Here is a 138721-nt window from a genome sequence, read left to right on the forward strand (position 1 = left end):
ACTAAGCCCAAACCTGTTGTCTCAGTCTCTTGAATGTTGGGATTACAGGCCTGTGCAGTTAGCCCAGTTCCTTAAAACTTTTCAAAACATTGTGTGCTAAGACTCGGTGGTATGGAGGGGCTGTAAAATGAGAAGCCTGTGCGGGCTGAAGGGGAAGAAAAGGGAGGGGACAGTCACCCACAGTCATGACATCCTTGCCTCCTTCCACTCAGGGCTGCGTTGCTATGCCAAATTCCACCGGAACCGCAGGGTCACTCGGAGGAAGGGGCGCTGCGTGGAACCTGAGACGGTCAACGGGGACCAGGGATCCTTCATCAACATCTAGCGCCCTAGCGGTGCCTCCCCACAGGCCGGGGTTCTGAGCTAGGGAGGTTTGGACAAATAAGACCGCGTCAGTAACTAGCTCAGCTTGGGGCTGCGTGGGGGATCCAGTGACTGAGGCTGCGGGTGCAGGCCCGGTATTCTCATCCCCAAGTTGGGTGACTGTTTGGTTGAGAGCAGCTGTGTCTGCCATCCCTGGTGGTACCCACGCAGCTCGCGGATCCCGCTCTACGTGATAGTCGTGTCGAGCGCGCCCTCTTCTGCTTGACATCAGCATTGCAGCAGCTTCAATTTGGAAAATCAAGCGGTTTCCGTCCTGGAAAGGAATGGAAAGAGAGAACACCTGACGGGAGTGGCTCTGGAATACTCTGTCCCAGGCAAACGCCAAGCACCACCTTCATTTTTACTGGATTTCCACAGAGACCGTGGCAAGAGACCACTGAAGTACTCTTGAGTTGCAAGACCTGTGCAAGGTCCTACATCATCCATTGATCCTCCATCTTTGGCAGCAGACATAACTTGACTGTCTTCAGCCTTTCCCAACAGAGGCTTATCGCCTTTTTGAGAGACAGAGTCTCACTCTTTGGCCAACCTGGCCTTTGGAAACTCAGACAATCCCCCTGCCTCTGTCTTCCAAATGCTGGGATTACCAGGAGTTAGTCAGCATATTTGGCAGGTGTATCCTCCTTAAAAACAAAGCATGGGGTGGTGGTGTTTGGCTAACCCTAGTTTCCATCCCCAAGCGTGGTGTCAAAGGCAGACGGTGCTGGGGATCAGTAGTTAAAGGTCATCTTCGACTACTTAGCAAGTGTGAGATCAGACTACAGGAGACTGTATCTCAAGCTAAACAAAATAAGCCATTGGCCTAGCCTGCACAGGGCCCTGGGTTTGATCGCCACTTGTTCTCTTCCATTCCCGCTTCTTTCCCCGAGCCCCCCACACACAAGGGATGCGTTCACATGAAGAAGGGTCCCTGTGAAAGGTCTTACCCTCGGACAAGTGCTAGCCACAGTCATGAAGTGGCTGGGGGTAACTTTCCTGGTGTGGCCTGGGTCATGGGGTCGCTCCCTCCTAAGTTGTCCTCAGAGCGTCTCCCCTGCTGGAAGGGCAAGCACATGCCACCCTGAGTTCACTTGACATGATGTTTGGTGACTCCCAGCCTCCCCAAGATCATCTCTGGACTCCATCCCTTCGCTTCAGCAACAATGCCCCTTGGAAAGTGGGGTCACCTCCAAGACTGGTGCAGCCTTCATGCTCACAGGCTAGAACCATGATGACAACCTCACCATTATTGTCACTGCCCGGAATATGTGTCCCAGCAGATCTGGAGCCACATGAGGAGGCACCTCAGGAGAACCCTTTAGACCCTTGCTCCTGGCGTCTCCCTCCTGGTCAACTTTTGCAAAGGAAAAAAAAGCCTTCTCTGCCCCCGCCCTCCCCAGCCTGGACCACATCCATGGGATGCCAGGGTTGTTTACAACTTTGGGGTAACCAGTCTTGTCCAGGGATCAGGCACCAAGGAAAACAAGCAGATCTAGAAGAAATCAAATATACTTGTTCTTCTTTCCCAAGTTGGGTCTGATAGGCCTGGGAATGGGGGCCAGGGCCAATAGCCGGAAGGATCAAAGCAGCAATGGGAAAGCAGGCTCTAATGCAGATCATTTTCCTTTCTGTAGTACCAGGGCCTTGCACGTTCCAAGCAAGTGTCCTGCTGCTGAGCTACATGCTAACTGGTCTGGGCTTCGAAGTCTCTGAAGCCTCCCCAGGGGGCTGCCATGGCAGCCTGAGAACATTGGTCCGCTGCCCTCCTACCTGCTGCAGCACACAGCTATACATGGCCTGCGCCCCCTCTCACGCTCTGCTCCCCTTACGGAAGTTGCTCACGGTCTCTGTGCCTTGACTTTTCAAAGAAATGAAAATGCCTGATTCTTAAAACAGTGCCTGGCCCATCACACACACCACCACCACCACCACCACCACCACCACCACCTAGAGTACCAGCTAGCCAACTTCAACTTCAGCAGGCCTTCATTTGCACAGTGATCCATCACATATGCAATGATGCTTTTTTTTTTTTTTTTTTTGCAGTGTTTCACTTCACTATTCATCTCTGGCTGACCTGAAACTCACGATGTAGACCAGGTTAGCTTGAAACTTACAGAGACCCGCCTCCTCTGCCTTCCAAGTGCTGGGATTAAAGGTTGCACCACCATGCCCGGTTCAGGATGCTTTCTATGATTGCTCCAAAGTGCACTTCACAGTGAGTGTAGTGGTGCATGCCTTTAATCCCAGCATTTGGAAGGCAGAGGCAGACAAATCTCTGTGAGTTTGAGGTCAGCCTGATCTACGAAGAGAGTTCCTGGACAGCCAGGGCTACATAAAAAGACCCCGCCTCAAACAAATATACAAACAAAAAACAAAGTGGACTTCCCCAAACTGAGTCACTGCTCTGGAGAAGCACATAGATTCCCACGCTGAGGCAGAGCCGGAGGAGCATGTGCCTACACAGCATCAGGTTTATGAGAATAAAAGCGGACCCTGGTGGGGAGCCGAGCAGGGGCTTGCTTAGAACAACTCTGGTAGGGAGCTGAGCAGGGATTTGCTTAGAACAGCCCAGATACCTGAGCTGAAGCCTCAAGGACACTCTGACAGATCTACACTGTCCCCAGACAGGGACTGTTTGTCTGGGCTTTGGCGATAGAAAGGATGGTTTCCATGGCTGGTTGAAGGGGGTATGAGGGGCCTATGACTAGAGATGCAAGTCAGATTCCAAGGCCACACCCCTTCTCCTGCAGAGGTGCAACAGAGTCCCTCTGGAAGCCTCCTGCAGCCTTCCCCAGAGCATCCACAATGAGGAGAATGTTTAGAAAGTAAGGAACCAAGAGCCTTGGGGTGCCAGGAAAGTAGGCTGGAGAGGTCAGCGGCTGAGGCTGCCCTTTGAGGGTTCCTGGGGCGGGACCACATTAACACTGGCCCTCCATGCAGCCTTCATGCTCACAGACCACAGTGAGTGTGTGCATACAGGCCATAGATACTGTGTACACACAGAAAAGGGGTACCCGGTCAGGGTGAGCAGGCTGCACGCAGAACAAGGGGTTTGCATTGTGGGGAGTGGGGTTTCCAAAGCCCCAGGAAGGGCGGGTGGTCTGGGACAGATCTATGACCAAGCCTTCCCTGCTTGGAAAGCTCCAGCATCACCTGGGAGTCTGGTAGAAGCACAGACTCTTGGGCCTCCCTCCACACCTACTGAACTGCAATCACAGGAGTGGTCCCCAGCACCTGGCTTCTAACACGTTCTCCAGGGCACTCTTGGATGTGGTGGGTATGAGGATCACAGATGGAAGACAGATGCCGGTGTTGAGGACATTAGGACAATTCAGTACTCTTGTGTTCACTATGGCTTGGCAACTCTGAGGCCTGTTTCTTGGCAAACAGCGAGGACAAACTCCATGATCCAAGGCCTAACTCCTTGACTGCCATTGGCTCTGTTTAAAAGGCACCAGGTAGGGCTCCTAGGCCCAGAGTCTCCATCATTGGATGTGTATGCTCTTGGGAAATGCCTTGGAGGTCTATAGCTCCTCCTTGAAATGTGGAAGCGACGAGGGAGGGGTACTATGGTCTATGATGCCATATTGCATGTATTCTCTGAGCTGTAAATAAAGAGGTGACAATTGCTAAGCCATTTCTTGCCCCTGTTCTTCCAGGAAATGGTCAGTCTGACTGGCAGGGACCACAGCCAGAGTCTTGAAAGGAACCCTAAGTCTTGAGGCAAATGCGGTTCCTCCCTCACCTGGATATTGAGGTCTGCAGGGTTGGAGCAGCTGCTGGGGTATCCAAGGGGATTGGGGTGCTGTTCACCTCAGACTGATCAGTAGCAGCTGCAGCAGAGTCCCGCTTTAGTGTGGTTCAGGACAAAACACTGTCAGTCCTGACAGGGCCTTCCTAGGCTCAGATGCCATCTTGGGAAAGTTTGTGAACTGCTTGCAGTGGCCTGGTTTGGCAGGCTGAGAGAATGTCTAATCTGGGCACCATTCCTGCCAGTACCACCCCAGCCTGCTCACTGGGTCTTCTCAGGTCTGGCTAACCAGGGCAGTTTTGGTTCCGATGGCAATGGCTTTAGTATCCCAAAGTCAAGGCTGAGCCCAGACTTTTCTTTCCCACCAGTCAGTTCCCAAATAACTACATAGAGACTTAATATTAATTATTAATGCTCGGCTGATGGCTTAGGCTTGTTTTTAGCTAGCTCTTACAATTTATTTTTTTAAATATTTATTTATTTACTATGTATACAATATTCCATCTGTGTGTATGTTTGCAGGCCAGAAGAGGGCACCAGACCTCATTACAGATGGTTGTGAGCCACCATGTGGTTGCTGGGAATTGAACTCAGGACCTTTGGAAGAGCAGGCAATGCTCTTAACCGCTAAGCCATCTCTCCAGCCCCCTAGCTCTTACAATTTAAATTACCCCATTTCTACTCATCTCTATGCTCCCCCAAAGCTCATTTACCTCATCTACAGAGTTCCCATCCTGTTTGCTCGGCTTCTCATGGTCTCCTCTGACTCCGCCCTTCTCCCCAGCATTCTCACTGCCCTGGAAAATCCTGCCTAGCCATCATCAATCAGCTTTTTACTAACAATGAGAGCAACACGTCTTTACAGTGTACAGAAGGATTATTCCAGAATGCCCAGGCACTTTTGGAACCTAATGTCCTGACAAGACTGCCCTGCCCAGCTGTGCGGAGTGTGCGGGGACCAGCTTTCCCAAACCTAGGGTTTCCTAAATCATGGGCCCTGGCCAGCCAGCTCCAGCATCCTCCAAGAGATCTTGGGCTTCTGAACCCTCAGGGCCTCTGGCTCAGTGTATCGAGTGCTCTTGGGACTTGGCCTGCTTGTTCTTAGGACGGCGGAGTCCTGCACCAAACCTCTCTTACCCAGTGAGCCGAGTGACTCCTGCTGAGGATGGCTCTAGGAACCAAATCCAGGATGTCCCTTTCCTACAGACACCAAAGATCATACTATCTCTGTCTCAACTCCTCAGTTCTACCATTCATTGGTATGGAAGCAGATGCCGTGTGGCAATAAAATTTTATTGACATAAAAGATCAATGGGGCAGATTTGGTCTGTAGGCTGGGGTTTACTTGTCTGTCGCTGACCTCTAGTCAGTGGCTGCGGAAAGGCCTGTGGTCCTGACGTGCCAGCTTGAATCTGTTTTTAGATATTAGTGACTCTGAGATAAAGGACCAAGGCCAGGTGTCTGGAGATGTGCACTGCAGTGGGGAGCGTCCTGGGTTCAGCTCCCAACAACCACAAAGTGGCTCGTGGCCATCTATGGTGGGGTCTGGTGCCCTCTTCTGGCATGTGAGCTAAGAACCAAGGCCAGACAAATCCCAGCTCCCAGAGGATTAGGTACAGCCTAGGTCCAGGTCTCAGAGGTCAGGTGGCTGTACCAGAGGCAGATTCATTGCTTTGCTAAGGAAACGAAACCCACACTAGGCCTGGTGCCTCAATGCTTGCAGTCCCAGCACTTGGATGTTGGAGGCAGGAGGATCAGAAGTTCAAAGTCATCTTCGGGTATATGATGAGTTTGAGATTAACCTATACTACTTGAGACCCTGTCTCAAATCCAAAAGAAAAAAGTCCAACAAGTATTTATAGTCATATGCCTATGCCTTTAAATAGCTATGTGTTTATATATCATACATATATGTATCTGTGTCTACATATCAACACACACTGCTTTACTTTATTTTAAGCACTTGGCTGCCTAGACTGCGGACTGGCAAGTACACAATCTGTAGAACAGGCTGGCAGGCCAGAAACTGAGGCAGAAGCTCATGTTGCCTGAGGCCAGATTTCTTCTCCAAGGCCTCCATTTCCTGTCTTAAAGCTTTTAACGCTTGAAAACTGCCCATCGCAGAGGCTCTAGAGCTTCGCTCCCCAGCCTACCACAACACCTGGACATGTGGCAAAACTTCTCTGACAGGCAGTGTGGATCTGGGTTTCCTTGCTGTCAGTCATCCCAAGCTTTGAGTGGCGGCAGTGGCAGTGGCTATTACCTGTGTGGGGTCCTGTGCCCGCAGTGGCCGGCACCAGGCCTCCCATCCAGGGCTGGGATGGGCTGAGGGCAGAGTGAGTGAATAGAAAATGGCTAAATGTCGTGTTCCTTCCCGTCTTTATCATCCTCTCAGCCCTGCATCCCACATGGCATATCCTCCCAGGTGCACGCAGGGGACCAGAAGCAGGATGCCTGGATTCTTTGGGTCCTTGTGACTGGTCAGTGCAGCCTTGTGTGTGTGGTCCTGAGTTGTCTTTCTGCGTCCTCAGCCATGGCCTTGAAGCAATGCCTGGTACGGTACAGAGAGGAGCTGCATTCTTGAAAACCCAGTCATGGTTCCTGTTTATGGGAGGAAGCCCCCACCCTCCATGTAACTGAAAATGCTCAGAGCTTCTTTATAGAGAAGAGAAACTGAGGCACAGAGAAGCAGAAGTCTCTTCACCAGAGTGGGGCTAAGTTAGTAGGTGGTGGAGCTGGAGGCTTTTACTGGAATCTGACTCTAGAACCAGATCCTTCGTTTGTGAGTCCTTGACCCTCTCAAAGGGCACCAGTTTACTGAGAGCCTACTAGGAGCAGAGCACCGAATGTACCCACCCCTCCCTAGTAACCTGGAGTCCCCACTTCCCCCTCAGGCTTCACCAGGGAGCTTTCTCCTGGGAGGTGCTCCCTGCCTCCTCCCTCTTCCTCATTCCTCTCTTATCTCAGGCTCCAGAAGGTAAACCTCCTAGAGACTGTGGGATCAGATACAGGGAAAACAAATACCCAGAGAAACTGGCGACTGATGGGCATCTTGGGGTGGCAGGACCAGGGCCACAGCTACCCTGGTGTGTCTGCAGACAGAGCCCTCAGATGCTCCCAGAAGTGGAAATTCCAACGCCATCCGTCCAGAAAGATGGGAGGTCAGACAGAGGAAAGCCTGGGACCTGAGTTCCTGAAGCTCCACAGAGACTTGACTGGCTACGGGAGGTTGAAGGAGCAACAGGCCTTCAGGGAGGGCTTGGTATGGGGCTGGTATGAGACAAGATGCTCAGGGTAAAACAGGGAGAACAAAACGTCTAAGCACACACATATATTCATGTAGACAACATTCACATACACATGTACACACACTTATGTGCACACACATATATCCACACACACATGCGTGCACACGGGAGCAGGGGCACCTAAAGAAAGGAAGCACCATAGAACAAAGAACTGGAGAACCGGAGAGCAGGCTTCCGTCCTCCAGGGCAATAGCCTCTGTGTCTGCTTCTCCTTCTGCCAGTTTTCTGGAACACAGAAATGCAGAAGCAATTTCCCCATCTGCCTTTTCCACCGGGTCTTTGGGTGGGTCCCTCACGCTCTGGCTTGAATGCTCCAGTCCCTGGAGGGACCTGACTGCCCCGCCGCTGTAAGCCTCACTCCTTGGCATTATGGAACTGCTTTCGCTCAGATGCACTGACTCTGCACTGGGACCCACAAGGTAGCAGTGGGGTGGATGCCTGGCCTCTGCACCCTCCCGTGACAATGCCTCCTTGCTGCGGTTCACCGGCTCCCTTCTGCATGAAGGCACACAAATCACTCCAGGATATCCTGTCTATGTCTTCCCCTGCATGGAACAAAGACAGGAGTAACCCAGGCGTCTCCTTGGCAGCTTTTTTTTTTTTTTTTAGATTATTTTCTTTTATGTGTATGAGTATTTTGTCTACATGCATGTATACATCTTTAGGCATTTCTGGTGCCCAAGAAGGTCAGGAAAGGATCCCCTGGAACTAGAGCACCAAACCCAGGTCCTCTGCAAGATGAGCAAGCGCCCTTAACCACTAAACCATCTCTCCAGCCCCTCACTATCAGCCTTTTATACTGTCCTATTCCAGACTCGCCAAGAGGCACCTAAAATGTCTCTTTGGGGGGACCTGATGCGCCCTCTTCTGGTATCCTTGGGCATTGCACAACATGGTACAGGGACATACTAGCAGGAAAAATACTCTTATACCTAAAACAAAAATAAAATCTTAACAACAGAGGGCAGCTCTGCCTAACCATCTGGGCTCTCTCCAGTCCTGTCAGACCCGAGGCCAAGAAACCCAGAACCAGCGTGTCTATGAAGATCAGCACCATAGGGAAGGACACTGAATCAAATGGCAAGCTATCTGCTGCTGCTGAGGGGCAGGACTCGGCCCCCTAGGCCCGTCTCAGAAAGGCTTCTTGTAGATCCTCACTCCCTGACAGCCATGTGTGCCCACAGCTGGAGTTTGGGTTTATATCCTCTGATGTTTCTCCCAGCTTGGCTTGTCCACTTGGGGAAGGAAGTGGCTGGGGCTTGCATCACAGCTGGTGTCCCTTACCTCATAGAGCACAGGACAGCTGGGGTCACCCTAAGGCCTTTTGCCATTTGGGGCCTTCTGTAAGCCTCACATGCCTTAGATCTAGGGAGAGGGTGAGATAAGAGGGACGGGGAGTAATGGAGGTTGGGAGATGAAGAAATGGCTCCACAGTTAAAGCACTTTACTTCCTGCTCTTCCAGAGCACCCTAGTTCAGCTCCCATATTGTATGCCTGTCAGATGGCTCGCAGTGGCCTGCCTGTAACTCCCACCCCAGGGAATCCATGGCCCTCTTCTGGCCTCTGTGGGCACACACAGCATGCAGTGCACACAAACATACATACATGCAATACAAATAAAAATAAATCTTTGAAAAATGAATAAAATTTAGCTGGGTGGTGGTGGTTAATGCCTTTAATCCCAGTACTCGGGAGGCAGAGGCAGGTGGATTTCTGTAAATTTGGGGCCAGCCTGCTCTACAAAGAGAATTCCAGGACGGTCAAGGCTACACAGAAAAACCCGATGTGGGATTGCCCTCCGTGTGCTGTGATTACCATTGGTTAATAAAGAACTGCTTTGGGCCTATTGCAGAGCAGGGCAGAACAGAGAGCTAGGCAGGGAGAACTAACTGAATGCTGGGATTAGAGGGCAGAGTCAGAGAGAAGCCATGTAGGCCCACCAGAGACTGACGCCAGAACTTTACCCGGTAAGCCAGAACCTCTTGGCTATACACAGATTCATGACGATCGGTTAAATTAAGATGTAAGAGGTAGCCAATAAGTAGCTAGAGCTAATGAGTCAAGTAGTGATTTAAATAATATGGTTTCTGTGTGATTATTTCGGGAGTCTGGGTGGCTGAGAATGAACAAGCTGCCTTCTTAAAACAGAAACCCTCTCAAAAAATCAAAAGAAGAAAAAAACAAGAAAGAAATTTGTTATATAAACTTATGAATCTGTTAAACAATAATTTAAGAAATTATGAAAAACATCCCTAGAGGGGGCTGGAGAGATGGCTCAGAGGTTAAGAGCATTAACTGTTCTTCCAAAGGTCCTGAGTTCAATTCCCAGCAACCACATGGTGGCTCACAACCATCTGTAATGGGGTCTGATGCCCTCTTCTGGCTTGCAGGCATACACACAGAATATTGTATCGATAATAAATAAATAAATATTTTAAAAAATAAAAAAAAACATCCCCAGAGGAACACTATCCCTCCACTGGTGAGTCCCGCTCTCTGGCTTGCCAGTAGGAGGGCATCTGGGTATCACTTATCCACCCAGCATCTACTCACCCTTCCTCTTCAGTTCAGCAGGCATATCAGCGTGCCCGCGATGCTGAAAAGCTGACAGAGACCATGCTCCTCACAAAGCAGAGGGACAGTCATACAGAGCCATTGCTGTGTACCAGGAGTGTGTGTGGCTGGGCATGGTGCATTCCAACCCCACGTGATCCTCCCAAACACTCCTGAGGCTGAGCACTGTTCAGGAGGATCAAAGTTCAAGGCCAGCAAGCTGATTCAGTGAGAAAAGGAGCTTGCTGACAAGCTAAGGACCTGAGTTCGATTCCTGGAACCCACATGGTAGGAGAGAACTGGCTTCTGCAAGTTGTCTCCTTCACGCACCTCTGCTGCAGCATATACACACACTCAAATGCCGCACAAGCATGAATGCACGCGTGCGCACACACACACACAAATAAATGTATATAATAAAGACAGTTTTAAATTTTATCATATTGAATTCAAGGCCAGCCTGGAACTCTGTCTCAGAGAGGGAGAGAGAGAGAGAGAGAATTTAAACTTAAATCCCAAAAGTACGTTTACTGAGTGACTGACTCTGGAACCTTATGGGATGTGGGGCCGTTTGTCATTCCACAGCCAGGAGAGCAGTTAATTTCCTTTTCCTTTGTTGCTCCGTGTGCTCACTGCATGCTACCCCAGAGGCCCAGCTGGCTGGTTCTTCACATCTCTCCTCCCACCTCTGGCCCCAGCTGACTGGGAAGAAGACAGTGCCTGTGAGAACAGCAGGGACTGTCCACAGTCCTGGCCTGGCTCCATCCCTTTCATCTTGGCCTAGCCTGTGTTCTCTTTACAAAGTGACGACGCTCGCCTGACATACAAAAAGCATGACATAATGTAGTTAATCCGAGGTCAATGTTACCTGGGAACTTTAAAAAACAAAGACCCAAAGACCCGGGGAGCTGCCTGTTTTTCTATAAGGTACCTTGAATGCACAAAGTCATGGAGAAATGTGAGAGGGAAGGGTCTGACCTGACAGTGACAAACTAAGGAGGCCTGCAGGGCCTGTCTGTTTAGATGCTCCTTGGCCTCTGTAACATTCCTCCTTCTGCATGTGGGGCAGGACCCTATGAGTACATTGGTTGATTTGTTTCTTTGTTCGTTTGCAGGGTGTGTGTACGCGTGCGTATGTGTGTGCGTGTGCGTTCTTAATTGCTTTTCTATTGCTGCAAAAAGACACCATTACCATGGCGTACCGCGCCAGCACGGTCTGGAACCACGAGTCTCGGCGGAGGGTGTCCAGGTTGAATGAAAATCCACAGAGCACGAGGTTGAGGTGAAACAGCAGCTCCTTTATTGTTCTGCTGGGGCTAGCTTTTATACCATGGCACCAAATGGGGAAGGGGCTGCGAAGGGACTGTCACCTGACCCAAGGAGGAACTCTTACCTGACCCCAGTAGAGGTCAATGACTGATCACATGCACTCCACCTTCACCTGTCCAAAGTAGGGACTGTCACCTGACCCCAGCAGGGATCAAGGAATAGTCACGTGCACTCAAACTTCCTCATCCAACTCCAGGAGCAGAGGGAAGTTAAGATTCTTTGCAGATAAGCACCTCAAATGGGGGCAGGGAGATATAACTCGGGGTAGCAATTCCCACAATTCCCCCAACTTTATTTTATAATGAGGGGTCCTGTCTTAGGTCCTGCAAGGGAAGTACCTTCCCTTACCTGTCACTGGGCCCCCGATACCCTGTCTTAGGCGGGAGGGTCACCCCACAGGTTGCCCGTCCTTGGAGACCCTCATTTTTTTAGCATCTGCAGCCATACCTCATGACTTCCGGGAGAGTCATGGGCCAGACTGAGTAACACCTGACGGTGGACAAGCTCAGTCTTTGTGAAGGTGTTTAGAAGTCGTTTTAAGAGGAGCAGACCTACTGCTACCCCTACTAGTCCCAAGATCCCCAGGGACAAGGCACCTCCCCATCGCTGTGCCCAACCACCAATCTGGGCCATGGCATTCCACCATCCCTCAGCAGATATAGGTTTAACATGGGTTTCATTAACTGCAATAATCTCATGTACCAAAGAGTGGGTAAAGTTTACAAAGGAATCATTCCAAGGCCCTCTAAGGTAAGCATTAAGGCGTTGCACCTCAAAGGACATATTTTTCACTTCCATAAGGGTCACACAGGCAGAATGATAGAAATGAGAACAAGAAACTTGTTGCACCATCCACAACACATTAATCTGTTCCTGCAATAAGGCTGTTTGCTGATTTAAATTTAGCATCCCTAATTGAATATGTGAGTCCATGGTATTTTGAGTCTCTAAGGCCTGGGTAACACGGGCAGCAAGAGTGTTAACAGTCTCTGCAGTCGCTGCATTCTGGGACACGGTGATTCCCGCAATGGTGGCAGCTGTGGCTGATATGGCGATGGCTGCGATGACTGCGGCGGTGATTCTGAAGTCTCTTCTCTCTCGATACAAGATAAGCTCTCGTCCATCATGTGGGTCTTCTACCACCAGGGGAACCAGAGCAGGAATTCTCACCATCAGCACAGACTCATCAGTCGGGGACAAGCAGTTGCTCAAAAAGCAGGAGCTGGAAGAACAATCAAGGACACCATCCTCCCCGACCGACCCATTAAAGGAGACGAACATAAAGGGAGGCAGAACACAAGCCAGACTGACAATAGAGAAATTCATTCCTGCTGCATAGTTAATCTGGAGGGATGTTTCAAAGATGTCTGATGTGTTCCATCTGGCTGTAGCATTGAAAGCCAAGCCCCTTTGAAGGGCTAAAGGCCTAATATCTGTGCACGCACGAGGGCCACAGAGAAACATGCCTGCAAACGTAGGTGAAACTCCTGGCATATTTGGATTTCTATAAGAGTAATCAAAGGCCCCTCTCAAGGAGTTTTTAGAGGTAGGTCGGTGACCAAACCACCATAAATATTGATCTCCCTCCAATTTCCATGGTTTCTTGGGAGCACAATTTCCCCAAGATAATGGTAAGTACAATCTGAAGGATTGTGGCGTCTTCCAACATAAGGGAGCTGGTCTCGGAGGAGTTGGAAGTCCAGAAACATTTCTTTTAAAATTTATTGGGTAAAAGATATCTCTCAATCCAAAACAAGGATGCCCAGAAGAATCAGAAGAAAAGTCTCCCAGAGAATAATTACTAAGGACCACACATGGTCCAGAAAGAGAGATACTAGGCATCTCTGAAATATTGCTAATCTTCCGGAAGCAGAGGGCATGAGATATATCAAACGTTAAATTACCCAATGAAGATCTTTCTAATGCTGTATTTGCTGCAGGAACCCCCAAAGTATAATTGGTGGAATAAAAGGATGGGAAAACAGAGCTTACTTTACTTACTGGCATCAGTATGGGTGGATTCCTCACCAGTGCCCATCTCAGGGCTCCCTCGATGTTCTTCACTTGAATCCATATTGTCAGGACCAGTAGGGCCTGGCTCCACTGGCCGAACATTCCGCTCTGGTACCCAGATGGGTTTTTTGGTTCCTGGAGGGAAAACACAAACGGCCCCCCTCACCCTAGCCAACATGGGTGTGGGTGACTGCCACTGTCCTGTGATACTATCCTTCCATCTAACCCAACCCAGATTGGGAAGGTTTCTGCCAATGTCTCTCCATTGCTGATAGACCTTGTTTATCTACTGTTAAAAAATTTAAAATGTATAAAATTGTAGATAACTGGGCATTTGGGGAGGTGATATACTCCCCCTTCTTTATTTTACAAAAAAAATTGTTTAAGGGTAGCATGCGTGCGCTCCACTACGGCCTGTCCTGTGGGATTATGTGGAATTCCAAAGGTATGTGTAATTTGATGTTCTTGGCAAAATTTTGCAAACCTTTGGCTGGTATAAGCTGGTCCATTGTCTGTTTTGAGAAAATCTGGAATGCCCATATAAGCAAAAGCCTGTAGACAATGAGCAATAACGTCCTTAATCTTTTCTCCTGAATGTAGGGAGGCATAAATTACCTTGGAATAAGTGTCTACAGAAACATGTAAAAATTTAAGTCTGCCAGCTTGAGACAAATGGGTAACATCCATCTGCCAAAGGTGGTTAGGACGGAGGCCTCGAGGATTAACACCTTCATTGGGGGCATTATGAAATGGAGCACAAGCTGGACATTGGGATGTGATTTGAGTAGCTGTAGCTAGAGTACAGCCAGAGTGAAACTTTAGAGAAGAGGCATTTAAATGATACTTTTCATGAAGATGACGGGCTCGTTGTTCCTCAGAGAGGAACAATGCCATTGGGCGGGTGAGGGAATCTGCAAGCTTATTTCCCTCTGTCAAGGGCCCTGGCAGATCAGTATGGGCCCGAATATGGCCAACAAAGGCAGGAAACACTCTTTGGCATATAAGACTTTGCAGCTGAACCAAAAGGTGGAAAACCTGAGAGGTAGGTAATATATATGGTGAGGTTTCCAATGGCCCAACAATCCCTGCCACATATATACTATCAGTATACAAACTGAAGGGTTGATCCTTAAAAAGAGAAAAGGCCATAAGGCAGGCTGTGAATTCTGCAGCTTGGGCAGAAATCGGACCTAGGGGCTGCTTTTCTTTAATTGAACCAGAGACCACCACTGCATAGCCCTTGGAAGAACCATCAGTAAACACTGAACGCACTCCCTTAAGGGGGGAAGTTTTAATAATTTTTGGAAAGATAACAGGATGATTCTTAAAAAATGAAATTAAACGAGAATCAGGATAATGGTTATCAAAATTGGCTCCAGTGGTTGCGATGAACAAGGTCCATCCATCTTGAACCCTCTGTAGCCTTGTTATTTCCTCTTTTTGATAAGGGATTAGAAATTTATTTGGGATCCTGCCAAAAACTTGTAAACTAAAATCATATGCCTTCCATAGAAGCTGTAGCACCATTTCATAATATGGGGTCACTACCTTCTTAGGGGAAGTGGGTAAATGTAACCAATAAATGAGTCCCCCTTGCCAAAAAAACACCAGTAGGTGAAAATTGTGAGCTTGGGACGAGCCCCTAAATTCTAAGAGGAAACTCTGTCCCATGACTCATTTGCCCCTCCCTGTCTGGAGGCTTTTTCTTTTTAATCCTTCGCTCCTCTACCTTACCGGGCTGAGCTAGCTTAGTTGCTTTTAAAGTCTGCTTAACCCGGACTTTCTCTGTAAGCAAAGCATCCATGATCAGTCTCCAAAGGGAGAACATGGCAATAGGCAGGACTTCAGGCCCCTCCTTTCTCAAAGTTTTTTGAAGATCCCCGCGAACCTGTTCCCACTCAGAAATACTGAGGGCTCCACTGGTGATGAACCAGGGACTCCATGTTTCTGTAGTTTTAAGAAAATCATCCAAAGTCTTAGCTTTTACAGCTGTTCCTTTCAACAACCTCTTTAACTCTGATTTACCCGGGGTATTCCCCATTTCTTAATTATCTCTTATCTCTTAATTATCTCAAGTTTCTCTTATTTCTTAATTATGTCTTAATCCCCAATGCATCCTGGCCGGCTACAGGATGACCCAGTCCACTTTCCTCACCTTTCCGATCTCGGTGGGAACCTCCAATTACCGCGCCAGCACGGTCTGGAACCACGAGTCTCGGCGGAGGGTGTCCAGGTTGAATGAAAATCCACAGAGCACGAGGTTGAGGTGAAACAGCAGCTCCTTTATTGTTCTGCTGGGGCTAGCTTTTATACCATGGCACCAAATGGGGAAGGGGCTGCGAAGGGACTGTCACCTGACCCAAGGAGGAACTCTTACCTGACCCCAGTAGAGGTCAATGACTGATCACATGCACTCCACCTTCACCTGTCCAAAGTAGGGACTGTCACCTGACCCCAGCAGGGATCAAGGAATAGTCACGTGCACTCAAACTTCCTCATCCAACTCCAGGAGCAGAGGGAAGTTAAGATTCTTTGCAGATAAGCACCTCAAATGGGGGCAGGGAGATATAACTCGGGGTAGCAATTCCCACAATGGCGACTTAGAAAGTATTTACTGAGGTTCATGGTTCCAGGATTAGAATCCGTGACCATCATAGCATGGCAGTAGGAAGGCAGGCATGTTGCCGGAGCAGACAGAATGTTCTCAAACCTTTTTCTTTTCTTTTCTTTTTTCTTTTCTTTTCTTTTCTTTCCTCCTCCTCCTCCTCCTCCTCCTCCTCTTCTTCTTCTTCTTCGATAGGGTTTCTCATATCATAGTGGGAAGCATGGCAGTAGGAAGGCAGGCATGTTGCCGGAGCAGACAGAATGTTCTCAAACCTTTTTCTTTTCTTTTCTTCCCTCCTCCTCCTCCTCCTCCTCCTCCTCCTCCTCCTCCTCCTCCTCCTCCTCCTCCTCCTCCTCCTCCTCCTCTTCTTCTGAGATAGGGCTTCTCTGTGTAACAGTCCTGGCTGTCCTGGAACTCTCTTTGTAGACCAGACTGGCCTTGAACTCACAGTAATCTACCTCCCAAATAAGGCATGTGCCACCACTGTTCAGCTTGAATGTTCTTTTTTCTTTAATATTTATTTATTTATTATGTATACAATATTCTGTCTGTGTGTATGTCTGCAGGCCAGAAGAGGGCACCAGACCTCATTACAGATGGTTGTGAGCCACCATGTGGTTGCTGGGAATTGAACTCAGGACCTTTGGAAGAGCAGTCAGTGCTCTTAACCTCTGAGCCACCTCTCCAGCCCCCCCCCACACACACACACACAGTGGCTTCTTGAGAAGTTCAGGTGAAGGTCTTGAGGCCGGCTGGTGCAGAGCAGAGGTGAGAGCCCCTCAGAAGGAGAGGCCTCCTGAGAGGCCTCCTGGTCATGCTTGAGAGTGAGCTGCTCAAAGAGGTACTCGCCCAGAGACGACTGGGGCCCAGCAGCCAACCTGCGGAGGTTGGTCAGGTGGTTGCCCATCTTCTTGATGGCATTCACCTCCTCATCCAGGAAGTGGTTTTCAAGGAAGTCACAGAGATGAGGATCTGTGCGAGGAGAACCCAGGGAATGAAGATCTAAGAGGGCCTGGTTCAAGTTCTTCTCCGAGTCCAAGGCAGCTTCCATGCCTCCTGGGTTTTACCCCACTCATCTTGAGATGGCTTCTGCACATCCTGAAAGCATGCACGGCCTCTGTGATTCGGAGCCCTCGAGCTTCTCCTTGGCCATTTCGCGGAAGAAGTGGCCTACGCTCTCCAGAGCCACGTCATCCGGATCTCTCCAGAGATCTCCAGAGATCCGGATCTCTCCAGAGAGAGGTTGGTGTAGGAGGCCCGTAGGTGCAGGTTGACCAGGCGGTTCACAGCAGCCTCCACTTCGGTGGAACAATTCTGACGAACCTGGGAGGTCGTGGCTGGGACGCAGTCTGGAGCTACCGGTAAAGAGACAGTGTTGGCTGGCCCTGGGAGCTGAAGGTGGCGAGAAGATGGTCCCGGAGGCTGCGACTGGAGAGGATGAGGAGCGGTGGAAGCTAACAAAGGGAGGTCCCGGGTCTGTTCCGTCCAAACACTGTTGAAGCAAGACACAGCTCCACGGGATCTCCGAGGGCTGCCTTCTTTTATTTACTTATTTATTTATTTATTTATTTATTTATTTATTTATTTATTTATTTATTTTTAAATATTTATTTATTTATTATGTATACAATATTCTGTCTGTGTGTATGCCTTCAGGCCAGAAGAGGGCACCAGACCGCATCACAGATGGTTGTGAGCCACCATTTGGTTGCAGGGAATTAAACTCAGGACCTTTGGAAGAGCAGGCAATGCGCTTAGCCTCTGAGCCATCTCTCCAGCCCTGTGTATGAATGTTTTGCCTGCATGTATGCGTGCGCTCTGTGTGTATCTGGTGCCTGCGGAGGACAGAGGAGGGCGGTAGGATCATATGTACACGGTTGTGAGCTGCTCCGTGGGTGCTGGGAACCGAACCCAGATCTTCTGAAAGAACAACAGGTGCTCTTAACCACGGAATCATCCCTCCGGACCTCACCGTTTACACACTGGCCATCACAAGGATAAGGAGGTAGGTATTGTACTAATCCTTGTACAAGGGCAGAAAGGAGGAGTGAGGCTGTCCCGGGGCAGACACCAGTTGTTACCACTCCAGCAGTTTCTGCCTGGCTGCCTCAGGCTCTCCTGCAGGTGATCCTCACCAAGAACCACTTAGGCAGCCCATTGCCCCCCAGGCTGCAGAATTCTCGACTTTCTGCTTGCAGCGCAGCTGCTGGCTGAGGCCTAGGCTGTGGCGGGAGCCTGAGCCTTGCAGCAAGAGCCAACTGCTAGACGCTGTCTCCTAGCAACCGGCTGCAGTCACGTGGCCGCGCGAGTTGGCCTCACGTGGCTTACCGCCAAGCCACGGTTGGAGCTGGCGTAACGTGACGGGCGGGGCCGGGAAGTTTGTTCCCGAGTTCGGAGCCCAGGAGTCCCCGCGGCCGTCGTGCAGGTGCCCTCCGCCGGGGTCGGGATGGAGCTGCCCGCCGTGAACTTGAAGGTGGCCGCGCGGCCGGGGCGGGCGGGGGTTCAGGAGCCTGGGGAACGGAGTCGGAGCAGAAAGGTGCAGAGCCCAAGGGAGGAGGCAGTGGACACCGAGAGGGACACCTGGGGACAGAGACCGACAGGGCCACCCCTCCCGGACAGACCCAGACTGTCACGGGGCCCGGACAGCCCGGACCTGCGCTGCTCCTGTCCCCCAGCAGCAGGACAGGGACTCCTCTCCTCCTGAGAGGTCAGACCCCCTTCAGTGCAGTCCCGCGGGGTCCCTCTGTGTGTTGGCACAGGTTAGGAGAAATCCAGTGTCCCCAAACAATTGTTTCTCCCAAATTTCCGCATGCAGCGTCCTTATTTCATAATTAAGAAGCAGGAACTGCAAAAGTTTCTTAAAAGCAAAAAACCCAAAGCCTGTGCTGGGCCTCAGGCAGTGGGGCTGCCCACGGTGTCTTCATTTCCCCGGTTCTTACTTTTTCTTTCTCAGCCCTTCTGGTCTGCAACAGAGGGGCTGGCCGCTCAGTTTCGGTCAGAGGGGCGTGGACTTGGATCTAAACCGGCCATCTTGGGCCTTGGTGCAGGCTTCTTGAAACCCTTAGACTCCCAGGTGTCAAAGGATTTAGCACCCTTTGGTGTCTGAGATCAAAGGGACCGAAGAGATAGGTGGTTTTGGAGCAGCCGTGTAACTCCACAGTTGGGTGATTACACATGGGCTAAGCTGTGGCTTCCTCTGCCCGGTTTCTCATTCCTAAGCTTCTGGCCAGCAGCTGGAGGGAAGTGTAGGAGCAAAGGAATGGGCATGGGCGGACCCCTTAGCCGCAGAGAGGTTTACAGGCTGCTGCCGGGCTTGTTGCTTTCCGTACTGACTGTTGGAGCAGTGGAGGTCAGGAGGTGCCTTCCTGATTCTGCTTGAGCCTGCCCTGGAATAATTAAGAGGACAACATTAGTCCCAGTGGTAGAGCATTTGAGTAACCCACACCAGGCTTGGGCTTCATCCTAGTGCCACACACAAACAATAATCATAAACCATAGGAAAGGGTAAGAGAGGAGCTGGTGTTTATGGGCCAATATGTTTTATTCATTTGAATCAGGGTCTCGTGTAGTACAGACTAGCCTTGAACTTCCTACATAGCTGAGGGTGACCTGAAACTTCTGATCCTCCTGCTTCCGCCTCTCCAGTACGGAGTTTGCAGGCCTGTTATGCAGTCCTGGGGATGCAACCCAGAGTTTCTTGCATGCTAAAGCGTTCTGCCAACGGAGCCATGTCCCCCAGCTTGTGTTGCTTGCTAATCTCCCTTGTTTCTGTTTTGAGTCAGGGTCATCTAGTTCTGCCTGGCCTGGGACTCACTGTCCAAGTCAGGCTGTCTTTGAACACGCAGAGATCTGCTTGCTCTTGCCTCCTGAGTGCTGGGATTAAAGGCCCGCACCACTACACCTGGCCAGAGAAGCTATAGTCTCTTAGAGAGATGTAAACTTCAGCTTAGATCATGTAAGGAAATTGCCAGCGTCCCCCAAGAACTAAATGGTGCAATCAGGATTTGAATCCCCAAAGACCCAGCTCCAGGGCTTGACACTTTCTGGTACGGGGTTACCTGGGACTACCTGGTTTTGATGGTCTGTGTCGACTGTCAGAGCCTGATAGGCCCAGAGTGTCCGTCACTCACAAGTGTGAGTTAGATGGACTTTTGGGCCCAGGATGCAGAGACTGGGCCCTCCCTTGATCTGATTGACAGGCCCTGTGTCTCCTTGGATCTTAGCCAGGACCAGCTAGAAACGAGTGCCTGCCAGAGGTTGTGAGGTAACACATAGGAGGAATGTCCAGTCACGTTTGGGCTCCACACCAATGACAGCGTTTTATTGTGTCTCTCAGTGTTGGAGACATACTGAATTATCCGTAATCTGAAATTCAGAATGAGCCTAAGTGTTGGTCATTTTGTCTGCAAGATGTATACCATGGAGGGCAGCTGGGACACCGTGGCTGCCCCTTTCAGCTCCATCCTGTGTCCTTTAAAGACATGGTGTGCCCAGCTCAACTGGAGTGCATGGGGGGGGGGGAGTGTGAAAAGAAGCAGTTGCCCCAGGCTCTGTGAAAGAAGTCTGTTCCTAGCTGGGCCCTACCCATGCTCCTCTTGAAGCCTGCAGGAGCTGAGCTGAAGCCGCTCAGGTTGGACTAGACCTGTGGCCCACGCTGGAGGAGCCAGCAGTGGGGAAGCCCACGGTGGTAACGAGGCCCGTTATATTGAGTGCTTTACAAACCTCTGTCCCCCTCCTCCCACCTCCAGTCCTGAGCCAAGGAGTGCGATTATCCCCGCCGTGCTGACAAGCAGGTGGCAGTTGTATGAGGTCAGGAGACTTAACCAGGTTCATATGCGGATGGTTGGTCCCATGGCTTTGATGCCAAAGTCTGCCAGATGACCAGGGCAGGACCTGCCTCTCCTCCTGGGTAGCCTTTGACTTCAGCTGTCCTGGGGCGTCCTACCATCTTATCCATCAGGCCACCAAGTGTTTGCACAGGACACACCAGGATGTATTAGGTTGAGGTCTGGGAAGTCCCCTCCTTCTCCTCCTTAGGGAATAGTAAAGGCTTGTTTTGTTTTCTTGTCATAGGGTACCACATGCCTGGCAAGTTCTCTCCCACTGAGCCGCAGTCCACAGCCCCAAACAGAGGGTTAACCTCATGGCCACTGGACTTCTGCCGACCCACCCTTTTCTAAGTTAAACTTCACTTTCCTTTGCCCTGTCCCCGGCCTTGCAGATCCTGAGAGTGGACAGAGTGGCTTTGGGACCAGGCTTGGACACTGAGTTATCTGTGTGACCTTGTATCAGTTTTGCTTACTGTAAAAAGGGGTGGAAAACAGGCTGTGCCTTCTGGTGCGGGGGTTGGGGGGATTAAAAACTCAGTCCAGATGTACCCCGGTGGGGAGGGGGTGGGGGGGCGGTGTATATCTTAACCTCAGCACTTGGGAGGCAGAGAGGCAAGTGGGTCTGGTCTCTCTGTGAGTTCGAGACCAGCCTGGTCTAATAGCGAGTTCCAGGACAGCCAGGGTTGCACAGAAAAACCCTGTCTTGGGGATGGGGGGGGGTGTGGAGAAACAAGCTAACAAACCCACCTCAGAACTGAAAGCAAGTGTAAGTCCCTGAAACAAAGACAGAAAACTCAGGACAGGTGGTCTTGATCTGGGTTTTGCGTCTGAGCCGCTGTTTGGCGTTCTGACTGGATCTAATGAGCTGGGTCTCAGCAGCATGAGTCTCCTCACTCTGTAGACAGAGTGAGCAGTGGGTTCCTTGGGGTGGGCTCAACGAGCAGGTGGGGCTTTGGTGGAGTTACTGTAGACTGAGGCTTCCACCCAGGAGTGAGATGGGCAAGCGTAGGGATGGCAGTTGTAAGACCTGGCAAGGACCTGCTTCCCCTGAAGTCAAGGTTCCCTCGGGATAGATGCTCTCCTCTCTCTGTGGAGATACACACCATCCCATCCCACAGAGGGGGGCCTGTATTCCCCATCCAGCACCCAGTGACCTCTGCTGTTGGCCTTGTGTGGGGAAGAGCCAAGCAGCCTGCTGTGGCTGAGCTGTTGTGAAAGCCAGCTCAGGCTGGGCTCCCTTCCTGCTGTGGCCTGGCCTGAACAGTTACTCTTTGAGAAGCCTGGTCTCCTATTTTCCTGAGTAAGAGCTAGCAGGGACTGGTCTGTGCTCACAGCAGGCCACTGGCCCCTCCCCTGCGAACTTCCAGGAAGGGCTGGGCCATTTGATTCTGTTTCTCCCTGCAGCTTTCTTGGAAGTCATATTTCTGAGGGCTGATTATATTCCCATTACAAAGATGGAGAAACTAAGGCAGGAGAGGCTTAGTCTCCCCCAACCCCCACCCAGACAGGGTTTCTCTGTGTAACAACTCTGACTGCCCTGTACTTGCTTTATAGACCAGGCTGGTCTTGAACTCACAGAGACCCACCTACCTCTTGCTCAAGTACTAGGATTAGAGGTGTGTGCCATCATGCCCAACCTGAAGCTTAGTCTCTTGATAGGGTTCCTCTCCCATGGGTGCCCTGCATTCTCTGCCATACTCACTCAAGACGGGGTCTCTCACTGAATCTAGGGCTCGGCTGACAGCCAACAAGCCCCTATGAGCCTCATGTCTCTCCCTGAGCATGGAGCTCACTGATTGGGCTAGACTAGTTGGCCAGTGAGCCCAGGGATCCCCCTGCAGAGTTCCTGCCTGTCTGCTTTGGTCCAGTGCACACTGCCCTGGCCTCCAGGAAGCCTCTGCCTGGACCACGCCCTCCTCCCACTCAATGGGCTGGTCCCGGCTCCCTGCCTGGCCTGACTCTGCTCATCCTCAGCACTCAGCCCAGATGCCCACTCCAGCTGACAGTGCCCTTATTTTATGGCATCTGCCCTCCTGTCCTAGCTCTCCGGCAGTGCCCTCTGGATTACTAGCAGAGGCCAATCCAGGACCAGGGCTGGGATTTCAGGGATGCCAAACACTGTAAAAGGGTGGTACAGAAATACAGGCATCCTTGGCATGAGGACATGTTTGTGATGTCTCCTGCAGGGATGGCTCAAGCTCCCCATAGTCATTAAACTTGAAATCTGAGTTGCCAACTACTGCTGGCTCCTCTACCGTCTCCCGCCTCTCCCCTCGGGCCACAGTTAGTCTCATTATGTAGCTGAGGATGATCTTGAACTTGCGGTCTTTCTGCCTCCAGCTCCGAAGTGCTGAGATTACAGGTGTGCACAAGTCTGCCTGATTTACGCGGTGTATTCAGTGTGGGGATTGAGCTCAGGGCTTCAGGCGTGCTGGGCAAACACCACCCGCTAAGGCCTAGCCCGCCCTCCTTGCCCTTCCCTTCTGTGGCTACTGTGGCTGCCTTCCCCTCAGCCCACAGCACTGGCCCCAGTGTCCTAAGAACTCACCCTGTAGTAGAGGTCCCTCCCATTTTCCCATTCAGACTTCTAATTCCAGAGCTCATGCCCCGGCCTTCTCAGAGGAACCCCTAATCCTTGAAAGCAGGAAGGGGGAGAGGTACCTGTTCCCAGGCGGGCTCATCTTTCTCCTTTACGGCAGACCCTCTGCTGTGCTGGGGTTTCTTTAAGACGTTTGTGAGACCCATGGAGTTGCCAGGCAGGGTCTCCTCTGTGCTCCCCGTGACACTGCATTCGCAGACTTACCCGATGCCTGTCTTTGTACCATAGGTTATCCTCATGGTTCACTGGCTGCTGACAACCTGGTGAGTGACTCTGGGTGTCTGGCTGCACCAGTGTGTTGTGTCACCTGGGGTCTGTGTTCACATCTCCCTCGGGTCCGTGTGGACGTGTTCTCAGGTTCTGCCAGCCTGGTCAGCTCCCATTCTGCAGGGTTTCTGCCAGTCACAATTGCCAGTCCATCTGCCCAGGACTGAGTCTGCCTGTCTGTACGGTGGGATAAGGATTGACCCTGCAGTAGTGTGTACCAACCAAACCCCTATGTGGGGCTCCAGGACACAACTTGACCTTCCCTGTCACTTCTGTCACATGTCTGGAGCTTCCAGGAAGATTGCTCGCCAAAAACAAGTCAGGAAACCAGAGATCGCGTGTGTTTTGCAGGCTTTGAAGTGCTGTGTGTGTGCCCACAACTGTGAGTGCTGTGAGCAACAGGGTGGGGTCACCTTCCCTGAGGTCCCACATTGCTGTCTAGGCTAAGACAGGACTGGAAAAAATACCAGGCCTCATCATCCAACTGCCAATCCCAGTGGTCCAGTCCTGGGCCTGCTGCTCTCGGGTTCCAAAGAAACCCAGGACACCTGTGGCTCCTCCCAGCTCTCCCAGCTCCTCCAGCATCCCTCAGTGCCCGTGGCTCCTCCCAGCTCCTCCAGTATCCCTCAGAGCCTGTGGCTCCTCCCAGCTCCTCCAGCATCACTCAGTGCTTGTGGCTCCTCCCAGCTCCTCCAGCATCACTCAGTCAGTACCTGTGGCTCCTCCCAGCTCCTCCAGCATCACTCAGTCAGTACCTGTGGCTCCTTCCAGCTCCTCCAGCTTCACTCAGTGCCTGTGGCTCCTCCTAGCTCTCAGCTCCTCCAGCATCACTCAGTGCCTGTGGCTTCTCCCAGGCACTTCTCACCTCACCCCCTACCCTAAACCTCTCCAGCCCAGGGTCTGGGCTTGGCTTCCCTTCCCTCAGATTCTCATTCCTGTATAACTCAGCCAGTTTTGCTATCCACTCTCCTTGGTGCCTCTCCTGGATCTCTCTTTGTCTGTTTTCCCTCTCTCGTCCTTTCTCTCTCTCTTTCTCTCTCTCTCTCTCTCTCTCTCTCTCTCTCTCTCTCCCTCCCCAACACCTCACCTTTTATGGCCTGGTTCAGTTCTCTGGCCGTGTTCAGTCTGGACCCTTCCAGCTGCCTCTGGCTGCTCTCTCCCTTGTATCTACAATAAAATCTTCTCAACCATATATATCTGTGAGCAGTTAGGTCCTCATTTTCATTCATTGAATAGCTGTGTGGCCTGGTTAGTCACCTATTAGGTCTGTGCCTCCGAATCTGTACAATGAGGCTCGTGAGAACACCTCCCTCTAGGAGCAGCTGTGAACAAACGGGTTTAGAGTGTGCAGGGCAGTGCCAGGTCCCAGGAAATGCCCCCTGTTAACTGTGATAAGCCACTCTGCAAGCAAACTGGGTGATGTCAGTTGACAGTGGTGCCCTGAAATTGACAGCAGGGAGGGTGTGGGTCAGGCCAGGGGACCTAAGGCAACTTTGAGCTCCCAGATAACAAGAAATGGCTGCACAATCAGGAAACCAAAGCCGCAGGGGCAGCCAGGAGGTAAGGGTGGGGCTCATGGGAGCCCCATAGACCACAGCATAGAAGGCATTTCAAACAGGTCAGGGAACTGCTGGGAAGGTTGGCATGGAGGAATCACAGGATCTGGTCCACACACAGCTTGCTGTTTCAAGTGACAGACAATAAGACCTGCACAGAGAAGCTGTGGGCCCCATACCAGCAGGGGAGGAGGGGTGAGGCCAATTCAGGAAGCCAGTGGCTTGTTCTCAGGAGACTAAGGCCCTGGACCAGGAGGAAGGAATTGTGGCTGCTCAGGATGGTGATGGCCTGATTGGTTGTGTCTTTCTATGCAGGGGCTGCTTAGTGTTCCCAGGCTCCTATGCCTGGAGCAACTTCACTATCCTGGCCCTGGGCGTGTGGGCTGTAGCCCAGCCAGACTCTATTGATGCCATAGGCATGGTGAGTAGGGAGTGGGGGTAGGAGAGAGCAAGGTACTAGCTTCATCCGTGTGCCCCGTATCCATCCCAGGCTTCCCTCTTCCTCTGTTCTAAAGCCTTGTACGGAAGCCTCCCAGGATGGAGAGCCACTAGCTGGGCTAACTATACAGCGCCCCACCACATAGGGTGGAGGCCACAGAACCCCAAGACTGGCTATCTTCCCAAGCAATCTGACCTGCTTTAGGGTTGTCTTCTCGGAGAAAAGAATGGGACTGGGAGGCCTGGACAAGAGGGAGCGCCCTTCCTTTATGGACTTAGAGTTGACAGTGACCTGAGGTAGGAGGTGCCCAGTTTTTCACAGTGAGGCCATGGCTCCTTAGGACTGCAGAGGGACTTTTCCTTGTTTCCTAGGAGTGTAAACAAATGGTTCGGACACCGAGGGACTGTCGCTCTCAAATTCTGGAGCCAGGAGTTGGGCTCCATCATGGCCCTAGTGGCCAGGAAATGTGGGTAGGGAATTCTGGGGCAGCAGGCTAGAGCCAGATTCCTGTGTCCTGCTCCTCGGACACGCAGGTGTCATAAGATGTACTCCAGGCTGAAGTATGTGAGGGAAACTTGGGGTCTGGGAGTGGTGTCAGTGCCCATGATCCCATGGTGGTGTTCCTTGCAGTTTCTTGGCGGCTTGGTGGTCACCATCTTCCTGGACATTATCTACATCAGCATCTTCTACCCAACTTCTGTCATTAACGACACTGGGCGCTTCAGTGCCGGCATGGCCATTCTCAGCTTGCTGCTCAAGCCCTTCTCTTGCTGCCTCGTCTACCATATGCACCGTGAGCGAGGGGGTGAGCTCCCACTCCGCCCAGGTAAGTCCTACTCTGTTCTGCCTCTCCCCGGTCCAGTGGGCAAGCAGTCATTGCTGCAGAACTCTGGGCCCCAACTGTCAGTCTGGTGTGACTCTTCCTTTCTGCTGTCAGACTTCCCTCAGTCCAGAGCATGTGCGAAGCCATGAAGGTGTTCAGCTTCCAGAGGCAGCAGGTAGCCTCTGTTTTGGGTCTGCAGGTGGCTGCAGGAACAACTCCTTCCTTGTGTTTCCACCTAGCCCTGGATCTGAAGCTGCACTCTCCTGCCGTGTGGGATGTGCCCATCATGGGTAGACACAGTGCTAGGCAGGCAGCAATGATGCTGTGCCTGGGCAAGCAGGCTTTATTGTTGGCCGAGGAACCCTGTGTGCCAATCCTCTCATCACTGCCATAGCCCACACTGTCCTTTCTGGTAGCCATATTCCTACCCTCTCTGACCCTGTTCTCCTGAGGGAGCTGGAGTGGTCCCCAGGTGGCCTGTGGCTCCCCGCTCTGGCTTACCTCAGCACTATCTAGACCTGCCCAGGAGTGGAGGGAACAGATGAGAGGCTGGAAGCCCGCTGCCCTTGAGACTTGTTCGCAGTCTCAGGACAAATGTGCCAAGGGAGGAGTGTGAGAGACGTGGGGTGCCTTCCATCTTGTCCTGTACCCTCAGCCCTAACCTGGGTATAGCAACTGTGCCAAGCTCTGGGGTTTCTAGATACAGTGCTATGCATGGATCCTTGTGCCTGGCCAAGAGCAGGAAAAAAACCTGTGTGCCAGGGGTAGATTCCCGATGGGCTGCTGGGAGCAGAGGTGGCACAGCAGCCAGTAGCCATGAACCATAGGACCTGCTACTTAGGTTTGAACTCCAATGTCATCTATTTCAGCCACATACAAGCCACATAGTATTAAATCAGTTTGTCTCTCTGACCCTCAGGTTCCTCATTTTCAAATCTGTGCCCCATACAGACATGAGTTTTGGGTGGATACTGTCTGCTAAGGCATGGTGTCAGAGCTTCTGCTGCCGCCTGCTGCCATTGGCATCAGGATGCCGAGCACTAACCATGGCCTAGGGTGGATGCGTCTGTGCTCAGCAGAAGGCCCCACGGTCTCATTTCCCTGTCCTCATGTTCCCTGTCCTCTAGGTTTCTTTGGACCTTCTCAGGAGCACAGTGCCTACCAGACAATTGACTCATCAGACTCACCCACAGCCCCCTTTGCCAACCTGGAGGACAAGGGCCAAGCTGCCCCCCGAGGGTACTGAAGCTGTCCCCTGGTCTTCCTGGTGCCAGCAGGATGCTTGTCACCTCTTTCTGGACCTACAGTGGAGTGTTCTCCATTCCCCACCACAGAGGTGGCCTGAGCCAAGTGCCTCGGAAGTCATGATCCTCTGGCTTCTGAGCTGAGAAGAGCCAAGCCCTAACTCTCCAGGGAGCCCCCCTTCAGTCAGTGCACCTGCTAACCCCTGGCTAGAACCACGGTTGCTTTCTTTACCTTCTACTCCATAACTATACCATGCCCCTGCCGAGCAGTGTAGAGCGCTGCAGGGCCAGGCCTTGAGGGCCAGTGCTGGTCCAACCCTTCCTAGAGGCTCTGCGAGCTTCTGGTCCTGCTCAACCTCTCCTGCATAGGAGCAAAGTCCCTGTGTCTGTCACTGCCTGATGGATTGGTGCCTGGAACCCCAGGCCTGGGGGCGGTAGATCTGCAGAGGCTCCTTTCAGAGCCCTGGCATTAAATCCAGGGGTTCTATGGCTGGGCTGTGTTTGAGCCGTGTTTCGTCTCCCAGTTGAGATCTGGCTTGCCCTCTTGGCATGATTTCACCTTTGAATCAGTTGAGGGTGAACCTGAGTTGAGCCACCCTTTATATTGGGCCTGGTGGAAGGAAGGGCCCCCTATGGGTTTGGTCAGAGGAGCCTGGCTCCGGCCAGTGGGAGAGACAGGAAGTGCTGGTCAGCATGGCATGTGGCCGCTGTCCTTTGACTCAGATGACTTGGCATTGGTCTAAATCTTGCTCTGCCACTCAGCAGCTGTCTGACATCTTCTAGGAGAGAGATGGTAATGACCTCCAATGACAGGGGTCTGAGTGTCTGGGCCCTAAGTACCCAACTGCACTGCCCCTGGAGCCAGTTATAATACTGAGCTATGAGGCAAGGCATGGGTGGCTTCCTCTACCCCTGTGTTCTGACCACAGTTGACTGCCTCCTGAGCCAGAGTCCAGAGTCCCCACTGTTACTCAACTGCCAGATCACTGGGGACAGATACGTGAAGACTTATGGGAGCCACAGGCTGAGGTGAGGGGCCTGAAGAAGCATGAAACTTCAGACAGGCAGGGAGGAAGGCTGAGTGACAGCAGCTGGCATCCTCGCTGAGCCTAGAGTGAGCTAACGGGTGAAGAGCAGCATACACCACTAGGGGGCGTTAGTTGTGCCTCAGCCTCTCAGAATCCTTAGGTTTGTTTAGAGTGTGTGCAGCATGGTCTAAAACATGAGTTGGGGCTCAGGGAGACGCTCAGCAAGCAGAAGGCGTCTACTATCGAGCCTCAAGATCTGCGCTTCGTTCCCGGAACTGAGCTCCAAAAATTGTCTTCAGACTCCATAACATGCCATGGTGTGAGGTCGTGCCCCCCCCCCCAAAAAAAACATACATGTTAAAAATAACCCAGAATTTTGAAAACATGCCCTAGGACACATGTCAAGTTCACGATTGCAGGAACATTGGAGGAGGAAGCATGTAGGCTCACGGGAACAGGATGAACACCGAGTTGTTTTCTCATGTTCCTGTAGTTCCTAGCAGGGGGAGGCCCTGGAGTAGGTCAGGCTTGTGGAGATGGAAAGTGGGGGAGGGGCTAGGTCAGGTCACAGAGCCTGTGACCCTGTCCTCCTGGTCCCGGGTTCCCAAACCTGACAGACTTTAGGGAGGCCAGAGGAGGGGCATCTTCTGAAGCAGACTGAGGCTAGAGCAGGGGAGCCGGGCGTTCTCATTGTTCAAGGCCTGTCTCATGGTGGGTGACAGACTTGCCGCTGATGGAGGAGAGCCCCTGAGTCAAGCAGAAGTATTGAGGGGCACCAGTACTGCATGCTTGCTTCACATGGTAAGGGAACACCCGGTGCCAGAGTGACGAGAAGAGACATGCCATCGAGGCAGGAGTGGACAAGAGAGGATCCAAGTGGAGGGCCAGCCCTCAGGAAGCCGGAAGCAGGAGCTCCAGCCTGCCTGTGGTCAGGAAGCAGGTGTGACTGGAGGGTTGATTTCACACAGCAGAGGAAGAAGTTGGCGCCACCATCGAGACTGGCTTTCACTGAGAGCACAAGAGAGCATACTTCAGAGTCCGAACCTGAATTTGATGGTTGATACACCCTAGAAGGATACTTTCCCTCTGTGGGCTTTCGGGTGTGGAGCCGTCAACTCCTAGACACAGTCTGAAGGTGGTCCAGCAGGCTCTGCAGACGTACAGCAGGGAGACAGAGACCAAGCATCATTAATAGGAAGACTGGGGCTGGAGCCTGCAGTTGCCTCTGACCAGAGAGGAGCGGAGCACACAGGCAGGCAGGCAGGCAAGGCCAGAGGGGCTGTGCTTGTGGAAAGGAGCTCTTCAGCCAGCTGCCCTCGCTGTCATCTGCCTCTGGTGCCACGAGTCCCCGTAGTGATTCAGACACAGGACAGCTCCCAGGTTTTAGTCTAGAGACTGCCACTCTATGGAGGCCTCTTAACCTCTGCTCTGCAGAGCACAAGTCCCTGTCCAGATCGCAAATCCATCTGGCTGAACCATGCTTTAAATCTCAAAGGTGGCCAGGTGGTGGTGGTGCACGCCTTTAATCCCAGCCCTCAAGAGGCAGAGACAGGTGGATCTCTGTGAGTTCGAGGCCAGCCTGGTCTACAGAGCAAGTTCCAGGACAGGCTCCAAAGTACGGAGAAACCCTGTCTCGAAAAACAAAAACAGAAGGAAAAAAAAGAAAAAGGAAATCTCGGGCTGGAGAGATGGTTCAGTGGTTAAGAGCACTGACTGCTCTTCCAGAGGACCCGGGTTCAAGTCTCAGCATCCACATGGCAGCTAACAACTGTCTATAACTCGAAGATCTGACACCCTCACACTGACATACATGCAGGCAAAACACCAATGCACATAAAATAAAAGTAAATAAATTATTTTTTTAAGAAAGAAATCTCAAAAGTATACCTGTGAGATGACTCATAGGGAGGGCCTTGTCACTAAAATCTGAGTTTGATCTCTGGAACCTGATTTCTGCAAGTTATCCTCTGATGTCCACATTTGTACTGTGGCACATGCCCCCTCCACAAATAAATGTAATTAAATCCTAAAGGTACCCTGAAACCTCTGTATAAGAGAAAAGTATTTCTTTTTGCTTTGTTTTTCAAAACTCTAGCTGTCTTTGAACTCGCTCTGTAGACCAGGCTGGCCTTGAACTCACAGAGCTCTGCCTGTCTCTGCCTCCTGAGTGCTGGGATTAAAGGTTTGCACCACCACTGCCAGCCTAGATAACTGTTTTTAATCTCATTGTGCCTCAGTTTCCTGACCTGAAAAGTGGGAATAAGATGGGCTCTTGAGGTGGCTCAGTGGGCGAGGGAACACACCATCAAGTCTCATGACTTGGGTTTGGGTCCTAGGACCCATATGGTATAAGAAGAGAAAGTGACTCCTGAAAGCTCTCTTCTCCTCTCCACGTAGACGCCATGGCACTTGGGCACATGCATGTGCACACACACGCAATAAAAATGTAAATTAAAGTGAGGATAAGAATTGTGTGACTCAGGGACTAGCGACGGTTGAGAACAATGTCACCCCGATGTTCAATAAATATGACAGCCTGTTGTATGTATCGCTGTGATACCTCACAAGGGGAAGGGTGACCAGTCCATACATATAACTGTTCCCTTAACACCTGTGTAAACATCGTGGGGGTACCTTTGCAAGATTTCAGAAGGCTGGAGGTATCCTCGGAGGCTCCATTCTGTGAAGTGCTTGTGTGAGACGATCTGCAGACTCTGAGACTGGAGAGAGCTACATGCTTTCCTCCCCGGTGGCTTGAAAATGGACTTAAAATTCTGAATTAGCTATGACCCAGAATATGAAAGAGTCAGTCTGTTGGCGCCTCCACTCCCCCTGCCTCCTCTGTCGGCGAACCCAGGGTTCCCAGCTCCCAAACTGATCTGGGGACACACACACACTTGGAAAAAGGAGCCTTGGGCAAGGGCTAGAGCCAGAGGATCTCAGAGCTGGAATGTACTGTATAGAGGCTGGGTTTAAAGAGGCTGGGGTGACTGGGAATTTAAAAAGAGGACAGCCACTTCTACAAGTGACAAATATGGCTTTAAAGCAGAAACTCAGTGCAGCCGAGAGACCTGAGGACCGGTGGCCTGGAAGGCAAGTTTGAAGGAGTCTCTCAGAAAAGCAGCCAAGAGACACATAGAGGTTCAGTGAGGTTACTGTTATGTCCACATCCATGAAGTCCCCCAAAAGCCAACAAGGAGATGGAGTCCTGTATGTAAAAGCAAAGAGCCTTTATTTTATGCAAGTTTGCAAACTCGGTCTCTCCCATGTCCAACGTATTGGAATATGCAGAAAGCCCCAAGCTCAGTTAGAGTTGGGTTTTTATAGTAGTAAAGGTGGGGGTGAGGGGTTTCTGAGGTTCAGGACCCCCGATTGGCTGACATTTGTCTAGGGATTTCCTGGTGAGTGTGCTGGCAGGCGGTCCTATCTACAGCAGTTGGAACATTAGACATTTCCTTTGGATGGTCTGTTCTTGGGTGGTACTCAGGTAATTTCAGTTTGTGATCCTTCCTGCAATCAGGTATTGCTTCAGGGTAAACTACTGAGACTCAGGCCTCCCTTAAACTTATCATGGCTGAGTCCTCCTCTGGCAGGTGATAACGGTTAGAAGTAAAGAACTTCCTTTGGCTGATCTGTTCATATTTAGCTTATCATGGCTGGCCCCTACATTTACGAGATGAGGTTACAGGAAGGTGATCAAAAGGCCCCGTCAACCAGGTTTAGAAAGATACTTGACATGGGTTTGTTTTGAAACTTGATTTTATTGTTTTAAACTTACTTGTTTTACAGGGCTCACTATGTAGTGCTGGCTAGCCTGAAATTCACACCAGTCCGCTGGCCTCTGCCTCCCAAGTGCTACCACACACACCTGGCTTGACACAGCCTTAGAAGAAAGGCGTAGGAAAAAGGCTAGAGATTAATTCGGTGGGAACGATCCTATCTAGCATGCACAGATCGTGAATTCAATCCCCAGCACCACATTTAAAAAAAAAAAAAAAGGAATGTGTCGGGGGTGGGTGGTGGGGTGTCACAGACAGTCTGGGAATTTGTCCAAGGCCACCCAACAGCATAAGCCTTGTGACTTGCGTCCAGGCTCCTTCCTCTTGCCTGTCACAGAAAAAACACACATTGCAGAGTACACTGCAGAGCAAAGGCTTGCAGTGTGGAAAATGCTCGAGGTTTGAAGGGAAGCGTGATGGACCAATAGCAAAGAGAGGATGGGGCATGGTTTCCAGCCACTTCTAGGGAAAACCTGCGGCCTGGAGACTACAATGTCAAAAAAAAAAAAAAAAAAAAAAGTCTGCTCAATGCCATATGCCTTGGAACTGAGATGCAGGTCTTCGGCCAGAACCTCAGTTGCACGTGCAGCTCATTCGGACCTAGGTACATGCAGGCATCTATAACTTTTGCTTGCGAACGTGCAAGGCATCCTGGGGGCGGGGCAGAGCTAGGTGAGCACGCTCTCGTCTTTGAAATTCTTCCACCTCACACTTAACGTGGTCGTTAGCGGTCCCAGGCGGGGAGCCCCTCCCGGTTCAAACCTGATTGGCCAAAGGAAAGGTCCCAAGGAAGAGTGAGGACAGGAAACTGGTCACAGGCTCCTGTGGTGAGAAAATTGAGGCTCCTTATGTGGGCGTGGGGATGAGAGGGCGGGACTTAAAAACGGGCGTGGCAAGCGAGGCATCCCACTCTTACAAACCAGCCCTTACAGCAGAGCCGCCCCGCTGTGGGACTGTGCAGCCGGCTGGTGGTCTTCCTAAATCCCAGTAGCTTCATTTCTAGAACCGGGAAAAAAATCTTAGGACTGACCGCGGTGCAGAGTAAACAGCAGATTCCTGCTTATAGCTGAGCTGGTGTTTAGTGTGGTTCAGTCACTTCACACGTTTATAAGCCCAGCCGTGTGCCAGGCTATTCTGTATGCTGCATGTGTATAGGGGAGACCATCATTTCTTCAATACACATAGTGATCAACATGCCAGGAGGGGCACATGCAGGTCACAGGGAGTAAGGGGTGGGGAGCATGCTGCCATAGATGATAGAAGCACTTGCTGCGATGTTTGAGGCAGCATTTAAAAAATATGGGAAGGGGCTGGAGAGATGGCTCAGTGGTTAAGAGCACTGTCTGCTCTTTCAAAGGTCCTGAGTTCAAATCCCAGCAACCACATGGTGGCTCACAACCATCTGTAATTAGGTCTGGTGCCCTCTTCTGGCCTGCAGACATACACACAGACAGAATATTGTATACATAATAAATAAATAAATATTAAAAAAAATAAATAAATAAATAAAAAATATGGGAAGGAAGGAATAAGGTAGAGGGGAAGGGACGGAGGGAGAAAAAAAGAAAAGGAAAAAGGCTGGTGATGTGGTTCTGTAGTGTGCTTGCCTAGCATGCAAAAAATCCAGAGTTCGCGCTCCAGCAAGGCATCTAGCAAGACATAGACTATGTATGGAAGCACAAGCCTGTAATCTCAGCACTTGGCACTTGGGATCATCCTTGGCTAAAAACAGAAGAGAGACTGGAGAGATGACTCCGTGGTTAAGAGTACTCATTGCTCTTCCAGAGGACCCAGCTTTGGTTCCCAGCACCCGTGTGATGGCTTGTGTAACTCCAGATCCTGGGGATCTGATATCCTTAGATGGGCATAGTGGTGCACACCTTTAATCCCAGTACTTGGGAGGCAGAGGCAGGTGGACTTTTGTGAGTTTGAGACCATACTGGTCTACATAGAGAGTTGCAGGTCAGCCAGGGTTACATAGACCCTACCTCAAAAGAAAAAAAATCAGAAGAAGAAGAAGAAGAAGAAGAAGAAGAAGAAGAAGAAGAAGAAGAAGAAGAAGAAGAAGAAGATATAATGAACAGAAAGGGAAGAAGCTATATGGGTCAGTGAGCAGAGACCTTCAAGGGGCCTATGCAGAGAGGGACCATGTCCAGAATAGCCGAGGGTATGGCCCAAGGACATTACAAGGAACAGTGCCCTGTGACCAGGGTATCTTCTTTCTCCACGGAGCCTGACTGTCCCTTTCCCTGTCCTTATGCTAAGAACCTAACCCAGGTCCTCATAGATTTCAGGCCAGTGCTCCACCCTGAGCTAAACCCCACCCCAACCCATCTAATGGAATGCACAACTTTTCCACAGCCCATGGAGCCAAGGCCTGCCACCAGATACAAGGAGAATGTACCCCCAAAGACTGTGACCATCCTGGGACCAGGTAAGAAGCTCACTGAACTTGGTAAGGCAGTGGCAGTGGGGTCCTCCCCAGTAACCTACCTAGCACCCTCCTAGCTCTGGAGATTTGCTTCCCAAGGTTGACTTATTTGGTACAGCATCATCCCAAAGGAGGGTTCTTAAGAAGGAGGGAACGGTGGGGCCTCAGGAGGGAGGGGTCCCAAAGGGGAGGAACTTGGGAGGGCACCGTCTCTGAAGGGTGGAGTCCCTGTGGGGTAGGGACTCAGAAATGTAGGTCCCTGGGCCAGAGTTACTAGAGAGTGAGATCCTGGGAGTGAGGGATCTCAGGCTACAGGAAGGCCACAGAGCTGGTCCAGTCAAGGGTACAAACAGCCCCAAAACAAATTCAGATTCTAATTTCCCCTCTCTTTTTGGTTTTGCAAGACAGGGTTTTTCTGTGTAGCCCTGGCTGTCCTGGAACTTACTCTGTAGACCAGGCTGGCCTTGAACTCACAAAGACCCACCTGCCCCTGCCTCTCAAGCGCTGGGTGTGCACCACCACCACCTGGCCAGATTCTGATTTTATGCCTGGATCAACTGGGGTCACTGAAGGGCATCTAAGTGGGTACTGCTAGTTCTGGGTGACCACTGGGTAAATTGTAAGCTGGTCACCCTTTGCTTTTTCCTTTCCCCCCTTTACCCCTTCTTCTCAGTTGGTTTCCCCAATATCAGACAGCTCTCCTCTGCCCCCTCCTCTTCCATGCTCTCTGTAGCCGGCCTCATGACAAACCATGTCACCACCTGGCTTTGAGGCTTGAGGCCCAGGGCCTGGCCTGTACATTGGCTCCCTCAAGGCTTTGGAGCAGAAGTCTTGACACCCTCCCACCAGGAGCCCTGCCACTCCCCGGCTCTGAGGCTTGGATACCCATTTGTCTGACCTGAGAAGCCATCACCTGGTTCCCAGGGTGTGGCTGTCTTTCTTCCTTATAGAGCTGAAGAGACCCTGGAGGAACATGGACATCAGCCTGGGGAATAGAGGAGGCCAGAGGACGCCCGTATGCCAGGCTGCCACATGCCCCCAAGGCTCAGTGTTATGCCAGAAACCCTGCCAAGTTCAAAGTAATCTGGCCAGCCCCCACCTCTGCCTGGCCCCTGCCCTGAAGGGCACCACTGACCAACTAGGTGACACAGGTCTTTGGCAACAGAATAACCTACAGCTTCCAGCAGGGAGGTCCCCAGGGAGGCCCCGAGAGCCCTTTGCACAGCAGAGTAACCTGTGCTACCGAGGGATCCCTAGTCCCCATCTGCGGAACAGCTGCTTGCCACCAACAGTCCCATTCTCCTGCCAGAGGCAGACACTCAGGGTCACAGACACCCTCTACTTGTACTCTAGACTCTCTGGGGGCTTGGCACCTCTTGATAGGTGCACACGGCCTGGCCCTAGGTCCTGGTGTGGTTCAGGGAACAGGGTACCCAGGCTCATGGGGGAGCCCCTTACCTTGGAGGATCTGTCTGTGTCTGCCCACAGCCAGTCTTGGGCCCATTCCTGTTCCTCGTGCAGTGCTGACCACTGGCTGCTGGACTCCATTCCACACCTAGAGCCTGAGACAACCCGTTCAGGGAGCCTGACATCCCAGGAGCACCCAACCCCTACAAAGAAGGGGCCCTACACTGGTGGTAGCCAGTCAACCCCTGCCCAGCGTTGGCCCAGTCTCCTGGAGACTCTTGAGGTTCAAGCTAGACTCTCAGAGTCCCCTGTGTTCAAGCCCCTGTTACATGAGGCCACTCTGGGAACACTGCCTGGGGATTTCTCTGACTCAGACCAGGAGATCCTTTCTACCCGGCCCCTTGGGGCAAGAGAGAAAGGCTCCCCAGGCCTTCCACACAACAAGAGGAACAGAGGGCACTTCAATGTCACAGGAGAGACAGGGAGGAGGGAGGCCAGACTCCAATCTCCAACCTTCTTCAGTGTCCTGCCTGGGCAGGAAGGAAGAGAGAAGGCCCCACAGGAAAAAACAGGCAGGGATGGGGAGAGGATGACCTCCTGTCCATCAAATACAACCCCAGCTCAGAGTACTCGGCAGGTAGGGGCCCAAATGTGGGGAGCACTGAGGGGGGACAGGAAGCAGGGAAGCTTGGCTAGAGTTGTCATTCCTGCTCTCTAGCCTGAGAACTCTCATGGCTTTTGTTTCTGCAGAACAAGGCTCAAAGTGTCAGGACCTCAGATCCCCAGGCTGCTTGGTGAGGCCCTGTTGTGTGGGAGTTGGGGGTTTCAGGGGCCGCTCCCGGGACAGCTCCTGACCCATCTGCCTGTGCTGTCAGGACTTTATGGAGATGGCATCTGATGGCAGAGTCTCGGCAGGATTTCAAGGGGGCAGAGATGTCTTCATGCATAGGAAACCAGGGGCCTCCAGGGCCCAAAGACAAGCCCTACGCCCCTGGGTTTGGATCGCTGGAAATGCAGACATCAGTGCAGTGGGGCAATTGTCCTCTCTTGGGGAGCCTGTTGCTTTGGGGGCAATGGGAAGGGGGCGATTTTAAGTCCAGGTACCAGCAAAGAGAGTTCTTTAGGTCTGCAGCTGGGATGTGCTGTGAATGGCTGTCACCTTCATTACTGCAAAAGCCACATGAATGGAGTCCCAGGGAGCTGAAAGTTGCGTCTGTCCCTCATCAGTCTTGCTCTGTCCCCAGCCGGAAACTGCTGTCCAGAAGCTTCAGAGCCTGGAGGCGCCTGTCCCAGAGGCACCAGGCAAGAGCTGAGGCCGTAGCTCAGAACCACAGGCGGCTGATTCGAAAGAGCCTCAGACTACTGCGCTGTGTCCTACGGCTCCGCGAGGCCCAACAGGAGGCAATGTGGGGACAGTTTGCAGAGGCCCTGCAGGCCTGGAGCTTCCAAGAGGTTGGTGTTCTCTAGCGTGGGGCTTGGGGGGCAATGCCATGGCTCTGGTGTGCCTGAGAAGAGGCTACACCCTCTGAGAGAGGGCATCTGCCGGCCCAAGTTGCAGCTCATGACTGACCTCTCCAGTTCCCTGTGTGTGGTTTTTTATTAGTGATTTGCTGACTTGGCCCGGAGGATGTGTGGATGTTCTTCCTCCTTGGATATGGAGACAGTCCATCATTTCTGAGGAAATGGGGTAGCATTAGGATAGGGCCAGCACTTTGGCAGCTGACAGGAGCCTCAGTCCAGGCCTAAACCGGCAGGTGCCCCTTATCTTTTGACCCAGGGGAGCCATGGCAGTTTGCAGCAGAAACAGGAGCAACCCCACAGCCAGGCTGCATCACCAATCCTTGCTTCTAAGGGAAGTCCTTCCCTGGGAAGAAAAGCAACCATGGACCTTGCCTGTAAATGCAGGTGAGCTTGGGCACCAAGACTAGGCGATGTGGCCTAGGGCCCTGCCCCTGCCCACCAACTTATTCCACGGAGAGCCAGAATGAGGACAAAGATTTGGACAAAAACATGCCAGCCATGACACCATTTATGATTATAAAAGAGGAGCAGTTAGGCCCAACATAACCATGTGGTAAGCTGCTGAGTAACCAGTCAATATAATGTTGTTATTTATACACACACACACACACACACACACACACACACACACACACACACACATATATTTTTTAAGATGGTTTCTCTGTGTAGCGCTAGAATTTTTTTTTTTTTGATAAAGGGTTTCTCTGTATTCTCTGTAGCTTTGGTGCCTGTCCTGAAACTAGCTCTTATAGACTAGGCTGACCTTGAACTCACAGAGATCTGCCTGCCTCTGCCTCTTGAGTGCTGAAATTAAAGGCGTGAGCCGCCACCACCACCTGGAATTTATTTCTATTTTATACTTATTCCTGTTAACATGTGTGTGTGCTTGCATGGTTGTATGTGCACACATGTATGCAAGGTTCCCACAGAGTCCAGAAGAAGGCAGTGGATCCCCTGGAACTGGGGTCACAGTTGGTCTGTGAGCTGACAGATGGGGATGCTGGGAACTAACCCTGGTCCTCTGCGAGAGCAGCCAGTGCTCCTAACACTGAGCCATCTCTCCGGCCCCCATAACACCTTTTTAATCAGTAGGCCTTTTTGGATTCAGTACCTTCATGCTGATCCCCTGCCCCCTGCCAGAGTTTTGAACCCTGGAAGTGACGTAGTGACCTAGGCATGGCAAGCGACATGAAGGATGAATAGTAACTGGAGGGCTGCAAGGACCAGGGCACCGCACAAAGTGAACAGTACGCAAGGCCTTAACGAGAGCATGAAAAGCCATAGCTCTCAGGAGGCTGAGGCAGGAGGATTGCCTGAGTCCAGGAGATCAAAGTCGTGCTAGGCAATGTAGGAAGACCAAATACATTAAGCATAAAACCAGCGCTGGGGGTGGCAGCGAACATCGTTAGTCCCAGCTCTTGGGAGGCAAAGGCAGGCGGAGCTCTGAGTTTGAGGCCAGCGTGGTCTACAGAGTGAGTTCCAGGACAGCCAGAGCTACACTGAGAAACCCGGTCTCGAAAAACAAAACAAACAAACAAACCCAAAACCCAGCAATCATGAGCCGCTAAAGGGCCTCTGTGATGTTTTGAGATGGGTGGAAAAGGCGTTTGGGGTCAAGTCCCACCTAGCTTGGGGACCATGGGGAGGAATTGAGATTTTATTCTAGGAGCAAAGGGGATGCCTTAGGAGGCTGAGCAAGTACTTAAGCTGATTGGACTCAAGATGAGAGAAACACCACTCTGGTCACTGAGTCGGAACCAACAGAATGAGTGAAGCAAGGGTGGTCATGGGAGGCCAGGTGGGGTGTTCAAAGATGAGAAACAGAGGCTTGGAAAGGTGAAGGCGGGCCCATAGAACTGTGTGCGCAGCAGGAGGCAGGCGACTGCGGGTGTCACCAAGGGTAGTTTTTCCCTTCCCTCTCTAGGTGCTTTAGGGCCTGGCAACAGCTGGCTCAAAGAGCGGCCCAGTACAGGAGACACCTGGCCCACCGAAGGGTGAGGCTCCTGAGGATATGCCTGGGACAGTGGCTGAAGATGAGGCAGCTCCAGGCCTCAGATGTGGCAAAGGTGGCTCAGTTGGCCTTCTGCCAGCGGAAGGCAGGTGAGCCATGGCAAACACAGTGGGGCCCTTCCCTCTAACCGGAGCTCCAATTGATTAAGCTCCAGAGCCCAGTGAAACTCGTGAATATTATAGTAAGGGAGAGGACCAAGCTGGGCTTTGGGGGGTGTGGGACGCTTGCTGGTACTAGAGGTCTGGGAAGGGTTCTCAGAGGGAGCAGGCCTTGGCTGGACTGCATCCCTGCCCCCTTGTAAGCTGTTCTGGGCAGGGGATTATTCTGGCTTAGTGTTGAGTTGTCCCACATTCTACCCTCTGTTCCAGGAAGGCCCTGATCTGCTGGAGGGGGACATATAGTCCCTTCCCAAGCTGGGGAAGATGGGGACTTGAAACAACCTTGTGGGGAATCTGTAGAGGAGACGGGGAAGCAGTGCCTATGATGGGGAAGCCCGGGAGGCCTAAGGCTGCAGCTGCATTTGTGAATAGCAACTTAACCACTCCCTACCTTCTTCCCAGGGAATAAGGCCCTCAGCGTCTTAGTCCCAGGAACTGCCACCACCCATTGCCTGGAGACAGCGGTCCAGGCCCAGCAGTTACCCATGAAGCCAGGTTGGTGCTCCCTATGGGAAGCCTGCCAAATGTTGGCCCTGCACCGGGTCCTGCTGCTCTGGAGGACACGACTCTACCAGCACCAGCAAGCCATGTAGGTGTCCAAAGCTGTTGATACAGGGTCAGCCTGGTGCAGAGTGGATACATGACCAGTGTCCTTTAGGTCCTGGTCAACATCCCAGCCTTCCCATGGCCTTGGCAGGAGGCCTGATATGATCCATTGTGTCCCCCAGCAGGTACTGGGCCCTGGGAGGCAGCTGTGGGGCACTGAGACAGTGGCCAACCCAAAAGCTTCTGTTGTCACTTTCTCCCAGCTGCTTTTACAAGGATAGGCGCCAGGATTCTGCACTCAGGCTGGCGGGTGGCTGTGGGAAAGAGAGGCTGGGGTCATCAGGGGCCAGCTTCTAGGCTAAGCTGTCAGGGAGAATAAGCCATCCTTTGCAGAGCTAAGAGTTCCGTTTTAGCAGGGCGGTGGTGGCGCACTCTTTTAATCCCAGCACTTGGGAGGCAGAGGCAGATGGATCTCTGTGAGTTCGAGGCCAGCCTGGTCTACAGAGTGAGTTCAATGACGATCAGGGCTACAAAAAGAAACCTTGTCTCAGAAAACAAAACAAATGGAAGAAAGGAGGAAGGGAAGAAGAGAAGAAAAGAAAGAAGGAAGAGAATTCTGTTCAAACAAGCATGGTAGAACATATTTCAGGATGACTACAAACTATTGACAATCCTCCTGCCTCAGCTTACTGAGCGGTGGGGTTACAATGGTGAACAACCATGCCTAGCTTGTGTTTAATTATTTTTGTTTTGTTTTGCTTTGCATTGCTTTGTTTTTAGGGGGAAAAAATGTTTGTTTTTTGTTTTGTTTTGAACTGAGTTCCCCACTAGAGGGCAGTGGGCTGGGCCGTCACTAGAGGGCTTGTTGGTGTTGGTGGGGCCGGGCATCAGATCCCCAGGCTCCTGCATACACCGCTGATTTACGACACCATCCCTTGAAGCTCTGAGTGATCCATCGGTTTCATCTGGCCAAGGCCTTCCCACTGGGCCCACTCACAGCAACCCTGTCCCAGTCATGGGTGCCGAAAGTCCCGGAGACTCACCTGCCCCTCTCCCTTAGCTCCTTTTCGCAGGGCATGCAGAAGCGGGTTCTGCAGTACTTCCTGAGGCAGTGGCGTTTGAGGGTCTGGGGTCTGGACCCTCCCTCACGCAGCCTGGAGACCATGTTAGCCCTGGAGCCATGGGACAACAGCCCGGGAGGGGAGGCTTGGCCCAGCTGCAGAACATCAGGAGGGTCACTGGAGAAGGTGAGGCGCTGCAGTGGGGTGGAGATGGGGGTACCCTGGACTCACCCCTTATCCCCAGCTTCTCAGGGCCCCTAGTCTCCTGGAGGCTTCCTGGTGGGTGTCCTGAGGGCAGCCAGGCGACAGAAGAAGGACTGTGTCCTGTTCCCTGGCAGGTGCGGGTCCAGCAGACTCAGGGCGCAGTGAGGTGGTTCGGGCGTACCCTCCAGAGGCGGTAGGAACCCCTCCCCAGGAAGGGAGAGCCCTGTTGGCCCCTGTGCAGTGATGCTATTGCTTCCTGACTGACTGCTCCTCCCAACCCCCCTATCCCCCCCCACACACCCCACCCCCAGCTTTCCCAGCAGCAGCCTGTGGAGTCTGCATCTCAGGAGGGGTCCCTGCCCGCATCCCAGTCAGCATGGTCCCCAGATTCAGGGCCTTCAGGGCCATTTCCCTTCTCCCGTCCTTCTGCCCTATCCCGCTGTTAGGACGGGAACTGGAACAAGACACTGTCATATATTTCTCTCCAGATGCTCTCACAGGGCGGGGCTTGAGAAGGGACTGCCTATGTCCCAACACTTGCTTTGTTCCTCTGGCTGTGTGATTTGGGGCAAGTTACTTCTCTGTGTCTCTGCTTCCCTGTATGTAAAACGAGGACAATTACAGCTGACTCCAATGGCGGAGCCCTGGACCTGGCACTGGAGGTTGAGGATCCTTTTCTAGCCCTGCCACCTGTCACTGTGTCCTTTGGAAGAGCCCTAGACCCCTCTAATGCCCAGCAACACATCCTCTCTTTGATTAGAACTTGGAAAAGGACCGCCCGGGATATACCTGTTGCTGAGGGGAGGATGGAGGTGGGAAGAGGGTGAGGCTAGCCCAACAGCTGTGCTCAAAGTGAGCATTCCCCTTCCTTCCCAGTATCCCAGTGTCCTCAGCTGGAACCTCTGGATGCTCGCTGGACCTGGGCTCAGAACCTCAGGCCTGTGATGGGCAAGTGTAGAAGAGAGTCCAGGATCGGGGCCAGGGGCTGGTGTGAGTGGCCCTGTGAGCCAAGGGATGGGTGGGGAGATCCTGGAAGAGGAAAAGGCCAGTGTCCCTTAGTGACACTCAGAATTCCAGAGCCACCTCAGAGCCCAGGGGCCTGAGCACCAGACCTCATTACAGATGGTTGTGAGCCATCATGTGGTTGCTGGGAATTGAACTCAGGTCCTTTGGAAGAGCAGCCAGTGCTCTTAACCACTGAGCCATCTCTCCAGCCCATATAAAGATTTGTTTGTTTGTTTATTAGGTTTACAGTGTTCTGCCTGCATGTATGCCTGCAGGCCAGAAGAGGGTGCCAGACCTCATTACAGATGGTTGTGAGCCATGCTGTGTGGTTGCTGTACTGTGTGGATCTTAAGTCACCTAAGTACTTTGAGTGTCTGTTCAGTTATCTGTAAAACAGGGATAGTACTGTACATGCTTCATGGGGTGACTGGGATCCCATGAGATAGTCCATGGCAAACTCCAGGCCAGGACATCAGCACCCCCTCTTCGTCCCTGTCACCTTTGCTTTGCCTGGCCTCCAGAGTTGCTTGCCTGCGCTCTGAGGTCAGGAAGACAGAGCCCTGGTGCTCTCAGGGCCGTGATGCTAGTTAGGCAGAAGAAACGGGCTTGCTGCAAGCATCCTGGGAGAGGAGCCTGTCTGGGAAAGGAAAGGGGATGGCTGGCTTCCCAGGATTCTGGCTCAGCATAAAGGAGGACCTTTCTCTTTGTACTGAGCTTGACCCCAGCCAAGTTATAGTCACATCTCCAGGAGGCCCCCACCCCTTGCTGAGCAACAAATAGCCCCAACACTTGAACATTTTATGTAACTAATTAACTTTAATTCTGGGGATAGAATCCAAGGTCTTGGCATGCTGGGCTAAGGTTCCATCCAGTCCACTGGAGCCGCGCTCAGAGTCACACTCGCAACCCCCACATACGGTTTTGTTTTAATTAATGAACTAGTTAATTGGTTGTGCATGTGCCACAGCTCTTGTGTGGATGTCAGAAGACAACATACAAGAGTCGATTTTCTCCATCATGCCTGTGATTCCAGGGGATTTACCTCAGGTTGTCAGGGTCGGCAGCAAATGCCCTTACCCACCGAGACAGTTTGCTGGTCTCCTGCTTATAGTTTATTTGTTTGTTTTTGGGGTTTTGTGGGGGGGGGTGTTGTTATCTGTTGTTGTTGTTTTGGTTTTGGTTTTGTTTCTAGACAGAGTTTCTTTGTAGCTTTGAAGCCTGTTCTGGATGAAACTAGCTCTGTAGACCACACTGGCTTTGATTTCACAGAGATCCACCTGCCTCCGCCGCCTGAGTGCTGGGACTAAAGGCGAGGGCCACCACGCCCAGCTAGCCCTGCTCCTGCTTACAATTGTAAGTCACAGACTTAGCATCTCATGGTGTCAGCGGAGCAAGAGGGAGTCCTTTTCTCCCACGAGGCTGCAGTGAGGGCTTACCCAGGGCTGGAACTACATCTGAAAGCTCTGTGGAGAACAGAAACCCACTTCTAAGTTCCCTTGCGGGGATACCTGGTAAGTCACCCCAGGGCATCTCTGCAGAGCCCTCTCATGCAAGGTGAGCGATCCAGGAGGCAGTAATGTGTGCCCAACTAGAAACTCCTTTCTCTTTACAACCTAATTCCAGGAATGACTCCCTTTCCCCACCCCTTCTCCGTGTGTGTGTGTGTGTGTGTGTGTGTGTGTGTGTGTGTACACATACATGTATATGCCTAGGGTTCTCTCTATTCACTGTATGGATCCTGGGAACTGAACTCAGGAATTCAACCTCGGCAGCAAGTAATTTTACTTACTGAATCAGCTTGCTGGCTCACTGGCAGCCATTTTCAGTGTCCTCTACACCCACCAGTTGCAGTAATGAACTGCTAGGTGGGATTTGATTGTCTTAGAAAGTTGGGGTCCTGACCACTGGGGACCCCTGCTTCTCCAGCTCAATACTTGTCCATCAGGAATTAACATTAAATTTTATTGTTTTTATAGCAAAACTAGAAAGATTTATTTTATTTTTAATCATGTACGTATATGTGTATTTGTGTGAATGTATGCCACATGCACGCTTGTGCCCTCCGAGACTAGAGGCACTGGATCCCCTGAAGCTGGAGTTAGAGGCGGCTGTGAACCACCTGATGTGGGTGCTGGGAATGGAACTCTGGTTCTCTGGAAAAGTAATACATGCTTTTTCTGCTGAGACATCTCTCTAGCCCCTGGAAGTCTAGATTTTAAAGTTGTTTATATTATTATGTTTGGAGACAGGTTCTCTTGTGGTCAAGATTCATCTCCAGTTTGCTGCGTAGCTGACTGAATAGCTTTGACCTCTCTGATCTCCTACATCCACCTTTCAAGAGCTGAGATTACAGTCCTGAAACACCATGCCTGGATTGCGCAATACTGGGGCCAAACCCGGGCTTTCGTACATATAAGACAAAGCATTCTTCCAATTGAGCTAAACCCCCAGCCCCAGATTTTTTTAAACTATGAATTCTTCTAATGCCTAAACATTATCAAAATCTTCAACAGAAAGAAATTTTGAGCCTGGGAATGGCATGCACTGGGGAATATGTGTTTAGCAAGGGTGACATTCTGGGTTCAGTTCCAAGAACCAAGAAAAACAAAACAAAAATCTAAACAAACAGAAAAAGTACTTCAACTACCTGAACGCCAAGCCAAGTGACCAAAAGCTGTTTAGCTAGCAGACAGTGTAGGGCAGAACCCTGGCTGAGCGGGGTACAGCAGAGAGGCGGGGGGTGGGTCCCTTGTGACTCTTGGTCTGTCTGGCTCCAGGACAGCAGGTTCACTATGAACTGTATCAGAGGTTGGGGCAAATCCGCCTCCAGGTTCTACAGAAGGCTGTGTTTGGGGCTGACAGCAGGCGGTAGCTTGGACTTGGACAGAGATGTCTTAGGACATGGGGGCTTGGAGGAGGGGGAAGGCTCTGTCCTCACCACCTGGGAAAGGCAGAGAGTCCACAGCATAAAAAGGTCTGGGATTCTGACTGAAGGCCTGGGGCTTAGGTGAGGTGGGGACCTGAAGAGAGAGTTGGTCTAAGTCAGAGGTGATGGCCAGCAGCCTCGCCTTAATTTGGGGTTGGTGACAAACCTCACAGCCTACCTCCTAATCAGACCAGTCTTGTGACTTCACAGGCCAGTGAAGGGACAGGTGTTTTTTTCAGCTGTGAAGAGGTCCGGGTCCTCAGTCCTCTTCCAGTGGCCAGAACAGGGTAAAATCACAGAGCCCAGGCTGCCTCCACTGTGTAGCCAAGGGTAACTTTGAATCTTGATCCTCTTGGCTCTGCATCAGGGGTGCTGGGCTTATGGGCATATGCCACCATGCCTACTTTATTTGGTGCTAGAGTTTGAACCCAAGGCTTTGTGCATGTTAGGAAAACACTTTATCAATTGAGTTAGATCCCCAGCCCTTGGTTTTTCCAGCCCAATCTAGCCCAGGCTAGCCCCAGAGATCCTCCTGCTTCAGCGCTGAGATAACAGGCATGTCTGCAGGTGTCGCTTTGAATAGACACAACACACAAACGACAGCTGACCTGTGCCCCTCTCCTGCCCCCTTTGCAGCTATTTCCAGGCCTGGTGTGAACGCATGAGGGACATAGCAGTGTCCCAGGGCCAGCATCAAGGACGAGCCTTCCAGGACGACCTGAGAAGAGGCCTGGGGGCCACACTTGCTGGCTCACAGGAGGCCTGCAGAGCAGGGCCCCTGGCACAGGATTGGTGCGTGGCCCAGGCCTCTGTCCTAGGCTGGAGAAGCTTTCCTCAGCAGTGTGGAACTGACAGACAGCTGAGGAGGGCCCAGGCCCAGCAGCCTTTTGTGGTATGGAAAGTCACCCTGGGGCAGTGCTGTGAGGTCCGGCAACAGGGAGGAAGGAGAGTTCAAGTCCTGCCCGCAGTCCAGGTGGCCCTGTGCTGGGTCCTGTGGGTGCACGAGTCCCACCTAGGCCAGATCCACCAAGATCATGCTGCCCAGCAACTGACAACCAGGTTAGTGCCCAAGGCCCTAGGGCAGCCTCACACCTGACAAACAGGTCAGGTTTTGGTAAGGGTGGGGCATAGTGGGTGACTGAGTGGTGCTTGCTGAGTGTCTGGGTGGCAGGAGGGCAGAGACATCTTGATCTTTGGCATGGGTCCCAATTGTGTCACTTTCTAGTATGGCCCATCCTTGGGAAAGCTTCTGACATTAACCACCTTTCCTTGCAGCCCTGCCAAGTGTGCCCATGTGCTCAAGACAGCAAATGGACAATGCACTGGCAAGGGCAGGGAGCAGAATATAAGCTGCTAATTAGGACTGCCCTCTCTGTTCCTCTAAACAAGATGCTTGCCCCTGATGTGTGTGATACTCTACTTACTTCTAATACCGTCCATGCGTATTTCATGGATTATCCAGAACAGGGGTGGGGGTGGGTGGGAGGGGGCTCAGACCTGGGCATTTGCGTTTTGCAGAGCCCTAGAACTCTGGCTCTAATGGGCTCCTCCTTCTTCTCCAGGGTCCCAGAGGTCTGGCTGCAGCTAGCAGTCTGGAGTCATGCCCAGCACACTGATGTCACCCACTGTTGGCAGAGGCTTCTGTATCTTCTTAGGACATACTGGGTTCAGTGGCGGTCAACTCAGTGGAGACAGACCCAGGCACAGGGCATGATCTTCAGCAGAGGGCATCTCCTGCAACAGACGGACACCCCAAACTTTTTGATACAGCTGAGGTGGGCTCAGGTATGTGTGCATTGTGGGGGGAGTCACTTTCTCAGTCTTAAAATCAGCTGATTTCTGCCCATGATGGGATTGTGGCTCCAGGGGCAAACAGATTTACAGACACCACCTGACCTAGCTCTGAGTGGCTAGCAACATGGTGGAGGCAGGGCCCATCAGTAAACCTCCTAGTGACTGTCCTGTGCAAATCTGGTTACAAGGGGTCTTTGTCTATTAAGGAAACAGACACTTTTTTTTTTTTAAGTGTTTGTGGCTGGGCATAGTGGTATATGACTTCAATCCCAGCATCTAGACAGCAGAGGCAGACAGATCTCTGAGTTGAAAGCCAGCTAGGGATGCATAGTAAAACTCTCTATCTCAAAGACAAATAAAAAACAAACCAAAATGGTGCTTGTGGGTCAGCGGGGTGGCTAGGCAGGTAAAGGTGCTTGCCATGCCAGCCCAGTGACTTGATTTGACCCTCAAACCTAATGTAAAGGTGGAAGGAGATAATAAACTCCACAAGTTGTCTTTTGGCCTCCACCATGTGTACCAAGGCACTGCTGCCCCTCCCACACTCAGCACACACATTAATCTTTGAGAGAATTTGGGGCTTGCGCATGCTCGGCAAGCGCGCATCACCACCAAGCCACATCACCAGACCTTAAATGCAGTTACAGCAGTCTGGGGCTGGGGAGATGGTTCCATGGCAGAGAGCACTAGCTGCTCCTCCAGAGGACCTGAGCTCGGTTCCCAGCACCCACGTCAGTATCTTACAACCCTGCGAAGCTCCACTCCAGGGCATCTGATGACTCAGTCTGGGCTCTGGCTTGCGCTGGCATGTCTGCGCGCGCATACACACACAAGTCTTTAAAAAGATGGGTATATGAAGAGAGCAGCAATTTGACTTTACTGGAAGAAATGAAATGTACTCATTACAGAAAATACAGGAGAAAGTAAGGTTTTGTTTTAGTCCTTAGCCCTGACATAATGAGAGGCTGTGGCCTAGCAGGAGTGAAGAGGGCATCACAAGTGCCGGGGCAAGAAACAGCATTGCCCAGTAGTCTGGAGATGTAACTCAGGGATCCACCCACCATCCTGACAGGCCAGACAGTGTTTTGAGTCTAAGGAAATCACTAAAGTGACTTTTGCTTTTTAAACAAAATTGCAATAGTGATGCGGGGTTTCAGAACTTCCAGGTATGGGCCTAAGGCTACGGCAGGTCACGGGGTCTCATGCTACTTTCCTTCTAGATGTTACAGGCCTTTGTAGACCCAGCTTGCATAGTCCAGGCTGCTTCAACTCAGCCTCTTGAGTTGAAATTTCAGGGGACACTGCCACCCTTTAAAATTATACATGCTTCATCTCTTCTTGCTGGGTGGTGGTGGTGCATGCCTTTAATACCAGCACTCAGGAGGCAGAGGGAAGGGGGATCTCTGTGAGTTCCAGGATAGTCAGGACTGTCCCACAGAAAAACCTTCTCTCAAAAAACTAAACCAAACCAAACCTTCTTCATTCTCCCTTACACTGTCCTCTCATACACTGGGGCGTCTAGAAACAAAGCAGACAGAGAATGGTAGCCAAGGTCTTACTCTTTACCGCCTCCCCTCCCCCCCCAGCTAGGTAGCCCTTTATCTGGCACCGTGTGCAGGTGGTGCGCCATCCTGTGGTGGCAGGGGGTGGCCCACTAGCTGGGAGCTCAGACCCTGGAGCCAGGCCACATCTCAGAGGCAAGGCTTCAGCTGTATCTACCCTAAGTCAGAAGCGTAGCTTAGCTCTCAGGGATGGCCTGAGCTCTACCACAGGTCAGCTGCAGCTCCCACTGAACCAGCCTCGGCTTAGACGTCTTCAGCAGATGGGAGGCTGGCCAGAGGGGTAGTGCCAGCTGTGTACCAGCAGCTTGCCTCCTCTGGGGGTCCTTGGGACTCCTGGGTGACAGGTGAGACACCCCGCTATGCACACAGGTGGGAACCTGTTCTGGCAGGGGTCAGGCAGGAATCCCTCCTGGTCAGCAGGCTCAAGGTATCTGATTCTTGCACCCTCTCTGTTCCTCAGACCCACAGCCGCTGGACACCCGTTAGACCGAGTGCGGTGCCCAGCCTGGCATGGCAGCCTGGAAGAGGCATACAGAAGACCACATCCTGTGCTCACAGTAAGAAGCTGAGTCCCGGGGTCTCAGCCCTCAGGCCTCACCTGTGAAACACTGCCCCTGTTCACAGCTGTTGGGTGATTCTCTTCTACCCCCATTAGCTCCTTGGGCCATCCTACAACCTGGGTACCTGAGAGTGGCCACTGCTCCCCCAAACCAAGGCTTATCCTCTTGATGGAATTCTCTCCAGGTGACACAGAGTGGCCTCTCTGCCCAACCTTCCAGTTCTGGCTGCCACTGCCTGCGTGGGCACAGCCCCCTACAGGACTAGGCAAACACTGCAGCTCTGAGACCAGGGCCCTCCAGGGCCAAGGCGAGGCTCCTCAAAGGTGACTAGGGCAGGAGCGACTGTGCATGTGACATCATGGAAGAGGGGTGGTCACCTCAGGCCAGTAACTGGGTGACCCCAGCAGGATGGCCCTAGGGACTTGCTTTTCACCTTGCAGAGGTTATGTTGTACTTGGCCTGCAGGAATAGGCACCTACAGCGTTGGCAGATCCAGGCTTCGCAGCGAGCCAGGTGCCTGACAAGGGCATGGCAGCTCTGGGTAGATGTTCACTGGGCGGAGCAGCTGTCTAGGACCCTGGTAGGTGGGCTTAGTTCCTCTCCATCCTGCAGAGGCCCTGGAACAGATTCTCTCATTCATCGTATCCCTTGGCCGACTCTAGACAAACCTGTATCTCGCTGTGGTCTCTGGACTAGAGTCAGGAGTCCTTGTCTGCTAACATTCTTAGATGATGGCCCCCTTGTCACTTCCCTTTCTCCCTGGGGCGGCAGAAGTAGAAGGGCTAGGGCTGCCAGGACCAGAACGGCAAAGAGTCTTTTCTGTCAACTCTCTCTGTAGCTCAGACAGTGGCACCTGGAACAGGCCTGGAGGACATGGCGGAAAAGGGTCCTTCAGCTGCAGGTGGCTCAGCGGTTACTCCAGCAGGAAGAGAGCTGGGTCCTTTCCCAGGTGGCTCTACCTCACCTCGCCTAGTCAGCCTTCCAAACCGTGTCACCTTTGGGCTGAGCCAGGGAGAAGGGAGGGGTTGTCCCTGCTCAGCACCCTGAGGTTTCCTCATTCAGTAAGCTGATCAATGGTTACAGAGCACAGTGGTTATTAGAGCCCTTGACTGGTGGCCATAAGCCCAGCCCAGTGTCAGTCACTCAATCTGAGACCAGGCTGTTGTTGGCACTGGCTATCCATGCTGGTCCCTGCAGGGCCTGGGTCATTTGCAGGTCACTGGGTACAGCTTCCCAGGGCCACAAGTTCAGTCTATTCAAAGCCTGTATGTTTGGGTTGAGATAGGGCGACCCGGCTGCGAGGGCAGAGGAAAAGGCCTCTGGTTGAGATACACAGAGCATGGCTCAGGTGTCAGTCTGACAGGCCCTGGAGGGAGCCGAGATCCATGTCCTTTCTTGTCCCTCCCTGCTTCCAGGCCTTTGAAAAGTGGTACCGGCGCCTGGTAGCCAGGAACCCACGAGAAGAACCAGACGTGGCAGGTGTGGAGCAGAGCAGGGCCCAGCAGCAGCTGTGCTGTGAGCTACGCCCGAGAAACAAACAGAACCAGGCCAGGCCCACAGCTGAAGGCTCAGCTCCCAGAGCTCTGGGGGCACAATAAAGAACGTCCCTTCCTCCAGGCTGCCCTCCACTGCTCGCATCTGGGTCTAGGGGACAAGGGGAGAGGGAATCCCGTGCTCTAAGTTGCTCTACGGACAGCCTCCTCCCCCTCCCTGACTCAAACAGGACCAGCAGGCCGGGAGCCAGGCCTCAGGGGCAGCCATCTGTCCCTGTCAGTCACTACCCCAGGCAGCGAGGCCTGAGTGCTGACTGGAGAGGAGGGCCAGGGCCAGCTTCTAGGATGGGCTGAACAGAGAAGACGGCAGCTGGCGGGAGTGCCTGCTCAGAAGGAGCACAGCTGGGCCCTGTTTAGTGAATCGCACCTCATGGGCTTGAGCAGAGAGCACGAGCCTCCTAAATGGGGCTTCTCAGGTCCAGTCAGAGCCTGGCTGCTTCCTGCCAGTCTAGCTGTCCCTGTCACGTGTGGGAAGATGAGGAGGCTCCAGGAGGCTTAGGGCGCCTGCGCGTCTCTCTCTGTGGAGTGCCTGTTGAGCAGCTCAAAAGTGTCTTCCACCACCTGCCACAGGCAGCTGTCCAGCAGGAACTCGTTGTCCACCAGGTTGACCAGGAAATAATTGTCGTGGATGTACTGGATGATCATGCGGGACGGCGACTCCTCCTCATATAGTTTGCCCCACTGCTCAATCCACAGGGCAAAGGCCTCATCCTACATGAGGACACAGACACAGGTGTGCAGGGTCAACAGGGCTACCACACCCAGGTCCTGGCTCCCGCTGTCTCTGAGGGCCACCCAGGGAAGAGCAAGGCAGTACCGCTCCAGCTGGCCCAGAAATAAGTGCTAACTTGCGGCCTCCCAGGCCAAGTTTATAGGTCCTAGGTGTTTTGGACTACTGTCTGCCCAGGGCTCTCAAGGTAGCCAGGGCACACACCCTCCCACCCACTCACCTTCCAGAACATGAAGCTGATGGGATCCACCACAGTAGGCTGGATGATCTCTCGACCAGGGAAGATGCCCCACGTAACGGCATTGGGCTGCAGCTCGGGGGCATTAGTGATGTTCTTCCCCTGGGAACAGAGGCAGGGCGACTGCAGCCCCACAGCTGGTGGCCTCACCTAGCCCATACTGCCCTCCTGGTCTGCCCTCTACTTAAACCAGAGACTTAGAGGCATCCTGGGCCACTCTCCTCCTCTCCCTGTTCCCCTCCTGTGCTTATAACCCAGGCTGGCCTTGAACTCAAGATCCTCCAGCGATTAGCTTCCCAGATGCTGGGGTTACAGATGTGTGCTGCCACAGCTGGCTTTGCTGCTGCTTCTCATTCAGGCCTACAATAGCAGTCCTGCTTCCTACCTGGGCCACAAGGGCCTCTGACGATGTTCCCTGGCCCTTGCCACCCTCATAGTTGTGTGCTGTGATCTTTGTAAAAAGAAACGGAGGCAAGCCACTCGGGGAAAACTGGGGAAGAGGCTCCCTTGTTTTAGGTAGGCTCCAGGCCTCAGGCAGGATGTCAGGGCTCCTGGTCCTGGTGTAGCACTGCCATGTCCCATTTGCACTTTCTCCAAGGGCAGTGCAGCCAGAGCCTTGCCTTCTGCCCTTTCCCCAGCATGCCCTTTGCCTTTTGTTTACTCTTTGTCCTTAAAAAGATTCAGGCAAGGGTCTGGGGACGTGGCTCAATGAGTAAGAGCACTTGTTGCACAAGCTTAGACCCGGTATCATGTGAGCAGCCGGGCATGGCTCTGTGTGTGCCTGCATGGGGCAGACAGAGGCCCGCCGAGGCCCGCAGCTGTCAGCACAGCTCTAGCTTCAGTGAGAGATGCTGTTTAAAGGGAATAAAGCAGACAGCGATAGAGGAGGACACAGGACATCTTCCTTTGGCCCCCAGGTGAGTGTACGTGCATGTGTGTGTACACACACACATACACAATTGCACACAGACTCAGCCCACACAAGAGCCCTTCTAGAAACCCTAGACCTCTCAGGTGTGATAACCCTCCTCAGGATCCTGTAACATCCCATGTTGAACCTGCCTTTCCTGCCTACACGGACTTGTCATTGCATATATTCATCTACCTCCCAGCCTGGGAGCTCTTTCAGGAGGCCTGCCTCCATCTGGTCCCCTTGTACAGTATATGCCTGGCCTGAGCATCTGGGGACTGTCAGGATAAACGTGGGTCTTCTCAAGCCCCGCTGCCATCTAGGCTGGGCGCTGGCTTACCTGCACGTCCACAATGTGGTAGTTGACCCGGAGCTCGTACTTCTTCAGCACCTGCAGAAGGGCCTCCACGGTCTCAGGGGAGGTGAAGAACTCTAAGTAGGCCTGAGGGAGAAGACACCATCATGTCAAGACAGGCTCCTTGCCAGCTTCTCTGCCTTCTTTCCTCACCCTGCTCCAGGCGACCTCTGCATCTGACTAGATCTGCTACTGCATCAGCCAGATGCTGTCCTCCTCCTAGGAGAGGACCCCATTCATACAAGTGTAGGTCACTGAGGCTCTGGGATTAGAGCTGTCACTGTGGACCAGGATCAACTGTGGAGTCTGGGTGATCGCATAAGGAAAGAGGCCTCTCTGTCTGGAGTGGTCCCAAGGTCCCAGCCGTTGGAAAAAGGTGTGTGAGGAACTGAAGAGAGCCACTCTGACAAGCTTAGGCTGAGGGTGGAGGCTGGCACAGTCTATTGGGTGACAGTGCCACCAAAGGGTCGGGCAAGGCACTTCTGTCTGTAGATGGCCTTTACCTTCATTTTCTAGAATGTTCAGAATACTGCAAGGTGGGTACTTTTGCCCAGAGGAGGAAGCCAGGTTTGGGGCTGTATCAAGGGAAACAGCAGAGCTGGCATCTAAACCCAAGTCTTCTGAGTCCAAGGCTCAGGCCATGTTGTGGAGTGTCACTTAGGCCCGGCATGCCTGGGATTAAAGTGCCGATCGTAAAAAAAAATTAAATAAAAAAATAAATAAATAAAATAAAGTGCCGACCGATCGTGTTAGCAGCCCGAGCGCTGAGAGCTGTTTCCTTGTTCTTCCTCCAGGGGGAGCACTTCATATGCTTTATTATATTCTGTCCCCAAAACATAAAATACCCCCTCCTCCATTTTACACAGCGAACTGGGGAACCCAGGTGATCAGCTACTTGTTACAGGGCCCAGGAGGGAAAGGCCAGGGCTCTATTGCAGTTTCTGGGGCTCCCTAAGCACTGATCAGGACGAGTAGCATACCTTCTGGAAGACATAGCCCCCACTGGGGCCCCAGCCCACAACAGGGTCCGAGGACGGCTTCCCATTGATGTTGGGCTGAGAGTTGATGGTGAGGATGCCCAGCCTATTGACGCGCAGCAGCTCCTCCTTCATCAGACTGGTTTCCGCTGCCAAAGGGTCATCGTTCCAGGGCAGACAGGTTACCTGCACGGCAAGGTGAGCTGAGCTAGGGCACCCGTGAGTCTGGGCCTGGGTTGTCTCGCCCTTGCACAGTCACGGTGGAGACCCAGTCTGTCTCCGCCTTCATGGGCTCCTCAGTGGGATTTCTTACCCCTTCCCTCAGCTGAGGTGCACATCCATAGGTGAGGAAACAGCTTAGCTCATGTCCAGCCCAAGGCTAAGACAAGATTGGGGTGGGAAACCCAGTTACTCCATCTCACCCCACTTACTATATGGCCATGCTGGTTTGGCTCTCCTGAGAGGTAATGTTCAAAGACTTCAAAGACGCTTTTCTCACTGGTGAGCTCCTCACCCCACATCTTCAGCAGCTCCTCCCTGGGGGACTTGCTCTTCAGGTAGAATAGGTAGTAGTCCTTCAGCTCCCCAAAGGCTGGCGAGGAGGAATTACCCCTGGCAAGAGTGTCAGGGTCAGGGCGCTCTCCTGTGAGTACCACCCCTAACCCCCCCCCCCCCCCCCCCAAGCACCAGCAGTTCCTAGCAAGGAGTGGCTGTTGCCCTTACCAGCGGCCGTTGGGAAACTCGTCCCAGTCCTGTGTACGGTAGATGTAGCTTTTTGGTCTGGAGGCCCAGAAGATGGGGCGCACATATTCCTCCCGCCGCTTGGGATTTGCACTGACAGCCCAGGGCAGGGGACGTCTGGAGAGGAGGAAGGGATAAAAGCCAAGGGATTAGGTGGAGTGAGCTAGAGGAAGTCACCAAGCCTGGCCACTCAGCCTCACTCTGAGCCTCCACTACACGTGGAAGCCCTCTGAGGTGGAGGGTGGAGCCCGGTGACCCTGCTAGCGTCGCACCTACGCGCCTCCTTGCCACTGTAGGGTCACTTTGCACCATTGCTGCTCTGACTTCCCTGGAATATTCCTCCAGCTTCCACTTCTCACCTGGGATCCTCAGTCCACATGCCCAGTTGCTTTAGCACCTCTGTGGTGGCCACCTCACGGTTGAGGGTATAGAAGTGGAGGCCCGGCACCAAGCCACTGTCCAGCAGCTCCCGGCACAAGTTCACAGCCAGCTCAATGCCATAGTTGCGGATGGCAGCATCGTTATCTTTGATTGGCTCAATTACATCCTTGATCTTCTGTGGTACCTCCAGCTTGGACAGTTTTACAAGCTGCCGAAGGGAGGTGTAGCCCTGTCCAAGACACAAGAGGTGTGGGGCCATCTCTAGCCCGTCTTCCAGGCTATTCCCTTTCTAGTCTCTTGGCTAATTAGTTTCATGTAGAGACCTGAGGAAGCCAGGTGGTAATCCAGGGCGATGCTTGGCCTGCCCTGCTTTCTCCCTCCTTTGTAGACTCTGAGAGCTGCCTGCAGCATTCTTGCCATCAGCCAGCCCCTGAGCCCAACACGGTGGTCACCTAATTCAGCTATTCCCAAACCTCACTGGCCAGTCATCTGCCAAACTTAAGGTTTAAATTACAGATCACGCCTCTAGAACGATGGGATTACAAGTGTATACCATCAGGGTCAGCTTAACCAAAACGTCAAGTACATCTGTCAGTAGGCCAAAGCATTGTGTCTCAGGGGTGACAACCGAGGAGACCAAATGCAGCGCGTGGACAACGCCTGATGGGCATCGAGCACGACTGAGACAGGACTTCACACGACCCGGAGCCCTGTGCCCCAGCCAGGACAGTGCCTGGAGTGAGGGAAGCAGGCCCTCCGGAGCCTCTCACCTGTATAGGAAAGATCCCCGGCAGGATGGGGCAGGAGATGCCTATTTCTGTGCAGGCCTTCACAAAACGGAAGAAAGTGTCAGCCTCAAAGAAGAGCTGGGTGATGATGAAGTCAGCACCTGCGGATACTTTCTCCTTCAAGTGCTGCAGGTCCTCCTCAAAGCTCTTTGCCTCGGGGTGGCCTTTGGGGTAACCTACCGGTAGAGACAATAGTGAGGAGACTGACCTCAGCCTACCTGCTCGAGGAGTGAGGACACCAGAGTGTCTGGGGCCTGGCACAGTCTGCAGCCCAGGCTCTGCATGCATGCCCCCCAGCAGCAGGGTGGACAGGTGACCACGGCTGTGCCACAGAGCCTGTGAGCCTCCAGGAGGGGGGCGGACTGTTCCAAATGCGACACTCTCCTGCCTCACTCAGGCAAATTAGGCCCGCACTTTGTAGCGAATGCCACATTCAATAGTAACACCAACTGGACTGTTTCTGGGGAGCCAGGGAGCCAGACTTAACTCAGTGGAGCATTGGGCAGAAGGCGTTGGTTCACGTTTTATTCTGTTTTGGCTTAGGGATTAAACCCAACATCTTATGCATGTTAAACAAGCATTCAACTACTGAGCTTCATCTCTAGTTCCTTTGATTAACAGAGAGGGGGTGAAGGGGGGTTTGTTTCTTTGAGACAGGGTCTCTCTATGGAGCTATGTAGCTTTAACTGGCTTGGAACTCTGCAGATCAAGCTGATCCTGAATTCAAAGAGACTGACTGCTTCTGTACCCAGCCCTAACTTTTTTTTTTTTAACATACACTTGGTACTAATTTTTTTTTAAAGATTTATTTATTTATTGTGTATACAACATTCTGCCCCCATGTATGCCCGCATGCCAGAGGGCGCCAGATCTCATTACAGATGGTTGTGGGCCACCATGTGGTTGTTGGGAATTGAACTCAGGACCTCTGAAAGAGCAGCCAGTGCTCTTAACCACTGAGCCATCTCTCCAGCCCCTCCTAACTTTTTAAAAATTTTTTTTTTTAATATAAAGCTAGGCAATGGCACACCTTTAATCCCAGCACTTGGGAGGCCAGGTGAATCTCTGTGAGTTTGAGGCCAGCCTGGTCTACAAAGTGAGTTCCAGGACAGACTCCAAAGCTACAGAGAAACCCTGTCTCAAAAATCAAAAAAAAAAATAAAAAAAAGTATGCATGACACTAAAATCCCTCTGAGTCAGGATACTGAAAGGCTAAGAATTCTATTGTGGGAGCTGGTGAGATGGTCCCGCAGTTAAGTTAGAAGCACTGGCTGCTCTTTTAGAAGACCCTCTTCTGGCCTCTGTAGGCACCAGGCATGCACATAGTGCACAGACATACATGCAGGAGGGCAAACATACATACATAGTGCACAGACATACATGCATGAGGGCAAACATACATATAAAATAATTTAAAAACTCACATTATATAAATAAGAATTTAAGAAAGTGACATTTTGCTTCAAGAAACGAACAGAGGGACTAGAGAGATGGCACAGCAGTTAAGAGTGCTTACTGCTTTTGAAGAGGACCTGGGATTTTCCCCCAGCACCTCTAACATGGCTCAAAAGCTTTTGACCTCTATGGACACTGTGCACATATGGTGCATGTACACATAACATTAAACAACATATTAAATAAATATATTTAAAAAAGAAACAAAAGACAGACTATAATAACTACTTTCCAGTGTCCAAAGATCACGGAAAGAGTTCCCTTGGTCACATGCCCTGCTTGCCATCCTCTTCTGAAGGCACAATACACATCAGTTTCAATCCCACAAAAAACTTCCTGTAGGGCTGGCAAGATTGCTCAGTGGGTAAAGGCACTTTCAAGCAAGCTTGATGACTCAGTCCCCAGATATCACAGTATAGGAGAGAACAAGTTCCTAAGAGTTGCCCTTTAGCCGGGCGGTAGTGGTGCACACCTTTGGTCCCAGCACTCAGGAGGCAGAGGCAGGTGTATCTCTGTGAGTTTGAGACTAGTATGGTCTACAGAATGAGTTCCAGGACAGCCAAGGTTACATAGAGAAACCCTGTCTCAAAAAACCAAAACAAACAAACAAACAAAAAGAAAAACAGAAAAGAAAGAAATCCTGTCTTGGAAAAAACAAAAATCAATAAACAAAGAAATAGTTATAAATAAAACAGAGAAGACAAAAAGGACCCCAAAATTGTCCTTTGTGTATATCATGCTACATGCATGCCTGTGTGTGTTTGCATGGACACATAAACACTCACAAAATAAAGAGGCAAAATATTTTTTTCTCCTACAGTCCGATTACACCAGGGGTGTGGGGGATGGGACAACAGGGTGACCATGAGCTGAGCATGCAGAAGATGGGGTTCCCAAATTGCCCAGAGGTTCTCTAAGCCCACTGGTGGCTTTGAGAACTCTATGACCCCTCCTCTCAATGACCAAACTCACTAGCAGCCTTGCACAGGCAGAAAGGCAGGAAGGCACAGCCTGGAGGCAACCTCAGAGACTAAGAGCCCCCTCTGCCTGAGCTCTACCAGGGGCAGAGCTACAAAGAGAGCCGACTTGAAAAGGCGCTGTCTGGAAGCCAAGCTGCTTTATTGTGATAAGGACATTTGGTTCTTAGGAAACTAGCCACCAAGGATAGATACAAAAACTATTGTTTCAAGACAGAAAGAACAGGAGATCAGGCAGCAGAACTTCAGCTTTGAACAGGCTCTCTCTCCAGTGGGAAACCCCGAAGCCACAGAGCCGAGCAGTCTGAGCACCGCCGGGGACATCCATACGGGCCCACAGTTGGGCTTTGCTCGCTTTGCTATGTTTTCCTGCCATGACCAGCTTCGTCGTTTTAAAGTGTTCTATTTGTTTACTTTTAGTTTTGTGTGTATGTGTGCCACATGTATAGGTGCCAACAGAGTCCAGGGCAGGGCACCAGATCCCCTGGAACTGGAGTTACGGGTGTCTGTGAGCCCCAGGGTATGGGTGCTGGGACAGAACTCTGGTTCTCTACTGGAGCAGCAGGCACTCAGCTCCAAGTCTGCTCCCTCTTCACCCACCAGCTCCACCACTCTACAACAGGCAAAGCACAGGACCACGTGACAGCTCACCACCACCTCACACCCACAGCTAGTGCACGTCCACACAGCCCCCACATAGTGCCTGCTGCCCCGAATTCTTGAGCAGTGTTTCCCAGTCTTCGCCAGCTATGCAGCCTGCTGAGAGGAGCACATGCAGACAGTGTTGCAGGGGGGCTGGAGAGAGCCCCAAGTCATGCAGGACAATTTTCTTAAAGCTATAAACCTTAGTTTTAATTATATTAAGGGCCCATAAGATGGCTCAGTCGGTGAACGTCTTGCTGTCAAGTCTGAGCACTTGAGTTTAAATCCCAGAACCGACATGATGGAAAGAGAACTGACTTCCGAGAGCTGGCCTCTTACCTTCCTAGTGTGTACACACAGAGTAAATAAAATAAATTTTACTACTTGGTATATTACTCTATATACAATGTAAGCACTCATCTGTTTATTTTCTTGGTGTCAGAACGAAACCAGGAACCTTACACACACAAGGCAAGGTCTGATGGAACCTGGGACTTTGTACACAAGGCAAGCTCTCGGGGGCTGGTGAGATGGCTCAGTGGTTAAGAGCACTGACTGCTCTTCCAGAGGACCAGGGTTCAATTCCCAGCACCCACATGGCAGCTTGCAGCTGTCTATAACTCCAGTTCCAGAGAATCTGACATCATTATACCAATGTACATGAAATAAGGTTAAATAAAGTTTTAAAAAAAAACAAAAAACAAAAAACAACAACAACAACAACAACAACAAAAAAAACAAGGCAAGCTCTCCACCAGGCTATAGCTCCAGCTCTGGGTTTCTAAGACAAGCTCAGGCTGGCCTTGAACTCCTGTCCTGTCCTCCTCCTCTACCCACCTCCCCATCCCTTAGTGCAAGGATCAGAGCTGAGTCAGTGTGAGCCTCACTTCCTATGAACGCAGAGCTAACACTGAGAACAGTCAGAACTAGGGCGTCTGGAGCTGACACTGCACACACAGAAGCAGGACTCATGCATAGGGCAGTGTGTCCACGAGGGCAGCTCCCACAGCAGATGCACAGTGAAAAGTCAGCCCCTGGACCCTGGTACAGAGGGAATGAAGAAGGGCCTCAGTTCCTGACTCCTTTCAGGGCCTAATGAATCCCCTAGCCCTGGAGTCCACACACACACACACACACACACACACACACACACACACACACTCTACCAGTGAGAAGATGGGGCATGAAAGGCAGAGGAGGGGAAGCGTCAGGAGTGGGAATGGTGTGCCTGGCAGTGGATGGCAGGATGCGCATAAGAACGGTACCATCCGGTTCACCTCTGTGCTCCCGCATCTGTATCTACCCGATCCCCACGTCCTGAAAGGAATACTGGCTGGCTTTCGGCTTATCCTGTCCCATCTCTGTCCCCACTCACCTGCCACACAGATGTCAAAGTAATCGCCAAACTCGCTCCGGATGTGCTTCACCAGGTCTGTGGCGCAGTTGAAGCCGCCTTCCTCTGCTTCCCAGTGGTCACCTACGGGGTCTGTAGGGTTGCTGGAGGTCATGGTCACTGGGTGTCCCCTGACCTCCAGAGTCTTCTCGTTCCCTCCACCTACCCCTACACTTGGCTGTGGGCTCCTCAAAAACAGAGACTTCCTACTGTGCAAGTCTAGCCTGACACCTAGCCAACAGGAGGTGGAGGGTGGTGGGATCAGGGGAGGTGTGGCTCTCCACTGAGCCTGGAGTGTCAGGGGCTCTGGCCTGGCTCTGACGCCCGGCTGTGCTCACGTCCCTTCTCCCATCCCTCTGCTCTCTCAGAGCTCCTGGACTCTGGTGGGTTTTCTACTCATGGAGTCTAGTGGCGAGGAGAGGCCACAGATCCCTCCCATCCATCGGGCTCCCACTTCCCACTGCTGAGTGGCCTGAAGACAGGACGCACCCAGGTGCTCCTGGGAAATGCCAGCACAGTACACTATGGCCAGACCAGACAGAGCAGAGTCTGATGGCACTGTGTAGTGGGGCAGAGGGCTATCAGGCACCAGCCACATCCCGTCTGAATTGGAGCCAGGTCAAGAGGTGGAAGCCCACGGTGGACTCATTCATTACCCACAATGCTCACTGATGTTCCTGCAGCAGCGGACCCCGAATGTGTTTACAGTGTATACTTTTCCCAGGGGAAATAAGAACTTTTCTGGGGACAGGAGAAGCCTTCAGGAAAGCAAGAACCCCGACAGGAGGGGTGCTGGCGCCACACCTCCCCTCAGCGCCATTATGTTCTTCAGGCCGAGCTCCTTGGCTCTGTGCAGATGGCCTGTGATCTCCTCCTGGCGCTGCTGGCAGCAGGTCACGTGTAGGATGGTCTCCAAGCCACAGTAGTTGACTGCTGTGCTGGCGATCATCATGGAGGAGGTCTCCTTGTCCGAGCCAGGGTCTCCAGCGGGGTGCCAGGTAACGTCTAGGAAGAGGGGGCCCCCTGCTGCCATCCGGTCAAACCTGTAGGGGATTTCTTTCTTGAGTTTGGGCTTCTGGGGGAACAGCAGGCTCACTCATCCTCCCTGGGGTGGGGGGTTGTGGGGGAAGAGCTGGAGCAGCACAGAACGCAAGCTGCTCCCAGAGCACTGTGTCTGCTTCCCAGGCGCATCACCTAATAATCGCCCTGAGCCACAGTGCCTTCGTTTATAAGATGTGGCAGATAACAGATAACCCTCTCCCTCTCCACAGCCGCGAAGGTGCTGGGTCAGACGGCTGTGCAGCACTCAAAGAGCCTGAGCTCAGTGAGTGGAGGATATCAGCGTGTGAACGGCACTTTATGCTTCTCAGAGTGCAAGCACACTCAATGGTTTTGGGTGAGTTTAGGGTCTTGAAAGTTGAGAGTTTGGGATCCTGGCAGGGCAGTGTCAGGCAGAGGGCCTTGCTTGAGGAAAGGCAGAGAGAGAGAGAGAGAGAGAGAGAGAGAGAGAGAGAGAGAGAGAGAGATCAGCAGATGCAGCTTTCTCTTGTATTGCAGAGCAAGGCTGGGTTCCTGAACTAAGTTCAAAAGAAGCCTTCTTAGCCGGGCAGTGGCCTTTAATCCCAGCACTCGGGAGGCAGAGGCAGGTGGATCTCTGTGAGTTCGAGGCCAGCCTGGTCTACAGAGCGAGTTCCAGGACAGCTAGAGCTGGTGCACAGAAAACCCTGCTTATGAACTGTTAGGGATCAAACTTAGGGTTTCCTGCAAGCTACACACTCACTCCATCAACTTAGCTACACCCTCCCTACCCACCCCTCCTTGAGACAGAGTATCATTAAGTGACCCTGGCTGGCCTGCACTCACAATCATCCTCCTGCCTCTGAGCACCCCTATGCCCGTCTTCCCTTTCTCTCTTTGTGACGCTGGGGACAAAGCACAGGGCCTAGCAAAGCACTCTCCAACTTGAAGAAAGGAACTGAAATTCAAAGAGTGCCACCACGAAGCGTGCCTTTCCTGATTTGGAAACACACGCCCTGTGTCCAGCTAGCTCAGCACAATCCCTACGTTGCTATTTGTTGACTTCCTAAGCTCCTTGTGAGCCAGCCCCACGTTCTGCCAAAAAATGCAGCCTGGGAATGAACATTTTTGGCCTGCTGAAGAGTGTGTCCAAACATATCCGATGCTGCCCCAGAGGGACTTTTGCAGACAAGAAGTTTTAAGTTGAGACCAAACTCCCTGTCTCGCCTCTGCTTCTTCCTGCCTCCCCTCTCCAGTGCCTTTTCCTGCCGGGTTAAAGGGCAGCTCTGTTCCCCTCCACCGACCCCCATTACTTAACCTCCCTCCCTACTCACCTTGAGATGAGGTTAACAGCTCCCTCAGCAGTCCGAGGAGGGAAGAACTCCAGGGAGAACCACTTGTCACCAGAGTCCATTCTGCGCCTCATCTTCTCGCGGAGTCTCTCGTGCCGCTCTGGGTCCAGGCTGGGTGTGGAACATCTCGAGCTGTCCTTGGAGCTCTCGCTGCCACTGCTGCTGCCCTCGTTCACCATGGCTGGGTTCCTGCTGTACAGGGTAGGGGCCGGGGCCATCAGGGGGCTGGTCGCCAAACCCCATGTACACCCAACACCTGAGCAGGCAACTCCAGTAGCGAACGCTGCTCAACACAGGAAGGCAGCCGACAAGGGCGAAGCTCACACGGCTCCTACCCAGAGGCTCCATGCGCTCTGCCCCCCTGCTGTCGTCTGGCTTCTCTGTGTGATGACCTCCCACTAGGCACTGAGCCGCTCTTGGATCCTCCAGCTCAGGAATCCTTGCTGACAGCTACCTGATAGAGGGTGGTACAGAAAGCCTCACACAGCCAGCCTCTGAGGCCCACATTCCTAGGGATGGGGAACAGTGGCCAGCAGGGAGGACCCTGGTTTCGCGATGGTTCATCTCAGTCAGCTTAGACGAATGAGAGGGGAAGGAACAGGGAACCTTTCCTGGAGGGTGTGCACAAGTGGGCGGAGCTGTGACAAAGAGCCCTGAGCTAAAGCTGGGGCCACGCAAAGGGGCGGGAGTAAGGTTTCTAGGCTGGAGAGAAGACTCAGGCGCAAGTCAAAGAAGCCGGCTGAAGGGTGGGGGGAGGGGAGAATGTGGGCAGGCTGGGACGGCAGGGGTTGGTGGAGATTAGGCCACTAGCCATTCAGGGTCACTGGATTTCCCCCTCCAAAGAAAGAACAGATCACAGGCACTGGCCCCGTCTGGAACACGGTAGAGGCTGTGAGCGGCATGGCCAGGCAGTCTGATTGCCTGAATTCACGCTACTCCAAAAAACAATGTTGTGCTGTGAGCTAGAACTTGACTGAAATCACTAAGGCTAGGGATTTGTGTCCAGCTCTGAACAAGGCTGCCCCATATGTTCCTGAGGTCAAAGGAATCAGGGACCACAGTACCACCACATACGCGGTCCTGATCACAGCAGTTGCAGCCCGGCTTACAGGGCAGAGAGCCACATTGCAGTCTGGTCAGGAAATGACAGACGTCTGAGAACAAAACAAACATGACGGCTGCACAGCAGTGGGCAAACACAGTAGTGGAGATCCGTGCGGCGACGTGGAGCAACGGAGGAACAGCCAAGTCAGGCTCGTTCCTTTCCAGAAACTTCCACCTCTAAGTCAATGTACCATTTTGGGTCTTAGCCTCAAGAATCAGGAAAAAAAAATTCACGTCTCCTTCCTCTCCTAAGGCACAGAAGACAGGTCAAGGAGCCAGTTCTAGAAGCTCTGCCCCGGCTTAGTGCCAGTGCTATCCCCTGTGTATTTAGGCCAGTTTTGTTCTGACCTAAAACGGCCAGGTTCTCATGGAGAGTGAGGAAGAAGGTAACCTTACATGTCAAACATGACCTTCCTCCTCATTCTCTTCCGCAGCATACTGCTCCAAGATTTAAGCATTTCTTTTATTTTTCTTTTTTCCTTTTTCCTTTTTTAGATTTTCAAGACAGGGTTCCTCTGTAGCTTTGAAGCCTGTCCTAGAACCAGCTCTTATAGACCAGGCTGGCCTCGAACTCACAGAGATCCACCTGCCTTTGCCTCTGATTTAAGCATTTCTAATACGTGCCATATTTCAACTAACTGGCACCAACTATCCTTTAGTTGGGCTTTCACAACACAAGGCTGAGACTGTGGCTTAACAAGTTTGCTTAGCCTTCTGCGCTGCTGTTGGTCCCTTGCCTGAGACCAGGACCAGGGATCCAGTACCCGGCAGAGTAGTAACAGCCAGTACTCACTGAGTCCTAATGGCCAGGGCCTCCACACTCGTCTCAAGATGCCCCTCTGCCACCTACTAATCACCGACTTAGACTGTGACAAACACAGCCCTACCACTCCCAAAACTGTTGCGACGGACATACATGCACAGGAGAATGCTGTGGGCACCTGGGTGACAAAGCCAGTGGTCCACCACTCCTCTCCAGATTCTGTCAGGGAGGCAGGTTTTAAGAAACTGGCAGCCAGCAGGGCGCTGGTGGGGCATGCCTTTAATTCCAGCACTCAGCAGGCAGGGGCAAGCGGATCTCTGTGTGAGTTCAAGGCCAGTCTGATCTACAAGTTTGTTCCACAACAGGCTCCAAAGCAACACAGAGAAACCCTGTCTCAAAAAATCAAAAAAGAAAAAAAGAAACTGGCAGCCAGGCGTGGGAGCGCACACATTAAATCCCAGCTCTCAGGAGGCAAGCGCTGAGTTCAAGGCCAATCTGGTCTACAGAGTTCCAGTACAGTCAGGGCTGCACAGAGAAACCCAGTCTCGAAAAACAAAACAAAACAATGACAGACAGATAGAGCTAGACAGATAGACAGACACTATGGCTGGTAACCAACCACCTTGGTGCTGGGTGGCCTGAGGGACAGGAATCGGGTCACCTGGTCAGTGGGTCACAGGCCTGGACGGGGATACGAGTCCCAGACGGCTCCGGAGGCCGGATCACTGCCTCAGATCCAGGATTCCTTTAACCTTGGGATACTTTCGTGCAGGTAGGGAGGCTGGGATGACAGCCTCTAGAGCTGCCTTAGGGTGGAGGAGCGACTGGAACCTTCAAATGCAGAGCGCAGGACGGGCCAGCCTCCAGCTGCCGGCCCACAAGGAGGCAAAGTGACACATTTCTCCAATCGGCGAATTCCTCCGCGGCGTCCCAAGCCTCTGAGCCACTCACCGTCCTGTCAGAACCTTGGCGGTCGCGGCGCCATCTCCCTAGCACATGAGGAGGCGGGGCGCAGCTGCCAGTTGCCAAGGGAAACAGGATAAGAGGTAGGCGGAAGTTCAAAGACAGCGACAGGAAGTCCCGCCCCAATATGGCCGCGCCCGGCCGTCTCTTGGGAAGCCGGCTTAGTACTGCGTCATGTGACGCGAGCTCTCGCCCCACCCGTCCACAGCCACTCCCTGTCTCCCGTCCCAAAGCTCGAGAGGGCCACGTGACCCTCCCGGGGCCAGTCACGTGAGGCGCAGATTCTGGGTGGGAGGGGGGTTGGCCTAGGGGGTCCGGAGTGGCAGGAAAGGAGGAAGATGGCGGGGTGCAGGGGTTCTGTGTGCTGCTGCTGCAGGTGGTGCTGCTGCTGCGGTGAACGCGAGACCCGCACCCCCGAGGAGCTGGTGAGCGGCGGCGGGGCTGGGGAGGGGCAGTCGCCACGGGATGACAAGAGGCGTTGCCGGGGGTGGGGCCGAGCCGAACCGCGCCGGCAGGTGGCTGCGGGTGGGGCCCGGGGGACCGCTGCCTGGGCTCTGCGAGCATCCGCCTTGCTTCGCATGCTCGAGTCCGAGTTCTTTTCTCATCCCCTCTCTCTGCAGTCTGAGGGAGGATCTCGGCCAGCTTGGGTTAACGCCGTCCGTGTTTCCTTTTATTTGCATCGGAAAGGAGTTTTGAATGAAGCAAGCATTTTCAGAATGAGGCCTTTCGCAGGTCTTGATTGTCGTGGGGCTGGTTTAGTTTCTCCAGGCTTTTCTTATCCTATCCTCCACTCTTTCTGGGTCACTGATGATCCAGCTTTCCCCTGCAAAGCAACCTGGGAAAACTTGAGTTGTGTTCTCAGAGTTGACACGTTCCCGCTGATTTCATGTTCCGGGTGCTGTCAAATGAAACCCGAATTTTGTCCTCACTAAGCTGCCCTCAGACATCCTTCCGATGTCCTGAAGGTGAGCGCTATGATTGGGGAAATGTGTCAATCAGTAGACGTGTAGAGCTCAGCTAGTGACTAAATACCATCCCAAATGTGTTTGAAATTTTGTTCCTCTTTGATGATGGCTCCTGCTGACTTGGATTTTTAGTAAGACTTCCCTCTTTCCACCCTTAACCAGTCAAAGGTCTCCATTCTATGCATCTGTTTTTCTAGACGATCCTTGGGGAGACACAGGAAGAGGAGGATGAGATCCTTCCGAGGAAAGACTACGAGGTGAGGTATTCGGATGCTGTCTTGGGTAACTGAAGTAGTGAGAGACCTGGCCCCTTCAGACCTCCAGCCAGGGAAGCTCTTTGACCTTCTGTCCTCAGCAGGTGTGATGAGTGGGGCAGAGATAACTGACCTGGGAATGCACCTAGTAAGCCCTTATCCACTTTAACCCCCACACAAGTTCTGGTATTAATGCCTTACAGTTTTGCCTGAATACGGAGCAGAGAACTTTTATCCCAGGGTTGAAGCTCTTTACTGTGACTGCTCGTGACAGAGGCGTGTTTGCGAGCTGTTAGGAGGCCTTGCTTCTCTTCATTCTGACTTTTTGTTTTGTTTTTTGAGACAGGGTTTTCCTTTGTAGCATTGACTGTCCCTGGAACTCCCTCTGTAGCCCAGGCTGACTTTGAACTTACAGAGATCCACCTGCTTCCTCCTTCCAAAGTGCTGGGATTAAAGGTTGCGCTACTACTGTCCAACTTTTTTTTTTTTTTAATTTTTGGTTTTTCGAGACAGTTTCTCAGCACAACCGCCCTTGCTGTCCTGGAACTCACTCCATAGACCAGCCTGGTCTCAAACTCACAGAGATCCACCTGCCTCTGCCTCGCATTTGCTGGGATTAAAGGCATGCGCCACCACCTCTGGACTCTGACCTAGTCTTGATTATAGTTTCCAGTTTCAGGTATGGGACTTTTAAGAGCATGGGGCCAGTGTTGTGGTGCCTCTTTAGTCCAGCGCTGGACTTGGGAGTCTGAGGGGAGACGACCCCCTCTGGGAACCCACAAAGGCTGCTTCATCAACCCTGTCCTTACCAAGACTGTCACTCCTATCTGTAGCTCTCTTGCCTTAGGCTCATAGTCTCCTCATGTGGATTTTATAGGTAAATGTTTTTTTCCGGGAAATCTTTAATATTTCCCAACTGACCATCTTCACATATCAGCTGTGGAGAACATTATGTATGCAAGAGCAAATCCGTTCTGATACTTAATCAGGAAAGTCTGCTCAGCGAAGGGTCGACTGGAAAACCCTTCTGTTGAAATGTTGGCTATGGTGGCACATTTCTGTAAACCAAAAAAAATAAGACAGAAACCCAAAACTCTCGTTAAAAAAAAATGTGTGTGTGTGTGTATAAAATGTGTGTTTTTTTTCTTTTTTGAGGCAAAGTTTCATATTGCCCAGGCTGGCCTCAAACTTTTTATTCATAGCCACAAACAGCAAGACAACCTATACAAAGCTTATTGGAAAAAAGTCTCTATGGAACAAAAGAAGATAATGGGAAGTTGAATATCATTAAAATATATTATGTAAATGAATGAAAATAATTAAAATACTGACAGATTTCAGCTGTGGAGGTGAGGGAGATGGGGGAGTTGTTCATTCCCCAAACCAAAGAAAATATAGATAGCAGAAATAAAAGGTTAGTCCTAGCGGAGGAAAACAGCCTCTGCTGCACAAGGTCATAGATTCCCTGGTACCTTGTACCAGGTGAGGTTCCCTGGTGTTGCACTTGCTTCAGTCCCCCTCGGCAGCTTGACTGAGGTGTTCAGGCACAGGGCGAGCAGTTCATCCAGTAAAGTAGAGCATTCCAGCTGGGCGTGGTGGCGCATGCCTGTAATCCCAGAGACAGAGGCAGCTGGATCTCAGTGAATTTGAGGCCAACCTAGTCTACAAAATGAGTTCCAGGACAGCCAAGGCTTTTATACAAAAAAAACAAAACAAAACAAAAACCCTGTCTCAAAAAACAACAACGAAATGTAGCTCGTTCCATGTGGTTCTTAATGTATCTACAGAAGTATACAATGGTCACTCATCAATTTTAGAACATTTTCTTCATCCCAGAAGGAAACCCATACTCGTTAACAATCACTGAACATCATTCCTCTTGCCCCTGACTGAGCAGCTTCTGTGTTTATTTGGGGATGGGGAGGAATGACATTTCTTTTTTTCTTTTAAATTTTAAAATTTATTATTAGGGGCTGGAGAGATGGCTCAGCAGTTAAGAGCACTTTTCCAGAGGTCTTGGGTTCCATTCCCAGCACCCACATGACGGCTCACAACAGACTGTAGCTCCAGTTTCAGGGGATCTGATGTTCCCTTCTGGACTCTGTGGGAAATTGGCATGCATGTGTGGTGCGCATATATGCATGCGGGCAAAGCATTTTTATATATATAAAAAAAATAAAATCTAATGCTATTGTCGAGGGGTGCTGTGTTTGAGGGTCAGATGGAGGTCGGAGAACAACTTTGTGGAATCAGTTCTCTACCTGTTACTCACTGAACCATCTAGTCAGCTTTTTGTTTGTTTGTTTGTTTGTTTGACTGGTTTTTCTTTGTGTAGCCTTAGCTATCCTGGAACTCACTCTGTAGACCAGGCTTGCCTCAAACTCACAGACATTTGCCAGCCTCAGCCTCCTGAATGCTGGGATTGAAGGCAAAAGCTTGTGCCACCACCACCTGGCCAGGTTTTATTTATTTATTTTTTAGACAGGGTCACTCTTTGCAGACCTAGATGGCCTTCGGCCCAGCAATCTATTAGTATTAGCACCACACCCAGCTTAAGTAGCCATTAATCTTTCTGCCTCAGTAGATTTGCTTCTTCTGGACAATTGAAACTTGTTTGTGGCGCCCTGATGTGGGACAAAGACCATTCCCTTTCCTCCCTGAAGGGAAGTAAACTGGTCACGGCTGGATTAAAAAGAGAAAGGCTGGCCTGGAACTGTGAGCTAGGCACAGCTGGAAAGTAGATAAGATAGCCTTCTCTTCAGGGGAGAGGGAAGATGGATAGGCACCTTCAGAATGGACTAGTTGATTTTAATTTTTTTAAATTGACATTTAAAATAGAGGCATCTCTATTGGATTGCACATGGATTTCAGGTGAGACAGATGACTGAGTTTGAAGAACAGACAAACTTTGTCTGGGACAAAGTTGGGGCTATCTACTAGGTCTTCATCCTGCCTTGTGACTAAGGCTCCATCATCTTCCCCTGTTGACAGTTCTGGAGAGGGGTCCCCAGCATTTGACTGCCTGTGGCGCATCCTGCCCTTCGGTAGACAGAGGCTTCAGAGAAAGCGCTTCCTCTTACTCTCACCACTAGCCAGATACAATACCACACACCAAGGAGTTCTCCAGCAGACAGTGACTGACTGGAGGTAGCAACAGTTGCCACAGGAGGAGTCCGCATGAATGCCTCCCTTCAGATGTCTTTTGGAAGTGGTAGGATTCTCAGCACTTGGGAGCCAGAGGCAGGTGATCTCTGTGAGTTTGAGGTCAGCTTGGTCTACCGAGTGAGTTTCAGAACAGCCAGAGCTACATGGTGAGATCCTATCTCAAAAAACAAAGCAAAAAAAAAAAAAAAAAAAGAGAGAGAGAGAGAGAGACAGGTTGTCCCTCTGCCCCAATCTGGTATTTTGGTAGAGCCACACTCATAGAACTCAGGGAAACATGGTTTTGATCAGCTTGTTTATTAACAAGGGGTATAATAAAAGGTATAGACGTACAGGCAGGTAGAAGGTGTGCAGGTGAGGTGTGAGGTGCTTTCATCCTCTCTCCTGGGGAGCCACCCTTCGAGCAGCCTCTTGTGACATAGATTGACGGGTGGCATCCTTGGTGAGCAGCTTAGTCTTCAGCTCTTCTCCCGGAGATCAGCGGTTTCTCTTTTCTCTTTGAGACACAGTGTCACAGAGCCTAGGAATATATCTCGGAGGGAGAATACTTTCCTAGCGTGAGCAAAGTCCTGGGTTTGATCCCAGTACAACAAAAGGAGGAGGAAGGATAGGGAGAAAAACAGAAAGCTAAGCAAGACTAGGTCTTGCCATGTAGCCCAGGCTGGCCTTAAACTGTTCTGAGTGCTGTATTGCAGGTGTATACCTGTAGGAAAGTTGAACTTTGTAATCCTGTCTCAGTCTCTGTGGTGTCCAGCCACATCCTGGTTCTCCTTAAGGGCACAGCTCTTACCCAGTCATTGCAATAGCACCCAGAAGGCATTCTTCACATACTTACTGGAGATTCAAGGATCTGAAGACCACTTTCGCATTTCACTGTAGCATGAAAAGAGACCAGTAGATTACAACATCTTAATTTTCCTGTGTGTTTCTAGAAAGTAGTTACTCTAATAGACTTTCTTGGAGTGTTTGTGGTAGTTTGAATGTAATTGACCCCCATAAGCTCATAGGGAATGGCAGTACTGGGAGGTATAACTTTGTGGAGTAGGTGTGGCCTTGTTGGAGGAAGCATGTCACTGTGGAAGTAGACTTTGAGGTCTCCTATGCTCAAGCCATGCTAACTGTCTCAGACTACTTCCTGTTGCCTCTAAGATATAGGACTCTAACCTGCTTCTCCAGCACCATGTCTGCCTGCACGCCACCATGTCCCAGCATGATGATAATGGACTGAACCTTTGAACTATAAGTGAGCCACCCCAATTAAATGTTTTCCTTTGTAAGAGTTGTGGTCATGGTGTCTCTTCACAGCAAGAGAAGCCTAAGACAGTTTATATGTGCTTTTGTTAGTCTGTATATACATTTAGTCTCTCCTGAATGAATCCACTTTCCTTGCAGATTTTCTTCTTTTGTTGTTCTTGTTTTTTAATCAGAAAAGGATTACTTTATAAAAGATTTTGTTAATGTGTGTGGGTAGGCACACACGAATGCAGGTGCCTGCTGAGTCCAGAAGAGGGTGTCAAGTCCCCTAGAACCAGAGTTACTAGCAGTTGTGAACCATAATGCTGAGAGCTCAACTGGAGTTTTTGGAAGAGTAGCCAGTGCACTGAACAGCTGAGGCATCTCTCTGAGTCCCAGTGATCTTATTTGATATAAAACCTAATCAGCCTTGCGTTTACAAGATAGAATGATGGAGCGGCATGCATAAAGTCCTGGACCCCATCCCAGCGCTGCACAAACCAGGCATGATGGTGCGCACCTGTCATCTCAACCCTTGGCAGATAGAGGCAGGAGGAGCAGAAGTTCAGGGTCATTCTTGGCCACATAGTAAGTCTGAGGCCATCCTGAGCTGCATGAGATCCTAAGAGGAAAAAAAGCACACACCAAAAGAGAATTTCTATATCCAGATGTGAATGTCCAAAACCATCCTTTGAGATGTTTTCCCATTCCATATGCCTAATTCTGTTAAATCAAAATACGGTTGTGTCATACATTTTAGATTTGTTTTCATGGTGCTGAATAACCAACCTCTCTATGTACCTCTCTAGGCTACATCCCTTGGTTATACATTTTATTCTGCATCTTGCTTTTTTGTTGGGTTTTTTTGAGAGGGTCTCACTATGTAGCCAAAACTAGACTAGAACTCACAATGTAAACCAGGCTGGCTTTGAACTCAGAGGCCTGCCAATGTCTCTTAATTGTTGGGATTAAATACATGTGCCACCACACCCGTTTTTTCTTTCATTAAAGATTTTTTTAAATTATGTATATAGTGCTGGAGAGTTGATTTGATGATTGTTCTTACAGAAGGCATGAGTTCTATTCTCAGCACCCTCATGATGGTTCACAATCATTTGAAACTCTAGTTCCAGGGGATCCAACACTTCTGACATCTAAGGACACCAGGCCTGTGCATGGGTACAACACACACATACATATACATACACGTATGTATATCTATGTATATTTATATGCACAGGCAAAATACTCATATACATAAAGTAAATCTGAAAAGTTTTTTACATAAAAAATAGAAGTTATATGTATATGTATAGATTTGTGTAGGTAAGAGTAGTGTCAGCTGAGGGTGTTGTGAGCTACTGATGTAGTTGCTGCGAGTTGACCTCAGGTCCTCAAGAGCAGCAAGTGCTCTTAACTGCTGAGCCATCTCTCCAGCCTCTACCTCTTATCTTTTTTTAATCACTTCTTTTCCCCTTAATGAGTCTGAACATTTTCCATATCTGGTGATAAAGACTGTTTTAATGATTTTATTGCTACCAATCTTGAGATGTACGATAATTGATTTCCTAGTCATCTGTTGTTACTCTATAACTTATAAAAAAAGAATTTGGGTGTGTGGGGCGTTGGTGGTGTTTGCCTTTAATCCCAGCACTTGGGAGCAGAGATAGGCAGATCTCTGTGAGATCAAGGCCTGTCTGGTCTATAGAGGGAATTCCAGAACAGGCTCCAAAGCTACAGAGAAACCCTGTCTCCAAACACAAAACAAAACAAAACAAAAAACAAAGGAATTTGGACTTGCTCCCAGCAGTCACGGATGGATTAAATTATTACACATCATGCCTTTATTTGACTGACCTAGAACTCGTGCTTGGGAGTAAGGCCACAGGCCAATGTCCAGCTTGCGTATTAGCTGATGTGGCAGTGGAGGTGGTTAAGGAAAGGGAAGAGCACAGGCTGGACTTTTTGTTGACAGACAGCCGCTTCTCTTGCGGTACCTAGAAATGAAACCATCCTTCCCTCTGGATGTAGCTCGGGCTCTCCTTAGTGCGTGTGCGCATGGTCTGCAGATGTCTGGTCTCTGGAGCATGGCTGAAGGACTGCTGCCTTAGGTGTAGAAATTGGAGATGCTGGGCTGAAGCTTGGCCTCTTCTGACATAACTGAGAGGTTGCTTTAAAGATAGTCCATCTGGGTCTGCCTTGTGGCTACGCTAGCCTTGTTTTCATGGAAGCCACCTATAAAGAGAATTAGAATTAGTTGGCCTGGGTTAACTTGGTTCTGGTTAATTGAAAGTTTGTTCACACTTAAGGAATAAATTGGACAAGCCTGGTGATAGCTGAAGATCTTTAACTGTTTTGTAGAAACAGGAAAGTCTGTCTTTTTCTTTTTCCCAGTACTGGGATGGCACACAGCCTCATGTACCCTACCCTACCACTGGGCGTGACCTCCCAGGCCCTAGAGCTGAGCCACTAGAAGCTTTCTCCAGAACATGGGGTGCTCCCCAGAAGCAGTGTGCTGGGTCTCGCTGTACATGTGCCTCACCTGGAGATCCCAGTCATGGGGAGACCCTGCTGCCTGCCACAGGGGCAGAGCCTGCATTTCCACTGAGCCCTCCCTGGCACTACAGATGCTGCAGGAGGAAAGCGGAGCTTTTCTAGTGTTAGGTTATGTTGATTCTTCGTGTGTGCCATTATCACTCTGTAATTTCAGAGTCTGGACTATGACCGCTGCATCAATGACCCTTACCTGGAGGTGTTGGAGACCATGGATAATAAGGTGAGCCCACAACTCTTGGTCTCTTAGGGCTGAAGACATCTTCACAGCTTCTTTTCTGTCCTCCTGGGACCCAGTAAGTGTCCTTTCTCTTTCTTCTTTAAGTCTTCTCATGAAAGAGGGACATTTAGATGCTTAGACTCCGCTGCTGAGATGTCTCAGCAGGAGAAGGCTCCTCCTGCCAGGCCTGACAACCTGCATTTGATCCCCAGGACCCAGATGGTCACACACAGTGGTGGCACTTGTGTGTCCCACCCATACATACAAAATCCCTAGACTCCCTCTTGCCATCTAGTGTTCCTCCAGTCAGTATACGCAGCCCTGTGGGACTCATCAGTGTCACTGTGAGGCACCTGAGGTTGTCCTTCCTCCAAGCTTGCTGTCTCTGTAGATTTAGACTAGAGTTGGTTAGCCAAGATGCATCCTTTTCCTGTCACTAATGGACCTGTTCTTTTCCCTTGTGAACAGAAAGGGCGAAGATACGAGGCAGTGAAATGGATGGTGGTGTTTGCCATTGGCGTCTGCACTGGGCTGGTGAGCAGTGGGTTGTGGGGAGATGGCAAGCTGGGCGGGTTGGGGGATCGGAGGGAAAGCCTTGTCTGGTGAATGACCCTTGTCATCTGTCACTGTGACATTTGTAGCATCGGGACAATTGTCACCCTGGGGGACTGCCTTTCCTTTTTTCTTGTTCTTTTGAAGATTAATTTTTCTTCCGGTTTTTAACATTACTTTTCCTTTGGGTTACAAAAGTGAGTCACAGGCGCCGGGCTATCAAAGCACTCAAGGCTTGCTTGGTCAGAGCTTATTGTCGATGATATGATTATAGAGCATGACCCGACCTGGCTAAGTGAGGCGGTGGCAGGTAGCACATAGCAGATACAGCCCCTTGGATGTTGAGGTCACACTGTCCTGCGTACACTGTGCTGGCCGTGGTAGGTGAAGGGGTGTGACAGGATGAACAGGGAAACCTGGGCATATCACCAAGATGATGGTAGCAGTTACGTCTGGGGCCGTGACTGTGGACTTAAAACATCACTAAAACCAAAGAAGAGAAGCTGGAAAAGTCAACATCCAGCGGGAAGACACAGGCCAAGTCTGTCAGGAAAGTGGCGGAGAGGGGCTCAGCCTTGTTACTGCCTTTCTCAGGGCTTGGCCACAAGTCTTGGGCTTAACTCTTCGTGACACACGTAGGTAATGTATGTATACACGTTTCATGTCGCACAGTCCTAAGGGACAACCAGCTTCCATTCACGTGGTACCCATGGGATTTTTACTGTTGTGAATTCACAAGGACCATCTGTGGCAGCAACTGTCGGGAGGCCTGTTTGCTAATATTCTAAGGGTATCGGGATGGAATTGGGTTGGTTTAATTGTTTTATATAATTTCAGTGTGCATGGTGGGGGTGGGGACTTTGAACAAAAGCACCTGTCCTGTGTTTTTCTAGTTGTGGCATCATTTGCATGTAGATGTTAGTTTCTCCTTTGACTGTCCTAGGCTTTTGACTGCCTCATCAATATCCTCATCCCCGTAGGCGCTAAGAAGGTAGCTGCAGCCCTAGCCCTTCCCTCACCCTTTGATCTGTCTCCACTTTCTGCTTCTAGGCATTAGCTGGAGGGAGGGCAGAGTTTAAGCAAGAAGCCTTTGATCTCCACTCTCCCATGTTAGAAGGTTCCTGGGCCTCCCTTAAACTATGCAGTGGAACAGTAGTGTATAGGTTTTCAGGTAGCCAGAGATTGATACTAATTCTCAGTCAAAATAATGACTTAGAAAATAAGAATACCAAACCACCTATGCCCAAGTAAATATCCTTTAAGTAGCATTCGAAGCGATATGCTTGTGCAGCTAGGCACCACTGAAGACATTGTGGCTATTTTTTTTTTTTTGAATCCTCCCAACATTGCTGAGTGGCTGGTTCCCCGCGTGACTCTTGCCATCGTTTCTGTGCCTTCTTCTTTTACTCTGTTCCTCTTCCTCTTTTCTTTGGAGGGGCCATGGTGCCAGACTGGGGCAGATCTGGGACTAGCAGAGAGCTCACCCCCTGTTGCTGGTGCAGTGAGCAACCGCTGGGAGTGCAGTGAGGGGTGGTGAAGACTGTGACTGTCTCTTCCTCTTCACAGGTGGGTCTCTTTGTGGATTTCTCTGTGCGACTCTTCACCCAGCTCAAGTTCGGAGTGGTTCAAACCTGTATCCTTTCCACGGCTCCACTGTTTCAGGCCCTTGGCTTCCTGAGACTCACTTTAACAGTGACTGTGGTGTTTGAAAGACTGTTAGCTATTCAGCCAAGAGGTTTTTAATTCTTACTAAAGGACAGGACAGGAGAGCATGGCCTTTTTGAGACAGAATTTCATGATACAGCTTAGATTGTCCTGGAACTTGTTATGTTGGCCTCAAACTCTTAGATCCACCTGCCTCTGTCTCTGCCATTGCCTTAGCCTTCCAGGTGCTGGAATTAAAGGTGTGCACTACCATGTCTAACTTAGGAAAGGAAGACTTTAATTAGAGTATTGATGTTCTAGGTGGGTAAGACATAAATGCCCAGAGAAGTCTTTGCTCCCAAGGCCATGTATGCATTCAGTGTTCTTATCAGAATTCCTGAGAATTCTTCACAGAACTCAGCCCTGCTCTTTTTACAGCTGTCTGAAAGAATAAAGGGTCAAGGTCATTGAGTTAGTTTGAATAACAAGCAGGCCTCAGGACAACAGAGCTCAACAAGACGTTGCCTGTTAGTCCAGGAACACCAGCTAGAGAAGCAGAGCAGTCCACGCGTGTTGAAGTGTAGAGACCTAGAGTCAAGGTTAGCAGTGGGGAAGGCCTGGTTGCTCAATAAAGGGCCTTGGTAGTAGTCATTGTCCACATGGAAGATTGCAGATCCCTGTTCATAAAGCTAAATTCCAGATAGATTGAGGGCAGTGTTGTCTTGTAGTTTAGTTGTGTTTTTGAAACAGGGTCTCTTGTAGCCCAGGCTGACCTCAAACTCATTTTATGGCAGAGGCTGGCTTGAAACTCCTGATAGACCTGCCTCAGCCTCCCAAATACTGGGATTACGTTACAGGTCTGCACCACCTCTCCTGGTTTTGGGTTGGAGATGGAAAAGAGCAAAGCAAGAGACTTAATTGATGACAGGTGTAAGTTCTTAAAGCTTGAGAGACACAGGTCGGAGACAAAGACCTCTTCTTCCTTGATCTTAAAGCTTGACCACATTAAAGTAAATACTCTATTTAACTTACAGTAAATACTCGATCTATGAATCTAGTAAGGAACTCCCAAACAACAAGAAAATGCTGTAGATCAAGGGAAACCCAAGTTCACAGCCTGGGTAGGTTTTCCCTGCATTAAGAAACAGAGCTAAGCCTCTTGGTGTGCATTGTAATCTTAGCTACTAGGGAGGCTGAGGCAGGAGCTGTGCAAGTTCAAGGCCAACCTGGGCCACAAAGCAAATCCCAGGCCAGCCTGGGCGATGTAGACCATGTCTCAAAATGAAAAGCAGAACAGAGGGCTAGGGATATAACAGTGGGAGAGCTCTTGTGTATAGCATGGACAGAGCCTTCTTTTTTGTTGTTGTTTGTTTGTTTGTTTGTTTTTCTTTTTTCTTTTAAATATTTATTTATTATGTATACAATATTCTGTCTGTGTGTGTGCCTGCAGGCCAGAAGAGGGCACCAGACCCCATTACAGATGGTTGTGAGCCACCATGTGGTTGCTGGGAATTGAACTCAGGACCTTTGGAAGAGCAGGCAATGCTCTTAACCTCTGAGCCATCTCTCCAGCCCCATGTTTGTTTGTTTTTCAAGACAGGGTTTCTCTGTAGCTTTGGCGCCTGACCTGGAACTAGCTCTTATAGACCAGGCTGGCCTCGAACTTGCAGAGATCCACCTGCCTCTGCCCCGAGTGCTGGGATTAAAGGCCTGCACCACCACCGCCTGGCTTAGAGACTTCTTTTCAGTCCCTGGCACACATAAGAGAGACAGGCAGACAGTTCTTCTCCACACATCTAGAAGAATGCCTACATTATATCAGAACAAAATCAACCCTCCCCCCCACACACACACCGAAGAGTGTCCAGAGGAAGACATGAAAGAGCCAGAAAACTGGCAAGGATCAGGAGCTTTCGCATCCCTTTGTTGTGGCTTTTAAATCCCTTCTCCGATGTGGACTTTAGATTCATTAAACAACTTTCGTGACAGCAGAGGTTTGCGTCTCCAAATGAGGGAAGGAGAAATTATGGTTCATTCATACACTGTAATTGTATGTGGAAGTTAAACCAAACAAGCCACAGCTGTGTGTACCAACATGGCTAATTCTCAGGCAGTGTCGCACTGAGAGACACCATGTGATGGACAGTGGAGAGCTGTAGGGACACAAGGCACTCAGCAAGTGGGGCACAGCTGTTTTAGGTTAGCGGTGTCCTGAGTGGGAGGGAGGAAAAGGAAGCATGGAGGGGGATGGCTTTACTTTTAGTGACGGCCAAAGCTGTAGAGGGTGTAATGTTGAGATTTGTTCAAGTTGGGTTTGGGGGCGGGTTGGTCACTTTTTTAATGTTTGGGGTGGGGAATTCTATAATCTTAAAGTTTTTAACTTATTTTGTGTATGGGGTTGGGTGTATACATGGTGCTGTGTATGGCGGTCAGAGGACAACTTGTCATCTCAGAAACATGTGTGTCTTGGATCAAACACAGGCCGTCAGGCCCAGCAGCAAGCACCTTTACCCACAGGGCTGTTTGACGAGCCCCTAAAGTGACTCTTTTGTTAGTTACTTAGTTTGTTTTGAGACAGGGTCTTGTTTAACCCTTACTGTCCTGGAATGTGCCTACGTAGACCAGGCTGACCTTGGACTCATGAGACCCACTGGCATCTGCTTGGGGTAAAGACACGCACTGCTGCACCCTGCTAAAGTGGTTGTTCTAGGGGCTGGAAAGATGGCCCAGCACTCAGGAACACTTGCTGCTCTTCCAGAGGACCAGAGTTTCGTGCCCAGTACCCATAACCTCACAACCACCTCACAAGCTCACTGTCACCTGTAAGTCCAGCTCCCAGGATCCAACACCTTCTTCTGACCTCTTTGGGCACCTGCATACAAGTGCATATACGCCTATTTTAACACACCCACGCGCACACACACCCACACAAATAAATGTTTAAAAGTTGTGTGTGGGGCACAGGGAGGTATGCACTGAGCAGCTGTCTGGCTGCCCCGCTTCCGTGGCATGCGTCTGAGAGCCTTTTCCTTGACCCAGCCTCTGCAGCGGTGGAGGAGTGCAGTCAGAAAGGCTGCCTTGCCCTGTCCCTCCTTGAACTCCTGGGTTTTAACTTGACCTTTGTCTTCCTGGCAAGCCTTCTCGTCCTGATAGAGGTAAGGTGGTTTGGAAATTGACTATTTATGAACGTTACATGTACTTTTGTTGTTGTTGTTTTCAAGGCAGGGTTTCTCTATGTAGCCCTGCTGTCCTGAAACTCACTCTGTAGACCAGGCTGGCTGGATCTGTGTACTTAGTGTTCTTCAGCCACATGCTGGGAAACAGGTTGGCTTGTAGGTTTTTGCAGAAATTTTCTATTGTTCCCCTGGAGGTCTTTCTAGAAGTAAAGCCTCTGGTGCTTGGTGAGATTAATGAGGAATGCATGGATGGTAAAGTTGCTTTTCACTCTCATCACCCTGAAATCCCCTGGAGAGCGGTTTACCGTGTGTAGATCAGAATCTGGGGGGTGGGTCTGCAGTTTTGTTGAAAGGTCCAGTGTGGTCAGACCCACATGCGGGAGCCTGTTAGAACGCTGAGGCAGAGGTCAGGCTGCAGTCGAGCGTCTGTGGCTGAACAAGTCCTCAGGAGCGGGTGCTGAGAAGGACGACAGTGGGTGTCCCTGCTTAGTTTCCTGGCTTGTTGGGTATAAGCAGCAGAGTGGGTTTTTCATTTGTGTGTTTCCTTCCCCGACAGCCAGTGGCAGCGGGTTCTGGAATCCCTGAGATCAAGTGCTATCTGAATGGTGTCAAGGTGCCAGGAATCGTCCGGCTCCGGACCCTGCTCTGCAAAGTCTTTGGGGTGCTGTTCAGTGTGGCTGGAGGTGAGGAGAGGCTTTCTACTCTTGCCATTCTGTGCATTGATTAGATGTGGGCTTATGGCTGCTCCTCACCTGGTACCTGTACTTACTGTGTGTGTGTTAGTTGCTTGCCTCTGTGACCCAGTACATGACAGAAGCAACTCAAGGGAGGAGGGGTTGGTTTTGATCAGTTTCAGAAGGATTTCAGTCCATCATATCTGGAAAGATGGGCAGTTCATGATGGAGGGAGTATGTTGTGGGCATCAGGAAGCAGGAGCCAAGCTGGATTAAGCTTTGAAGGGCCACCTTGAAGTATAACTAGACGTTTCTCTCCTGCCTGCCAGTTTCTGAGGGCTTCATATTATAAATGCTTGGCTGATGGCTCAGGCTTATTACAAGCTAGCTCTTACATTTAAATTAACCCATTTCTATTAATCTAAGTAATGCCACATAGCCGTGGCATTACTGGTCTGCTGGCATGTTGTTCCGTGGCTGGATGGTGTCTCTTAGACTCTATCCTTCTTCTATTGCTTGGATTTCCCACCTGGCTCTATCCTGCCTTGCCATAGGCCAAAGCAACCTTATTTATCAACCAGTGAGAGCAACAAATATTTATAGTGTACAGAAAGGCATCCTACAGCATTTCCCTTTTTCTGTCTAGTCAAAAAGGAAGGTTTTACTGGGTGGTGCTAGTGTATGCCTTTAATCCCAGCACCAGGAGACAGAGGCAGGCGGATCTCTGTGAGTTTGAGGCTGGTCTGGTCTACAAGAGCTAGTTCCAGGACAGGCTCCAAAGCTACAGAGAAACCCTGTCTCAAAAAAAAAAAAGAAGAATATAATAAAACAGTTATCAAGCAAGAAGTATAGTTACAATATTTAGTCTATTTATATTTGGAAAAATTAAATTAAAGAAAATACTCTATCATCAGGAAGCAGGAACCAGGCTGGGCTATAAGCTTTGAAGGGACACCTCAAAGTTACCCACTAGCCAGCTAGGCCCTACGTCCTGAGGTTCCACAGCCTTCAGAACAGCACTACAGACTGGGGGAGCATCAAAACATGAGCCTGCTGGGGCTCAGATTCAGACCACAGTGCAATTCATGTCCACAAAATTTTGTTTCCTTTGGTCCTTGCCTTAGCTTTCTCTTTCTTTTCTCCCTCTTCCTTCCCTCTCCTTCCTGCCTCTTTTCTCTCCCTCAAACTCTTTCTCCTTTATCTCTCTTTCTCTCCTGGTTTGCAGAGTTAGCTCTGGCAGAGTCAGCATACATTTTATGTAAATAGCCAGATGGAAAATGATTTAGCTTTTGCAGGCCAAGAGAGAAAAATCAAGGATACAGTGTAGGGACTTGTGGAATCATGTACAGTGTACACATTTCAGAGTCCCAGCTACTAGGAGTCTGAGTTAGAAGGATCACAGGATTGGAAATAGCCTGGGCTGTATAGTTCCAGGCCAGTTTGGGCTACATAGTAAGAACCTGTCTCAGAAGAAGGAAGAGAGGGAGGGAGGAAGGAAGGAAAGAAAGAAAAAGAAAGGTAAAATAATTCTTGCTTCTTGAGAGACTGAGATAGGAAATAAGTTCAATGCTTGCCTAGGGTCAGATATTGAGGTAAGAACTTGATTGATCAGAGAAGCATCAGAGAATCGACTAGTGACCACCTCTCTCTCTCTCCTTTCTTGATCCAAAAGATGCCAAAAAATCTTTCTAAACCCCTCCCTACTGTTTCCTGCATCTCTCTATATGTCCTCAGTCCTACAAACCCTCTATGACTAATTTTGGTGAGCTAGTAGCTAGCTCTGCCCTCTGATTCAAGGTAAACTTTATTGGCAATCTCAGGAGTATCAGAGTGTGATCAAAATATCTCACATTTTCCCTTTTTGTCTAAATTAAAAGCAAAGGTTTAAACTCTTTTGTTTCCAGTTTTTTTTATTGATATTTATTGAACTCTACATTTTTCTCTGCTCCCTTCCCTACTGGCTTTCTTTGCTTTATGTTTAAAAACCATCTATGAGTGAGTACATGTGATAATTGTCTTTCTGTGTCTGGTTTACCTCAGTCAATGTTTTGTAGCTCCATACCAGGTGGCTCTTCTGTCATGAGACAGTCTTTGAGTTTTCGTTTAACAAGCATTCTTGCATTTGGAGAAGGAGAAAGCCACAGTCCAACTCCAAAGTCAGCTTTAGTTTTTTAAATGAATTGGGACTATAAAGAGACCATTTGCTTTACATGTCTGTAGAGAACAATAGAAACAAACATTTGGAAAAATTTATAATTTTATCCTGTTGAAAATGTGCTGTACCATTAAGCCAGTTTACTCTTTTCCTTGGAATATTTTCTCTGGAAGATTCATCATTTTTCTTCCAATGTCTCATTTGTACAGTGGTCTTCAGATTGCTTAGTTGGATACTTTTATTCTCCTGGAAATACAAAAGCAAAACCTGTCCCAATGCTAACTTTGGGGAGTTTCCCTTTTTGGCAGGTTATATCTGGTCAAATGAAAGGTGTTTGTTAGTCCTATATGTTAGTTTAGATTGAATGATCATGCTGTTTAACTATGACTTTTTCTAATCAGGAGGTCTCTCCTGTTCGAATCTAATCTTTATCAATTTTGATGATATCCCTAGCTTTTCTTCTCCTGTGGAAACAAAAACAAACCCTCTTACTCTCCAACGTAACACATGTCCTGGTTTCCATTCTGAGGTCAGCACATCTTTAAAGTATACAGGGTGATTTACTTTAGCACTTTTTCCTATTATCCAATGTTGAACACCTAGAAACTAAACATTTATCTCCTCCAGAGGCCAGTCTGGATGCCAAGTGTTTGGTGAAATTATTGTTACATTTACACCTGTGTCTATCAAACCTCAATTTCAATGCCATTTATTTGTATTTTTAGCTTTGGTCTTTGATCATTTATAGAAGTCTGCCAAAATACTTGTTTAAGGTTTCTCCTGAAAATTTTCTTTTATTTACTGAAGTTGTTCTGTCTTTTAATTGCTCTTTGGAGGGATTTCCCCAGTGCTTACAGGGTACAAGTGTATCAAATTTGACACTGCAGCCTTCGAGAGGCCCCCTAAGGCACTTCCTGATAGCAGAGGGCTACCTTCCTGTTCCTGTGGATCTGCATTCATTAGTTCAGTGCCCACCTTTGCACATTTCAGAAGGCTGGGGCCTTCTGCTTGAATTATCTCTAGAAGAAAACGTTTCTAGGAATGCCTTGCCTGTAGTTCCTTTTTGGGTGGCCTGGCTTATCACAATTAAAACATCTAACCTTTTGATTTTCTTAAAATTTTTAGACACCACTTCTCATATCCAAGTATCACCATATGTGTGAGATCCAGTATCAGCTGTGTTTCTAGTACATTCATCTGTTCATGCTGATATTGCCTTTAAAGGCCTAATCAACCCTTTGCATCCTGATTTAGCATTTTCAGAAGCCAAAGATTCAATTAATATTTGTCTAACTTCTGAATCTGATATTATTTCTCTTTCCAGCTGAAGTCAATCTTTTTTATATAAAAAAAATAACAGCAACAACAAAAAAAACCAATGATGGCTTCTTTTGGGCCTTGATAATTTTAGTAAATAGCTCAGTTCTCTTTCCTGATTCTTCAGCCCTGCCCCAAGCATCCAAAGCTGCTCTCTACAGCATAGGGTCAAGGTGTAATCATCAAATGTAATCTGTCTTTGCAAATCTGTTGTTGACCCACACCAAGAAGCTGTTCCTGGGAATCATCAACATATCCCAACCCCACTTCATTGTTCTATGACCCTAGCTTCCTCTCTCCTCCATGTTTTTCATTGTAACTGAGGACCAGCTTCCAATATTGCTGTAGCTGAATCTTTCCAGATTATTCCAGTGGAATAATCCTGTTCCTAGTTGCCCATGAGTTTAACCTCTGCTTCACCAAAGGTGAATGCATACCATATGAACCACTGCTTCCCTAAATATCTTCAATTACAGCATTTCTACAGGACTCCAGTCAACTTCTGAGTAGTGCTGGGGCGACATATCATCTGGTGTTTGTTCTTAAATGATAACTGGATAAATTAAGGTTGATTTTCTAATAACCTTGAACCACTCCTCTTCAGTTTTACAATGAAATCGTGTGGTATGTTCTGCTCTAAACTCGGTGTGTGACTATTTTTCTTAGCTCCATTAGATCTGTCTAAGGATTGTATCTTATGAGTCAAATTTTTGGCACAGATTTCAAATCACTTTTTTTTTTAAAGGTTTATTTATTTTACTTACTTTTATGTTCTGCCTGCATGTATGCCTGCACACCAGAAGAGGGCACCAGATCTCATTATAGATGGTTGTGAGCCTACATGTGATTGCTGGGAATTGAACTCATGTCCTCTGGAAGAGCAGTCAGTGCTCTTCATCTCTGAGCCATATCTTTAGCCCTCAAAACACTTTGTAAAGGCTAAAACATGAATTACCAAACTGATAATAATTATGATTAACATGTCAATCCAAGCTAAGTTGATTATCCCTTCTTTTAATTTTCCTATTTCCAAACCATCCACTGTGGAACCATACAGAGACCTAACTCCCAGCATTGTAATATTGTTCCCCATTCTTAACATGGTGAAAACCTGTAAAAACAAAAAATGAAAAAAAAATAACATTAATTCCCAGGGCTGGAGAGATGGCTCAGTGTTTAAGAGCATTGGCTGTTCTTCCAGAGGTCCTGAGTTCAATTCCCAGCAGCCACATGGTGACTCCTAACCAGCTGTAATGAGATCTGGTGCCCTCTTCTAGCCCGAAGAACACTTTATACATAATAAATAAAAGTTTTAAAAACAACAACAAAAATCTAATTCTCCTTTTAAGAATTCCCAAGTGTCCACCAGATCTGCTGAGGATGACAGGGAAGTGTGAGGCTGGCTGTTACTGAGCCTCATGGCTAGGTAGAAAGTTCCACTGGTACCCAGCCTGGCCGAGGGCAGCTGTAGTGCTCAAGTGTGTCTGTGTGCTGAGAGTGTGGCTGTGGCTGCTGCAATAAAAGCCCAAGCAGGTGGCGAGGCAGCCAACCTGGTGTGGCAGTGGCCCGAGGAGGGGTCCAGGGGAAGCCCGTAACCCACAAGGAGAGGGAACCAGTTCCCTGAAAAGCAGATGTGGGGATGCGAGGAAAAAGCCTGTGTGGCAAGAAGTGAGGGCATGGGCACCTGAATGATAGATCAGCCAGTGGTGGGCAGCTAACTCCAGCAGCATTTGGGTCCCAGCCACCTGTGGCATTTGGGGTCATTGACGAACAGCAACTGAGGGCTGCTATATAGAGAGGATGCAATGGGAAACCCCGAAACTTTTGAGGAATGTCTGGGGGAAGGGAGGGAAAGCCAGCCATGGCAGCAACTGCCAAGCTGGCAGTGAACAGCTGCCTCATGATCTTGTGCTCCGTGTTGGGCGCCAGAGAAATGTTTACTTATCCCCCCACCCCCGCCCCCAAAGACAGAGTTTCTCTGTGTAGCCCTGACTGTCCTGGAGCTTGCTTTGTAGATCAGGCTAGTCTTGAACTTTCTGAGATCCACCTGCCTCTGCTTCCTAAGTGCTGGGATTAAAGGCGTGTGCTACCATTGCCTGGCTTTAATTCTTTATCAATAAAAACCCAGGAGTCATTTATTGGGATTTGAACCTGAATGATCTGAGAAGCAATGGAGAAGTGAGCCAGAGACTTCCTCTGTCTCTTTCCTTGATCCAAAAGGGGCCAAGAATCTTCCTAAACCCATCCCTACTGCTTCTTACATCTCTCTATATGTCCTCTATGGCTAATATTGGTCAGCAAGTAGCTGGCTCCACCCTCTGATTCAAGGTAAACTTTTGGGCAATCTCAGGAGTGTCAGAGTGCAATCAAAATATCCTACAATGTTCAAGAACAGAGTGAACTCAGTGCTTGTTTAGGGTACCAAGTGAGTTCAAGAACAGCTTAGGATACAGAATGAGTTCAAGGCTTAGCTAGGGTACAGAGTAGGTTCAAGGACAGCCTTGGTAATGTAATGAGAGCCTATGTAAAAATCAAACTAAACCATGCTTTACAGTGGCACATAACTGTAATCCCAGCACTCCTGGGGCAAAGGTAGCAGACTTGCTTCAAGTTTGAGTCCAGCTGGTTTTACATAGCAGGTTCCAGGCCAACCATGGCTGCATAGTAAGATGTACTTCAAAAACCAAAAGTTAACAGACAGAGGGTTCAGTGGTAGAACACTTGCCCAGGATACCAAAGCTCTGGGTTTGATTGACAGCGCAGCCAGTAAAATAGTGAGGGAGTAAACAGGTGGGGTGGGCCTCACCCGCAGACTGGTTTCCTGGCACTGAAATTTAAAGATCACTATTATCCTTTGTAGCAGGTGGAGCTTGTTTGAAGGGAATCTGACTTAGCCCAGGTGTGGGACAGAGGTGGAGCTGGGAATAAACAGCTAGAGGACAACCTTAGATGTTGGCCTTGAGGAGTTTACCCAACCTTGTTTTTTGAGACAAGATCTCTTCGGTGACCTGGAACTTTCCAGTTAGGCTAAGCTAGGCTTGCTGACCAGGGAGCCCTGGGGGTCCTGCCTCCAGTGTCCCAGTGCCCCAGTGCCGGAGGCCAGATGCACTCTGTGGTTTCTGGGTTTTTATGTTGGGTCCTTGTGCTTGTACAGGACGTACTTCACTGACTGAACTGTCTCCCCCAGCCCTGGCTCCGCTTTTACCTTAGAGTCGGTCATATGCTTGCCTGTGTTTTCTAGTTGCTGAGAGGAAGATGTACATAGCAAAGTCCAGGCCAGAGGCCCTCTGCTGACTGCCTTTCCTTTCTCCCCATTCCCAGGGCTCTTCGTGGGCAAGGAAGGCCCCATGATCCACAGTGGTGCTGTGGTAGGAGCTGGCCTCCCTCAGGTAAGGATTGGTGGGCCAGGGTATGCATCCCTCAGAATGGGCCTCCTGAGTAAGCCCAGCCGATCTAGCAAAGTCCGTTGTGATGTCCCTAGTGCGATTGCAGAACCTGTCGCCTTCTGGAGTTGAGGTGAAAGCTGTTTGGCCTGTCCTAGCAAAGCTCCTGTTTCTCCTCAAAGTATAGCAATGCCACGCCGGGTCTGGGGACAGAAACAGGAAGGAGAGGAAGAACTGAGCGGGCTGACTGGTGGGTTGACATGCTACAAGTGTGTGTGGCTGGAAGAGTGGACTGACACCATCTCAGGCCCACCTTGCCGCTTCCACACAGCGCTGCAACACTAGTCAGGGCCAGGCAGGTGTCACCTGTGCACTGGACTGTGGGTCCCAATTCCTTTCTTTCCTGTAGTTACATAACTGATTAGTCCCCTAAGCGTCGGTGAGGAGGCTGAAGGGCTAGCTCAGGACTCAATATCTCCTTTGAAAAATTAGGTTTCATTCATTGATTGGTTGAGATAGAGTCTCACTGTGTATTTAGACTGGCTTTGAACTCAAGACCCTCCTGCCTCAGCCTCCTTCTTGTAGGCCATCACACCTGGTCAAAGCTCATATTTGTAAGGGCTTTTTAGATACCTGGGCTTTTGTCTGAGAAGTCTTGGTCCCTTGAGGACCATTACTTGTGGACCCTTTTGCTCCCTGCTCCAAGAAAGAGACGTAACTGGAGGGGGAGCTGTGGGGGAGGGACAAAGGCTCCAGGCCCATCTGTCATCTTGTTTGCTGTCTTGCTCAAGTACCAGGCCTCCCAGAAATGAGCCTGAAAGTGGGAAGAGGCCAAACATGGCTTGGGGGCCTGTGTGAGAATCTAGGTCGCCAGTGTCCTTCCCTGAAAGAGCTGGTGCCATCATGTGCAGCAGGTCTAGGTCCCTCCCAGCCCCCAGCTCTGCTGTCCCCCTTTTCCTGACTTGTTGACAGTGCATAGGGCATATCCTGACGCTCCCACACCCTAGGTGACTTCCTTGTATTGCAGCTTACTGTCCTGGATGCTTCCTCTTGCAGCACTCTGGTACAGTTGTGCAGACATGCGGGCCTCCCTGGGGACCACACCTGTGCAGTTGTGCAGACATGCGGGCCTCCCTGGGGACCACACCTGTGCAGTTTTGCAGACCCACGGGCCTCCCTGGGGACCATGGGTTCTTGCATTCTGCCCTCGTGGCCTCTCTGACTTTGATTCCCCCATATCAGTTTCAGAGCATCTCCTTACGGAAGATCCAGCTCAACTTCCCCTACTTCCGCAGTGACAGGTAAGCTCTGGGAGACGCAGCGCACCCTCACTCCATGCTAACCTGGTTCACTGTGACTCCTGGCTCACTGTGACTCAGAAAAAGAAGGGCTCTGCTTTTCTCCTGAGAATGAGAAACCAAAGGACCATGCTCAGGCAAAGATGACGGCCCAAGACTGAAAACCCAGCCCGGGAAGGGCACCCGCCAGATAGACTCCGTGGGTCTGTGGGTCTTTGTGTTGCTGTCCTGCCCTGCTCCCCTTGTAGCATTATGAGACACCTTCGTTTTTATATTCCCACAAGGCATGCCCATTCTCATAGGGCTCTGCCTTTGGTGGAGAACCGTGGTTCAGTAGCATCCATTGGCTGTCCCATCCTCTTCCCTGAACCAGGAGCCCTGTTCCGTGTTCCTAGACTGAAGCCATTCAGGTCAGGGAGCTCCTGGTCTCAGGTGAAGAGGTTAGCCCTGAGGGCATGGGATGAGTGTTTTTACTAACAAGTCCCTGGGGTGAAAGACTTACTCTCCACACAGTTTTGAAGGTTTTAGTGTCCTTCATCTTGTGGCTTGGGGTAGTTATGCCCCAATACCCTCTCGGTATATGCCAAATGACCTAACTTCCTCCGACTAGACTCCTGTTTCTCAGACTCCACCACCTTCCAGCAGTGCCTCAGGGTTAAGGCCTTGAACACACTGGAGAATTCTCACCTTCAGGCTCAAGCCTGTGGGGAGTGTTCAGCTCACAGGCAGCTGTGACTGTCTGCCCAGTGATTCTGACACGGGCTGTGGGGGAGAAGGTTCATGGGTAAAGACGTGTTCTGAAGGCTCTTTCTTTAATAAACAGGCACGTTCTCTCCCCCTCCCCTCTCTTCCTCTTAGAGACAAGCGGGACTTTGTATCAGCGGGGGCAGCTGCTGGAGTTGCTGCAGCTTTTGGGGCCCCTATAGGGGGTACCTTGTTCAGTCTGGAGGAGGGCTCGTCCTTCTGGAATCAGGGGCTCACGTGGAAAGTGGTAAGGAGACTGTCTGTGTACTTCCCTCTCATAGCAGCCACAGCCTCCAAACAGTGAGCTTTTGTGCTCTTGCTGTGAGCCCACCCCGCCCCCAACTGTACACTGCATGCCAGACAGCTGCTATTCTGTCTATGTGAACTTTCTGTCATGAGAATGTGCAAGTCTCTGTTCGGGAGGGAGGAATGGCAGGATTGTGACTTGATCTTGTCGCCTGTTGTGGCCTCTTTCCTCTTGGGCGTAGGACCTGTTCTGTAGGGAGCGCTCAGCATCAGACGGTAGATTGATGCTGGTTCACAGAGATCTCTGACCTTTGACAGGAGTGACGGGTTTTAAAGGGACTACCTGGCTGGCAGGATGTCTCAGTGGGTAGAGGCACTTGCTGCTGCACCAGGCCAGTGTTGGGACTCCCATGGTGGAAGGAGAGGGCTGACTGCCACATATGCAGATGCGTGTAAGAGGACTGTCGAGGAGAGAGGGTGACGTCACCAGTGTCCTATACGTGTAAGAGGACTGTCGAGGAGAGAGGGTGACGTCGCCAGTGTCCTATATGTGTAAGAGGACTGTCGAGGAGAGAGGGTGACGTCGCCAGTGTCCTATACGTGTAAGAGGACTGTCGAGGAGAGAGGGTGACGTCACCAGTGTCCTATACGTGTAAGAGGACTGTCGAGAGAGGGTGACATCACCAGTGTTCTCGCTGTTTTGTTCCCGTCCTTTAGCTCTTCTGTTCCATGTCTGCCGCCTTCACCCTCAACTTCTTCCGTTCTGGGATTCAGTTTGGAAGCTGGGGCTCTTTCCAGCTGCCCGGATTGCTGAACTTCGGTGAATTTAAGGTATGGCTTATCCTTCCTCCCAGGATGCTTTACGTGACCCATAAAAATTGCTCATGAGTAAACATCAGAGGGGTAGGTGGCCCCTGGAGCGGCTGTCGTTCCCGCACGTAACTGCTCCCATGAGCTCCCATGAGCAGTGTGCCCGGGCAGCCTGAACCCTCAGCAGGGAAGCGAGGCCTTCTGCTCTTGTTCCTGTCTCTTCCTTTCCCTTCCTGTTCTCATGGCCACTCTGGTTTTTCTTTCTCCCTCCCTTCCCCCTTCTCTCAGTGCTCTGACTCTGATAAAAAATGTCACCTCTGGACAGCTATGGATTTGGGTTTCTTCGTCGTGATGGGGGTCATTGGGGGCCTGCTGGGAGCCACATTCAACTGTCTGAACAAGAGGCTTGCAAAGTACCGTATGCGCAACGTGCACCCGAAACCTAAGCTCGTCAGGTACCTACAGTGAGCCCCTTGCGGGCCGGCCGTCTCTCCCAAGGAAGATGGTCCTATGAACAGTCCCTGCTTCTCACACCCATTTCAGTTTCTCCTCCCAGACTAAGCCTATAAACAGGCTCATAAATATGCCTTATATGCCCTATGAAGGCCAGAGAAGCTGTGGCCGAGTTTCCATCTCAGTTACTGGGTACTTGTCCTCTTCTGACCTGCTGCTAACTCATGGTCAGGGGGGTCAGCAAGCCCCGCTGTGGACCTGCCTGTCATGGGTCGCCTTTGCCCTGGACTTAGAGAAGAGAAGCCATTTAGCTCCTTAGAGAGAAATGATGTGTGTGCAACAACTCCCGGCTTCTGCTGCCTGCCCTTTATTGCAGCTAGCTAGATGGAGCAAATCTGGAGTGAATTCTGGATGCATGTACCCTCACCAGGGCTGCCAGGCTTGCCCTGTTGGGAGAGGGGTGTTGGGGCAGATAGGGTGGTTGTGCATGCTCAAACCTAGACATCTTTTGATTGAATTGTGACAGCTGTGCTCTGCTTTCCAGAGTCTTAGAGAGCCTCTTGGTGTCCCTGGTAACCACTGTGGTGGTGTTTGTGGCCTCCATGGTGTTAGGAGAATGCCGACAGTTGTCTTCTGCGAGTCAAACTGGTAATGGCTCGTTCCAGCTACAGGTAACCCCAGCAAACTTGGTGCCTTTATCCTCTATCCAGAAATGTGCGTCTCTTTAGAGCCATGCTTTTCATGCCCGCCGCTGAATGTGCCTTGGTCCTTTAGCTGGGAGGATGTGCACAATTGCCTTGTCTTTTCTACATTGTCAAAAAATTCTGGCCACTCTTTTCTAGGGAACCACACTCATGGGAAGCATGCTCAGTAGCTAACTGTTCACTCTATCCAGACCCCTTTCCACACGCCTCTCTTCAGGCCTGCAGGAACACACTGGCCCAGGGACACAACACCTGCCACCTCGCCTTGGTGACACGAGAGTCACTTGTGGGGTGATGCGGACACCTCCCTCCCAGCGTCTGGCTCTTGCATGGCTTCTTTCCTTGGCGTCTGTCCCACTCTGCACTTGTCCTTTGCAACCTTCAGGGGTCATGGGAGTGCACGCTACTTGCGTGTCTGGTTCACTCTGATGATCCAGGAGGCAGCATGTGGCCTGGTCACCAAGGCGGAAGCTGCTGAATGTCAGTGAACTCTTTCTTTTTGTTTCTCAGTAGCAGCCCAGAGCTCTCGGAGCACCCGGGAGCCTGTCTAGGAAGGCTGACTCTTCAGTCCCAGGAAGCAGTCTGTGAAGCCCTAGGATGTTTTAGACGAGAGGCCAGCAATAGGCAAGGGTCTCATCTGGCCCTGGCAGCAGCACCCAGGCAAAGGGTGACCTTTCAGATGCCTGGGACGAAAGGCACCGCACAGGCTCTGTGTGATTGGCAGTGTAGAGGAAGTGTGCTGACACCCAGTTGTTCTCAAGGCCATTTCATTCATGAGACCAAGCTTCTCAAAATGTATTTTGTTATAGAATGCTAATAAGACAAACAAAAGACCTTCTGTGCTCAAGCAAGAGCTGAAACCAGAGCGGGTGGCTGTCCTAGAATGAAGTGGCTTTCTTGACTGTAGGACTCCTGGGGCCCGTGGCGGTTCAGCAGGCACTAGCGAAGCTCCTGCACTCTGTGTCTCAGGTCTCCACGTGTCCTGACAGCACTCTCGCCTTTATTCTTGTTCACTGTGCTGGCTGGGAATAGCATCCCCATTTTTCAGGTGAGAAAACGGAGGCAAAGTGAGGTCTTGACCAAGATCCCTCAGCTGGTAACATACAGCATGGAGGGGAAGGTATTATTTAATTTATAGATGAGGAAAAGCTAAGTTTCCAAAGTAAAAGACCTCCCTGGGGTCTTTAGAGAGTGGCAGAATTAGTGTTGAAGCAATCTGGTCTTGTGGTCTGTTCTCTGCTGGCCGGCAGGTGGTCTCGCAGCGGTGCAGCTGATCTCATGTCTCTTCCAGAGAACCTCTGGGACTGGCATCCCTCCAGACATGGTCTGGGAAACCCTGAATGTGTCCACTGTTCCCCTCCACTCACGCCTCTCTGCCAACAGGGGGCGCTGTCCTACCTCCTAGTATAGTCCACTTCCTGCTGTGTTACCTGCTAGGACTATAGACACCGTTATCCAGTGTTACAGTGCTCACACGTGGCATCTCTGCAGCATCATTAGTGGAGTAGAATTCGACTGATCCTGTATCCTTAATGTCCATACCCTCAGGGACATGAGGACAGTGGGGTGAAGCCCAGCCACTGCTCAGCACCAATCAGAAATCAGGATGCCCTGCCTCTGCGCCTAAGTCAGGTGGCACTCTACAGGGTGTCAAGAATGTGAAGCCTGAGGCATTAGGAAAGAGTCTTTTCTTCCTTGTTTTGGTTGTGTTCTCTTAGAGGGACTGGAGGGAAGGTGGCCAGGACCATGGTGTTGTTGCCAGGTCGCATGTTGCGGTTGGTTTCTTTTGCAGAAAATCCAGGCAGAAAATCCAGAATAAAGCATTTTTTTCTTTATTTGGAACCAAAGTTGGGGCTTTAAGTCAAGTGATGACCTGGCCAGCCGTTTTTCTCTAATCTACATCAACACCCACAGTCCCTGGGGCTCTCATTCTGAGCCCTTAGCTGTCACTTCACAACCTGCACTAAGGAGGAAGCCAAGTCTGTGGTGACCCTGATGTAGTTATTATGCTTAGTGACATGCATGGATGAGGCCAAGGAGGTGGCCGAGCGGGTAAGGCACTGGCCATACAAGTTCAGATCCCCATGACCCATAGAAAAGCTGTATGCGGCTGGTGTCTGTAATGCCAGTGCTGCTCCAGCAAGATGGGAGGTGTGGACAGGAAGTGGGAGCCATCTGGCATGTGCAGTGCAGAATAAGAGACCCCAGCTCAATGTCATGTGACCTCCACATGCGTGCTATAGCAGTCGTACAACTACTTCACACATACACATACACAGACCTACACAAATACTTTTAAAAAGGTGTTATTGTGCAGTAGTGGCACACGCCTTTAATCCCAGCACTCGAGAGGCAGAGATAGTTGGATCTCTGTGAGTTCGAGGCCAGCCTGGTCTACACATTGAATTCTAGGACAGCCAGGACTACACATAGAAACCCTGTCTCAAAATCAAAACAAACAAACAAAACGTGTGGATGAGCAAGGCCTTCACCCTCACCCTGCTTATTTCACTCCACGTTCAGAGTCCATGAGCCCAGCCTCACAGCAGGCGTCCAGCGTCCGTGCATAGATGGGCACCTCCTCCTCCGGCTGGACCCATGTGCTTGCTGGGAACTGAACTCAACCTCTGGAAGAGCAGCTTGTGCTCTTAGCCTCTGAGCCATCTCTCCAGCCCGACATCTTGACTTCTTAGGAGATGGCACTGAAGACTTGTCCTAGTCAGATGCCTTTTACTGACTTTTTGATCCCCCTCCTTAGGCCACATCAGAAGATGTGAATTCTACCATCAAGACATTTTTCTGTCCCAATGATACCTACAATGACATGGCCACACTCTTCTTCAACTCCCAGGAGTCTGCCATCCTGCAGCTCTTCCATCAGGACGGTGAGTGTCAGGTGCTGCCCCGCTGCTGCCCCGGGTGGGTGTCAGCTCCCGTGCAGAGGACCTGGGGGGACCCACTGCAGTCTTCTGGGGCTGTGCAGGTATCTGCTAGTGTGACTCGGTCTGCTCTCCCCTGCAGGGACTTTCAGCCCCATCACCTTGGCCCTGTTCTTCACCCTCTATTTCCTGCTGGCATGCTGGACTTTCGGCACTTCTGTCCCCAGCGGCCTCTTCGTGCCTTCCCTGCTGTGCGGAGCAGCTTTTGGACGTTTAGTTGCCAACATCCTGAAAAGGTAGTGTGGTAATATGTGTGTGTGTGTGTGTGTGTGTGTGTGTATGCCCACATTTACAAGTGTGGTCCCACACCACCAGTGTGAGTCTAAGCCTGGTTCTGTTTTTCTCTTCACCAGCTACATTGGACTGGGCCACATCTATTCTGGGACCTTTGCCCTAATTGGTGCGGCAGCTTTCTTGGGTGGGGTTGTGAGAATGACCATCAGTCTCACGGTCATCCTGATCGAGTCTACCAATGAGATCACATATGGGCTTCCCATTATGATCACTCTGATGGTGAGCACTTCCCCCAGCTGCTGGCGGACTGAGGGCCAGGCTCAGCTCAAGGGCTGTCTTCAGGTGTCTGCTTTGTGTTCCAGGTGGCCAAGTGGACGGGGGACTTTTTCAATAAGGGCATTTATGACATCCACGTGGGCCTGCGCGGCGTACCCCTTCTGGAGTGGGAGACAGAGGTGGAGATGGACAAGTAAGAGCTGGCCACTTCACCTTGCACCAGAGTCTCTAAGCTCAGGGCTACAGAGCCTCCCAGGGTGGGAAACAGTAGCTCCCCTTGCTCAGATTAGAAGAAGGCACATTCACGTCCCCTGTGTGTTTGGGGATGTTGAGCGGCTTGAGTTGGTTAGGAGTCTGGAGAGCAGATTGGATGGCATGGTGGGACCTGGAGACAAGGCTGCTTTGTGAGTTTTGGGTTCCTTAGTATCCTGGCCAAGTAAATTGTGAGAATAAGATCAAACTTTTACTTGGCTAGATGTTCACACTGAGACCATACAAAGTCCTGGCAGTGACACCAGCCTACCCACACACCCAACCAAGCACCACAATGTCTCAACTGGGACGTCCACAAGTGTTTCCAACCTCTTCTCTGGGTATCGGGCAGACCCAATGACCTAATGCAGATCAGCAACCTTTCCTGCAGCAGTACTTTCAGCACTGTGAGCCTGTCAGCCCCTCAGTGCCGTCCTGGTCCAAACAGGACTCCAGAATTGTCCTGTAACTTTCAAGATAATTAGATACTAGCAGTGATACGTGGCATGTGATGTGGCGTTTCAAGTAGTGACTGACCAACCCTTGGGAAAGCTGAAGGGCTTCGTGGAGAGGTAACGGTGACCCCGTAGCATGACACAGTGGGGAGCAGTGTAGTAGGCATGGTGGTGGAAATTTGAGGAGTTGCTGAGGATGGTTCAGAAGACAGGCCCCAGTGATCCAGGCGGAGATGGAGAAGCAGCACTGCCCAGTCTAGCCTGTCCCTGGTGGCGGTGTCTCTTTGAGGCTGTTATAGCTTTGTCCTGTGCAGGCTGAGAGCCAGTGACATCATGGAGCCCAACCTGACGTACGTCTACCCACACACGCGCATCCAGTCTCTGGTGAGCATCCTGCGCACCACCGTCCACCATGCCTTCCCAGTGGTCACGGAGAACCGGGGCAACGAGAAGGAGTTCATGAAGGGCAACCAGCTCATCAGCAACAACATTAAGTTCAAGGTAAAAAAAAGAAAGAAAAAAAAAGGCCCCAAAGGGAAGACCAGTGAGGAAGGACCATCTGCCCTAACACTCATATTGCGTAATACTGCCTCTGAAGCCGTGGTGGACGCGGACTCTGTCAGTCTAGGGAAAGTCTGCAGCACCCTCCTGTGTGACCCAGTAGGCAGCAGGAAGCAGGTGGGTGGGCCCCTTAAAGTCAGCAGACTTGGTGTTAATTATTTACCATATGCTAGCATCCGGGAGGGTTCTAGAGTTGCTGACACAAATGGACTCTGACCTACTTAGGAAAATGGGGGCCTAGGCAGGAGGATCCCTGAGGGCTCCAGGCTAGCCTGGGCTACCTAGAGAAACCCTGTCTCAATAAATCACAGACAGAATGAGAAAGAATTGACTAGAAGCTGTAGACCTAGCTCTGGGCTCTAGGGGTGCAGATACTGGCCTCCTAATGCCATTTGGGTACCAAGAGGAGTGGGCACTGGCTGGTCTCTGCCCTTGGGTAGCTTCAGCTCACAGCCCAGGCCCATCACCTCATGCAGACTGTGTGGCCTTTGTTGCCTTTGCTGTCTTTGGGAAGGGCAGACACACGCTGACACTCCCTCCAAGAGGCCATAAGAGAAAAGTTGTTTTCCCTCTGCAGAATTGAGGGGCGCCTCTCCAAACGAGAGAAGGTGGAGTCAGGCCAGCAAAACCATGAGGTTGGGCACAGTAGATAACTTTGCATCACTGTGACAAAATGTGTGGCAGAAAGCCACTAGAAAGGCCAGGCGGTGGCGGCACATGCCTGTGATCCCAGCACTCAGGAAGCAGAGGCAGGCAGATCTCTGTGAGTTTGAGGCCAGCCTGGTCTACAGAGTGAGTTCCCGAACTATCAGGACTACACAGAGAAGCCATGTCTCAAAAAAACAAAACAATAAATAAATAAACCACTTCGAAGGACTTTTGAGGTATCTGTCTGTCAGGGCCGGGAAGATGTGCAGGGGGGTAGCAGCAGCATGGTGGAGAGGAAGCAGACAGACGAGTACAGGAAGGGCCAGGGCGAGATATGGCCCCGAGAACCAGACAGACATGCCATGCTCATACAGGTGACCTACTTCCCCAGCCAGGCCCCAGCTTCTCCTCTTCATCCGTCTGTGAGGTCAAAGCCCTCGGGGTCTGGTCTAGTAGAAACAGACACCCAGAGGCTGCTTCCACTACACCCTGGTCAGACTGACTGTCAAGATCATTTGACACACTCGGGCTGGGCAGAGTTGGGGCTGTAGTGCAGTGGTAGAGACTTCCCTATCAGCTTTGTTTTCAATCCAAGGACTGGCTGACCTGCACTCTGAGAGGCTTGCCGAGCTCCGTGGAAAGTGCTCTTTCCATATCACAGCCCCGTGGGTGCTCCTGTGTTTGTGTGCCCAGCACCGCCGTCCCTCCTGTAAAGACTGATTGTCTCCACACCCATCCATAGAAATCCAGTATCCTCACTCGTGCCGGTGAGCAACGCAAGCGGGGCCAGTCCATGAAGTCCTACCCTTCCAGCGAGCTTCGAAATGTGTGCGATGAGCATGTGGCCTCGGAGGAGCCCACAGAGAAGGAGGATCTGCTGCAGCAGATGCTGGAGAGGAGGTGAGGGCCTCGCACTGGCTGCCTGCAGCCTCGGGGCGGAGCACCCTGCACCCAGTGGGTGTGAGTGAGCCCTTGAGCTTGCTGGAGATTATGGGAAGGCGACGAGGCTGTGGTGGAAGTGACCCTGTGGAGGGATACGAGGCAGCATCTGGTTTTTGTGTAACAGATACACTCCCTACCCCAACCTATACCCTGACCAGTCCCCGAGTGAAGACTGGACCATGGAGGAGCGCTTCCGCCCGCTGACCTTCCACGGCCTTGTCCTGCGCTCGCAGCTCGTCACCCTGCTTGTCCGAGGAGTGTGTTATTCCGAAAGTCAGTCTGTAAGTCTGGGCCCTGGTGTCCTGCAAGACAGGAAGGTGATGGGCAGGCCCTGTTGTTCAGGGAGAGGTGGTCTGTGTGGGCCCCCAGGTGAGGGGGAGTGAGAACAAGCTGACTCCTGTTTCCCTCTTTCCTAGTGGAACACGGACTCCTGCTGCCAGCTCCGCTGTAGCCACCTTCCCTCTTTCATTTGGTTTTTAGGGTGTCCCCTTGGCACCCAAGTCCATACCCCTCACACCTTCTTTTCAGCAAGTCCCCTATAGCCCTGGTTTCCAGAGTGACTCTGCTGATGTTGGGAGTTGGGTTTCTACCATGTAGCCACCTGAGCCCCTCTGTGGTCCGCTAAGCCTACAGAAGAACTGTTAACCTGGTGCAGGGGCCTGGGTGGAGTGTGGGTGACCAACCTGGTTGGAGTGGGTAGAGAAAACCATGGGGACCTTAGAGACAAGGAAGTTGGAGTGGCGACAGTGGGTCCTGAAGTACTTTGCATGGCTACTAGAGCAGATAGATTCTGGGGCTCCCCCGTAGTGGAGCCAGCAATGAGCCAGGTGAAGGTGTGGAGTGGAGTAGGGAGCAGGCCACTTAAGGACAGTAGCCAGCACTGTGGCTCCTGTGCTGTCCTGTGACAACAGCAGTGAGATCGAGGGGTGGTGATCACACCCCGTGGGACCCTACTGTAGCCGCTGTGTCCAACTGCCATCAGCCTGGTAGCTTGAAGCAGGATTTGTCTTAGTTCAAGACCATAAGTACCAGATTGAGAGCACGTTGGGCCAGCTCTCTGAAGGCGTTAGGAGAGGGGCCTTCCCAGACTCCTCCTGTCCCTGTGGTGCCAACAACTCCTGGCCTTGCTGCCTGCAAACACTACTTCAGTTTGACTTTTGTCCATGTGTGGGACTCCCTCTTCCTCTTCCTCTCCCCATTCTGTAGGGACACCTGATGCTGGAATTCGCCCTAGTCCAGCGTGAGCTCATTGTAAGCACATGGACAGAAACTGTTCCCAGTAAAGACAGCTGATAGGTTTACAGGTTGTCTCTGTCTGTGGGGACACACTTCAGCCCACAACCCTATTAGCAGTTTTCTCATCTGTTAGGACCTGCTTTGCCATCAGGCTGTCTCTGTCCTTAGCACCCCCTGTGGCCCCTGTACTGAGTCCCCGAGTGGCCTGTTACTGGAAGACACTAACTTGCAGAACTGGGGAAGGACTGTCAGAGTGACCCTCCTGGTGGCTGCTGTGTGTTGCAAGGCTGCTATGTGTCTTGGTTGGAATTGCAGAGTGCCAGCCAGCCACGCCTTTCTTATGCGGAGATGGCCGAGGACTACCCGCGGTATCCGGACATACATGACCTGGATCTCACATTGCTGAATCCCCGGATGATTGTGGTGAGGAGGGCTGTCCCTTGGGGCTGTCCCACATGATATGCCTGTGCTTATCTCAGGCTGTGGGTGATTCTTGCTTTCTCTTCTGCAGGATGTCACCCCATATATGAACCCTTCACCATTCACTGTCTCCCCCAACACCCATGTTTCCCAAGTTTTCAACCTGTTTAGAACCATGGGCCTGCGCCACCTGCCTGTGGTGAATGCCGTGGGAGAGGTGAGTGATCTGGGTGGAGACCAGTGTCCCTGACCGCCTCTGGTCTGTCCACCCACCGTCTGTTCCCGTTTACTTGTCTGTTGCTTCAGTCCAGCAGGGGGCGCCCTGTGATCTACCTTCCATTCTTCCATTGCCTGCTCTTGTCCGGGCTCGAGGGCTTTTTACCTCCCCTTAGTCTGTGTTCCTTGCTCCTACCTCTTACAGGCTTCTTTAGCATTAATAGAATTTAAGGTAGAATTCTCAGAGCGTTTTAAAAGGTAGCACACCCAGTGATTGTTCTCGTGGGCTCTTCCATCATTTCTTTTCCGAGTTAAATGTATTGGTGTGGTGTATGTGAGCACAGCTTTGTGGAGCTGGTTCTCTCCTTCCACCTTCAGTGGGCTGGGAATGGAGCTCTGGTCACCAGGCTTGCATGGTGAGCGTATTTTCCCACTGAGCCAGCTTGTCAGCGCAACTTAACTTTATTCTTTTTTTAAAAGATTGTGTGTGTTTATTTATTTATTATGTGTGCAGTGTTCTGCCTGCTTATATGCCTGCAGGTCAGAAGAGGGCACCAGATCTCATTGTAGATGGCTGTGAGCCGCCACATAGTTGTTGGGAATTGAACTCAGGTCCTCTGGAAGAGCAGCCAGTGCTCTTAACCTCTGAGCCATCTCTCTAGTCCCCAACTTAATTTTTTTTAATTACATAGCTATTGTTACATTATCATACTATATTGTAGCAAAATAAGAAAACAAATAAAAATAAGCCCTGCCCTCTGCCCTGCTGAGGTTGCTGCCCTGTAATCTTCCGTGTGCACGGGTTCTCTGTGCCCAGAGCTTACTCACCGAGAGTTTGCCGTAGGTGCTCGTCTCTGCTACCTGTTGTTCTGTCTTAGGCATGCTCGGCAGTTACTCTGCCATTGAGCTACAGCACTTCACCCACCTGTGCGGCAGTCAGACCTCATGGCTGTGTGGCCTGTGTCCTCCTCTTCCAGTTGAGTTTCAGTTCCCTTTGAAGGTCTTCAGTACACGTCACCAGAATGACCCTGTAAGGAAGGAGTGCCTCCATCCCTCCCTTCTGTCCCTTGCTGGCCTGATATTCACGTAGCCCAGACTGGCCTTGAACTTGACTCAGCCTGCCATGTGCTGTTATAGGTATGTGCCACCAGGCGTGGCATGTGCCCTGTTTAAGGATATACGCCAGCCAGTTTTATGTCGACTTGAGGAAAGCTAGGATCATTTGGGAACAGGGACTCTGAATTGAGGCGATGCCTCCATAATCGTGGTCTGTAGGCAAAACTGTAGTACATTTTATTAGTGATTAGTGAGAGGGTCCAGCCCACTGTAGATGGCACCATCCCTGGGCCAGTGGTCCTGGGTGCTATCACAGAACAGGCTGAGTGAGTCAGAAGGAGCAAGCCAGTAAAGAGCAATCCTTCATATTATCTGCATCAGTTTCTGCCTCCAAGTCCTGACCCTGTGTGATTTCCTGTCTGGACTGTGCTCAGTGATGGACGATAATGATGCAGCTGAAATAAACTTTTCCTCCCCAACTTGCTTTTGGCCATGATGTTCTGTCACAGCAGTAGAGACCCTAAGACAGGACATGGCATGCCTTGGGGTACAGCTCAGCCATAGAGCGTGTGCCTAGAATTATTCATAAACAAGTATACAAAATAAAACATTACTAGTTCTGCCAGGCATTGTAGCACACACCTGTAATCCCAGCACAGCACATAGGAAGATGGCAAGTTCAAGTCAACCTGGGCTATGTTGTAAATGAAACTGTCTCCACCCAAGCCAAAAACAATAGAAGAAGGTCTGGACCACACATGGATCTGTGCTGAGAGAAAACAGGTGGCCCTTCCAAAGGGGCAGGGTCCCCATTTAGTCACTTCTTTCTTCTTTCTCTGCTCCCACTTCACTCCCCTTGCAGGGCCTCACTGTTTCCTTTCGTGCAGCACCATCTGTCCCCATGCCTTCTGAGAGTAGGAAGTCTGTGCCATGGACACACTAACCCTGTCCTGCCCCCAGTTCTTTCTGTGTCTACATCCTGGGGTACATCAGCAGGGACCATTCTCTTCATACATGTTCTTACGTGGTTGTACGCTCTGGTGACTCGGGTGTTTTCTCCTTTCCTAGATTGTGGGGATCATCACTCGACACAACTTGACATATGAGTTTCTGTTGGCCCGGCTTCGGCAGCATTACCAGACCCTCTGACAGCTGAGCCTGGCTACCAGCAGCCCACTCTCCCAGAGGCCTCTGCAGGTGGCCTGCTCACACTGGCCCCACAGCTGGCACGAAGGCTCCCGCTCACCTACTTGCCTGGAGTCCTGGAAGACTGGGTCAGAGGTTTCAGTGTTGAGCAGAAAGTTGGAGTTTTACTAACTTCTCAGCAAGAATTTTCCGTTTCTCCTTCCCCAGGCTCCTGTGGACATCAGGGAGACGTCAGGCTGGGTCCTGGGTGGGCACTTGGTGCTTCTCTGTTGCTGTTTCTCGGAGAACCCAGACCCTTCTAGGAAGGGTGGGCAGAGGCAAACATTGGGGGTGTTATTTGCATATCACGTTCATTACTGAGTTCAGGAACTGGGCCTGAGAATGGTTTCCCGTGTTCAGGGAAGCATAGGATCAAGCCCGGGAGCTCAGATCCACAAGAACTCTCTGCCTCTCCTTTGGCCTTTCTTCTCATTCTGTTTCCTGGGAGCGGGCATGTGCTCTACATTCGCCGCCCCGTGGCTTGGTCTCCTTAGAATCAGTTCTGATCAGACCCATGAAGCACTAAAACCCTAGCTAACAGCCTTTGAACTGTTAAATCCCGTCATGGGGACAGCACCTTCTCCCCTCACTATAGGCATTCGGTAGTCCCATACCAGTTACACCTGCTCTCCGCCCACTCTCAGTCCATTCCTCCCTGAACCACGGGACTTTCCAAACCTTCATCTCTGTCTTTCTGGTGGTGCAGCCCCAGCTGTGTCTTGGACTCATTCCCAAAGTTAACCAAAATTGAGGAACCCCCTCGACAGAACCACTACCCCCAGCCCTAGCGGATTCGGGATGGCTCTACAAGCTGGCAAACAGGCGGCCCTGAGCCAGGGCCAACAAAGGCACGGCCTTAGGAGGAAGCTGGAGGCGCCTGTCTTGGTCGCTGCTCACTCCCGGCTTCCCACTCCACTCCCTGCTCAGCCCTCTTCCTGACGACTTGGAGAGGAGCTTTTGCAGCTGCTGGGCTCAGGCCTGGGGAGGGAGTGGATGCTCTTGCTCCTGTGCTTCATGGCTGCTGGTCCTCTCTGGGTGGTACCTCAGGGAACATCTGGGTGGGGACATCAGAACTCACTTTCCTGTACCATAGGGCCCCTGTGGTGGCTGTCCTTGGATACCAGGGGACTTTCATTTGCATTAGATACTGTTTTTCTCTCTCTCTCTCTCTCTTTTTTTTTGTTTTTTTGAGACAGGGTTTCTCTGTGTAGTCCTGGCTGTCTGGAACTCGCTGTGTATACCAGGCTGGCCTCAAACTCAGAGATCTACCTGCGTCTGCCTCCTGAGTGCTGGGATTATAGGTGTGCACTACCACTACCTGGTGCATTAAGATACTTTTTAAATCATGGAAGTTGCTGGAGAGCATTTGTGCCAGGGTCTGGCTTCTAGCACCAGGGTCTCTGGGCCTGGCAGAGTCTTCTGATGAACATGTGGGAAATTGTCCCATGACCTCAGTCGGGGCTGACATTGGGTCTTGTCGTCTGGTTGTGACCCTGGCCCTCTGTTTTCCCCATTTTCTTATCTTTTTATCAGAACAATCTGTTTTCCAGACTCTGGCCTGTGAGGTGGGGGTGGGGATTGAAACTAGTTGGGAAAATAGCCCTTCTAAGTAGGGTTGTGTCTGGCCAGCTGCCAGCTTCATTTTACAGCTGACTTGAGTGTCTGCCCTGCTGTGTCCTCTGTCAGGAAGGAAACCAGTTGCCCACACCAAGAGAAAAGCTTGACACACCACAGAATCATCTTCCCGGCCTGCAGGTCTGCAGACTAGCAGCCTGCAGGGGGCCTGAGGCCACTACTTCTTGCTTCCAAGGCAGCCTGGTGACCCACTGCATTCTGTCCATCCTGCGTGTGTGATGAGTCACCGCCAGTGTAGCCCAGAATAGACGGTGCAGATACGTCTACCCTGGAGCTGGAGCCCATGTTCCTCTGCCCCTCTGCCCCTCTAGGACACTTAGCCCCTGTGTCCCTCCCCACAACCTGCCTATCCAGAAAAGCCCAAAGACGACAGCTTCTCCACCCGTGAACTAAAGCTGTAAGCCTTGGACCCCTCCCCCACAGCTGTCCCTTGGAACCAGTGGTACAGTATCTCACCTGCCACAGTTCAGCGGCCCCCCAGTGCCACAGCACCTTGTCACAACAGCTCCACGGAGGGACCCCTGAGGGACTGCCTGAGGTTGGCTCCAGGCAGTGTTCCTGCCTTCTGCACCTGAGCATTGCGTGGCTCCCTGGTCCTGCTGTGGGAGTTTGGTGTTTTGTGAGCTGTCTGCATGTGACCTTGGTTAAGCAGTCCCAGCTGGGATGGACTTAGCTTGATTCAGCCAGCCGCATGACAGTTTGATGCAGACCTTGGTGACAAGAAAGCTTCCGGAAAAGCCAGCCCAGCAGTGTTGACCTCGGTGATTGTCCGGTTGCAGCTTCCGCCTTTCTGTTTGCACTGTGTGTTTATGTGGTGACATTAGCTGGGTCCACTGTGTAGATAAACTGTATCATTTTTAATTTGTAAAAGTCTATTTTTATTTGACCCTTTGGAAGGAGGAAGTTCTGTGGTAACTTTACGAAGTCAGAATAAAATGTCTGCACCTTCTCCGTAGACCTTGTCTGCACCGCGCTCTTCCTTCCTAGGCTTTCATTTCCCTCCCCTTTCAAGTAGGGGAGAGTTAAGGTGCAGGAAGGCAGTCTCTTTGTGACACAGCTATGTAGCCCAGGCTAGCCTCAGACTCACTGTCATGAAGGATGACCTGAGCTGTCCTCTACTTTCCAAGTGTGGGATTAGGGACATGTGCCATCGTGCCCAGCCAGAAGGTAATCTGCTGGCCCCACCCTCCCTGTAGCTTCCTGTCTCCGTACCTGTCAAGGCTCTTCCCTGGCACCTGGCACTGCTGTGGTTTGACTCACCTGCGAACACTGGCCCTTTGCTCTCTCCATCTTCTCTCTGCCAGCGCACCAGGGCAAGAGCCGACAGTCTGTTCTGACTGCTTGTTGTAGGACTCAGCCAACAGCCAGGAGCTTGATAGCAGCTGGAAGAGGGGAAGCCCTCACCACTCTGTGTGTGTGTGTGTCCAAATGCACGTACACACGCGCACGTTCCCGCACCTGTCTGCTCTTTGTCCACTTGTCTCTTATTTTACAAGAAAGACTCGCAGTGTCTGTGGCTGTGCCTTCAGTCAGAGCGCCCACCAGGCCCTTCCTGCCTTGGCTTTCACCAGGTCCTAGGGCACTTTGTACCCATGTGTTCCTTTGTGTCTCTTCACTCCGTGGCAACCCTGTGTTACCGTAACACTGGAGGGCACTCCCAGCAGCTCATTCCTTTTCCCTTGCACTGGGACTCCCAAGTGCAGGCTGATGCTTTCCCCTGTCTCACACTTGTCCTATGAGTTTGGTTGTTCCCCAGCGACTGTTTCTTGTTGGTTGGTTGGTTTTGTTCTTGTTGTTTTTCACCTACTGATTTGAGATCCAGATAAGAGGGTTTTTTGTTGTTGTTGTTGTTGTTTTTTAATTCTGTTTTTGTTTACTCGTTTGGTTAGTTGATTTTTCTAAGACACTGTTTCTTTGTGTAACAGCCCTGGCTGTCCTGGAACTTAATTTGTAGACCAGGCTGGCCTTGAGCTCACTGAGATCTGCCTACCCACCTGCTGGGATTAAAGGTGTGTGCCACCTAGCTGGGCCCAGATTAGAGCATTTTGGTTGGGAGTGGTTGAAGTTCTTCCTTCCCCTGTAGCCCCTCACTGTTTGCTTCTGACCTCGCCCCCCCCCCCGACATGTGTGCACTTACTACTTGACTTCCTCACCCCATTTTTGTACAATGTACCCGGTACGGATTGGGACACAAGCTCACGGCCACACACACAGCAAACTGTGTCCTGTTGGAGTTACAAGGTGCACCTGTGATGTCACTTGTTTCCTGGGACTTCAGGGCAGAAGCAGTGTCCCCATTTAGACTTGAATGGGTAGGATGCAAGGAGCACCGGAAGGTGTCATCCCAGGTTGGAGGCGAGTGTGTGGGTGAAGGGGGTGTCGGTGTGAGAATCTGAGGTGTGTGCCCAGGGAAACAGGCGAGAAAATAACAGTCCTCCCTTGATTAAAAGAAACCTGGTGTCCTGTCCTAGTGAAGCCAGGCAGAGGCAAGCAGATCTCCAAGTTTGAGGCCAGCCAAGGCTACTACATAGTGAGACCAAAAATGAATAAATTAATAAACTGTCTCCTGGTGGCTCTCACCTGCGTGCAGTGTACAATTCAAGCGCCACAGTCCCGGGGTAGGGAGGTCATGGCTGTTTTATAAATGCATTTGGCTCCGAGTTTGATCTCTGGTACTGGTAGCCACAGATGATGGGTAGAGATGCCCCGGTGTGGCAGGCCACAAAGCATTTGAACCTGTAACCCGTCCTTCACTGCGCCCAGCTGTGCAACCCGCCCTCCACTCCACTCTCAGCCGAACTGAAAGTGTAGTCCGCGGGGCTGCAGCAGCTCGTGCTCAGGGAAGACCTGAGCCATCCGTGGTCCTCTCAGTGCTCCCTAAAACCACCCAGGCTACAACCAAAAAGTGAGACGGGCGCAAGAAAAAGTGCCCACTGAGCACAGGCGTCATCAGGAAAAGGCGAGTGTATGTTCTTTTTCAGGAATTGAAAATAAATGACCTTCAGTCTTTGTGGCCTTTTCCACCTCCCGTGACTGAGGCCAGAGTGAGTGGCCGAGCATGGTGAGCACTGTGTCTTGAGTCCCCTCCCCCCCCACTCACCAAGAAGAGTCAGGGAGGGAGGGAGACATGACTGGACAGGGTAGGAGGGAAACCAGGGACTGGGCACAGAAGTGAAAGAAAGCACCGAGACCTCAGCTTCTGTCCTTGGTGCTGAAGTTTATTCAAAAAAATTTTTTTCCGGCTGCTTTCCCAAAAGGGGTGAAGCTCTACCTTAATATGCAGGGTGGGAGGGGAAGGCCCCCCTGGAACCACTGGTCTACACTTAGCATCAATCGTGAAGGATGAAGACAGGAAGCAGCCGCTTCAGCAGGGTGCTCGCCACACCTCAGTGACAATGAGACCAAGCTTCGTGACACACCGCAGGGGCTTAGGGTCTTCTGCACTCAGCCCCAGCGAATCTGTCTGGTTTTTCTCCCTGGCTGTTATCTTCGGTACTACAAAGAGAAAAATATTTTGGTCTGATGATCTGGCTTTACTATGCTAAACTGTTCAGCTTGACAATGACGAGCTATTTCCCACCAGCCGCAGTCCAGCCCAATGGTCCTCTGTCATAAACTGGCAAACAAGTCTTAGTCCATTCTGTTTAAATCCACCAGGCCCCTACAGCTGTGAGAAGAACACTAGCTGCCGGTCAGTCGGCAGTGCAGAGGTGCTTGGCCTTGTGTTCTGATTTCCCGGCTGGTGGCTCAGCAACTGTAGCAGCTGTTGTATTGTCTCGAAACTTCTGGAGCATCCACCATAGTGGAGCAGAAATCTCAGAAGGAATCAACACTTGCACTGGTCTCTCGGCTACCAGAGATGCTCCCTGCTAGTATCCCTTGGCAAGGTTTGAGCCTTAACAAGACCATAGTTTGCTGACCCCACCCGACCCCCATCTCATCTCCATCCACAGCTCCTCTTACCCGGAAGCTGTTGCATCCTAGTCCACTCTGGGCTCCAATCCTGTCGATCCTACCCCCGAAGCAGCTGGACCTCCGTAGGCTCCTAGGAGCAGCGAGCAGAGCCCTCAGTTTGCTTTTCAAGAGAGCAGCTCTATCGGAGGGGTCCCAGGGACTGCGCCCGAGGATACTCCCATCTCTCTGAGGTGGGTTGACCTCCCCAGTCCAGGGAGGTATCTCAGGGAGAGAGCTAAGCGCTGCCCCTGCTTCATCATTCTGCTCACTCGGGGTCTGTGGGGGCACAACCTCATCTTCTAATGGCATCTTCTCTTCCAGATGGTCTAGCAGGTTCTTTACAAAGGAAAAAGCAAACACAGGGAAAGGGTAATGTCTCAGAGGAATGGACTCGGTACCAAAGAGACCCAGTCTGTGCCCCACTTCCTGACCCTACCTTGAAATCCATCAGATCTGTGTTGGATACTGCGCTGTACACAGGGTTTGCTCCAATATGGCCTGGAAGCCAAAAGGCAAGGAAGAGGAAGAAGCCCATGGTGATGGAGAAGGAGCCCATGCTGCCGTGGGTCGGGGAACGATCTGATGCTTGCCGCCTCTTCTCACTCCTCTCCGGGTTCTCTCTCTCAGCCTTTGCCCGTCCCTGTCTCCCAGCTGCCCAGTGCCTCCCGTTTTTATAGCCCCCCGGCTCTCTGAGAATGCAGGAAGGCTGGAGCCCTCCCCATTCTGTCACTTGCAGTGATAAAGCGATGGAGAGTGAGGAGCCAGCAGAAGATGCCCTTTTAAAGTTATCAGTTCAGCAGAGCTACTCACAGCCCCTTCGCCTTGAGCAGTTCCAATGCCCCCCCCAACCCCCGGACCCTCGGCTGCAAGAGCCACATTCTTGCTGATTTGCCTCAAGAGGTCCCCACTTCAAAGGTGTGAGAAGAGCAGAAAAGAGTCCTTGGTTATCTTCCCGTGCGCGCGCCTCAGGATTCTTTCTCCCTGGCAACAGGACCCATGCAGGGAAGCAGAGAGTGACGGCTGGCCTGCACCCAGCTCCCCCTGCTTGCAGCTCAGCTGTCAGGGGCTCCAAATAAGGGCGGGAGGGGAAGACATGACAGGCAGCTGGGAGGCCAGCGAGCCGGCTAGGGAGTACACATGCTGGCGCTAGCTTCACACCTGATTCATGGGCCTCGTGGGTGGACCTCTGGCCCCAGACAGCCCTCCCCCACCCTAGATGTCCCTGTGAGCAGTCAGGTGAAAGAGTGGTTTTATTTTAGAGTCTGAAGTCAGCCAGGAAGCCAACATGATACAGGCCCCAAGAATGCAGCTGGAGGTGTAAACACCGAGGGATGTCAGAAGAGCCTGCTTCCTCTGAAGCTCGGTGCTCCTGTCTCCCGATTCTCCATCCGAGGTGCAAGCGGACACAGGCTCGAGGGATGCCACCACTTTTCTTTCTCGGCCTCGCTGGTTTCAAAAGTTCTGACTCGGAGTGTGACGTGTATAATGGTTCCATCTTCAGGGGAAATAGAGGGGGGTGGGTGGGAAGGTGAAGGGATTGAAGGGGCTTCCACAGTTCTCCATAATGTCCTTTACAACCTCCGAAGCCAGGGAAGTGAGCCATGAAGGCCTTGATTGCTGTGGCCTCCTCGGGACTGTGAATAGGCAGTCTTTATTGCTCTCTATGCTTCAATGTTACCACGATTCAACACTGAATGTTTTGTGTGTCTGACAGGCACGTGTGTTTTCTGCTGCTCTCTCCTTTCTGACTGCCTAGGGGCAACAGCACATCTGAGTTCCATCCCCACGTGTTCCAGTCCACTCCTGGCATTCACGTATTGGATGGCTGTTCAGACTGGCTAGTTCCATCCCCAGCCGTGCCAACCCTGTGGCTGCCTGGTGAAGTTGTCATGTGGCCACCATAGCTGGGTGTGTGTGTGGTGAATTGTCTAAGCCAGAAGAAAGAGCAAGTGAGCTGGAGGTTGTAGACTACCAATTTGGGTTGGTCAATCTCTATTTGAAACTTGAAATCTGTGCAAGCTTACGTAGGAGCTGAGTCCAAACTGTCGCCTCCGGATGAGCCCCTGGGATGTCCTCACTGCTTAATTGTGTGGCTATGAATTATTATTAGCAAAGAGGACTCAGCAAGCATCCCTACTGGGGGGACTCAGGCTCCTTGCTGTGTGCATCACATGACCAATCTCCTGGAAATGCCCTTTGAATCATGCGAAGACTTGAGGAGCGGCTGTGGCAGGTGGCCTCTGAGGGCTGTTGCCGCTTTCCCGTCCAGTGCCGCCTCTGAAGTCCACGGGTGGCCCTAGGAGAGCTAAAGCTCCGACCAACATTCCAGGATGGCAGTTTCAAGTTCTGCCCATCTTCTTTGGTTAAAGTCAATTTTCCAGAGTAGAACCAGAGAGGACATGAGTGTCATCCTCTGGGCCTCTGTGTTCTCGGATCCATTAAGGGGCAGGGATGAAGGATGCTCTGAGCGCTCTCCATACCTCTGTGCCACCATATTCCACACTGTGTGTGCTCTGTGTCTGTGAGGCGGAGGAGCCCAGCACTCACTTGACCCAATCCTTAAGCCTTTGATTTGAGCCCCAAATGAAAGGCAACTCAATGCATCATTTCTTTCCATACTTCTGGTCCTGCTCCACTTTGGGGTGTCCAGAAGCCAGTCCGCCTTAATTCTGGGAATGATAAAAAGAAAAGAAATGTGGGGGGCTGGGGCTAGAGAGATGCTTGGTTGTGCAGTTGTGAGGACCTGAAGCTGAACCCTCAGCTATTCACAGAGCTGAGCACGGCTCCCTGCTCCTGTACCCCCAGTACTGAGAGATGGAGACATGGGGCTCCCTGGAACTTGCTGGCTGCCTGCCTAGCCAAGAACACAACAAAAACAAAATCCCAACTTTGGGTTTAGTGAGAGACCCTGACTTATGGCAGTGGTTCTCAGCATTCTTAATACTGTGACCCTTTAATACAGTTTCTCATGTTGTGGTGACCCCAACAATAAAATTATTTCATTGCAGTCAACGTGGTGGCACACACTCTAATCCCAGCACTTGGGAGGCAGAGACAGATGGATCTTTAAGTTCCAGGCCAGCCTGGCCTACAGAGGAGGTTCCAGGACAGTCAGGGCTACACAGAGAAACCCTGTCGCCAAAAAAATTATTTCATTGCTATGTCATAATTGTAATTTTTCTACTGTTATGAATTGTAATCTAAATATCTGATTGCAGGATATCTGATCTGTGACCCCTGTGAAAGGGTTGTTCTACCCCAAAGTGTCGTGACCCACAGGCTGAGAACTGCTGCCTTGTGGTACTCTGACAGAGTTTTAGAACAGGGCACTTCATGTCTTCCTCTGGCCTCCCCTGTACTTTAAGAATGGCTGTTGCTAACAAGGAATCGATGCTTTTGCTGGGCCTTGTGGTGCCCACCTTTGATACTAGTACCTTGAAGCTGAGATAGCAGGGTCGGGAACTCAAGGCCGTCATTAGCTACATACCAAGTTCAAGGCTCGCCCAGGCTCTTTGAGATCCTGTCTTCAAAATAACAAGACCAGGGCTAGAGTGGTATCTCAGTCAGTGAAATGCCTGCCTTGAAAGCATGAGGACTTGAGTTTGGGTCCCCAGCACCCACGTAAAAGCCAGGCTCACTGAGAGACCTTATCTCAAACATTAAAGCAGGTAAATGTGCCTGCCACACAGGCCTGGCCACCTGAGTGTGGTCCCTGGAGACCACGTAAAGGTGGAGACCACGTAAAGGTGGAGACCACGTAAAGGTGGAGGGAGAGAGCTGTGTTCACGGAATTGTCCTCTGACCTTCACTCAAGCACCGTGGTATGCATGCACGCATGTACACGAAGTTATTTTATTCCGAGACAGGATCTCACTATGTAGCCCTGGTTAGCCTGAAACGCTCTATGTAGACCAGGTTGGACCTGAACCCACAGAGATCTGCCTGCCTGCCTCAACCTCCCAAGTACTGGAATTAAAGGTACACACCTCCACCATCAGTTGGACATCATGGCACATGCCTTTAAATCCAGTACTCAAGAGGCAGAGGCAGGTGAATCTCTGTGAGTTCAAGGCCAGCCTGGTCTATATAGTGAGTTCTAGGATAGCCAGAGCTGTATATAGTGAGACCCTATCTCAAAAATACTAAAAGAAAAAAAAGAAAGGAAGAAGAAAATGGGGAAGGGTATGCACCACTGTGCCCAGGTACAGTAATAATTAAAAATACATAACATTGCCAGTAATCAAGTCAACTTCTGCCTACCACCCACGTGTGCACATGCACAAACACAAAGGAAGGAAGGAAGGGGGCTGTTGAGATGGCTCAGTAGTTAAGAGCACTTGCTGCTCTTCCAGAGGTCCTGCGATCAATCCCCAGCAACCACACGGTGGCTCACAACGATTTATAATAGGTTCTGATGCCCTCTTCTGTCACACAGACATACATGCAAGTAGAGCACGCATGTACATAAAATAAATCTTTTTTTTTTAAAGAAAGAAAGGCTTATCCTATGTTTACAAAGAAAAGAAAGGAAGGCAGGCAGGCAATATTTCATTTCTTTGTTGGAATATTCAGGTAACTAGAAGTTGGCAGTGGGGACAGGTTCCTAAGGCAGGAGTTGACTTGGGACAACTTTATAGTATTACTACATCCATGAAGCAAGAGTTAGCGGGGAGGAAGTGGATAGTGATCTAGTTCACAATGGTTACATAACAAGCCTTTGCATGAAGGAGCAGAGTCTGCTCTGCACGGCTGCGTGTTCGTGGCTTAGTACTCCCACAGCTGCAACGAATGGAGATACTGACTCAGGCTGCTCTCATTGCAAGCCTGCTAGGAGAACGTCTCTTCTCAAACTCTGGCCTGTGGCCTTTGAGGCCTCAGGTCCTTGCTGTCCTCTGGCAGTGGCCTGGAGACATCAGCTCCCTGTTCCCTGGGCCTCTCTGTCCAGAAGCAGTGGGGTCCCTTTGCGTCGAGCAAGAGAGAGAAACGATGGGAGAGGGAAGAGTCATGGAGGACACAGCTCCTTTGCAGCCTCATGTAGAAGTGGCATCTGTCACCCTGTGCTGTATTCCACTGGCATCTCTAGGCCCTGCCTGGGGTCTCTGGGAAGAGGAACTACAGCAAAGTCTGAGTCTTGGGAGGTGAAGGGTCCTGGGGAAGGGGCACACCTCAGGGAAAAAGAAGGAAGAATAAATGTCAAATAACATGTGACCCGGATGGCCACAGCCTTGCAAAATCTCCTTAGTGTCTGGGTAAACATGCTGGGAATCTCCCGAATCCACAGAGAGCTACACCTGAAGAAGTCCCCTGGGAGAGAATGGGAGACCAGTGCTGCCTAGTTTCCCCAGGCTGAACCAAGAGAGCTTCATAAAGCATGGAGCTGGAAACCACTTCAGAAACCTGTTACAGAGGCTGGGGCCCGAAATGAAGGGGCCGCAAGGGCCAGACTCCCTCTGGAACCTGTAAGAGAAGCATGCTTCTTCCAGGTGCCAGCTGCACTTGGTTTCTGGCTGCATTGTGCCAGCCTCTGAACTGTCATCTTCCCTCTGTGTCTTCTCTTACAAAGCCACCAGTGCGTGCGTGTGTGTGTGTGTGTGCGTGCGCGTGCATGCATGTAAGGGGTATAAGGCTTCTCGTAGCCCAGCCTGGCTTTGAACTCATTGTGTAGTCAAGGATGACCTTTGACTCCTAAACTCCATGTCCTCTTGCCTCTACCACCCCAGTCTTAAGTCACAGACTTTTGTCACCCTGCTCAGTTTATTTGGTACTGGGAATGGAACCCAAGTCTTCCTGCAAGTTAGGCAAGCAACCTGCCTTCTGGATACATCCTCAGCCAGAAACCAGTCAGAATACCGGGACTCCACCCTATGCCACTAGTTATACTAGAGTGAGCCCTTTGCCTATTATGGTCACACTCAGAGGATCAGAGTATGAAGCTTTTCATATTCTTTTGGGGGTGTAGTTAACTTCTAATGGGAGCTGTCTAAGCAGGGCCCGTCCTGTCTTCGTCTCTTGCTGGTGTAAGCCTCACATCTATCCACGGCCACGGACTCTCCCATATCCTAGTCTTGTTATCCAGGGGTTGGCTGGGTCTGGTCTTTCTGTGAGCTGACCCGTCAATTTCTCCTCATCAGACAAGATCAACCGAGGGGCCTTTTTGGTATATGGGCGGTGTGATAGCAACCCAAGTGCCATAGCAGCCACAGCATTTGATAGAAAACCAGAGGTTGGGCAGGCGGAGCAGGTAGGAGTCAGCTTCAAGACTCCACAGTGTCCTAGCACCGAGAACACAGTGTATACACACTGATTCTTTAAAAAATGCTTTCTGAATGACTGAATCAGTCTGTTTGCTCTAACTCCCCTACCCAGCCCCCACCCCACATATACCCAAATGCCTCCTTAGAGGCAATCTGGCTGAAGCGTGAAGGTTGTCAACTTCCCCTGATGACCGAAGTAGTAGATGGGAGATCCTGGGGAGGGCAGAGACATGTCGGAGACGGGTACAGCCTAATGGTCCTAGGTCCTAAACCAGGACCAGAAGTGAAAGGAGGAAGAAGGAAGTCAGTGGGTGTGGTACCTGCTTGGGTGGTCCAGCCAAGAAGGATTCTAAAGGCTGCCTCATCAAGGGTGTGGTCCTGGGCAAAAGCTTAATCACTAGGGAGTATCTCACTCTAGGCTTTCCTAAACAGGAAACGACTCAAACACCAGTGGTTTATTTTGGAGATGATTACGGGCAATGGCAACAGAAGAGGAGGGCTGTGACAGAGGGCTAGAGCAAAGTGAAAACCACTGTGGACAGCAGCGGCTCCGATCCCCTCACCCCTACTCCCACCTTCCTCACCCCAACTCTAGATGCTAGTGAAACCTGTGCTGCCCATGATGAGAGGCAGCTGGTCACCTGAACTCAGCACCTAGTCGATGTCACTGCCCCGTACTCCCGGCTGCTGCTGGGGAGTCACATACACTCTGAACACCAGAGGAATCCTCCGGCAAAAAGTGCAAGGCTGGGTAGAGATGTGGCTCAGTTGGTGGCGTGTCCATCTAGCACGCACAAAATCCTGGCTCGATCCCAAGTGCAACAAAGACCAGGCATGGCGGCTCACACCTAGAATCACAGCACTCAGAGGTAGAGGCAGGAAACTCAAAATCATCCTCAGCTACATAGGGAGTTCGAGACCAGCCTGTAAATCATCCCCCACTCCATGAGGCTAGGACAGTACATCAGTTGGAAAAGTGTTCGGGGCACAAGCCTGAGGATCTAAGTTTGAGTCGCAGCACCCACATTAAAAAACGGGTGCAAGACTAGAAAGATGGCTCAGGAGTTATGAGCACTTACAGAGGAGCTGGGTTCTATCCCAGTGCCCCTTACTGGCTCATAACCATCCATAGTTTCAGTATTAGAGGACCTGGTGCCTTCCTTTGACTCTGTGGGCACCAGGCATGCATGTACTAAGTGTATACACCTGCAGACAAAATATTTACACAAATAAAATAATTAAATCTTTAATCTTAAATCTTTAAAAACAACCATGAACAAAAATTGGTACAGCACTGGGGATGAAATGGAGGCAGGGGAATTCCCAGGAACGCAGGCAGCCCGTCTAACTGGATCAAGCATGCTTCTAGTTCAACAACAGACCTGTCTCCAAAATCAGAATTAAGTGGGAGAAGAAACACCTGACACTGACCTACACACACACACACACACACACACACACACTTCACATGCACACTCCACACACCTACACGCCCCCCACATGCACCCTACACATACATACTACACACACACACACCCCACACACGCACACTCAGGGCCAGCATCTGGCACACACAGCATTGTCACAGAGAGGAGAGCGGGAACCACTACCCACTTGGTATGGGAGAATTGTCTGTATTCTGTCAATCATGTTTTAAATAAACACTGATTGGCCAGGCAGGAGGTGTAGGTGGGAAAACCAGACAGGAAGTGGAAATGATGCAAAGAGAGTAGGAGAATTCTGGGGAGGAGGAAGTTGATTCCTCCCACTCCTGCCCAGGCCACCGAAGCAGCAGGATGTGAGCTGCCCCACTGATAACGGTACTAAGCCACATGGCTAACATAGATCAGAAAAATGGGTTAATCAAAATGTGAGAGTTAGCCAATAAGAAGCCTGACCTAAAGGGCCAATCAGCTTTATAACTTACGGAGTCCTCTGTGTTATTTTCTTTGGGACTAAACAGCTGGGGGTGCGGGCAGGACAAAAACCCCAACAAGCAGTCCCGGCCCCATCATGTTACACCCACTGATGCACACAGATCTTGATCTGCTTGTAGGCGTTTCCGACATTCAGCTCCACAGGGCAGCCACCCACTAGCGGGTGAAAATGTGGCTAAGAAAAGTCAGTAGATGGAAAGCCCTAGAAATCAGAAATGGAAAGTTCTGCCAAGAACAGAGATCGGAGGCCAAGTTGTTGGTGTGGATCTGATTGCTGAGGAGAGAAACACGTTACGTTTCCCTTGCCATACTTCATCCTCAGATGAAACTGCCAAGGGGGATTCAGACAGGGACTCGCTGAGCGTCACAAATGCAGAGTGACTGACATGACCAGAAGTGTTACCGTCGGTGCTCTGTACCTTTAACACCCAAGGCTGGGCAGAGCTGGCCTGCCCTCCACGTTCTCTAAGTGGTCATTAGCTCTGAAGCTGTGGGCTGAGCCTCCTCCAGTCTGTTCCACAGACAATGCTTTTCTAGAAAGATTTGAATGGTGAGTTTTTGTGGAGACAGAGAACATGGTGGCTTTTTGAAGGGAACGGGTTGATGAAAAGCAGTCAGGGAAACTGAGGGCTGGTGAATCTTCAAGAAGCATCAGGAAGCCGGGCGGTTTGGCGCATGCCTTTAATCCCAGCACTTGGGGGGCAGAGGCAGGCAGATCTCTGTGGGTTCTAGGCCAGATTGGTCCACAAGAGCTAGTTCCAGGACAGGTTCCAAAGCTACAGAGAAACCCTGTCTTGAAAAACAAACAAAAAAGCATCAGGAAGGCTAGAGGTGTGTGTGTGTGTGTGTGTGTGTGTGTGTGTGTGTGTGTATGCCTGTGTGCATGTGTGTGTGCCTGTGTATGTGTGTGCACTCGTGTGTGCGCATGTTTGTGTGTTTGTGTGTGTATACACACCTCTGTGTGTGTATGTATGTGTGGTGTATGTGGCTGTGTGCAAGTGTGCACATGGATGTGTGTGTATGCCTGTGTGTGCGTAAATGCTCCTTTGTGTGTGCACACACACACCTCTGTGTGTGTGTGCGTGTTGTGTGTGCTTGCGCACATGCACAGGGATGTGTGTGTATATGCCTGTACATATGTGTATGCCTGTATATGTGCCTGTGTGTTTGTGTGTGTGTGTGTGTGTGTGCGTGCATACACCTTTGTGTTTGTGCATGTGTGGTATGTGTGTGCCTATGTGCGTGGGTGTGTGCATGAGCACTCACGTGTGTGTAATTTCAGTGTGTCCCTGATTAGGAAGCTTTTTATCTGCGTGCTCTTTTTTTTATTATTCGTTTTTGAGGAAGGGTCAGGACTTTCAGCTGACCTTGAACTTGTTGTCTTAGTTTGCTTTCTACTACTACAGTAATGCACTATGACCAAAGCAACTTGGAGAGGAAAGAGTTTATTTGGCCTCTACATCCCATAACCCATCTTTGAGGGAAGCCAAAGCAAGAACTTAAGCAAGGCAGAATCTGGAGGCAGGAACTGAGACCACGAAGACATGCTGCTCACTGGATTGTTCCCCATGGCTTGCGCAGTCTGCTTTCTTACAGCACCCAGGACCTTGCCCAGAGCTGGCACTGCCCACAGTGAGGTAGGCCCTCCCACATCAATTAATAAAAAGAAAATAAATGCTCCACAGTGTAACATGAGAAGGCCGGGCCTGCTTGTTGGGGTTTTCTGTCCTGCCTAGCCCCGAAGCTGTTTAGCCCCAAAGAAAATGACACAGAGGACTCTGTAAGTTATAAAGCTGATTGGCCCATTAGGTCAGGCTTCTTACTGGCTAACTCTCATATCGTGATTAACCCATTTTTCTTATCTATTTTAGCCATGTGGCTCAGTACCTTTTTCAGTGGGGCAGCTCACATCCTGCTGCTTCAGTGATCTGGGCAGGAGTGGGAGGAATCAGCTTCTTCCTCCCTAGAATTCTCCTGCTCTCTTTACATCATTTCCACTTCCTGTCTGGTTTTTCCGCCTACACCTCCTGCCTGGCCAATCAACGTTTATTTAAAACATGATTGACAGAATACAAACAATTCTCCCGCACCGCCACAGATTTGCCTGTAAACCAATCCAATGGAGGCATCTCCACAGTTGAGGTCCTTCTTCCCAGAAAATCCTGACCCATGTCAAGCTGACAAAAGAAATCCTAACCAGCATCCTCACTGTGTAACTGATAGAGGCCTAGAACTTCTGACCCTCCACCTCCCGAGTTCTGGAATTATAGGCAAATGTAGCAAACAAGGCTTATGGGGCACCCAGGATTGAACTCAGTTTCTGCTCACTATGTGAGCATTTCAGCAAGTGCTACATTCCCAGGCCCTGCTCCAATTATTTGCTTGCATTTTTTTTTGTTTTCTTTTTTGTTTTTCAATACAGGGTTTCTCTGTAGCTTTGGAGCTTGCCTGGAACTAGCTCTTCTAGACCAGGCTGACCTCGGATTCACAGAGATTCACTTACCTCTGCCTCCTGAGTGCTGGGATTAAAGGCACGCATTACCACTGCCTGGCTTTTCTTATTATTTTTATGAGTGTGTGGTGCATGTATGTGTACATGTTTGTGCATGTGCTGGTGTGTTGGCATGTATGTACACGTGTGTGAAGCCCAGAAGTCAATGTTAGGTACCTTCCTTGAGTGTTGTCTCCTGTAGTTTTTGAGTCAGAGGCTCTCACTGAACCTTGAGCTCACAATCCACCTAGGCTGGACAGAAAGGAGCCCTCCTGTTTCTGCCTTTCCAGAGCTGGAACTACAGATACATGCTTCCTAGTCCAGCTTTCGCGTGGATGCTGAGGATCCAAACTCAGGTCCTTATGCTAATATGACAGACACTTTACCACTTGAGCTATCTCTTCAGCCTCTCTATGACTTCTATTATTATTATTATTATTATTTGGTTTTTGGGTTTTTTGGACAAGGTTTCTCTGTGTAGCCTTAGCTGTCCTTGAATTCCCTCTGTAAATCAAGCTGGCCTGGAACTTAGGCCACCTGCCTCTGCCTTCTGAATGTTGGGACTGATTAAAGGCATGTGCCAGGCTCTTTCTAAAATCTTCTTTAAAATGTGTTTTGTGTTATTGGCAGGAGAGGGGGGAGTGCTGGGCATGCAAGTTAAACCCTTGCAAGGCAAGCACTCTGTGGCTGAGCCTCACCCCGGCCAGGAGATGCGCGTAGCATCGTCCTCCCGTGAGCTCAGCGACATGTCCTTCTGGTGGCCCTTTTCCAGGACCTTCGCTTGGGAAAAGAGAGCATGACCCACACCCAACCAACTGACCCCTGCTCACAGATGGGCCCAGTTTCCTGGAGACACTCAGGAGTGAAGATTCTGGAATGGGTGAGCAGGAGAGTGGGCTGCCAGCAGGCAGAGGCCCAGATGTGGATCTGTGGGATGCCTTGCATATGGGAGGGTGGGAAGGTGGGTAGGTGGGTGGGTGCATCCATCCTGCCAGCAAGCCAAGGTCCCTGGCTTGGAAAAGTGTGCTCAGGCAGTGGTTAGAGCCTGGGTCAGAAGCTGACTCCCGCTTAATCCCAGCACTCAGGAGGCAGAGGCAGGCGGATCTCTGTGAGTTCAAGGCCAGCCTGGTCTACAAGGACTAGTTACAGGACAGCCAGGACTACTACACAGAGAAACCCTGTCTCAAAAAAACAAAAAACAACAACAAAAAAAGTTGACTCCGCTGCTCTCTAACTTCATGACTCTGAGCATACCGCACAACCTCTCTGTGCCTTGGTTTCCCTGCCTGCCAGAGGAGGAGTGTTCAGTTTCTTCTCAGAGTCATCAGGACTGTCCCAGTGGATGGAACTGTGCCTGCCTTGTCAACGAGGCCTTTATCCACACCAACTGTTCTAGCTATGCGCTGTCTCTCTGCATCTAAAACCTTAGAAGATGGTGACTCATGGATTCTTGGAAAATAAGTTACTCAAAAACCTCACTATAAAAAAATGCTAACTGCTCTCATTAGACATCCATAACCTTGAGTGCTTGCAGGATCAAAACGAGAAATCGCACAAAGAGCCACCTCTCAGCCCTCTGCCACCCCAATCTCCAGAGCTCTGCTGAAGGCCAGGCAGATGTGGCAGCAACACAGCTGTCCCCTCAAGTCTCAAGGCACCCTGGGTTTTCTGAGTCTCAGTTTTCTCACCCGGATAATGGGGGTAGGGTGATGATACTTATGGCAATACTGGCCACAAGGACCTTTGGCCCTCAGCTGAGCTTAGATGACAGGTGGTATTCAAAGGACAAGGTTCCAGGACATATGCTGGAGGTACAGGACACACAGAAAAGATAACACCGAGGCCGGCAGGATGGCTCAGTGGGTGGAGATGCCTGCCCACCAGACTGAGAACCTGCATTAGAAGCCTGGAGTCCACTTGTGGAAGGAGATCACCAACTCTTGCACGTTGTCCTTTGACCTCTACACACACGCTATGGCCCATGCGTAGCTTGCACGTCTTCCACTCTAATAAACAAAGGTAATCTAAAAAGAAGAGGGGGATGGGGTTGGGGATTTAGCTCAGTGGTGAAAGAGGCCTGCCTGGGTTCAGTCCTCAGCTTCAGGACTACAGGGAGGAGGACTAGGGGAACTGACAAAAAGAAGAGGAAGCAAAGGTTCAGGAGGAGCTGGGGGCACAGTGGTTCGTCCTTTTAATCCCGGTACCAAGGGCACAGGGGCAGGTGGATCTCCAAACAAAACCTGAACACGAATGTTCACTTATCATAGCTCCCATAGCATTGCCCCCGCCAAGTAAGACCACATACTCGGATTCTTTGGGGTGAGGGGAGGAATGGAGACAGGATCTCGTGTATCCCAGCCTAGCTTCAAACTCACTATGTAGCTGAGGATCACCTTGAACCCCTGGTCCCTCCTTTCTCTGCCTCCCAAGCACTGGGATTACAAGCATGTGCCAGCCATAGCACAACTTCAACCCAGTTCACACATTAGAATTCTGAGGGTCGTCTCCTCTCTCTAGCGTGACAGAAAGGTGATGGTGTGACTTCAGGAGAGGAGCATCCAAAAGGCTGGGTCCCTGTCAGGCCGCTGGACCTTTGGGTTCAGACTTAGAAAGCTCTTTTCTCAGATGACGTCATCAGGAACTGGAGGTTTGATGCTGAGATTTAGGGTAGGATGGAGGGTTCACTTCCATCAGGAAGGCTGTGAGCTAGCATCACACACACACACACACACACACACACACTTGTACATATACATGCATGTACACACACATGCATGTGTATACATGTGCATGAAGATATACAGACATGAGCCCTTGAACACACACATGCATGTACACACACATACAACCTTCATCTCTGACATCTTTGTTGGGTTTTCTAGAAACAACAATGTCAGAGTGTTTGATGAAGGAATTCCAGGCAAGGGAGTGGGGCAAGCGCCGTGATGCCTGTTCTCCCATTGTTCTGCGCCCAGGAATCAAACACACACTTGGAGAAACAGATTCTATGAAGAGTCAAGTGTTTCTGGTGTGGATTGGTATCTCACATAGTAAAAACCGGGAAGGAGGGGGAAGCCTGGACACCTCCCTGACCCAGCCCATGAGTTGTGTCCTCAGCCCGCCATTAAGATGCCTTGGGATCTCGCAGAAAATGCATATGTTGTGGGGTTTGTTTCTTTTCTTGTTAAGATGAGAGACTGGAATCAGGCCTGGTGGTGCACACCTTTAATCCCAGTACTCGGGAGGCAGAGACAGGCGGATCTCTGTGAGTTTGGGTCCAGCCTGGTCTACAGAGTGAGCTCCAGGACAGTCAGGTCTTTGTAGAGAGGCTCCGTGTCAAAACAAACAAATGGACAAACAAATATACAAACAAAAAAAAACTCCACAAACTAAAAAAGATGAGAGACTGAAACGTGAGAGACAAATCCTTTTCAAAAGCAAGAAATGTGTTTATTACACCACGGAAAGCTTGTGCTCAAAGGTACGAAACAGTCTTGTAGAAAACAACCAAATAAATAAATAAAAATAAATAAATAAATAGGATCACTTCAAAAGGGGGTCCCAGAGTTGGGAGAAGAGCCCCAAGTGGAGTCAGAAGCAGGTATCTGCAGCCGGGAGTCTTCCTAATACCGCTTCAGCACTATGGAGAGAAGAGAAAAGACAGGGCGATGTTAGGCGTGGGAGTGAAACTGAGGCAGAGGCTGAGCTTCCCTCACCACACACCACTTCCACCTGCAGTCCCTAGAGGGTGTCGACTTTACAACTCTGGAAAAAAGCTACCTCACTGGGACTCTGTTTCTACTGTGAAGGGGTCGATTGTGCCCTTTGCCTTTGACAGTTCAGTTTGGAGAAAAAGGATAGGAAATATGGGAACTGCTCAGAACTCCTTCTGCCCTGTGAAGGGGTGGCCAACCAACAGGCAGTCTGCACCCTTAGGAGCATCTGACCCCTGGGATGGAAGGTGGTGACCTGTGAGAACGTAATGAAGCTCCCGTGTGACGTTTCCTGACAGGTTGCCTTGGCTCTGAAGATGGTCAGCAAAGTGGAGGGCTGTGCAAAGACTCCAGATAGCAAACCTAGGGGCCTCTAATGGCTGCATGCATGCGGATGGGGGGAGTGCTGGGGTGCAGCTTGCAGTGAAGCGGCAAGGTAGAAGCTCACCATTGCAGCCCAGGCGGCTGACAGAGCCGATCCGGTCTATCTTCTGCCCAAAGCAGCTCGAATTATGCATCTTCTTGGTGTTTCGAAGTCTCTGCAGGACCTGGAGGGTGCTGACTTGAGATCCAAGGGTGCTTTTGGGAGGGACTTTTGTGGGATCTTGGTCCTTTAAGAGCTGTCTCTGGGCCACCTCCTGTGCCTTTTCCCTCAGCAGGTCCAGCAGCGTCTGTGATGAGATGGGGAACCCATGCCTCAGAAACACACCTGGCTCTCCCACTCCTCCGTGGTGCCCATGGGTTAAGGGTCCTGTTACCCAATCTTGCTGCTTTCGAGCCTCACAAGTCTAGCTCCCAAAGGACAGGAGGTTGCTCCGTTGCTGCTGCCCAAACCCACTGGGCTGACCCTACCTGTCTATGCAGACCCTCGCTGCTCACCTGCATCTTGACTTGTTCCGGAGACTGGCTAGGACTGCCCAGAGGGTGGGTGCGACCTCCTAGCGGTGACAGATAAAGAAAAAGCAGGAACAGAACCATTCTGGACAGCGCCTTCTGGAGATTCATGCCGCAGAAAAGATGGGCCAGGCTGCTGCAGAAGCTGCTTGTTCTCGCTCTCTCTTGTCCCACCTGCTCAAGCAGATTGTATTCTGGTTTCTTCAGCTGCGAGTGGCTCTGCCTTTTATCCCCGGGGTTGGGTGTCTGGCCAGCCCTCTCACAGCGTGGGGGTGGGGTTATCTCTGATTTATCAGCCACATTCCTGCCTGCTGAACTCAGGGCCTGAGAATTCCCCCCTCTGTGCCTGTGTGGAGTATTCGTAGTGGGTGGAGGTTGAGGAGAGCGGGCCTTGTATAGAAATGGGCCGGGCTAGGGTGGGAGTGTGCGGGGGACACTAGCACGTCCCTGTTTTCCTGCTCCCTCCTTTCCTGCAACAATCTGAGGGCCTTTTACAGCCATCCTGCCCCACCCCTATTGGAAATGGCAGGGAGAGCCCCAAGTTCCCCAGCCTGCGGCGAGTCTGGGGCTTGTGGGTGACTCATTGAATACACTCCCAGACAACACCCACCATCACCAGCCTTCCGGGGAGAGTGTCCTCAGAACCTGCCCTGCCTGGCTTCCAGGCTGGACGGCTGGACTGCACCGCTTCTGCACCCTGGTAGCTGTCCTTGGTTCTGATCGCCACGAGTGAGCGGCACACAGGCACTCCCTTTCTCTCCTCATCCAGGCCAGAAGGATCTACGTGAGGCAGCTCACACACCGCTCTGATAGATACCCCGCCTCACTCTCTAATACCGCCCCCCCCAAAAAACCCTGTGAAGCTTTCTAGTCAAGGATGCTCACTCTCCAGCATCAGCTGACTAAAAACTGACAAGGAACTTCTGGAATTCCGACCCTCTTTCCACCCTTAATGAGGAGAACCGATTAGGATAGAATTTTGAGAACCTGGCCCAGAGATGAGGTCATGTAGAAATGCCTTCTGGGGCATCTCCAGGTGCCAAAGTCTCCTCCCCCACCATGAGTGGAAGAGAAAGGGTGCCTAGACACTAGAGGTGTGGGAAGGGCCTCTCCCAGTGTTCTTATCTGATCACCCATGAGTGACGCTTCCCTAACACACCAGCCTCCCACCTCAGATGAGAAATGAGATTCCTAGGAACCGAGGCCCTGGGTCTACACCTTCCAAGTGTGTGTGACCAATGTCACTACCCCTTCTGCAGAATCTGTGTCAACGTGTGTCAGGGTGGTGAAGGAGGAAGATCGGGAGTGGCAGTGGGGAAAGGGGAGGCAGAGCTGGGAAAAGGGGACAGTTAGCAGCTCATGACTTGCCATGAGGTGGTGGCACACACCTTTAATCCCAGCACTCGGGAGGGAGAGGCAGGTGGGTCTCTGTGAGTTCAAAGCCGGCCTGGTCTGCAGAGTGAGTACCAGGACAGCCAGGGCTACACGAAGAGACCCTGTCCTGAAAAACAAAACAAAACAAACAAAAAAGAAGCTCATTACTCCAAAACCAGTAACATTTGGAGAAAACTATCAGATTCTTCTGCAAGCTTGGGCTGGAGTCTGGGGGCCTTGGAGAAGTTTGCAGGAGCTCTTATGTTCTGATCCTAGGGAAACAGCCACCTAGAGTTGCTTTTGAGGGGCAGAGATTCCCCTCAGACCCTGTCTCAGCTCAGGCCTTCTCCTTGTACGTGATCTTGTATTTTCACGAGCTGAAGCCTTTAACCTCACGGCGGCCCCTGCTGCTGTCCCAGTGCAGAGCGCTGGGTCCCTGGTCTTTCTCACACACTTGGCCTCTGAGAAACAATTAGTCCACTTTCCCCAAATCCAGCTTCATTAAGCTCTCAGGACACAGGCAGAATGAAGCCAGAGTCTTAGCTAAAAGAGCATACAAATGGCCTCCAGCCAAGTTCCTAATAGAGCCCATGCTCCCCTCTGAGATGGCTTCTCCTGTCATTTAGGTCAGTGTTCTTGTCACCCAGTTTGTCACATACCTTTAATCTCAGTAGCCACACTAGTTGCCATAGAAACTGGGAGGTGCATGCCTTTAATGATGGTGGTGCAAGCCTTTAATCCCAGTCCTAGAGAGGAATATAAGACAGAGTAAACAGCTCTCAAACACAGTCTTATTCTGAGGGTTCCTGGAGGCAGGATTGCCATTTCAGAACTGAGGTCGAGGTAAGAGCCAGTGGCTGGCTGTTTTGCTTTTCAGATCTTCAGGCTGAACCCCAATTTCTGGCCCTGAGTTTTTATTAATCATGCTTCGTTTAATCGTGCTTCAGCGACAGGTGCTTGAAGCAGCTGGTCACATCCACAACCAGGAAGAAGAGAACAGTGAATTCATGCGTTCTCTCTCCACTTACATTGTCCAGGGTCGCATCCATGGGACGGGGCCACCCACAGTGAGTAGGTCTTCTCACCTCAACACAGTAAAACTAATCCCCAGGGCTGGAGAGGTGGCTGAGGTGGTTTAGAGCACTGGCTGTTCTTCCAGAGGACCCAGGTTCGGTTTCCAGCTCCCACATGGTGGCTCACAACTACTTGTAACTCCAGCTCCAGTCAAATCCCCTCTTTGAGCCCCCATTTATTTTGCTGTTGCTTGTTTGAGACAAGGTCTGATTGTGAGTCCTTAGTAGACCTGGAGCTTACTTTGTAGACAAGGATGACCTTGAACTCGCAGAGATCTACTTGTCGCTGCTCCCGGAGTGCTGTCTTTAAAGGAGAATATGAAACAGGTTAGGCCAGGCTGGCCTAATATATCAGATCTTCCTGTTTCCACTTCTCAAGCATCAGGTCGCAGATGCACACCACCAGGCCTGTGTTATGCTGGCTGAAGATTGACCGCAGGGCTTCCAGCTTCCTAGGCAGGCACTGTACCTTGAGCTCCGTTCAGGAGGCACACTCCCACTCTTCAGTTGCTTGGATGATTGTCTTCGACATAAATATTCACTCAAAGCATGGTGGTTTACAGTAGCAATCTTCCAAGTGTATCCCCCAGCCATGGCGCTTGGTCGGCCTCTGCGGTGGGGCTCCCTCTTGCTCGCCCTCTTCAGAGTGTGACGGGGGTAGCACCTGCTGCAGTCTCTTGAAGACTTTTCTAGGCACTGTCTGGGGGAGGGTGGCCCGAACAAACAGGCTGTTTGGTCACTTGTCACTCTGTGTGCCCTCTTCCCATGGCTTTGAGCTCTCTAACAGTGACGGCAAGTGAGGATTCAGGTTCATTTTCTCTTTTTCCTGAGACAGGGTTTCTGTGTGTAACAGATCCCTGGCTGTCCCAGAACTCGCTCTGTAGACCAGACTGGCCTCGAACTCACAGAGACCCTGTGTGGGATTAAAGGTGCGCACCACCATGCTGGGCTCCCAGGTTCAGTTTCTAACACTGACATGGCAGCTTACAACTACTTGTAACTTCTGGTGTGGTCTGGGCCTGGAACCAACATGGAGTCTTCTCCTTCCTTTCCCACTGTTTAAAACAGACCAGGTGACTCCAGAGGACCAGCAAGTAGATTCCACCTCTGCATAGCAATGGTAGCTGACCAGAAAGGAGCCAGCTTCTTCGCTGGTTCCTTCGATCTCCAGATAAAACAGTTTATAGAGGCAGTCTTACCTCCTTACTTTTGATCACTTGCCTTCAAGCTCGTCCTGCAACTGGCATTGTCAAATCCTCTACCTGTGTTAAAGATTGGGTCTGAGAGGGAAACACTGTTCGGGTCATTTTTTTTTTTTTAAAGCAAAAAGCCTTTAATGACTCCAACTGTGCAGGGGCGTCTGAAGCAGAGTGTTTTATTCTTACTAGACTAAGCATGGCAGCTAGCCTTAAAAGTTCCTGCAGAATGGGCAGGTCCAAGATCTCTAGACCTTCCTTTCCACCAGACCCAGACTGGTCTTGAACTTCCTCCATGATCAAAGCTGGCCTTGAACACCCGGTCCTCAGGCTCTACCGTCCCAGCACTGGAGTTACAGGCGTACACTATTACCCTTGTTTTATTCAGTGTGGGAGACCAAATACAACCATCTATATATAATTCCAGTTCCAGGGCATCTGATGCCCTCTCTGACCTCTAAGGGCACCGAGTATTCATGTGGCACACAGACATACACACAGGCAAACCGCTTATGCACATTTAAAAACAAAGCCCAGTGGAAAGGCCAGGAGAACTGTTCCCTGTCAGTGTGCTTGTGTAGCTGCTGTGAGAGCCTGCATTTGGCACTCCGGCAGGGGCTATAGTTCAGCCCGTATGCTAAGCAAGCGCTCTGCCAACTGAGCCACATCCTTGAGCCACCTTTCCCACTTTTGAGCTTCAGTGGCCCTCTTGGTACAGCTGCCATGACTGCCCCTGAGACCATTCTCTCATTGCCTCGGGACAGGGTAGCTGAGCTGTCCCTCCACATGGAGAAGATGAAAGGGCTTCAGAGAACGGAAACGGGACAAGAAGGAGCCAAGGCAGTCACATGACCCTGCTAGGGAAGTCACATGACCCTGCTAGCGACTATCTTAGGATGTCTGTCCGTTTGGCTTGTCACACACCCTTAGCTACTATCTCTGTGCAGGGCACTAGGACGTACCAGCCCCGAGCTGAAGGGATGACTCACATGTGACTGTCTTCAGCCCTTGTCCCTGGCCTGCAGAGTCTCACTGTGGCACTGGGTCAGGCTCTGAGGAGCCCATGACCCCTTCCCGCCTGAGAGCTCGAGGGGACTGGAGGCTCTAAAAAGGACAGGGGTCAGGAAGTGACTGGTTGGCCTCCAGGTCTTTCCATCTGGAAACTCTAGCAGCTTGTCCCCATACAGGGACAGGAAAAGTGGACATGGTCACCCAGAAGTGAGCACTTCATAGCACGTCTCTGTAGTAACTGCACTTTTACGAGAAAGTCTCTCATTTATTCATTAATAAACATGTATCAAAACCTGCTCTGCTGTTGGGGCTGTGGAGACAGCAGTGGCCAAGAGATGACATCCCTGTCTTTTTTTTTTTAATATATTTGTTTGTTTGTTTGTTTTTTCTGGTTTTTCAAGACAGGGTTTCCCTGTAACTTTGGAGCCTGTCCGTCCTGGAACTCATTCTGTAGACCACTTTGGCTTTGAATTCACAGAGATTCACCTGTCTCTGCCTCCTGAGTGCTGGGATTAAAGGCATACGCCATCACTGCCTGACTTGAGATTTTATTTATTTTTATGTGCATTGGTACTTTGCTCTCATGTATGTCAGTGTAAATGTGCCAGATTCACTGGAGCTGGAGTCAGACAGTGGTGAGCTGCCATGTGGGTGCTGGGAATTGAACCTGGGTCCTCTGGAGCAGCAGCCAGTGCTCTTAACGGCTGAGCCATTTCTCCAGTCCCAAATCCCAATCCTAAAAGAGACTTACATTCCAGGAGCAAGGAGATAGCAATTAACCAAATGCTGAAGTTGGTTCAGCTATTAGAAGAAGTGAAGTTGCTTGGGACTATGGCGATATGAACAGGAAGACCAGGCAACAGTTGAGGCTCTGCCAATGAGGAAAGAGTATTGCAGGCAGAGGGAGTGGCCAGTGCAAAGGCCCTGCTCTGTACCAGAAACCCAAAGTCAAGGTGTAGGCCAGCTGCCACCACCTCTCCAGCTCGGGAGAACACTTCCATGCCTCTTCTGAGGTTAGCGGCTCCAGGCGGTCCTCGACTTGTGGACCGCTCACCCCCATCTCTGTCTCCATGCAGCATTCTCTGTCTGGGTCTCAAAACTCTGTTTCTTTTATAAGCACACCTGTCATTGAGCTAGGTACAGAGACTGATGCCCACGGTTTCAACACTAAGGAGGCTGAGGCAGGGAGATTGCTGCAAGTCTGAGGCCAGCTTGGGCCACAAAGCCAGTTCAAGATCAGCCTGGTCTACTTAGTAAAACTCTCTCAACCCCCTTTCCCCATAAGGGCTGGGGCTGTAGCTTTGCTGGCACAGTACTTGCTGAGGGCCTGAAGCACTGGGTTTGGTCTCTAGTGAGCAAATCCTGGGAGTGGGAGCACACACCTGTGACCCAGTACTTGGGGGTGTAGAGACAGGGCAATCAGGGTTCAAGGTCGTCTTTGACTACACAATGAAGCCTGGGCTATATAAAGTCTTGTCTTCAAGAAAAAGACCGAGAAAAAAATCATAAAGTCTTGCCTCAGTGAAAAGAAAAGACAATCTCCATTGGGATTTAGGGTCTATCTTACATTCAGGAACCTTACTTTGTGATGTTTTTATTTCACTGTTTATGCAAGAACATTTCTTTCAGATACAGTCCCATGTTCAAGCTCCATCAGCTAAGACATGACTGGATCTCTTTGGAGGCTACCTCTTATTGCAAGTGTGAGCCCCATGATGGCCAGCCAACCACGGGTGTTGGGGGATAGAAAAGCAAAGAGGGGGTACAGGAGAGAAGGAGAGTGCTGGTCACACTGGGAGTGGCCACGTTCATGAATCGCTTGGAATAGGGGGCACGTGTGAGGACAGAGAAGGAGAGCGGCGCACACATGAGGGATATTAATAGAGTCCCTGGAGGGAGGACACGCTGTGCTGGAGAGGGATGACATACCGGAAGGAATCCTGTGACAGCCTCATCCCGGAAAGGGGAGGTGTTGGAAGGGCTCCAAGAGCCCTTTAGCTGGCTTTTCTCCCATAACCTTACCCCCAGTGAAGGCAGCGATCATAGCTCAGACCCAGACTTTGAGCCTCCCTTACCAAACTGGCTGGATCTTCCTGGGCAGTTGATATCTGGACCGGCCCTCTCCCCATTTAAAGGGTCATATGGGGCAATGTAAGGGGCTGGGAAAGCAAGGTGTGACGTTAGACCAGGAATGGGTAGGGCTGGCATGATGGTTGAGGGAGTAAAGAAGCTTGCCGCCAAACCTAACAACCAAAGTTTGATCCCCAGGGCTCACATGGAGGAAGGAGAGAAATGACGGCCACGCTGTCCTCTGAGTTCTACATGTGATGTGCACACAAGATAAATGATTGCAATTAGAAGAAAAGAAAGGGGCATCATACAAAGAAAAGTGATGACTCCCATCATGGCCACCCAGAATCTCAGAATACATCCTTGCTCAGAAACTGGATCTCTGCCATTAGGGAAGGTGAAGTCCCATTGAATGTGAGTGACCCCTTAACCCAGTAAAATCCACGTGAGTGACCCTTGTGGTAGGAATTCCTATAACCAGTAGCCTTTAAGTTACCCACCCTCTTGGGTGTGGCCTCTTATACTATATATGACAATGTAAAGTGTGCGTCCGGCCTCTCTTCCAGCTACAGGATTCGATTGCTGTTCCCCCTTGGAGCAGAGGACTGTAATATGTGAGTCTATCCCTAAATAAATAACCCTCTATTATACTCAATTCTTAGCTGGTGTGGGATTTCCTTCAAGCATCTTCATCTGGTATACCACATGGATCCAAACTCCATACTGACTGGATGGATCTGCTTAAAGGTCCACAACCCTGGAAGTTTCCCACACCTGCCCGTTTGACTTGCTTTTACCTACTAAGTGTTTTTGTTTGTTCGTTTGTTTGTTTGGTTGTAAAACTCCCACCACAACTGCGTTGGCAACTTGGAAATTTCCCAAGCTTGCGCATACCCCCCCCCACACACACACTGCTGCATTCTCTGCCGCATAGTGACTTGCACAGCTTCCGTTTTGTGCTCCGGGCTCCTGAGTTCTGGGCTCCATGTATGGAATTGATGTCATTGCTTTCAATTTGTCAAGCAAAGCCTATTTCTCAGTATTTAACCAGCACCGAGGTGGGGAAACCAAAGTGGCTCAGGACCGTTCATATCGCCACCGCCTGCACCCCTAATAGTCGCGACTCTGCAACCATGACACCAGCTGGACAATAAAGATTATTATAGCCGGGTGGTGGTGGCGCACGCCTTTAATCCCAGTACTCGGGAGGCAGAGGCAGGCAGGTCTCTGTGAGTTCGAGGCCAGCCTGGTCTACAAGAGCTAGTTCCAGGACAGGCTCCAAAACTGCCTCAAAAAAACAAAAACAAAACAAAACAAAAAAGATTATTAAACCTAAAACAATTTATCAGATCTCATACCAGGTAAATATTTTATTAAAGTGATATAATGGTAGACAATATTACCAGAGAGAATTTTAGTAACTTTTCTGCTAATACTATGGATTGTATTCTGCAAGGCTTATATTGTTATTGTGATACATCCATTTATTGGATATTGGGACTGAGTTTTTTTCTTCATATTATATTAGGAAAATGGTTTGATAACAGAACCAAGAATGGGGCACTTTTAGAAATGATGCAGTCTTTACAGACTAATAATTAAAAGCTAGCTGACAGGATTAATACCATCAAAAATTACTTGAAAAATTAATACTATTGAAAAGGGTAACATTACTTGGACAGAAAAAAATGAATCATGTTAAAGAATACTGAGAAATTATCTGAAAGAATTCATACTATTGAATTTGACAATCAAAATTTGTTAAAATAGGTTAGCAGATAGAGTACCTCTCCAGGAAGGCAATCTGCAGATCATCCAAATAATGTCCAAAGATGAGGTGTTATCTTTAAAGGGAAAACTTCAGACCTTGGAATCACATGTACAGAATGAAGATCAAAGGCTACGTACCTCAATAAAATCACTAGAGATATATACAGGCCAGGAGATTCAGGCTTTACAAAAGACAGTAGTAAAAATATTTGATATGATTGAGGAAATTACTGGAGCTGATGATCAGGGAAAGAAGGTACAAGGTCAGAATTCAACATCGCCAGTAGCAGCTAGAGATAACTAACCCAGGGTTTTAGCTTCCTACCCTGTAATCTACTCTGACAAAGCATCAAGTTCTAAAGGTCCAAAAGGATCCAAAGAAGGTAGATGGATACCTATAGGAATGAATGATCTAAAAGAAATTAAGCAAGCAGTAGTAGCTTATTGGTACGGGAAAAAACTGGACTATGGATATTTTCCTTTGTTTTTCTTTTTTTAAAAAAGAGGGGGAAGTGGTGCGGAAGAATTGTCTGTATTCTGTCAATCACGTTTTAAATAAACGCTGATTGGCCAGGCAGGAGGTGTAGGCGGGGAAACCAGAAAGGAAATGGAAATGATGCAAGAAGAGCAGGAAAATTCTGGGGAGGAGGAAGTTGATTCCCCTCACTCCTGCCCAGATCACCGAAACAGCAGGATGTGAGCTGCCCCACTGAAAAAGGTACTGAGCCTCATGGCTAACATAGATCAGAACAATGGGTTAATCAAGATGTGAGAGTTAGCCAGTAAGAAGCCTGACCTAACGGGCCAATCAGCTTTATAACTTAAAGAAATCTCTGTGTTATTTTCTTTGGGGCTAAACAGGCTGGGGGAACAGGGCAGGACAAAAACTCCGAACAAACCAGCCCTCTCATGTTACAGCTTATGGCTTACATTCTGCATTTCTTAGGGAGATGATAAAGACATGGGCGTCTAGCATTGAGGTGACACCACATGACTGGCTTTAGTTAGTTTCAGCAGTCATGGGTGACGAGCCTCAGCTGATGCCACACCAACCCCAGTAGATTCTGTGTGACAAGTTCCACAGACTGAGCCCTTAGACTCCAAAGGCAGGAGGTCTCCTGGAACCTGTTGTGGAACTCTCTAGCTGGAGAAAAATATTGAGCCATAGTTCTCACGGCAGATTGTCTGCTTTATCTTCTTCTGTTCCTTTTCTATATTTACGAGATGCTCCTGATAGCCTGGACCAAGATTTTAAGTGAGAAAACTGGATAAGAAACCACCCCTTGAAATGGGGTCACTGTCCATGACCTTTTCTCTGAGAGATTCAATGCTTTGCTTCATAATCATTAACATAATTACAAAATAACACTTTGATAGAATATCCACAACAATATATGAACTTGTAAGGCTGTGCATGTGTAGATGAGGTTGACTCTGACATTGTGGTATAGAAGGCATTGTTTAAATATAGTTTTAAATTGAACTTTGAGGATTTTTAATAGGGCAGAAGCTAGATGTTAGATAAGAATTACTCATGGAAATTTATTAACTTGATTAGGACCTGGGGGTCAAAACCAAGTGCCCTTGAAGACTTTTTGAACTCGCTCCTGAAAGTTTGCCATTAACTATAAATGATTTTTTTCGTATTTTGTTCTGTTTAGTGATTATGATGTTATCTGTTCTATTCATACTTGATTCTTTGAACCCACTGTTTAGGAAATATAATACCTGATTGATTTTGTGTTTTCTTGTGCCAGGTGATTATGATAATTATTCTTTGTGACTGCTTCACTGGACACATCTTTTAAAATTGCAATACCTGTTTTTCTTGTATAAAAACCCCTGCTTGAGAGCTGCAAAATACACTCAGATTCAAACTGCCCCTGTACTTGTTTCTGTTTGTCTCTGCTGAGTCCTTACCCACCTGGCCTTCATGGAACCACATCCCAGGAAACCCCATACTCAGTGGCAAACTGATGTTTAAATGTTAGTTCAGAAAAGAAGCTAAAATTTTAGATCAACAGGGAAAAGCAAAAGGACTTGAGACTTTCCAAAATTAAACTCTTGGTGAGGGTGCTTATGCTGACCCACAGGCTCAAGCTTTTTACAATGAACAAATCTTGTCCCTATGCCACAAAGCAGCCTTAAATGCTTGGGACAGGATTCAAGAACTAGGAAAATGAATTGAATCATATACCAGGGTTAAACAGGGCCAGAGAGAACACTTTAATGATTTTTTACAAAGATTAACTAAGGCTGTACAAATAGGTGTAACACACCCAGATGCTAGATGAGTACTTATTGAAGCTCTGGCTTTTGAAAATACCAACTTAGAATGCAAAAAGATAATGGGGTCTTTAAAGGTTATATCAGCACCAATGGATGAATGTATCCTGCATACAATGAACATTGAGACATTTGACTATAATAGTGAATCTTGGGGAGGAGAAGCAATTTCCAAAGGTATGAAGAGACATCAAAATGCCAAATGTAGTAGAATAGGACATCTGAGAAGGGATTGTAGACAAGGAATTCCTAGGAATAATATCTCCTCTGGGAATGGCAAAAATAGGAAGACTCAGCCTTCAGGTATATGAAGAAGGTGTGGCAAAAGTCTACATTGGACCAATGAATGCAGATCAACAAAAGACAGACAAGGCGACCCAATACCATCAGGAAACTCCTTTGGGGGACTCTCACAGGTCCCCAAGTCAAAAATGATCCAGTCATTCCCAGTCACTGTGGAGAACATGTCTCACCAGGAAAAAATTCAGTGCCTTCTGTAAAAGACCATACTGTTATGGATGATGGAATAAACACAGAGGATAAATCAAAAACTCCAACAGGAAATAGAAAACATATATTCTGGCAGACTTCTATAAATGATCAAAGACCAAAGCTAAGAGGGCATATAAATGGCACTGTAATTGTGGGTTTGATAGACACAGGTGCAGATGTAAGTATCATTACTCCAGAATCCTGGCATCCCAATTGACCTCTTCAAGATGCAGATGTTCAACTACTAGGAATTGGAACCCTATCTCATGTGAAACAAAGCATGAGATGGGTTGAATGCATAGGGCCAAAAGGACAGAGAAGAAGGTTGAGGCCATATGTGGCTAATATTGAAGTGAATTTATGGGGTCGTGACCTGTTGCAGCAATGGAATACCCAGATTAACATCCATGCTGTCCCAGAAACTCATAATTCTGATAAGGATATTATAAGGTACTATACACAAAGGTCACCAGCCATTCAGGCTATACAAGACCACAAACAACTAGCAAACCTTTAGAGGTACCAATGGCCCTACCTTTAAAATGGTTAACTGAGAAATCAATATGGGCTAAATAGTGGCCATTAGCAGAAGAGAAACTGCAGGCTTTAGAACAATTGGTACTGGAGCAACTAGATGCTCACCATATTGAAGAATCAACCAGTCCTTAGAATTCTTCTGTATTTGCTATAAAAAAAGAAATCGGGTAAATGGAGAATGGTGACAGATCTAAGAGCAGTCAATAAGGTAATTAAACCTATGGGCCCTCTAAAATCTGGAATTCCTCTGTCTTCTCTATTACCAAAAAGATGGCCTTTTATAGTTATTGACTTAAAGGATTGTTTCTTCACTATACCTTTACAAAAAAAGAACAGAGAAAAATTTGCCTTCACAGTGCCTACTTATAATAATTCTCAACCTACTAGCAGATATCAGCGGACTGTCCTTCCACAGCGAATACTCTGATAACTGGAGCCCATACATTCTATGCTGATGCAAATAAATCAGGAAAGACAGGTTACAAACCAGAAGATTTAAGTAAGGTGAAACAAAGTCCTTATAATTCTGTCCAAAAGCAGAATTATATGCTATTCTCATGGTGCTAAGGGATTTTTAAAAAATCCCTTAGTATAGTTACTAATTCATAATATGCAGAAAGAGTTGTCTTGCCTGTTGAAACTGCTGAATTTATACCAGATGATACAGAATTGACTTCATTATTTATACAGGTTCAAGATATAATCAGGAATAGGCATCATCCTATATACATAACACACATCTAATCCTATATGGGTCTGCCAGGTCCTCTAGCACAAGGTAATGCAGAAATTGATTGAATACTGATTAGAAGTGTGTTGAAGGCCTCAGAATTCCATAAAAAAACATCATGTCAATAGCAAAGGTTTAAAGAAAGAGTTTTCTATTACATGACAACAAACTAAGGAGATTATAAAGAGATCTCCTACTTGCTCTTTCTATAATCAAACACTGCTACCTGCAGGGACTAACTCAAAGGGTACTCAAAGGAATGAAATCTGGCAAATAAATGTGTTCCACTTTGCAGAATTTGGAAAATTAAAATATGCATACCACATCATTGACACTTATTCAGGTTTTCGTTGGACAACTGCTTTAAGATCAGAAAAGGCTGATTTAGTAATCACACATGTATTAGAAGTTACGGCCATCATGGGTATACCTGCACAAATAAAGACAGATAATGGTCTAGCATATGTCTCTAAGAAATAAAACAGGGTTTTTTTTGCTTATTATAATATTAAGTATATTACAGGTATACCTCACAATTCTACAGGTCAGGCAGTTATAGAAAGATTAAATCGAACTATAAAGAATATGCTAAACAAATAGAAAAGGATGGAAAATATCCCCAGAAATAAATTACATAATGCTTTATTAACCTTGAATTTTCTTAACGCTAATGAGAAAGGGACAACAGCAGCAGAAAGACATTGGCTAATAGAAAAGTCTTCTGAATTAAATCAGACAGTATATTTCAAGGATGTGTTGACCTCACAATGGAAGTCAGGAGATGTGCTGTGTTGGGGAAGGGATTTTGGTCTTGTTTCAACAGGAGAAGAAAAATTGTGGATATCATCAAAAATTATTAAAGATTCAGTTTTAAAAAGAGAAATCTCTTGAGAAAGAGAAATGACGGCTCATCCACAGAGGTGGCAACCATACAGATGGTAAGGAAACCTCATAAGGGTTGAGGCAGAATTCTATTCTTGTCTTTGTAGAAAAATACTCATTTTCAAAAAGTCAATAGACCCTGGACATCTAGATGCCTAAAGAGGAAAAGATAATTATCCAGATGGGACCACCAAGCAAAGAGAATTATCATTTGTGAGGACATGTCATCTGAGGGCAAGAATCTCTGAATACTAAATAGAATTATAGTCATGACTCACTTAAAAATCAAAGCTGAATTTGGAATTGGATGACTGCTCTGTCCTCTAAATCTAAGCATGTTGTTAAAAGAAAATTTCAGAGCTTCTGTCTCATGTCAGGAGTCATCTGGTATGGACAGAAAGAAGAAAGAATTTAGAAAAAATTACTTTTCTTCATACCTGTTTTTGTCTCTATCATACCTTTCATTGAATATATGTCTGTATAAATAATGTTCAAGTTTTCCACAATGAACAATCAATTTTCCTGCAGTAATCTTTGAATTTTCCAAGAAGAAGATGGGGCCCCACAACAACGACTCCACCTGGTTGATATGACATCATGATGCTGATAGCACTATTGTAAGACCTGCTTTGGGTACCAGCTGCTCAAGATGGTTCCAACTTGGTTAGCTGAAATGGTGCACTTTTTTTTTTACAACGTTCTTGCCAGAACTCCAAATAGGAAGCTCAGAAAACCCCTGCTGAATACTTAGAGACTAATTGCAATTATACCAGACATTTATCTTGGAACTTAAAAATCATTTTACTTCCATAGGATCCCATAGAAAGAGCATCACTCCATGAGAGCTGGAAGTAATTCTAGAAGACAACGTCCCCTTTCCCAACAAAGTTTGTCCTCAGGGTTAGGGACATCATTTAGGGGTTTATTATAATTGGTATAGGGTTATGGGGAAAATTATGTAAGATCAGGGATCTCTTTGAAAAAAAATAGGAAATTGGATGGAATAATAGATTAGTGTGTGCTTACTCACACTAATAATAATAGTAAGTAATGGAGTGAATACTTGTGAGCTATTATTTATAGGCAATTTACATTGGTATAGATTCTTGTATATTGATACAAACTTAAACTATATTGAATATGTTCCTATTTTCATCTACAATATTTGTATACCTAGGCAAAGATTTTTTGTCATATTGTATGCATGCATGCTTCTACCTCTGCTTAAGACATTTTTGTATATTGAAGCAATTTTAGGATATATTTATCATATTGCAATATACATTTCTACCTCTGATCAGGATACTTATACATTGTTTACATTGTGATATCATTGTCCTCATTTGCTGCACAGTTGTTTAAAGATTGTTTAATATTCTAATATGAAGTCTTAGTCTAAGTTATAAAGGTATTAAGATTTAAAGGTCAATAGTCATCCATGTTTGTCATACTGATAGTTAGACTAATTAGGTCCTTTAGATACATAAAGATTGTATTCTGCATAGATAGGTAATTTCAACCACTGCAAAGAGCTGTAGAATATGGCATTTAAACAACTAAGGGTTCTGTTGACATGTGACATGATTGCTCCAAGAAAACATTGAGCACTGAAGACATTCCTCTTGGAGCTTGTTTTCTTCTTGGAAAAATTGGCCTTTGGGCAAGGAACTGCCCATGCATCGACCATTGACAAAATGCATGATGTCCAGACAGGACAAGCAGGATACAAGAAAAAAGACTGTCAAATCTTGCCAAGACAGGGTAAGACAGTTCTGAAAATTTTCCTGCCTCTGAAAATTGTCTGTCAGTTACTCTAGGCCTTAGCCAAAGTTGTTTGTTCCAATGTTGCAAATGAGACTTTGGGTGAGTGCCCAGGTAGCCAATTGTCTCTGTCATTTGTTACACATTTTGGAAGTTGCTTTGTTGCACTTCCTGCTTACTCAAGTAATATTATTTCCCTTCTCGGGTCTTTAATGGGGTTGAAGACTAGATAGTTGTAGTTACTTTCCTCTAATGACTTGGTCATGTTATTTATTATACAAGACTTATAATTCTAATTTTTATATCTGATATTTGTTCTTATTGCATAGAATTTTGTATTAGACTTAGAACTCTCTTATTTAAACAAAAGGGGAGGTACTGTAGGAATTCCTACAGCCAGTATCCTTTAAGTTACCTGCCCACTTGGGCGTGGCCTCTTATACTATATATGCCAATATAAAGGACGCAGTCTGCCTCTCTCCCAGCTATGGGATTCGGTTGCTGTCCCCTGTTCGAGCAGAGGATTGTAATCTGTGAGTCTACCCCTAAATAAATAACCCTCTATTATACTTAATTCTGAGCTAGTGTGGGATTTCTTTTAAGCGCCCATCTTAAGACCCTCAGTCCAGTCAGATGGAAGTGAGTGGCCCTCTCCTCAGTCCAGTAAGATGAACATGAGTG

General features: G+C 50.1%; 7 protein-coding genes and 1 pseudogene across 20 annotated transcripts in view; 4 read left to right on the top strand and 4 right to left on the bottom strand.

The window, feature by feature from the left end:
• Draxin (dorsal inhibitory axon guidance protein) overlaps window positions 1–4003 on the top strand; it is a 14000-nt gene extending 9997 nt beyond the window's left edge. The window contains exon 6 of the mRNA XM_085690296.2: window positions 213–4003. Coding sequence (XP_085546422.1) covers window positions 213–325 — 113 coding nt within the window. The 3' untranslated portion in view covers window positions 326–4003. The remainder of the gene's footprint in view (window positions 1–212) is intronic.
• Window positions 4004–16300: 12297 nt separating this feature from the next.
• LOC148121599 (ferritin light chain-like) lies at window positions 16301–17470 on the bottom strand (annotated as a pseudogene).
• Window positions 17471–18254: 784 nt separating this feature from the next.
• Agtrap (angiotensin II receptor associated protein) lies at window positions 18255–28173 on the top strand. The gene is made up of 5 exons (XM_087906882.1): window positions 18255–18398; window positions 23582–23616; window positions 25492–25597; window positions 26246–26441; window positions 27566–28173. The coding sequence occupies exons 1-5, from the start codon at window positions 18372–18374 to the stop codon at window positions 27682–27684; spliced, it is 483 nt and encodes a 160-aa protein (XP_087763008.1). The 5' UTR covers window positions 18255–18371; the 3' UTR covers window positions 27685–28173.
• A 5017-nt stretch (window positions 28174–33190) lies between these two features.
• On the top strand, window positions 33191–49722 carry C6H1orf167 (chromosome 6 C1orf167 homolog). The gene is made up of 13 exons (XM_048461381.3): window positions 33191–33316; window positions 34851–34923; window positions 35871–36964; window positions 37078–37121; window positions 37572–37779; window positions 38105–38232; window positions 39776–39951; window positions 40423–40609; window positions 41627–41813; window positions 41966–42024; window positions 46399–46821; window positions 47325–47547; window positions 49579–49722. The coding sequence occupies exons 2-13, from the start codon at window positions 34854–34856 to the stop codon at window positions 49720–49722; spliced, it is 2943 nt and encodes a 980-aa protein (XP_048317338.3). The 5' UTR covers window positions 33191–33316; window positions 34851–34853.
• Window positions 48409–66081, bottom strand: Mthfr (methylenetetrahydrofolate reductase). Of its 10 annotated transcripts, XM_087906886.1 has the most exons (13): window positions 65716–66070; window positions 63523–63641; window positions 63170–63379; window positions 61623–61861; window positions 60801–60911; window positions 56334–56527; window positions 55542–55792; window positions 55165–55299; window positions 54873–55053; window positions 54445–54627; window positions 53450–53551; window positions 52182–52301; window positions 48409–51942 (listed from the first exon to the last, which is right to left on the bottom strand). In XM_087906886.1, the coding sequence occupies exons 3-13, from the start codon at window positions 63364–63366 to the stop codon at window positions 51727–51729; spliced, it is 1929 nt and encodes a 642-aa protein (XP_087763012.1). In that variant the 5' UTR covers window positions 63367–63379; window positions 63523–63641; window positions 65716–66070; the 3' UTR covers window positions 48409–51726. The 10 variants fall into 10 exon arrangements, with proteins under 10 accessions (XP_087763012.1, XP_087763018.1, XP_087763017.1 ...); XM_087906892.1 differs by lacking the exon at window positions 63523–63641 and having other exon boundaries at window positions 63170–63376; window positions 66006–66081; XM_087906891.1 differs by lacking the exon at window positions 63523–63641 and having other exon boundaries at window positions 66006–66072.
• Window positions 66082–66294: 213 nt separating this feature from the next.
• Clcn6 (Cl-/H+ antiporter 6) lies at window positions 66295–104570 on the top strand. Of its 5 annotated transcripts, none has more exons than XM_048461389.3 (23): window positions 66295–66442; window positions 67180–67239; window positions 74342–74407; window positions 74873–74938; window positions 76523–76589; window positions 79649–79755; window positions 80333–80459; window positions 87244–87311; window positions 88548–88606; window positions 89462–89594; window positions 90311–90424; window positions 90692–90858; window positions 91401–91527; window positions 94319–94445; window positions 94582–94735; window positions 94853–95012; window positions 95096–95202; window positions 96031–96217; window positions 97668–97825; window positions 97992–98148; window positions 99419–99526; window positions 99615–99740; window positions 101864–104570. In XM_048461389.3, exons 1-23 carry the CDS (start codon window positions 66356–66358, stop codon window positions 101942–101944), a joined length of 2613 nt encoding a protein of 870 aa, XP_048317346.1. In that variant the 5' UTR covers window positions 66295–66355; the 3' UTR covers window positions 101945–104570. The 5 variants fall into 5 exon arrangements, 3 of the variants coding, with proteins under 3 accessions (XP_048317346.1, XP_085546424.1, XP_048317352.1); XM_048461395.3 differs by lacking the exon at window positions 66295–66442 and adding an exon at window positions 66802–66982; XR_015738030.1 differs by lacking the exons at window positions 99615–99740; window positions 101864–104570 and having other exon boundaries at window positions 98026–98148.
• Window positions 104571–106812: 2242 nt separating this feature from the next.
• On the bottom strand, window positions 106813–108234 carry Nppa (natriuretic peptide A). The gene is made up of 3 exons (XM_048418100.3): window positions 108006–108234; window positions 107579–107905; window positions 106813–107110 (listed from the first exon to the last, which is right to left on the bottom strand). Exons 1-3 carry the CDS (start codon window positions 108123–108125, stop codon window positions 107099–107101), a joined length of 459 nt encoding a protein of 152 aa, XP_048274057.1. The 5' UTR covers window positions 108126–108234; the 3' UTR covers window positions 106813–107098.
• Window positions 108235–121676: 13442 nt separating this feature from the next.
• Nppb (natriuretic peptide B) lies at window positions 121677–123078 on the bottom strand. The gene is made up of 3 exons (XM_048418087.2): window positions 122844–123078; window positions 122413–122635; window positions 121677–121891 (listed from the first exon to the last, which is right to left on the bottom strand). Exons 1-3 carry the CDS (start codon window positions 122967–122969, stop codon window positions 121875–121877), a joined length of 366 nt encoding a protein of 121 aa, XP_048274044.1. The 5' UTR covers window positions 122970–123078; the 3' UTR covers window positions 121677–121874.
• Window positions 123079–138721: the final 15643 nt, after the last annotated feature.

This window comes from Myodes glareolus, chromosome 6, assembly GCF_982192425.1.
Source record: "Myodes glareolus chromosome 6, mMyoGla1.1, whole genome shotgun sequence".
NCBI lineage: Eukaryota > Metazoa > Chordata > Mammalia > Rodentia > Cricetidae > Myodes > Myodes glareolus.

Coding starts and splice junctions, on each gene's coding strand:
- Nppb (XM_048418087.2), bottom strand. CDS start 122,969: ATGAATCTCCAGAAGGCGCTGTCCAGAATGGTTCTGTTCCTGCTTTTT. Junction 122,636..122,843: donor CGGAACAAGTCAAGATGCAG/GTGAGCAGCGAG, acceptor ATCTCATCACAG/ACGCTGCTGGACCTGCTGAG.
- Clcn6 (XM_048461389.3), top strand. CDS start 66,356: ATGGCGGGGTGCAGGGGTTCTGTGTGCTGCTGCTGCAGGTGGTGCTGC. Junction 88,607..89,461: donor CCCTACTTCCGCAGTGACAG/GTAAGCTCTGGG, acceptor TCTTCCTCTTAG/AGACAAGCGGGACTTTGTAT. Junction 90,425..90,691: donor TGAACTTCGGTGAATTTAAG/GTATGGCTTATC, acceptor CCCTTCTCTCAG/TGCTCTGACTCTGATAAAAA.
- C6H1orf167 (XM_048461381.3), top strand. CDS start 34,854: ATGGAGCCAAGGCCTGCCACCAGATACAAGGAGAATGTACCCCCAAAG. Junction 34,924..35,870: donor TGTGACCATCCTGGGACCAG/GTAAGAAGCTCA, acceptor TCTTCCTTATAG/AGCTGAAGAGACCCTGGAGG. Junction 39,952..40,422: donor CTTCTGCCAGCGGAAGGCAG/GTGAGCCATGGC, acceptor CCTTCTTCCCAG/GGAATAAGGCCCTCAGCGTC.
- Agtrap (XM_087906882.1), top strand. CDS start 18,372: ATGGAGCTGCCCGCCGTGAACTTGAAG. Junction 18,399..23,581: donor TGCCCGCCGTGAACTTGAAG/GTGGCCGCGCGG, acceptor TTTGTACCATAG/GTTATCCTCATGGTTCACTG. Junction 25,598..26,245: donor CTATTGATGCCATAGGCATG/GTGAGTAGGGAG, acceptor TGTTCCTTGCAG/TTTCTTGGCGGCTTGGTGGT.
- Mthfr (XM_087906883.1), bottom strand. CDS start 63,751: ATGAACCATCGCGAAACCAGGGTCCTCCCTGCTGGCCACTGTTCCCCA. Junction 55,300..55,541: donor ATGTGGACTGAGGATCCCAG/GTGAGAAGTGGA, acceptor CCTCCTCTCCAG/ACGTCCCCTGCCCTGGGCTG. Junction 51,943..52,181: donor TCAGCTTCATGTTCTGGAAG/GTGAGTGGGTGG, acceptor GTCCTCATGTAG/GATGAGGCCTTTGCCCTGTG.
- Nppa (XM_048418100.3), bottom strand. CDS start 108,125: ATGGGCTCCTTCTCCATCACCATGGGCTTCTTCCTCTTCCTTGCCTTT. Junction 107,906..108,005: donor CAGATCTGATGGATTTCAAG/GTAGGGTCAGGA, acceptor TCCTTTGTAAAG/AACCTGCTAGACCATCTGGA.